The following is a 144,179-nucleotide window of genomic DNA, read 5'->3' as shown; positions in this document are numbered from 1 at the left end:
AAACCAGACTTTTCAAAAAAGTCAATATAAATCTCATTGTATTAATCAGGCTTCTCTTAGAGGGACAGAACTAATAAAATACTTTCTAAGTACTAACTTACAGGATCACAGGATCCCACAATAGGCTGTCTGCAAGCTGAGGAGCAAGGAGAACCAGTCTGAGTCCCAAAACTGAAGAACTTGGAATCCAATGTTCAAGGGCAGGAAGTATCAAGCATAGGAGAAAGATGTAGGCTGGGAGGCTAGGCCCATCTCTTCTTTGCAAGTTTTTCTTCCTGCTTTATATTTACTGAAAGCTGATTAGACTGTGCCCACCAGATTAAGGAGGCATCTGCCGTCCCCAGTCCACTGACTTAAATGTTCTTCTCTTTTGGCAACATCCACACAGACATACTCAAAATTAATACTTTGTTTACCTCAATCCAATCAAGCTGACACTCAGTACTGATGATAACACTCAAGAAATAATTTGTCTCTGATTTTGAACTTTCTGTAATACAAAACCAAATAAACTCAAGTCTCTAAAAAAGGGATATTCCTGAGAGAGTGATGTCAACAGAAGGGTACAGGGCAGAATAGAAAGCTTCAAGTTCCTCCTGACCAACAGAAATACTAAGAAAAAAAGGTAGCTTTGTGGGAAATCTAGAAACCAGTCAAGGAGCTGCAGCAATCCAAAAAACCCCCAACCAAGGGAAAAGTCACATTCAAAACAATGGAAAAGTATGTGACATTTTTGCTCTCCCTTGTCTCACCACCTCCACCTTGCAGTATGACATGGTCAGATAGTGGCCTCCCAATTACCAGTTCCTCCTTTGTAACAGAAAAAAAAATGTAGGCACTAGACAAGGGAAAAGAAATAAAGGGTATTCAAGTAGGAAAGAAGGAAGTCAAATTGTCTCTATTTGCAGATGACATGATTGTATATTTGGAAGACCCCATCGTCTCAGCCCCAAATCTCCAGAAACTGATAAGCAACTTAAGCAAAGCCTCAGGATACAAAATCAATGTGCAAATATCACAAGCATTTCTATACACCAATAACACACTTAAAGAGAGCCAAATCAAGAATGAACTGCTGTTCACAATTGCCACAGAGAGAATAAAATACCTAGGAATACAACTAACAAAGAATGTAAAGGACCTGTTCAAGGAGAACTACAAACTGCTGCTCAATGAGATAAGACAGGACACAAACAGACGGAAAAACATTACATGCTCATGGTAAGGAAGAATCAATATTGTGAAAATGGCCATACTTCCCAAAGTAATACATAGATTCAGTGGTATCCTCATCAAGCTACCTATGACTTTCTTCACAGAACTGGAAAAAAAAAACATCTTAAACTTCATATGGAACCAAAAGAGAGCTCACACAGCCAAGTCAATTCTAAGCAAAAAGAACAAAGCGGGAGGCATCACACTACCGGACTTCAAACTATACCACAAGGCTACAGTAATCAAAACAGCATGGTAATGGTACCAAAACAGAGATATAGACTATTGGAACAGAGCAGATGCCTCGAAGGCAATGCCACACATCTACAACCATCTGATCTTTGACAAACCCAAGAAAAACAAGCAATGGGGAAAGGAGTCCCTGTTTAATAAATGGTGTTGAGAAAACTGGCTAGCCATGTGCAGAAAGCAGAAACTGGACCCCTTCCTGACACCTTACACTAAAATTAACTCCAGATGGATTAAAGACTTAAACATCAGACCTAACACCATAAAAACCCTAGAAGAAAATCTAGGCAAAACCATCTAGGACATAGGCATAGGCAAGAACTTCATGACTAAAACACCAAAAGCATTGGCAACAAAAGCCAAAATAGACAAATGGGACCTAATTAAACTCCAGAGCTTCTAAATAGCAAAAGAAATGATCATTAGAGTGAATTGGAAATCAACAGAATGGGGAAAATTTTTTGCAATCTACCCATCTGACAAAAGACTTACAACCAGAATTTACAAAAAACTAAAACAGATTTACGTGAAAAAAACAAGCCCATTCAAAAGTGGACAAAGGATAGGAACAGACACAAAGGAAGACATCTATGAGGCCAACAAACATATGAAAAAATGCTCATCATCACTGGCTATTAGAGAAATGAAAATTGCTGGCATTGAGGTACCATCTCATGGCAGTTAGAATGGCTCTCATTAAAAAATCAGAGACAACAGATGCTGGAGAGGATGTGGAGGAATAGGAACATTTTTACACTGTCGGTGGGAGTATAGATTAGTTCAACCATTGTGGAAGACGGTGTGGTGATTCCTCAAGGACCTAGATTTAGAAATTCCATTTGACCCAGCAATCCTATTTCTGGGTATATATCCAAAGGATTATAAATTGTTCTGTTTTAAGGACACATGCACATGAATGTTCATTGCAGCACTGTTTACAATAGCAAAGACGTGGAACCAACTTTAATGCCCCTTGATGATTGACTGGACAGGGAAAATGTGGCACATATACACCATGGAATACTATGTAGCCATAAAAAAAAAAACAATGAGTTTGTGTCCTTCGTAGGGACATGGATGAACCTGGAAACTGTCATTCTGAGCAAACCGACACAAGAACAGAAAATCAAACACTGCATATTCTCACTCATAGGTGGGTGTTGAGCAACGAGAACACATGGACACAGGGAGGGGACAGCAGGGGGTGGAAAGTTGGGGAGGGATAACTCCCCAAGATTGTTGCACAGGGATGCATATACTTATGCAACAGGCTTGCATGTTCTTCACATGTACCCCAAAACCTAAAACTCAATAAAATATATTTTAAAATTTTAAATACAATACAATAAATAAGAAAAATAATAAAAAGAAAAATGTAGAACTTGTTTACAACATTACAACTCACTTGGGGACTGCCTAAAGTACGAATTTCTGCTTTGCCTGACTTAGAGCTCTAATGAGATGTTAATGTAGTGTGGATATGAGGTTATAGGCCTCTTTTTTTTTTATTGCAGTTTAGGTTTTGGGGTACATGTGATGAACATGCAAGATTGTTGCATAGGTACACACATAGCAGTGTGGTTTGCTGCCTTCTGTCCCCTCACCTGTATCTGTCATTTCTCCCCATGCTATCTCTTCCCACATCCCCACCCCTCCGCCCCTCCCCCATTTCCCCCCAACGGACCCCAGTGTGTAGTGCTCCCCTCCCTGTGTCCATATGTTCTCATTGTTCAACACCCGCCTATGAGTGAGAATATACAGTGTTCGATTTTCTGCTCTTGTGTCAGTTTGTTGAGAATGATGGTTTCCAGGTTCATCCATGTCCCTACAAAGGACGTGAACTCATCGTTTTTGATGGCTGCGTAATATTCCATGGTGTATATGTACCACATTTTCCCTATCCAGTCTATCATCGTTGGGCATTTGGGTTGGTTCCAGGTCTTTGCTATTGTAAACAGTGCTGCAATGAACATTCGTGTGCACGTGTCCTTATAGTAGAATGATTTATAATCCTTTGGATATATACCCAGTAATGGGATTGCTGGGTCAAATGGGATTTCTATTTTTAGGTCCTTGAGGAATCGCCACACTGTCTTCCACAATGGTTGAATTAATTTACATTCCCACCAACAGTGTAAAAGTGTTCCTATTTCTCCACATCCTCTCCAGCATCTGATGTTTCCCGATTTTTTAATGATCGCCATTCTAACTGGTGTGAGATGGTATCTCAATGTGGTTTTGATTTGCATTTCTCTGATGACCAGTGATGATGAGCATTTTTTCATATGTTTGTTGGCCTCCTGTATGTCTTCTTTTGTAAAGTATCTGTTCATTTCCTTTGCCCATTTTTTAATGGGCTTGTTTGTTTTTTTCTTGTAGATCTGCTTTAGTTCTTTGTAAATTCTGGATATCAGCCCCTTGTCAGATGGGTAGGCTGCAAAAATTTTTTCCCATTCTGTTGGTTGCCGATTCACTCTACTGACTGTTTCTTTTGCCGTGCAGAAGCTGTGGAGTTTGATTAGGTCCCATTTGTCTATTTTGGCTTTTGTTGCCATTGCTTTTGGCGTTTTGGTCATGAAGTCCTTGCCTACACCTATGTCCTGAATGGTTTTGCCTAGATTTTCTTCTAAGGTTTTTATGGTATTAGGTCTGATGTTTAAGTCTTTAATCCATCTGGAGTTAATTTTGGTGTAAGGTGTCAGGAAGGGGTCCTGTTTCTGCTTTCTGCACATGGCTAGCCAGTTTTCCCAACACCATTTATTAAACAGGGAGTCCTTTCCCCATTGCTTGTTTTTGTCAGGTTTGTCGAAGATCAGATGGTTGTGGGTATGTTGTATTTCCTCTGAGGCCTCTGTTCTGTTCCATTGGTCTATATCTCTGTTTTGGTACCAGTACCATGCTGTTTTGATTACTGTAGCCTTGTAGTATAGTTTGAAGTCCGGTAGTGTGATGCCTCCTGCTTTGTTCTTTTTGCTTAGAATTAACTTGGCTATGCGGGCTCTCTTTTGGTTCCATATGAAGTTTAAGGTGTCTTTTTCCAGTTCTGTGAAGAAGGTCATTGGTAGCTTGATGGGAATAGCGTTGAATCTGTAAATTACTTTGGGCAGTATGGCCATTTTCACAATGTTGATTCTTCCTAACCATGAACATGGAATGTTTCTCCATCTGTTTGTATCCTCTCTTATTTCGTTGAGCAATGGCTTGTAGTTCTCCTTGAAGAGGTCCTTTACGTTCCTTGTTAGTAGTATTCCTAGGTACTTTATTCTCTTTGTAGCAATTGTGAATGGTAGTTCGTTCTTGATTTGGCTCTCTTGAAGTCTATTACTGGTGTATAGGAATGCTTGTGATTTTTGCACGTTGATTTTGTATCCTGAGACTTTGCTGAAGTTGTTTATCAGTTTCAGGAGATTTTGGGCTGAGATGATGGGGTCTTCCAGATATACAATCATGTCATCTGCAAATAGAGACAATTTGATTTCCTCCTTTCCAATTTGGATACCCTTTATTTCTTTTTCTTGCCTGATTGCTCTGGCTAGAACTTCCAGTACTATATTGAATAGGAGTGGTGAGAGAGGGCATCCTTGTCTAGTGCCAGATTTCAAAGGGAATGCTTCCAGTTTTTGCCCATTCAGTATGATATTGTCTGTTGGTTTGTCGTAAATAGCTTTTATTGTTTTGAGATACGTTCCATCAATACCCAGTTTATTGAGGGTTTTTAGCATAAAGGGTTGTTGAATTTTGAAAAGCCTTCTCTGCATCAATCGAGATAATCATGTGGTTTTTGTCTTTTGTTCTGTTTATGTGGTGAATTACGTTTATGGACTTTTTGGATCGTCTGGAATAGTTTCAAAAGGAATGGTATCAGCTCCTTTTTGTATGTCTGGTAGAATTCAGCTGTGAACCCATCTGGACCTGGGCTTTTTTTGGGTGGTAGGCTCTTTATTGCTGCCTCGACTTCAGACCATGTTATTGGTCTATTCAGGGTTTCGGCTTCTTCCAGGTTTAGGCTTGGGAGGATGCAGGTGTCCAGGAATTTATCCATTTCTTCCAGGTTTACTAGTTTATGTGCATAGAGTTGTTTGTAATAATCTCTGATGATGGTTTGGATTTCTGTGGAATCTGTGGTGATATCCCCTTTATCGTTTTTTATTGCATCAATTTGGTTATTCTCTCTTTTCTTTTTTATTAATCTGGCTAGTGGTCTGTCTATTTTGTTGATCTTTTCAAAAAACCAGCTCCTGGATTTATTGACTTTTGAAGAGTTTTTTGTGTCTCTATTTCCTTCAGTTCTGCTCTGATCTTAGTTATTTCCTGTCTTCTGCTGGGTTTTGAGTTTTTTTGATCTTGCTCCTCTAGCTCTTTCAATTTTGATGATAGGGTGTCAATTTTAGATCTCTCCTTTCTTCTCATGTGGGCACTCATTGCTATATATTTTCCTCTAGAGACTGCTTTAAATGTGTCCCAGAGATTCTGGTATGTTGTGTCTTCGTTCTCATTGGTTTCGAAGAACATCTTTATTTCTGCCTTCATTTCATTGTTTATCCAGTCAACATTCAAGAGCAAGTTATTCAGTTTCCATGAAGCTGTGTGGTTCTGAGTTAGTTTCTCCATTCTGAGTTCTAATTCGATTGCACTGTGGTCTGAGAGACTGTTTGTTATGATTTCTGTTCTTTTGCATTTGCTGAGGAGTGATTTATTGCCAATTATGTGGTCAATTTTAGAGTAGGTGTGATGTGGTGCTGAGAAGAATGTATATTCTGTGGATTTGGGGTGGAGAGTTCTGTAAATGTCTATTAGGTTTGCTTGTTCCAGGTCTGTATTCAGGTCCTGGATATCCTTGTTGATTTTCTGTCTGGTTGATCTGTCTAATATTGACAATGGGGTGTTAAAGTCTCCCACTATTATTGTGTGGGAGTCTAAGTCTCTTTGTAAGTATTTAAGAACTTGCCTTATGTATCTGGGTGCTCCTGTATTGGGTGCATATATATTTAGGATCTTTAGCTCTTCTTGTTGCAGTGATGCTTTTACCATTATGTAATGTCCTTCTTTGTCTCTTTTGATCTTTGTTGCTTTAAAGTCTATTTTATCAGAGATGAGAATTGCAACTCCTGCCTTTTTTTGCTCTCCATTTGCTTGGTAGATCTTCCTCCATCCCTTTATTTTGAGCCTTTGTGTATCCTTGCATGTAAGATGGGTTTCCTGGATACAGCACACTGATGGGTTTTGGCTTTTTATCCAATTTGCCAGTCTGTGTCTTTTGACTGGGGCATTTAGTCCATTGACATTTAGGGATAGTATTGTTATGTGTGAATTTGATACTGTCATTTTGATGCTACCTGGCTGTTTTGTTGGTTAGTTGATGCAGATTCTTGATTGTGTTGATGCTCTTTTACCATTTGGTGTGTTTTTGGAGTGGCTGGTATTGGTTGTTCCTTTATATGTGTAGAGCCTCTTTCAGGAGTTCTTGTAGAGCAGGTTTGGTGGTGATGAAATCTCTGAGTGCTTGCTTGTTCACAAAGGATTTTATTTTTCCTTCACTTATGAAGCTTAGTTTGGCTGGATAGGAGATTCTAGGTTGAAAGTTCTTTTCTTTAAGGATGTTGAATATTGGCCCCCAATCTCTTCTGGCTTGTAGGGTTTCTGTTGAGAGATCTGCTGTGAGTCTAATGGGCTTCCCTTTGTGGGTAACCCGACCTTTCTCTCTGGCTGCCCTTAGCATTTTCTCTTTCATTTCAACCCTGGTGAATCTGACGATTATGTGCCTTGGGGTTGCTCTTCTTGAGGAATATCTTTGTGGTGTTCTCTGTATTTTCTGGATTTGAATATTGGTCTGCCTTTCTAGGTTGGGGAAGTTTTCCTGGATAATATCCTGAAGAGTATTTTCCAGCTTGGATTCATTCTCTTCATCACATTCAGGTACACCTATCAGACGTAGATTAGGTCTTTTCACATAGTCCCACATTTCTTGAAGATTTTGTTCATTCCTTTTTGCGCTTTTTTCTCTGTTCTTGCCTTCTCTTTTTGTTTCATTGAGTTGATCTTCGACCTCTGATATCCTTTCTTCTGCTTGGTCAATTCGGCTGTTGAAGCTTGTGCATGCTTCACGAAGTTCTCGTGTTGCGTTTTTCAGCTCCATCAATTCACTTATACTCCTCTCTATGCTGTCCATTCTTGCCAGCAGTTCGTCCAATCTTTTCTCAAGGTTCCTCTTTTCTTTGCGTTTGGTTAGAACATGTTCTTTTAGCTCACTGTAGTTTCTTACTACCCACCTTCTGAAGTCTGATTCTGTCATTTCATCACCCTCCTTCTCCATCCAGTCTGGTTCCCTTGCTGGTGAGGAGTTGTGATCCCTTTTAGGAGGAGAGGTGTTCTGGTTTCGGGAGTTTTCATCCTTTTTGCGCTGGTTTCTTCCCATTTTTGTGGGTTTATCCACCTGTTGTCTGTCTCTGTCCCAGGGAGTTGGAGCTTTATGAGTTTCCGTTGCACTACTGCCTTTTTTGAGTTTTCTTTCAGGTCTGACCCGCCCAGCTAGCAGCACGTCTAGCCACTGCCTGCCCGCAGCGTCTTTGCTGAGCTGCTGTGGGCTCCGCCCAGCTGCCCTGAGCTCTTCCCTGCAGTCCTTTTTATATGGGCGTCGTTAGAACTGTCTCGGCAATGGTAGCCCCGCCTCTGTTATGGTGGACTCTCTCTGTTGTGGCAGGTTGCCTCGGCAACGGCGGGTTGCCTCGGCAACGGCAGCCTGCCTCCTTAGCGGTGGAGAGTCTCAGTAATGGCGGAAGCCCCTCCCCCACGGAACCGGACCTTCCAGGTTCAGCTGTGCTTGGTTTGAAGGGCTCAACCCAGAGGGTTTCCAATTACTGTTTTTGTTTTCGTTGTTGTTGGGGGTGGAGGGGTGGGACCAACCGAGCCTGATCACCTGGCTCCCTGACTCAGAGTCTTTTCTTTTAAGTTGAACAACCCCCCGTTCAGGTCGCTTGTTGAAAAGGCGCCGGGATCTCCCGTGCTGCGACTCACGGAGTCGGCTCAAACTGCGGAGTGGGCTCGAACTGCAGCGCCGTCTCCTGGCGGATTTTTTGCCTAGGAATCTCCTGGCCTGACTCGCTATTTCAGATGAGTGGGCAACTCTGCCGTCTCAGGGCTCTGGTCGCCAGCTAAGAGGGCTCCCAGACCAGTGGCTTTTGTACGGAGAACCGCAACAAGAGGGAGTGGTCACAGCAGCCGCGCGGGCGGAATCAGCCCCGCGGGGGCCAAAACAGCCGCACCGGCTGGGACTGCGACGCTGGCGACCCCTCTGCCTGGGTATCTCCTGGTCTGTGGGCAGTAAGAGTTCTTCTGGAAATGCGGCGTCCACTCACCCTCTGCACTTTCACTGGGAGCTGAAGTCCTGAGCTGCTCTTAGGCAGCCATCTTCCCAGCATTCCTATAGGCCTCTTAAAGCAGTTGTGGGCACTGTGGCATATGAGAGCTGTAGGGGGCTGCAGACAGGTGGGTGCCTGTAGACAAGAGGTTAAGAACAGGGGATGACAGAATAGTTAAGTCCCTGAGAAGAAGCTGCTGTGAGACTCATAGAAACATTAAGACATTTTTAAAAAGTCTTGCATACACAGGAATTGGGAGGAAACATACATACACACTTCTGCAGGAGTTTAATCCAAAGAAAAGATCTAAGAAGATTTTGAGACAAACAGAACTGATAAGTGAAGATGTTCCCATGTACAAAGCCAGTCTTTGAAGACTAGCCAAGGTGACTTTTTTCAAAAGTCAAAATTTTAATAAAACATAACAAGGTATACAAAGAACAGGTGTATGTCAGCTATTCAGAGGAACAAAATAAATCTTTAGAAACTGGCCCTAAAGGAAGAATAAGATAGTGGAATAGAAGGCTCCACTGATCACCCCAAGCAATAAGAACATAGAAACCAAAACTAAAACTCTAAGGCCCCCAACAATCTGAATGGCCTTCCTCCTCAGTCAGGACTCTTAAAATGTAGCTAAAAGATTGGTTCAGGCTATGACAGAAAGTGGAATCAGATATGCCTTATTATACCTCTGTAGCATTAACATCAACAGAGACTTTAGATCTGATTTTATATATATATATATATATATATATATATATATATATATATATATGTATATATGAGCTATTTTCTCTGAAGCCTTCTACCTGGAGGCTTTATCTTCATGATAAAACTTTGTTCTTCACAACCTCTTATCACAACCCAGACATTTTTTTCTATTTATTCCAGTTTCATATATATATATATATATATATATATATATATATATATATATACACATATACATAATTGCACTTTAGGTTCTGGGGTACATGCAAAGAACATGCAAGATTGTTGCATAGGTACATACATGGTAATGTGGTTTGCTGCCTCCATCTCCATAACCTATATCTGGTATTTCTCCCCATATTAACCCTCCCCAACTCCCTACCCCCCACTTTCTCTCCCCTAGTGCCCCCCAATAGACCTCAGTGTGTGATGCTACCCTCCCTACACTCGCTTATGAGTGAGAACATGAGGTGTTTGATTTTCTGTTCTTGTGTCAGTTTGCTGAGAATGATGGTTTCCAGCTTCATCCATGTCCCTACAAAGGACAACAACTCATCGTTTTTTCTGGCTGCATAGTATTCCATGGTGTATATGTGCCACATTTTACCTGTCCAGTCTATCATAGATGAGCATTTGGGTTGGTTCCAGGTCTTTGCTATTTTAAGAAGCACTGCAATGAACATACATGTGCATGTTGCTTTATAGTAGAAACATTTATAATCCTTTGGATATACACCCAGTAATGGAATTGCTGGGTCAAATGGAATTTCTATTTCTGGGTCCTTGAGGAATTACCACACTGTCTTCCACAATGTTTGAACTAACTTATACTCCCACCAACAGTGTAAAAGTGTTCCTATTTCTCCACATCCTCCTCAGCATTTGTTGTCTCCAGGTTTTTAATGATCACCATTCTAACTGGCATGAGATGGTATCTCAATGTAGTTTTGATTTGCATTTCTCTGATGACCATCGATGATAAGCATTTTTTCATATGTTTGTTGGCCTCATATATGTCTTCTTTTGTAAAGTATCTGTTCTTATCCTTTGCCCACTTTTGAATGAGCTTGTTTGTTTTTTTCGTGTAAATCTATTTTAGCTTTTTGTAAATTCTGGATATAAGTCCATTGTCAGATGGGTAGATTGCAAAATTTTTTTTCTATTCTGTTGGCCATCAGTTCACTCTAATGATTGTTTCTTTTGCTGCCTGTGCAGAAGCTCTGGAGTTTAATTAGGTCTCATTTGTCTATTTTGGCTTTTGTTGCCAATGTTTTTGGTGTTTTCATCATGAAGTCCTTGCCTATGCCTATGCCCTAGATGGTTTTGCCTAGATTTTCTTGTAGGGTTTTTATGGTGTTAGGTCTGATGTTTAAGTCTTTAATCCATCTGTAGTTAATTTTAGTGTAAGGTGTCAGGAAGAGGTCCAGTTTCTGCTTTCTGCACATGGCTAGCCAGTTTTCCAAAAACATCCTTTATTAAAAAGGGATTCCTTTCCTCATTGCCTGTTTTTGTTGAGTTTGTCAAAGATCAGATGGTTGCAGATGTGTGGTGTTGCCTCTGCGGCCTCTGTTCTGTTCCATTGGTCTATATCTCTGTTTTGGTACCAGTACCATGCTGTTTTGATTATTGTAGCCTTGTAGTCAGGTGGCGTGATGCCTCCAGCTTTGTTCTTTTTGCTTAGAATTGACTTGGCTATGCGGGCTCTCTTTTGGTTCCATATGAAGTTTAACGTGTTTTTTTTCCAGTTCTGTGAAGAAATTCATAGGCAGCTTGATGGGGACGGCATTGAATCTATGAATTACTTTGGGAAGTATGGCCATTTTCACAATATTGATTCTTCCTAACCATGAGCATGTAATGTTTTTCCATCTGTTTGTGTTCTGTCTTATTTCATTGAGCAGTGGTTTGTAGTTCTCCTTGAAGAGGTTCTTTACATTCTTTGTTAGTTGTATTCCTAGGTATTTTATTCTTTTTGTAGCAATTGTGAATGACAGTTCGTTCTTGATCTGGCTCTCTTTAAGTGTGTTATTGGTGTGTAGGAATGCTTGTGATGTTTGCACATTGATTTTGTATCCTGAGGCTTTGCTGAAGTTGCTTATCAGTTTCTGGAGATTTGGGACTGAGACGATGGGGTCTTCCAAATATACAATCATGTCATCTGCAAATAGAGACAATTTGACTTCCTTCTTTCCTATTTGAATACCCTTTATTTCTTTTTCTTGCCTGATTGCTCTGGCTAGAACTTCCAATACTATATTAAATAGGAGTGGTGAGAGAGGGCATCCTTTTCTAGTGCCAGATTTCAAAGGGAATGCTTCCAGTTTTTGCCCATTGAGTATGATATTGACTCTGGGTTTTTTGTAAGTAGCTTTTATTATTTTGAAATACGTTCTATCGATACTTAGTTTATTGAGAATTTTAGCATAAAGCCTATTGAATTTTGTTGAAGGCCTTCCCTGCATCTATTGAGACAATCATGTGGTTTTTGTCTTTGGTTCTGTTTATGTGGTGAATTAGCTTTATAAACTTGTGTATGTTGAACTAGCCTTGCATCCCCGAGATGAAACCTACTTGATTGTGATGGATAAGCTTTTTGATGTGTTGTTGCAATAGATTTTTCAGTATTTTATTGAAGATTTCTGCATCTATGTTCATCATGTATATTGGCCTGAAGTTTTCTTTTTCTGTTGAGTCTCTGCTGGGTTTTGGTATCAGGATGATGTTGGTCTCATGAAATAATTTGGGAAGGATTCCCTCTTTTTGGATTGTTTGGAATAGTTTAAGAAGGACTGCTACCAGCTCCTCTGTCTGTGTCTGGTAGAATTTGGCTGTGAACCCATCTGGACCTGGGCTTTTTTGGGGGTTGTAGGCTATTAATTGCTGCCTCAACTTCAGCCTTTGTTATTGGTCCATTCAGGGTTTCAAATTCTTCCTAGTTTAGGCTTGGGATGGTGCAAGTGTCCAGGAGTTTATCCATTTCTTCCAGGTTTACTTGTTTATGTGCACATAGTTGTTTGTGGTAATCTCTGATGATGGTTTGTATTTCTGTGGAATCTGTGGTGATATCCCCTTTATCTTTTTTTTATTGCATCTATTTGATTATTCTCTTTTCTTTTTTATTATTCTGACTAATGATCTTTCTATTTTTTTGATCTTTTCAAAACACCAGCTCCTGGATTTATTGATTTTTTGAAGGGTTTTTTGTGTCTCTATCTCCTTCAGTTCTGCTCTGATCTTAGTTATTTCTTGTCTTCTGCTAGCTTTTGAGTGTTTTTGATCTTGCTTCTCTAGTTCTTCCAATTCTGAGGATAGGGTGTCAATTTTAGATCTTTCCTTGCTTCTCATGTGGGCATTTATAGCTATAAATTTTCCTCTAGACACTGCTTTAAATGTGTCCCAGAGATTCTGGTATGTTGTGTCTTCATTCTGGTTCGTTTCAAAGAACATCTTTATTTCTGCCTTCATTTCATTGTGTATCCAGTCAACTTTCAATAATCCTGAGTTCTAATTTGATTGCATTGTGGTCTGAGAGACTGTTTGCTATGATTTCCATTTTCCATTCTTTTGCATTTGCTGAGGAGTGTTTTACTTCCAATTATGTGGTCAATTTTAGAGTAAGTATGATGTGATGCTGAGAAGAATGTATATTCTGTGGATTTTGTGTGGAGAGTTCTCTAAATGTCTATTAGGTTCGCTTGGTCCAGATCTGAATTCAAGTCCTGGATATCCTTGTTAATTTTCTGTCTTGTTGGTCTGTCTAATATTGACAGTGAAGTGTTAAAGTCTCCCACTATTATTGTGTAGGAGTCTAAGTCTCTTTGTAGGTCGGTAAGAACTTGCTTTACATATCGGACTGCTTCTGCATTTGGTGTGTATATATTTAGGATCATTAGCTCTTCTTGTTGCATTGACCCTTCTACCATTATGCAATGCCCTTTTTTGTCTCTTTTGATCTTTGTTCGTTTGAAGTCTATTTTATCAGAATTGCAATTCCTGGTTTTTTGTTTTGTTTTGTTTTGTTTTCTATCCATTTACTTGGTCCATCTTTCTCCATCCCTTTATTTTGAGCCTATGTGTATCCTTGCATGTGAGGTCGGTTTTCTGGATACAGCACACCGATGGGTTTTGACTTTTTATCCAATTTGCCAGTCTGTGTCTTTTGATTGGGGCATTTAGTCCATTTACATTAAAGGTTAATATTGTTATGAGTGAATTTGATCCTGCCGTTTTGATGCTAGCTGGTTGTTTTGCCCATTAGTTGATGCAGTTTCTTCATTGTATCAATGCTCTTTACCATTTGGTACATTTTTGGACTGGTTGGTACTGATTGTTCCTTTCTATGCTTCACGCTTCTTTCAGGAGCTCTTGTAAGGCAGGCCTGGTGGTGATGAAATCTCTCAGCAATTGCTTTTCGTAAAGGATTTTAATTCTCCTTGGCTTATGAAGCTTAGTTTTGCTGGATATGAAATTTTAGGTTGAAAGTTCTTTTCTTTAAGGATGTTGAATATTGGCCCCCACTCTCTTCTGACTTGTAGGGTTTCTGCCGAGAGGTCCACTGTGAGTCTGATGGTCTTCCCTTTGTGGGTAACCCGACCTTTCTTTCTGGCTGCCCTTAGCACTTTTTTCCTCATTTCAATCCTGGAGAATCTGACAATTATGTGCCTTGGGGTTGCCCTTCTTGAGAAATATCTTTGTGGTGTTCTCTGTATTTCCTGGACTTGAATATTGGCCTGGATTGCTAGGTTGGAGAAGTTCTACTGGATAATATCCTGAAGAGTGTTTTCTAGCTTGAATTCGTTCTCTCTGTCTTATTCAGGTACATCTATCAAATGTAGATTAGGTCTTTTTACATAATCCCATATTTCTTGGAGGCTTTGTTCATTTCTAATCACTCTTTTTTCTTTAATCTTGCCTTCTCATTTTGTTTCATTGAGTTAATCTTCAATCTCTGATATCCTTTCTTCTGCTTGGTCGATTCAGCTATTGAAACTTGTGTATGCTTTGCGAAGTTCTCATGTTGTGTTTTTCAGCTCTGTCAATTCATTTATATTCCTCTCTAGGTTGTTTATTCTCATTAGCATTTTGTGAAACCTTTTTTCAAGGTTCTTAGTTTCTTTGCATTGGATTAGAACATGTTCTTTTAGCTCAGAGAATTTTGTTATTATCCACCTTCTGAAGCCTGTTTCTGTCAATTCATTAGACTCATTTTCCATCCAGCCTGTTCCCTTGCTGGTGAAGAGTTGTGATCCCTTGGAAGATGAGAGGCGTTCTGGTTTGGGGTGTTTTTATCCTTTTTGCACTGGTTTCTTTCTATCTTTGTGGATTTATCTTCCTGTGGTCTTTGTAGTTGGTGACTTTCAGATGGGGTCTCTGAGTGGACTTCCTTTTTGTTGATGTTGAAGTTATCTGTTTCTGTTTTTTAGTTTTCCTTCTAACAGTCAGGCTCCTCTGTTATAGCACTGCTGGAGGTTCACTCCAGACCCTGCTTGCCTGGGGATCACCTGCAGTAGCTGAAGAGCAGTAAGGGTTGCTGCCAGTTTCTTATTCTATTATCATTGTCCCAGAAGGATTACCTCCAGATGTCAACTTGAGCTCTCCTTTATGAGGTGTCTCTATGGATATAGGGGGGTTGGGGAGCTGCTTGAGAAGACAATCTGTCCGTTATAGGAGCACAAGTGCTGAGCTATGAGTTCTGTTGTTCTGTTCAGAACTGCTGTACAGGTTCATTTAAGTCTGCTGCAGCAGATCTCATAAATGCCTTTTTTTCCCAGGTGCTCTTCCCAGGAAGTTGGGGCTTTATTTATAAGTTCCTGATGAGTTGTGCCTTTTTTCAGGGGTGCCTTGCCCAGAGAGGAGGTAGCCCAGGCACAGTCTGCCAGCAGAGGCATTGCTGAGCTGCCGTGGGCTCTGCCCAGCTGCTGTGTGAACTTCCTTGCAGTTTTGTTTATAGAAGTATAGTTAGAACTGCCTCAGTAAAGGAGGTCTGCCTCAGTAATGGCAAACTCTCTACTGGCAGACTGCCTCAGTAATGGCAAACTGCCTCAGTAATGGTGGACTGCCTCAGAATGGTGGACTGCCTTGGTAGTGGTGGACTGCCTTGGTAATGTCAGATGTCCTTCCCCCACAGAGCTGGACCATCCCACATCCAGCTGTGCTTGCTGTGAAACTCTCAGTCCAGAGCATTTCAGATTGTTCATCTTTGTGTTGGTGGGACCAGCCAAGCCAGATCACCTGGCTCCCTGTTTCAGCCCCATTTTTTCCTGTTGAATGGGCAACTATCTCCCAGGCATTCCAGGTGCCAGTTGAAATGGTGCCCAGATTTGTGTGAAACAGCCATGCTGGAGACTCATGATGCTTTTCCGCTTGGGAATCTCCTGGTCTGTGGGCAGTAAAAATTTGTTGGGAAATGCAGTGATGTGTTTTCGCTGAGAACTGCAATCCAGAGATGTTCCTATTTGGCCATCTTGGATATTCCCATTCCAGTTTCTTAAACAAACTCAATCAGTTGTCAATCAGAAAATGTTTAAATTTGCCTATAGCCTGGAAATCACACCCAACCCTTGGTTCGAGTTTTCTCACCTTTCTGGACCAAACCAATGCAATGTATTTCTTAAATGTATTTGATTAATTGATTGATGCCTCATGCCTCCCTAATATGTATAAAACCAGGCTTTACCCCAACAACCTTAGGCATATGTTCTCAGGACCTCCTGAGGGCTGTGTTATGGGCCACAGTCACTCATATTTGGCTCAGCATATCTTCAAATAGTTTTGAGTTTGACTCTTTTCATCAACAGACACCAACTTAACTATCTACACAGAAAAAAAAAAAAAAAAAAAAAAAAAAAAAAAAAAAAAACAAGAAAAAGAAAACCTTTATAGGAAACAAAAATAAGATGAGCGCTCACAGTACCTGGTTTTAACTTCGTAACACTGAAAGAGACATAGAAGAATTAAAAAAAAAAATTCTAAATTGCTGATGCCATCCCTCCCCTACCCCCAGCAGCATTGTATGGAAAGCATCTCTGGGTGCCAAGGGAGGGAAAGCTCAGCAATTATGGTGCATAGAACTCAGTGCTACCCTGTTAAAGTAGAAAGGAACACCTGGCCAAACTCAACTGATGTCCACACACCAAGGAAGCATTTAAACCAGCCATAGCCAGAGGGGAATCCTTGATCTCAGAAGTTGGAACTTGAATTATGACAAACCTTGCCTCTGAGGGTTACAGTGTTCTGTGTCTCCAGGTAAACTTGGCAGGCAGTCTACACCATAGAAGGACTGCAACTCTTAGGCAAGTCCTAGTGCTGAAGTAGGTCCAGAGACAATGGGCTGAAGTAGGAGGGGAGCAAATGATCCACTAACACACCAGCTGGGGCAGCCAAGGGAGTGCTGGCATCATCCCTCCCCTAACCCCAGACTGCACAGCTAATTGCTCCAAAAGAGACTTCATTACTCTGTTCGAGGAGAGGAGAGGGTAGAGTAGGGAGGATTTTGTCTTTCATCTTGGTTACCAGCTTAGCCACAAAAGGATAAGGACAAACAAAAGCTGAGGGGTTTTATTAATACCAGCCTTTTTTTTTATACAAGAAATCTTAAAGGGAACATTTGAATCAGAGAAAAGGACATTAGTGAACCAGAAATAATCACCTGAAGGTACAAAACTCACTAGTAATAGTAAGTACACAGAAAATCACAGAATATTTTAATGCTGTAACTGTGGTTTGTAAATGACTCTTATTCTAACTAGAAAGATTAAATGATGAACAAATAAAAAATAATAATTACAATGATTTTCCAAAAGATAGTCAGTACAATAAGATATAAATAGAAACAACAAAGTTAAAAATCATGGGGACAAAGTTAAGGGGTAGTTATGAATAGTTTTTTTTTTCTTGCTTGTTTATGAAAATTGTGTTAAATTGTTATCAGGTTAAGATAATAGGTTGTAAGATATTAATAGTATTTGCAAGCATTATGATAACATGAAACCAAAAAACTACAATGGATACACAAAAAATTAAAACCAAAAAAACAAATTATATCACCAGAGAAAATCACTTTCATTAGAAAAAGATGGGAAGGAAAAGCAGAAGGAAGAGATCAAAAACCAACCTGAAAACAAACAATAAAATGGCAGAAGTAAGCTCTTACTTGTCAATAATAACGTTGAATGTAAATAGACTTAATGCTCCAAATCAAATGACATACTTTGGCTGAATGCATGAAGAAAAAAAAATGACCATTGATATGTTGCCTACAAGAAACACACATCACCTATGAAGACACATGTTAAAGCAAATTGAATATGCCTGAAAAGGACGTCATACTTCCATATTTTAGTGCTTGTAGAGGCAGACAAGATTGAAAACCTAACTTAGGAATATGCACCTGTAGCAATAGCTGAGTCTTGTCCAATTCCAGTGGCCCTACTTCAACTACTCATGGACCCTTAAGTGTTCAAACTGTGTTCAAATAAGACAAACACCAACCTGTAGCCAATCCAGCCGTTTCTGTACCTGACTTCCAATTTCTGTATATCACTTCCCTTTTTGTGTCTGTAAATTTGTTCTGACCATGAGGAATATCTAGAATCTCTCTGAATCTGCTGTGATTCTGGTAGCTGCCTCATTTGTAAATCTCTCATTGTTCAATTAAATGCCTTTAAATTTAATTTAGTTGAAGTTTTTCTTTTAACATACATATACATGGAAAATAAATAGATGGAAAAACATGTTCCATGACAATCAAAACCAAAAAAGAGCAAGAGTCACCATACATATATCAAACAAAAGAGATTTTAAGACAGAAACTTTAAAAACAGACAAAGAAGGTCACTATATGATGATAAAGGGATCAATTTAGCAAGAGGATATAATAATTTTAAATATAGATGCACCTGACATAGGGACACCCAAATACATAAAGCAAATATTATCAGAGCTAAAAAGAGAAATAGGCCCTGATACAAATATAGCTGGAGACTTCAATACCCCACCTTCAACCTTGAACAGATTTTTCAGACAGAAATTCAACAAAAAATCAGACTTAATTTGCACTGCAGACTAAATGGATCTAATAGATATATACAGAACATTTCATCCAACAACTGCAGAGTAAACATTTTTTTCCTCAGCACACGGATAATTCTCAAGAATGGACCATATGTTCAGTCAGAAAACAAGTTCTCAAAGCATGCAAAGAATAAAATTTTCTGATAACAATGGAATAAAACTAGAAATTAATAACAAGAAGAATTTTGGAAACTACAGAAAACATGGAAATGAAACAATATGTTCCTGAGTGACCAGTGGGTCAATGAAGAAATTAAGAGGAGAATTAAAATAGTTTTTGAAACAAATGCTAATGGAAAAACAACACACCAAAACCTTGGGATATAGCAAAAGCAGTACAAAGAGAGAACTTTATAGCTACAAGTGCCTACATCAAAAAAAGAGAAAATACTTCAAATAAGCAATGTAATGATGTATCTTAAAGAACTATAAAAGTAAGAGCAAACCAAATCCAAAATAACTAGAATAAAAGTAATAATAACAATCAAAACAAAAATAAATGAAAATTAAATGAAAAAAAAAGAAAATGTTGGTTTCTGAAAACAAACAAAATGGACAAACTTTAGCCAAACTAAGAAAAAAAGTGAAAAGACACAAATAATTAAAGACAGAGATAAAACAGGAGATATTAAAACTGATAGTTTATAAAATGGAAGGATCATTAGTGACTACTATGAGCGACTATATGATAATCAGAAAATTTATAAGAAATGAACAAATTCCTAAACACATACAAACTACCAAGATTAAATCAAGAAGAAATTCAAAACCCGAACAGATCAAAAACAAGTAAAGAAACTGAAGTCATCATAAAATGTTTCCCAGGAAAGTAAGAATGATGACTTCTTACTTTCAGACAAGAAAGTAATGATGACTTCTTACATCAGACCAGAATTTGATGACTTCACTGTCAAATTGTACCAAACATTTAAAGAACTAACACCAACCCTATTCAAACTATTTTTAAAAATGCAGGAGTAGGGAATACTTCCAAACTTATTCTACAAAGTCAGTATTACCCTGATGCCAAAACCAGACAAAGACACATTAAAAAAAAAGAAAAAAAAAAAAACTACAGGCCAATATTCTGATAAATATTGATACAAAAATTCTCAACAAAATATTAGCAAAGAGAATTGAACAATACATTAGGAATATCATTCCTCACGACCAAATGGAATATATCCCTGGGATGCCAGGATGGGTTAACATGCACATAAATTGATGTGATACATTATAGCAATAGAATAAAGGACAAAAAACACATTTTCATTTCAATTGATGCTGAAAAAAGCATTTGATAAAATTTAACATCCCTTTGTGATTAAAAACCCTAAAAAATCTGGGTATAGAAGAAATGTACCTCAACATAATACAATCCATGTATGACAAACCCATAGCTAGTATCATACTGAATGGGGAAAACTGGAAAGCCTCTCCTTTAAGATTTGGAACACAACAAGAATGCCCAAATGTTGAATCATCACTGTAATTCGACAGACATCCTAGCTAGAGCAATCAGATAAGAGAAAGAAACAAAGGGCATCCAAATCAGAAAGAAAAAAGTCAAATTATTTTGTATGCAAATAATATAATCTTATATTTGGGAAAACATGAAGACTCCACAAGAAAACGATTAGAACTGTTAAACAAATTTAGTAAAGTTGCAGGATACAAAATCAACATATGAAAATCAGTTAACATTCCTACATGCCAACAGTGAACAATCTGAAAAAGAAATAAAAAGTAATCTCATTTACAATAGCCAAACATAAAAATAAGTACCTGATAATTAACACAAGAAGTAAAAGATCTCTAGAAAAGAAACCAGAGAAAGAAAACTATAAAATGCTGATGAAAGAAATTGAAGAGAGCACCAATAAATGAAAAGATGTTTCATGTTCATGGACTGTAAAAATTAATACTGTTAAAATGTCCACACTATCCAAAGCAATCTACAGATTCAGTGCAATCCCTATCAAAATACCAATGATATTCTTCACAGAAATTGAAAAAGACCATGTATTACCCTTTTTAATTTAATGTTTACACATTTTGGTAAGATAAATTTTTACAATCTTTCTATGACTTGCTTAAACCTCTAGCTTTATCTTATCATATTTAACATAATCCCTCATCCCCTGGGCAAAATTTACATTTCCATGCTATTTTATAATCTTTTATAAAAAAATCACATTTTACTGTGTTTATATGCCTTGCATGTAAAACTGTTTAATAATCTCAAATACATGTTGCACTGTTAACTCCTAGTAGCTTTTACTTTTGATGAAAAACCTGGTTAGTACATGATTTTAATTATGTACCAGATGTGGAACCTAGGACCAAGACAGAAGTACAGATAAAGTCTGACTCTTTCCAGTTTCCAACTCCACATGTCCCAGGCCTTACCTATCTGTAAAGCAGACAGTATACAACCTTAGAACATTTAGCAGACCTAGTATCTACGTTGTGTGATATAGACCACCTATTTGCATTTCGATGACACCTGCATTTTACCAATAATCCCTAAGACTATCGTATTTCTTAAAGATTAAAGTCACATGAACTAAAAATAATTGATTTAAGCACTTATATTTCTTTCAGCCAATTAATTAGAGCTTTTAATAAATATTACACATAACTCATATATAGTGACACAGACAGAAGATTCAGTATTTGTTAGATTTTTTTATTTGCTACTCTATTGGATTACTGGCTTCAGCGTGGAGCCCTTGGAGAAACAGGGTCAGGATAGTATGCACTTTTAGGGCCTAATAAGCAAGCACAGCTGAAGGCAGGAATAGATCCCTAAAATTAAAGGTGTCACTTTATACTGGACTTTGGATCCCCAGGAGGAGAGAAATACTATGACAGAAGACAGTGCAGTGCTTCTACCATGCATTTCATTACAAGGCAACCCAAAGCCAATTGGCTTATTTTGTAATCAGCTCATATCCCATGGGAGCCTCATCTCTTTGTGGAGTGTGAGGAGGTTTTCATATCTTTCAGGCAGCCAAGAGCATGCTTCTCTGATTTATAACTACTATTAGCCATTCCTTAAAGTGTATTTTTTACCTAGTTATTACACACTAATATTCTCTCCCAATGTGAAGTAATTTGATACCCCCAAATCACAAAATGGTCAGATAAGACAATGCAAAACAGAACACAGTCTGCGGTACCTCCTCTATTTTTCCCATGGAGTCCCATGCTACCAGAAGGTATCTTAGGACCTCTCATGTATACATTAAGAATAGAAAGACAAAAAAAGTGGAGAAAAATAATTCAGTCAAATGAGAAGAATAAAATATTTTTCCAGAAAAACAAGATCCAAAAAGAGAAAAACATAAAGGCCTTTTAAATATACCTATAATTTCAATATCCACTTTTTTTTTTCTTTTTTTTTTTATTGCATTTTAGGTTTTGGGGTACATGTGATGAACATGCAAGATTGTTGCATAGGTACACACATGGGAGTGTGCTTTGCTGCCTTCCGTCCCCTCACCTGTATCTGTCATTTCTCCCCATGCTATCTCTTCCCACCTCCCCACCCCCCGCCCCTCCCCCATTTCCCCCCAACAGACCCCAGTGTGTAGTGCTCCCCTCCCTGTGTCCATGTGTTCTCATTGTTCAACACCCGCCTATGAGCGAGAATATACGGTGTTTGATTTTCTGCTCTTGTGTCAGTTTGCTGAGAATGATGGTTTCCAGGTTCATCCATGTCCCTATAAAGGACGTGAACTCATCGTTTTTGATGGCTGCATAATATTCCATGGTGTATATGTACCACATTTTCCCTATCCAGTCTATCATCGTTGGGCATTTGGGTTGGTTCCAGGTCTTTGCTATTGTAAACAGTGCTGCAATGAACATTCGTGTGCACGTGTCCTTGTAGTAGAATGATTTATAATCCTTTGGATATATACCCAGTAATGGGATTGCTGGGTCAAATGGGATTTCTATTTTTAGGTCCTTGAGGAATCGCCACACTGTCTTCCACAATGGTTGAATTAATTTACATTCCCACCAACAGTGTAAAAGTGTTCCTATTTCTCCACATCCTCTCCAGCATCTGTTGTTTCCCGATTTTTTAATGATCGCCATTCTAACTGGTGTGAGATGGTATCTCAATGTGGTTTTGATTTGCATTTCTCTGATGACCAGTGATGATGAGCATTTTTTCATATGTTTGTTGGCCTCCTGTATGTCTTCTTTTGTAAAGTATCTGTTCATATCCTTTGCCCATTTTTGAATGGGCTTGTTTGTTTTTTTCTTGTAGATCTGCTTTAGTTCTTTGTAAATTCTGGATATCAGCCCCTTGTCAGATGGGTAGGCTGCAAAAATTTTTTCCCATTCTGTTGGTTGCCGATTCACTCTACTGACTGTTTCTTTTGCCGTGCAGAAGCTGTGGAGTTTGATTAGGTCCCATTTGTCTATTTTGGCTTTTGTTGCCATTGCTTTTGGCGTTTTGGTCATGAAGTCCTTGCCTACACCTATGTCCTGAATGGTTTTGCCTAGATTTTCTTCTAAGGTTTTTATGGTATTAGGTCTGATGTTTAAGTCTTTAATCCATCTGGAGTTAATTTTGGTGTAAGGTGTCAGGAAGGGGTCCTGTTTCTGCTTTCTGCACATGGCTAGCCAGTTTTCCCAACACCATTTATTAAACAGGGAGTCCTTTCCCCATTGCTTGTTTTTGTCAGGTTTGTCGAAGATCAGATGGTTGTGGGTATGTTGTATTTCCTCTGAGGCCTCTGTTCTGTTCCATTGGTCTATATCTCTGTTTTGGTACCAGTACCATGCTGTTTTGATTACTGTAGCCTTGTAGTATAGTTTGAAGTCCGGTAGTGTGATGCCTCCTGCTTTGTTCTTTTTGCTTAGAATTGACTTGGCTATGCGGGCTCTCTTTTGGTTCCATATGAAGTTTAAGGTGTTTTTTTCCAGTTCTGTGAAGAAGGTCATTGGTAGCTTGATGGGAATAGCATTGAATCTGTAAATTACTTTGGGCAGTATGGCCATTTTCACGATGTTGATTCTTCCTAACCATGAACATGGAATGTTTCTCCATCTGTTTGTATCCTCTCTTATTTCGTTGAGCAATGGCTTGTAGTTCTCCTTGAAGAGGTCCTTTACGTTCCTTGTTAGTTGTATTCCTAGGTACTTTATTCTCTTTGTAGCAATTGTGAATGGCAGTTCGTTCTTGATTTGGCTCTCTTGAAGTCTATTACTGGTGTATAGGAATGCTTGTGATTTTTGCACGTTGATTTTGTATCCTGAGACTTTGCTGAAGTTGTTTATCAGTTTCAGGAGATTTTGGGCTCAGATGATGGGGTCTTCCAGATATACAATCATGTCATCTGCAAATAGAGACAATTTGATTTCCTCCTTTCCAATTTGGATACCCTTTATTTCTTTTTCTTGCCTGATTGCTCTGGCTAGAACTTCCAGTACTATATTGAATAGGAGTGGTGAGAGAGGGCATCCTTGTCTAGTGCCAGATTTCAAAGGGAATGCTTCCAGTTTTTGCCCATTCAGTATGATATTGGCTGTTGGTTTGTCGTAAATAGCTTTTATTGTTTTGAGATACGTTCCGTCAATACCTAGTTTATTGAGGGTTTTTAGCATAAAGTGTTGTTGAATTTTGTCAAAAGCCTTCTCTGCATCAATCGAGATAATCATGTGGTTTTTGTCTTTGGTTCTGTTTATGTGGTGAATTACGTTTATGGACTTGCGTATGTTGAACCAGCCTTGCATCCCCGGGATGAATCCTACTTGATCATGGTGGATGAGCTTTTTGATATGCTGTTGCAATCGGTTTGCCAGTATTTTATTGAAGATTTTTGCATCTATGTTCATCATGAATATTGGCCTGAAATTTTCTTTTCTTGTTGAGTCTCTGCCGAGTTTTGGTATCAGGATGATGTTTGTCTCGTAAAATGATTTGGGAAGGATTCCCTCTTTTTGGATTGTCTGGAATAGTTTCAGAAGGAATGGTATCAGCTCCTCCTTGTATGTCTGGTAGAATTCAGCTGTGAACCCATCTGGACCTGTGCTTTTTTTGGGTGGTAGGCTCTTTATTGCTGCCTCGACTTCAGACCATGTTATTGGTCTATTCAGGGTTTTGGCTTCTTCCAGGTTTAGGCTTGGGAGGTTGCAGGTGTCCAGGAATTTATCCATTTCTTCCAGGTTTACTAGTTTATGTGCATAGAGTTGTTTGTAATAATCTCTGATGATGGTTTGGATTTCTGTGGAATCTGTGGTGATATCCCCTTTATCGTTTTTTATTGCATCAATTTGGTTATTCTCTCTTTTCTTTTTTATTAATCTGGCTAGTGGTCTGTCTATTTTGTTGATCTTTTCAAAAAACCAGCTCCTGGATTTATTGATTTTTTGAAGAGTTTTTTGTGTCTCTATTTCCTTCAGTTCTGCTCTGATCTTAGTTATTTCCTGTCTTCTGCTAGGTTTTGAGTTTTTTTGATCTTGCTCCTCTAGCTCTTTCAATTTTGATGATAGGGTGTCAATTTTAGATCTCTCCTTTCTTCTCATGTGGGCACTCATTGCTATATATTTTCCTCTAGAGACTGCTTTAAATGTGTCCCAGAGATTCTGGTATGTTGTGTCTTCGTTCTCATTGGTTTCGAAGAACATCTTTATTTCTGCCTTCATTTCATTGTTTATCCAGTCAACATTCAAGAGCAAGTTGTTCAGTTTCCATGAAGCTGTGCGGTTCTGAGTTAGTTTCTGCATTCTGAGTTCTAACTCGATTGCACTGTGGTCTGAGAGACTGTTTGTTATGATTTCTGTTCTTTTGCATTTGCTGAGGAGTGATTTATTGCCAATTATGTGGTCAATTTTAGAGTAGGTGTGATGTGGTGCTGAGAAGAATGTATATTCTGTGGATTTGGGGTGGAGAGTTCTGTAAATGTCTATTAGGTTTGCTTGTTCCAGGTCTGTATTCAGGTCCTGGATATCCTTGTTGATTTTCTGTCTGGTTGATCTGTCTAATATTGACAATGGGGTGTTAAAGTCTCCCACTATTATTGTGTGGGAGTCTAAGTCTCTTTGTAAGTCATTAAGAACTTGCCTTATGTATCTGGGTGCTCCTGTATTGGGTGCATATATATTTAGGATCGTTAGCTCTTCTTGTTGCACTGATCCTTTTACCATTATGTAATGTCCTTCTTTGTCTCTTTTGATCTTTGTTGCTTTAAAGTCTCTTTTATCAGAGATGAGAATTGCAACTCCTGCCTTTTTTTGCTCTCCATTTGCTTGGTAGATCTTCCTCCATCCCTTTATTTTGAGCCTTTGTGCATCCTTGCATGTAAGATGGGTTTCCTGGATACAGCACATTGATGGGTTTTGGCTTTTTATCCAATTTGCCAGTCTGTGTCTTTTGATTGGGGCATTTAGTCCATTGACATTTAGGGATAGTATTGTTATGTGTGAATTTGATGCTGTCATTTTGATGCTACCTGGCTGTTTTGTTGGTTAGTTGATGCAGATTCTTGATTGTGTTGATGCTTTTTTACCATTTGGTGTGTTTTTGGAGTGGCTGGTACTGGTTGTTCCTTTACATGTGTAGAGCCTCTTTCAGGAGTTCTTGTAGAGCAGGTTTGGTGGTGATGAAATCTCTGAGTGCTTGCTTGTTCACAAAGGATTTTATTTTTCCTTCACTTATGAAGCTGAGTTTGGCTGGATAGGTGATTCTGGGTTGAAAGTTCTTTTCTTTAAGGATGTTGAATATTGGCCCCCAGTCTCTTCTGGCTTGCAGGGTTTCTGCTGAGAGATCTGCTGTGAGTCTAATGGGCTTCCCTTTGTGGGTAACCCGACCTTTCTCTCTGGCTGCCCTTAGCATTTTCTCTTTCATTTCAACCCTGGTGAATCTGACGATTATGTGCCTTGGGGTTGCTCTTCTTGAGGAATATCTCTGTGGTGTTCTCTGTATTTCCTGGATTTGAATATTGGTCTGCCTTGCTAGGTTGGGGAAGTTTTCCTGGATAATATCCTGAAGAGTATTTTCCAGCTTGGATTCATTCTCTTCATCACATTCAGGTACACCTATCAGACGTAGATTAGGTCTTTTCACATAGTCCCACATTTCTTGAAGATTTTGTTCATTCCTTTTTGCGCTTTTTTCTCTGTTCTTGCCTTCTCTTTTTATTTCATTGAGTTGGTCTTCGACCTCTGATATCCTTTCTTCTGCTTGGTCAATTCGGCTGTTGAAGCTTGTGCATGCTTCACGAAGTTCTCGTGTTGCGTTTTTCAGCTCCATCAATTCACTTATTCTCCTCTCTATGCTGTCCATTCTCGTCAGCAGTTCGTCCAATCTTTTTTCAAGGTTCCTATTTTCTTTGCGATGGGTTAGAACATGTTCTTTCAGCTCATTGTAGTTTCTTACTACCCATCTTCTGAAGTCTGATTCTGTCATTTCATCACCCTCCTTCTCCATCCGGTCTGGTTCCCTTGCTGGTGAGGAGTTGTGGTCACTTTTAGGAGGAGAGGTGTTCTGGTTTCGGGAGTTTTCATCCTTTTTACGCTGGTTTCTACCCATTTTTGTGGGTTTATCCACCTGTTGTCTGTCTCTGTCCCAGGGAGTTGGAGCTTTATGAGTTTCCGTTGCACTACTGCCTTTTTTGATTTTTTTTTTTTTTCAGGTCAGACCCGCCTAGCTAGCAGCACGCCTAGCCTCTGCCTGCCCGCAGGGGCTTTGCTGAGCTGCTGTGGGCTCCGCCCAGCTGCCCTGAGCTCTTCCCTGCAGTCCTTTTTATATGGGCGTAGTTAGAACTGTCTGGGCAATGGTGGCCCCGCCTCTGTTATGGCGGACTCTCTCTGTTGTGGCAGGTTGCCTCGGCAACGGCGGGTTGCCTCGGCAACGGCAGCCTGCCTCCGTAGCGGTGGAGAGTCTCAGTAATGGCGGAAGCCCCTCCCCCACGGAGCCGGATCGTCCCGGTTCAGCTGTGCTTGGTTTGAAGGGCTCAACCCAGAGGGTTTCCAATTACTGTTTTTGTTTTCGTTGTTGTTGGGGGTGGAGGGGTGGGACCAACCGAGCCTGATCACCTGGCTCCCTGACTCAGAGTCTTTTCTTTTAAGTTGAACGACCCCGCGTTCCGGTCGCTTGTTGAAAAGGCGCCGGGATCTCCCGTGCTGCGACTCACAGAGTCGGCTCGAACCGCGGCGCCGGCTCCTGGCGGATTTTTTGCCTAGGAATCTCCTGGCCTGGCTCGCTATTTCAGATGAATGGGCTATTCTGCCGTCTCAAGGCTCTGCTCGCCAGCTAAGAGGGCTCCCAGACCAGTGGTTTTTGTACGGAGAACCGCAGCAACAGGGAGTGGTCACAGCAGCCGCGCGGGCGGAATCAGCCCCGTGGGGGCCAAAACAGCCGCACCGGCTGGGACTGCGACGCTGGCGACCCCTCTGCCTGGGTATCTCCTGGTCTGTGGGCAATAAGAGTTCGTCTGGAAATGCGGCGTCCACTCACCCTCTGCACTTTCACTGGGAGCTGAAGTCCTGAGCTGTTCTTAGGCGGCCATCTTGAAAGTCGGATCTCAATATCCACTTTTAATTAAGCTGAGCTGTTTTTTAAAATAATCTTTTTCAATCCCCTGTTACTTGAATTTAGCCAGGCCAAGCATTTAAGATTTTAGGCTTTTGAAATTTACAAAAAGTAACCTCACAGGTGAAACCAACAGGCCTTAATTAGGTTATGACTTAACCACGAGTATATCAGATATTTTCAAAGGTGGTGATAGGCAGCTTTTGAAACCATTGCAAAATTGTGACTAAGATAGTGAAAGAGATCTGATCCAACCAACTCCATTTTGTTTTCAGCCCCCAAGCGGTCCCTACTTATCCCTGGGTGTAGGCTAAATCAACTTTGAGAGGAGTCCGATCTACAGTTTATAGTTTAAAACAAAGATGATAATAGACCCTTCTTAAGATACGCTATCCCCTTGCCTGGTGACTAGACCAAGAAACTAGCCAGAAGATTAAAAACCATGGCTTAGGAGTCATGCAGTTGGAAGATGCAAGATTCTGATCCTCCCTTAACTGCTCTCAAGATCAGTGTTGAAGATATTTTGTAAACTCTGCCCTTGATGGATCAGCTGGCACCACCCAGATTGACAGCCTGGCTTATTTGATCTTGTGGCCCTCACGCAGGAACAGACTTAGCACAAGAAGACAACCACCATTGTAAAATGACCGAGACTAAAATAAAGTATTGCTACGTGGTTACAGGTCATGTTCCCAAGGATGTGAATCAAGATGGAGTCCTGTACCCAAGTTTGTTACTGACCATTTTGTTGGGTTGGCTTCAACAGCAGGTTTATGGGGTCTTGGACATACATTTTAACTCAAGATACCCTTTATTTTGACAGAACCGTACAGAAAGACATACAAAGCACACCAGATTAGCTATAGCTTAAGACAAAACTCACAAATCCTTTGTCATTAATTAAAACTTTACAGAGAATATAAACAATGATTCTTATTATCCCTTTTACTGGTTTGCACAGGGAGAGAAGCCAAAAGCTCAACTGGTAAGACATTTGTACCCTTTTGCTGGCATGTCAGGCTTCTGGGTTCCTTTCCCGGGACACTAGCTCAACTCTAAGCAAAGCATTTTCAGGATTGGATAATTAACTTTCCCCAGGTTGGAAGAATGTTATAAAAGAGTCATTTTAAAATGTGAAAGAAGGAAAAACATCATAGAAAAGTCTGGGGGTTCCAATTAGGTTGTCAAGAGGTTTTGACTCTCTTCTTATTGGGATGATGTTTCCCCTATTTCTCTGCTTTCCCTATTTCCTCTTTTCCCTCTTGGTCTACTATAGGAGACATATTGCCCATCTTCAGAATTCTCTGCTGCTTGCAGATCTTCCTGCAACTCAGCTGTGGTTAGGGTTTGACTTAAGAGCAGCATAACATTCCTCCATTGTTGTAGAATATTCAGGAAACCGGAGAGACTAATGGATGAAACAGGAGGATTTTATTAAGTTGACCACGGCTCAGTGGATTAGCTTCCCAAGGCTGAGCAAAGGCGAAAGAAAATGGGGTACGTTTTATACCTCCAAGATGATGTAGCAGCTAACAGGTTTACAGAAGCCAGAACAAAGAACAGTTCATTAATGTGTATGTTACATTTGAAAAATAGCATTTTGAGAAACATGTTGCATGTTCTTTGGGTGTTATCTTGCCCTGTGACATTGCAGTTGGTCAGCAAGAAAAACAGGAGTCTTGAGATGCCTGGGAACTTTTCTGAGAATGTGGGGAGAATAGATAAGGTAGGTTTCACAGGGAGTTAGTTAATTTTAAGCAGAGCTGGGAGTTAGCTTTTATATTAAATAGCACACAGCACAGCAAAATTTATTATATAGCTACTACAAATTATAAGGTTTTGTTTTTACTATTATTGCTATTATTTAATTCCCTTCATCATGAGAAGTCAAATACCTGAGTTAAATTATGGAAAGCTTCTATATACCTATAAAGGTCATCATAAAAGTGGCCTAAGTCTCCTTTTATTTGCCTAACATCCTATAATGAGAAGGGAACTTCAAGGAGTACCAAATAAAGGGGATCCTTAGATGTTCCCTGATGGAATTCACTTGAATTGCCTGGCAAAATATTAAAGAACTATTAGGTAAAGTTATAGATAATAGTCTCAAACCTTTGGAAAGCAGAAACGTTTTATTGGGCCTGGCTGAGGGCAGCCACCTCAGTTACATTAGCATAGGAAACAGAGATGATAAAAGGCTTTCCCAGTTTAAGTCTGCTTATCCCACATTCCTTTGTCTCTACTCAACTGTTTACTCTTGTAAACTTTGTGCTGAATGGCCCTCTTAGGTGGAGAATGTCTGTTGTAAAATCTGACTGAATAAATGTGTGGATGGACAGGGAGTCTTGGTCTATTAGTTGCATTTTGCCCTCTGAAATCAGCCGACTACCATCTGTAGCCCACTTGAATCACTGTAATGATGTGAAAGTGCATTTATTCATCCATTGTTGAGTCAGGATCTGCAGACCAGACCTCTGCAGGTGGTGATAAATGTCTCACCTCCCGTGGAAGTTGCTTCTCTAATTTGGGGGGATTATTCTCTTTTGGCCTGCCTGATATGATTGCTAAAAGAGCTGGGTTAATTTTGCAACACTTGCAAAAGTCTAGTGAAAAGGTCATACCCTTGTGCAAAAGAAAATGAGCCACTTTTTCTTTAAAGTCTCAGAGAGAAAGGAGTACAAGTGCTTCAGAATGCACTTCAGAGGAGCGAAGCCTGAAGATAGTACCCATCTAGAAAGAGAAGGGAGTAAAAGGCACCCCTTTAGTCTCCTACCTTTCAGTGTGTGACCCAGGGTGAAAATAAAGACAATGGAAGTGTCCCTCAACTATTTTCCCTCCCTGGTTCCTGGGAGGGCACCCTGTTAAATGTGCCACTCGTGGTTGTAGGCATGACCCTCCAAGCAGTGGCATTGGAGAAACCAGGCAATTGGGGCTACTCACACTCACCCAAGTAGCTCTAGTCCTCTGCCTGTGATTTCTCTTTAACTTCCTAGACTTGTGTGACCTGTGTGCCTCCTCCCCCCACACACAGAAAAATGGATCTTGAGAAATGCTATATAAAAGCAAGCTCCTTTAATGAAAGAAATGTGCTAGATTGCCTGTCATTATGGTCCATGCTAAAGCATTCACCCTTAGAAAAATGGTTCCAGTTAACTTCTGAACCCCAAATCCCCTTACTAATTAAGTACTGTCTTAATTGGAGACAGAATAGGTGCCTGAAAGGGACATGGGGACCTAATGGTAATTTTCCTACTGATGAGACAGTATTAGGACTAAAATTTTGCTGTGGAAGACATTTAACTCCTAATTGTTGAAGGCAGAGCTTTTCCATTAACAGAAAGAGCTTGGAGGCTGATTTTTAGCAGCACAAAAAGAAAGAATTGAAAAACTGCAGTGTCACCATAAAAAAAAAAAACCCACATTGTGTCTCAGGAAGAGGATTTCTATTTCCACTAGGTGATGCTGTTGGCTTAGAAATACCATGTGCTTGGCAGCGACCTGGTAGTGAGAGGGACATTTATTGAGTTACTGCCTGCGGCATTTGCTGATTTTTCCTAACAGAACTGTTTCCCTAAACTGTAAAAATTCTTGCACATTTTATACAGAGAGAGATTAGGAAACATAGTGACCATGGATAGAAAAGAAAGGAAAATTTGGTGACAGGATAGCTGAAAGAGCCCTGAGATTAAAGGATATGTTTGAAGTTCACTTCATACTCACCACTTTGATATTTCTAGCTTCCGTTTTGATCCGAATCTCAGGACAGCCCCCAAAATAAAATGGCTCCATTGTCTGGGGTATATACCCTGGTTCTTTGTCACTGCTGAGAAAGAATTCAAGACACAGACACACATGAGGAGTAGAATGGCAGTTACTAGAGACTGGAGGAAGGAAAGGTGGATGAAGAAAGGGGAGACATTGGTCAACAGGTATAAAGTTACAGTTAGATAGGAAAAATAATGTTTGGTGTTCTATTGCAAAGTAAGATGACTATTGTTAATAATAATGCATATTTTAAATAACTAAAAGAAAGAATTTTAGATATTCTCACCATAAAGCAATTGTAGATGTTTGACGGGATAAATGCTTTGATACTTTTACAATGTGTACATGTATCAAAACATCACATTGTACCTCATAAATATATACAATTATTTGAAAATTAAAAATTAAGGTGACATCAGTAAGATGGCTGAATAAAGTTAATTGGCACTTGTTTCTCCCCACAAAAGATATCAAAACAATGAATGAACAACTATATTTTGACTGGAGTGACTGAGGAAAATGTTGGTGACCAACAGGGGAGCAGCAAAATTTCAGTGGAACACAGAAGCTCAAGACAGCACCATAGAAAGGGGAATAAAGCATCCTGCCTCTGCTACAGTGTCTCTCCTACTAGGATCTTCTTAAAGTCAGGGGAGACTTCTTATTATTGAAAAAAGATAAGCTGGAGATTTCCAGCAGTCCCAGCTGCTGCCACAAACACCAGAAATTCTTGCTACAGAAGAGCCCTGTAGTCCTCACAGGTCCTAAATTCACTTTTGAGAGTAGTCAGCAGTTCATGCAGCTGCATTGTCTCAGAGTAGGTGCCTACCTATAGTATATCTCACACCCACAACCTAAGCTGCCGCAGCTCCACAGCACCTTGAAACCAGACCCACTGCTAGAATGTGTCTTCCCCTGAGGACCAGTAGAAATGGATTTTCTTGATACTCTGCCATCATCCACCACATTCACATGAGTGCGAGGATTACTGCAACCCCAAATGCCCAAAGCCTAGTCCAGATGGAATGACCAAGACCCTGGTGGCTGTGCTTACATGGCACACCTGCCATGAATACCAGAGAACAGAAAGCCCTGCCCAGTAAAGGAGCCACCAATCAGTCATCCACCTGCTTGCATAAGCACAGCACTGCACAGCCATCCAGCCTACTGATCCTGCACATGCCTGAGCCTGACCCAACAGCCAGTCCTGCAGCATCCCTGCCCTAGAGCTTCCCAACCCCGCTGCACCTAAGAGTAAACATGCCTGTCCCAAAATCTGGTTCTCTGGTTGACTTGTGCCCTCTGGATAGACCCAAGCAATGCCACCCAGCTCAACAACCAACCCAGCACCATTGCCACCAGTAAAACTGCACCACCACTATCACAAACTCTCATAACCTAGACAACTGAGGCAAACAGAGACATCACTGGGGAAGATTATAGCTGAAGAAACTACTCAGAGTCCAAGCTACTGAGTCAATCAATGCCAAGAACCAAAGCCAATACACCATATCCAACTGACAACCTAGGACCCATCTACAGAAAAAAAAAAAGTGTCTCCTTATGAAAGCTACTCCATAAAATTGAAAAAAAGGCAACTAATTCACTAGATGCACAGATATCAAAATAAACAATACAAGAATCACAAAATCAAGAAATCATGAGACCCCCCACAAAAGGAACAAAATACGTTTTTAATACCAGATCCCCAAAAAATGGATGCTTACGAAATGCCTGAAAGGAATTTAAAATAATGATGTTAAGGAAACTCAGTAAAATACAAGACAACAAAGACAAACAATTCAATGAAATCAAAGAAAAAATTCATTACCTAAATAAGAAATTCAAAAGACAATACATTTAAAATAAAACCAGGGGAGAATTTTATTTAAAATAAAACCAAGAGGTTTTAGAGAAATTAGAAATTCAAAAGTTGGCTGACTAGATGCAGTCATTATATATTACTCTCACAGAGAGTAGAGAGAGTAATGAGGGAACACTAGCTGTTAAGGTGGATTGTCTAGGAGGCTATGTTCAGATTTATCAAGGAACCAATGGTGATGCACAGAAAGTAGAGAAGAGAAAAGCAGAATAGTCACCCACCTGAGATTGGCACAGAGCCAGAGGCTCTCTAACATAGTGAAAGGGTGAGTAAGAACCCCCAGGTACCCACACTTCTGCCACAGAATTTTGCAATCCTGGCCACAAGAGAGCATTCTTGACACTCTTGGACCTCCAGACTAACATGGAGAGCTGCCTGGAGTCTGGGAAGAGCCACTACTCAAATCCTCATGGAACCCCAGTGAGCCTTGGATCCCTAAGCACCCTAGTACCAGCTGTCATAGCCCTACCAAGAAGGGAGGCCAGGTCGTCTCATGCACCACTATGACAGAAGTAGTATCCATAGTGCTAAGTGGCAGATGGACTACAGGCTCTGCCTCCACAGCCCCTCATCAGGGAAGGCCCACTGCCTGGGCCCCTCTGGCAACTACCCTACCCCCACTTGAGCACCCCTGCTAGTCCTGGCACCCCATTTTCCTGGGATGGAGCTCCTAGAGGTAACCAGCAGGCCTGCTGCAGGCCCAGAGGTAACCAACAGGCCTTCTGCCACAGTTCTTGCCCTGCTGCCCTCAAGCTGGAAAGTGAGTGAAGAGCTTAGAAAACTGTTGGGGGTCTCCAGCATACCACAAATATAATGTGGAAAGATGGCAAGACTGTTTTCCATATGAAACCCTGCTCCTGCTGATCCTCATTGAGCAGGGTCACCAAGCTGGGTCCCCCAGAACAGCCACCCCCACCTGATTACTTCAGTAGGTGGTGACTACATTTCCCTATGTTGGAACTACTGGAGACATTTGACAGAAGCTTTGCAATTGCCATCTCTGCAGTACCTGCCCTTATTGCTCCCAGGCTAGAGAGGAAACAAAAAGCTTGATTGCCTTACTCATATCTCCAGCATGCCAAAGCTGCCCCATGAAGAGGAAGCTAGACTATCTTCCCCATGAGCCCCTACCCACTCTGCCCTTCATCAGACAGCCCTGCCCCCTTGGGTTGGGCACAGCTGCCCCACCGCAGGCTGATCTCTCCAATCAGCCATGGTTCAGCATTCTTCTTGGGTGCAGCCACCAGAGGCAACTAACAGAGCCTTTCCTATCGACACTACTGTGGTCTCCACCCTTGCTTACCCCAAGCCAGGGAGGGAAAAATAGCCTGAGCTCATCCCATGGCTATGGTGCACAGCTTGGGAGGGCCAAGCCAAGATCTGTGGCCAGCATTCAAGTGGGAGAAAAACTCATATTCTCAGAGAACTATGAGGAGTGAATCATGTAGGCTTGTAGGCTACCATTGAAATCATACTAAGCACTCTCTTGGATCATAGTGCAATGATAATGCAAATTAATACCAAGAATAGCTCTTTAAATTACATAAATACATGGAAATTAAACAACTTGATGCTAAATAACTACTGGGTGAACATCAAAATTAAAGTAGAAATTTAAAAATTCTCTAACATTAATAAAAATTAGAACACAACATACCAAAATCTCTGGGATGCAACTAAAGCAGTGTCAACAGAAAAGTTGATAGCACTAAATATTAAATGAGCTAGAAAAAAAGAACGAACCAACCTTAAAGGTAACAAAAAAAGTCACTAAAATTAGAGAAGAACTGAGTGAAATTGAGATGCAAAAGATCCATACAAAAGATCAAGAAACCAAAAAAAAAAAAAGATCAAGAAACCAAGAATTGGTTCTCAAAAAAATAATAAGATTGATAGACCACTAGCTAGATTAACAAAGAGAAAAACAGATGAGATCCAAATAAATACAATCAGAAATGACTATGATGACATTAAAAATGACCCCACAGAAATGCAAAAGATTTTTAGAGAATAAAATTAAGAACTTTATACTATGAAGTTCACAAATTAAAACTATGACCACAAATTAGAAAATCAGGAGAAGATAGACAAATTCCTGGAAACACATAAGGTTCCAATATTGAATAAGGAAGAGATTGAAACCCTGAATAGATCAACGTAAAGCTCTAAATTTGGATTCATAATAAAAAACACCCTACCAATCAAAAAAAAAAAAAAAAAAAAAAAGCCATGGACCAGACAGATTCACAGATAAATTTTGCCAGACATACAAAGAAGAACTGGCACTAATACTATTGAAACTATTCCAGAAAGTTGAAGGACTCCTACCTAACTCATTCTATGAAGCCTAATACCAAAATCAGCCTAATACCAAAATTGGACAGAGACACAATGGAAAAAGAAAAGGCCAATATCCCTGATGAACATAGATGCAAAAATCAATAAAATATTAGCAAACTGAATTGAGCAGCACATGAAAAAGTTAATATACCATGTTTAAGTACGTTTTATTCCCCAGATGCAAGGCTGGTTCAACATACACAAATCAATAAATGTGATTTCTCACATGAGCAGAATTAAAAGCAAAAGCCACATGACCATCTCAATGGATGCAGAAAAAGCTTTTGATAAAATTCAACATTCCTTCATAATAAAAACACTTAACAGACTAGGCATCAAAGAAATATACTTTAATAAGAACAATCTATGACAAGCCCACAACCAACATTATACTAATAAGCAAAATCTGGTATCATTCCTCTTGAGAACTGTAACAAGACAAGGAAGCCCACTCTTGCCACTCCTATTCAGCATAGTACTGGAAGTGCTAGACAGAGTGATTAGGCAAGAGAAAGAAATCAAAGGCATACAAATAAGAAAATAAGAAGTCAAAATAGCTCTCTTCACTGAGGACATGATTCTATACATAGAATACCCTAAAGACCCTTCCAAAAAGCTACTAGAACTGATAAACAATCTTATTAAGATTTGAAGATATAAAATTAATGTTCCAATTTTAGTAACATTTCTATACATCAATAATGTCCAGGGTGAGAGTCAAATCAAGAATACAACCCCATTTACAATAGCCACAAAGAAAATGAAATAGCTGGAAATACATCTACTTAAGGAGTTGCATGATGTCTACAAAGATGACTACAAAACATGGGTTAAAGAAATAAAAGATGACAAAATAGATGGAAAAACATTCCATGTTCATGCACTGGAAGATTCAATATAAATAAAATGATTGTACTGCCAAAGGAATTTACAAATCGTACACTATTCCTACCAAACTACCAAAGTCATCCTTCACACAGTTAGAACAACTAGTCTAAAATTTATATAGAACCATAAAAGAGCCCAAATAGCCAAATTAATCCTAAGCTAAGAGAAAAAACCTGGAAACATTATACTACCCAACTTCATTCTATACTATAAGGCTATAGTAACTAAAAAGGCATGAAACTGGTACAAAAACAAAGGCATAGACCAATGGAACAGAATTAAAAACCCAGAAATAAAGCTTCACACTTACAGCTATGTGATCTTTGACAAGGCTGACAGAAACAAGCAATGGGGATAGGACTTCTGTATTAGTCCACTCTCACGTTGCAATAAGGAAATACTGGAGACTAGGTAATTTATAAAGGAAAGAGGTTTAACCGACTCACAGTTCCATATGGTTGGGAAGTCCTCAGAAAACTTACAATTATGGCAGAAGGCAAAGGAGAAGCAGGCATCTTCTTCACAGGGTGGCAGGATGGAGTGAGTGCAAGCAGGGGTATAATGCCAGACACTTACAAAACTATCAGATCTCATGAGACTCACTCATTATCACAAGAACAGCATAGGAGAAACCACTTGCATGATCCAATTCCCTCTAACTGATCTCACCCTTGACACATGGGGATTATGGGGATTACAATTTTAGGTAAGATTTGGATGGAGACACAAAGCCAAATCATATCAATAAATGGTTCAATAATGGTGCTGAGATAACTGGCTAGACATGTGCAGAAGAATGAAATGGAACCCTTGCCTTTTATCATGCACAAAAATGGAATAAAGATGGACTAACATTTGAATGTAAGACCTCTAACTATAAAAATCTTCAAGTAAAACTTAGGAAATACCCTTCTCAACATCAACCTTGGCAAATAATTTTTGGCTATATCGCCAAAGTAATTGTGACAGAAACAAATTTGAAAAGTGAGGGTTTCTGCACAGCAAAAGAAATTATCAAGAGAGTAAACAATCTACAGAATAGGAGAAAATATTCACAAACTGAGCATCTGGCAAAAGTCTAATAACCAGAATCTATAAGAAATTTAACTCAAGAAGAAAAAAACAAATAATCCCATTAAGAAGTAGGAAAAGACATGAACAGACACTTCTCAAAAGAAGACATACAAGCAGCCAATAAACATACGAAGAATGATTCACATCATTAATCATCAGAAAAATGCAAATAAAAACCACAGTGAGATACCATTTCACACAAGTTAGAATGGCTATTAGTAAAGGGTCAAAAAAACAAAAGATGCTGACCAGGCTGTGGAGAAAAGGTAACACCAATATAAATTTGGTGAGACTATAAATTAGTTCTGCCACTGTGGAAAGCTGTTGGATTTGGCCTGCTAGTTTATTGTTGAGAATTTTTACATCTTTGTTTTTCAGGAATATTGGCTTGTAGTTTTCATTTTTTGTCATGTTTCTGTCTGGTTTTAACATCAGAATAATACTGGCTTCATAAAATGAGTTGGGGAATGTTCCCTTTTTTTAAATTTCCTGGAATACTCTAAGAAATTTTGTATTAGTTCTTCTTTAAATGTTTGGTAGTATTAGCAGTGAGACCACCAGATCCTGGTCTTTTTTTGATGACTTATATTTAGTTCTGCTCTGATCTTTATTTTGTTTTCTACTGGGTTTAGGTTTACTTTGTTCTTGTTCCTCTAGTTCCTCAAAGTGTGGCATTAGGTTGTCTATTTGTGTTCTCACTTATAACAGAGAGTTAAGCTATGATCGCAAAGGTATAAAAATGATATGATGGACTTTGGGGACTCAGGGAGAAGGGGGAAAGAGGGTGGGAAATAAAAAATTATGTATGTGGTACAGTGTACACTGTTTGAGTGACAGGTGCACCAAAATCTCAGAAATCACCACTAAAGCCCTTAGCCATGTAAGCAAAAACCATCTGTACCCAAAAAAACTGTTGAAATATAATAAAAATGAAAAATAAAAAGGTCATTTATCATGATCAGGTGGAATTCATTCCAGGGATGCACAGATAATTTAACATACGTAGATCAATAAATGTGATACACCACATTGACATAAAGAGAAACACTATATGATCATTTCAATTGATGCAGACAAAGCATTTTGTAAAATTCAAAATCATCCATGATAAAAATAACTCTCAACAATTGATGTAAAGAAGGAATGTACCTCAACACAATGAAAACCATAAATGACAATTGCACAGCTACTCTCGTACTGAATGGGGAAAAGTTGAAAGATTTTCTCTAAGATCAGGAACAAGAACAGAATGTTCACTTTCACCAATCCTATTTTACATAATGCTGACAGTCTTGCCCAAAGCAATTAGGCAACAGAAAAAAAAATAAAATGCATCCAAATTGGAAAGGAGACAGTCAAGTTTTCTTATTTGGGGATAATTTTTTATATAAAATTCCTTAAAGACACCACCATAAACTTGTTAGAACTAATAAATGAACTTAGTAAAATTGAAGAATAAAAAATAAGCACGTAAAAATCAGTACTATTTATATATACTCATAGTTCACTACCTGAAAAAAATCCAGAAAACAACTTCATTTCTAATAGCTACAAAAATAAGACTCCTAGGAATAAACTTAACCATGGAGGTGAAAGTTCTTTATACTAAAACATATAAAATTTTGGTGAAAAAAATTGAATAAGACACAAATAAATGGAAAGACATCCTATGTTCATGAATTGGAAGAATTAAAATTGGTAAAATGGTCATATCAACCAAAGCAATCTGAAGATTCATTGCAATCCCTATCAAAATATCAATGACATTATTCACGGAAATGAAAAAAGCAATCTTAAAGTTCATATGAAAAAGACCCTAGATAGCCAAAGAATTCCTGAGAAAAACAACAAAGCTGGAGGCATCACATTAACTAACTTATATACTACAAAGCTATGGTAATCCAAACAGCATGGTACAGTGACATAAAAACAGGTACATAGACCAATTGAACAGAAGTGAGAACCCAGAAATAAATTTACACACCTAGAGCCAATTGATTTTTAACAAAGGTGCCAATAACACACTTTGGAGAAAAGATAGTCTCTGATAAATGGTGCTGGTAAAATTGGATATTCACATGCTGAAACAGGTCATGATATTGGATTACATAAGATTTTTAAAATCAGACCTCAAAGGCACAGGCAATAAAAGCAAAAATAGATAAATGGAATTACATTAAACTAAAACATTTTGCACAGCAAAGAAAACTAATAACAGCATGAAGAGCCAATGTACCACATGGGAGAATATATTTGTAAACTATACATGTGACAATTCATATATCTAGAATTTACAAGCAACATAACAGCAAAAAAAAAACACATAAATATTTTTGCTTAAAAATTGGCAAATAAACCTTCATAGATATTTGTCAAAAGAAGGCATACAAATGGCTAACAGGTATATGAAAAAATCTCAACATAGTAATCATCAGGAAAATTCAAGTCAAAAGCACAATAAAATGCCACCTCACTCTAGTTAGAATATCTATCATCAACAACACAAAAGAAAACAAGTGTTGGAGTGTTGGTGAGGATAGGTAGAAAAGGGAACACTTACATACTGCTGGTAGGATTGTAAACTAGTACAACCATTATGGAAAATAATATGGAGGTTTCTTTAAATATTTAAAATAGAACTATCATGTGATTCAGCTCTCATTACTGGATTTGTATTTGGAGGAAATGAAATCAGTATGTTGAAGAAATATCTCCACTACCATGTTTATTGCAGCATCATTTATCATAGGCAAGATATGGAATCAACCTAAGTGTTCAACAATGGATAAATGGTTTTTAAAAATGTGAGATATATATATATATATACACACACATATATATATCACTTATAACATATATATACACACACAATGGAATATTATAACATATATATATATATATACACACACACATATATACACACACACATATATACACACACATACACACACACATAGACAATGGGATACATTCACACATAAAAACAAATGAAATTCTGTCATTTGCCTCAAAATGGATGAAAGTGGAAGATATCATATTAAATGAAATAAGCCAGTCACAGAAAGACCAATATTATATATTCCCACTTATATGTGAAATCTTGTTTTAAAAGTTGACATCATACAAGGCAAGAGTCAAACTGTGGTCACCAAGGACTGGGGAGGGAACAGGGAAAGGGAGAATGGGAAGAGGCTGGTCAACAGATACAACATTATAATTAAATAAAAGGAATACATTCTAGTGTTCTATTGCACAGTAGGATGACCATGGTTAATGGTAAAATATTATATATTACTAAATGGTTAAAAGATAAGCTACTGAATGCTGATATACTTTGGATATTTCTCCCTGCCCAGATCTCATGTTGAATTGTAATCTCCAATGCTGGCGATGGGATCTGGTGGGAGGTGTTTGGGTCATGAAGGTGGATCCCTTATGCCTTGGTGCTGTCTTTGTATTAATGAGTTCTCATGAGATCTGGTCACTTAAAAGTACGTGGCAACTTCTCCCACTTTCTCTTGCTCCTGCTCTGGCCATGTGATGTGACTGTTCCCTGTTCACCTTCCACCACGATTACGATCTTCCTGCAGGATCCCCAGAAGCCAAACAGACACCAGGATCGTGCTTTCTGTGAAGCCTGCAGAATTGTAAGTCAATTAAATAATAACAGCATGAAGAGCCAATGTACCGAATGGGAGAATATATTTGTAAACTATACATGTGACGATTCATATATCTTTTCTCAGATACTTGTTTGTAGGAATGCAAGAACAACTACTACTACAAATGGTCTCACCATGAAGAAATAATAAGTACATTAGGTGATGGATACACTAACCACCCCGATTGGCTCACTATACCACATAGATATGTATTTAAATATCAAATTGTACCTCATAAATATACATAATTACAATGTGTCAATTAAAAAATAAATAAAAGTAAAATAAAACTTAAAGAACTCCTATAACTCAGTAACAAAAAACAATCAACTAAAAAATGAACAAAGGACTTGAGTAAACATTTCTCCAAAAGAAGTATACAAATAAGCAATAAGCACATGAAAAGATACTCAGCATCAGTAACCACTAGGAAAATGCAAATCAAAACCACAATGTTATACCGGTTCATACTCATGTAAGTTAAAACCACAATAAGATATTACTTCACATCCATTAGAACAGCTCCTTTCTAATTAAAAAAAAAAAAACAATGTTGGTAAGGCTGTGGAGAAATTGAAACCCTTCTGCACTGTTTGGTGGATTGTAAAATTGTGTAGGAACTATGAAAAACAACATGCACTTTCTCAAAAACTACAAATAAAATTTCCATATGATATAGCAATTTCATTTCTGAGTATATAACTAAAAGAATTGAATGCAAGTTTTTGAGGAGATATTTGTGCCACCATGTTCATATGTTCATACCAATATTACTCACAATAACAGAAAAGTGGAGGCAGCTCAACTGTCCATCAACAGATGGATAAAGCAAATGTGGTATGTGTGTGTGTATATATACATGTGTGGTTATATATATATATATATGTATATATGTGTGTATATATATATATATATATACGTGTGTGTGTATATATATACACATATACACACACAAAATGAAATATTATTTGTCATTTAAAAAGGAGATTTTGACACATAGTACAACAAGGATTAACTACAAGGACTTATGATAAGTAAAATAAGCCAGACATAAAAAGACAAATAATATATAATTCCTCTTCTATGGGCTGCCTAGAATAGTCCCATTCACAGAGACAGAAAATAAAATGATTATTGTCAAGGTCTAGATAGACAGATGAGTCAGAAATTGTTGTTTAATGGATACAGAGTTTCCATTTGGGAAAATGAGAACATTCTGCAGATAAAAGGCAATGCTTTCACATTTTGAACGTGTTTAATGCCACCGGCCTGTACACTTAAAATCATTAAAGTGATAAATTTTATGTTATATACATTTTGCCACAATAAAGAAAAACACTAGATGATAATAGTAGCAGTACTACTACTAGCAAATTTACTATTACCACTACTACTACTTGTGTAACTACCAATCACTACAATAGCTAAGAACATAAGATGTCTGTCTATGCCAAATATCTAAAGGTTTAACTCTATTTTCTTGAAGACTGGGGGTGGTCACATTTCTGAAGTGCCTGACCCGCCTAGCACAGTTGAATCCCAAAGGGATTTTGTAAAAGCAAAAGATGGCTGGGAAAATAATAATAATACTAGCAACAACAACACAAAGTTAGCAGTATCAACGGCAGCATCCAGCCCCTACATACAAGTCAGCTGTTAGATATGCAGTCCAAAAGTTGGGGCAGGAATAGGCAATAATCTCCAGAGTACTTCATGATACTGTATACGTTAAATATGCCTATAACACAGTTCACTCATTGTCTTGGTCCAACAGAGACTTCAGGCCCGCATTTTTCAAATCACATGTCAAAGCCTATTACGTGTACCATAAAATCGGTTAAGAAGTGGAAACACCAGTTCATTAGAAGTGGTTTTAATGGTCAAGTATTCCCCTCAACTCAATAAATATGGAGCTTACATTAATGGTGAGGGGAGACAATAATAAAATAGTTAAACAGTACATTAGAAGGTCATTAGTGCTGAGTCAAAAATTTAAACAAAGTAGGCATATAGGTATATGAGGATTTTCAGCAGTATATGTGTGTATGTGCTTATGGATGTACAAATAATTTTAATAAGGTAGTCAAGGAAGGCATCATTGAGATTGTAATATTAGTTTAGGGCTGTCATGCCTGTTGTGTTCAAGAAATGTTTGAATTTTCTGATATTGCTGCCATGAATATCCTTAGGCATAAAAGATGGCATAGTCTTATCTGTAAGAATAAATGCCTGCAGAAATAATTGCTTAGGTAAAAGCTAAAGGCATTGTTTTCATTTTGTAATTTCTGTTTCTGGTGACCACCTCCCTAAGTAGAGTCTGATTGCTCTCCAGTCAGACATCAGAGAACTCACCATGCTCCTCAGATAAAGGGACAAAGAGTCTCTACAGGCTGCCTTACTGGTCTCACAGAGAAGCTCAGTTTCCCAATGTACAGGAAGGATGGATAAGGCTCTTACTGAAATGGGTTCTCGAAAGTATACTCTCCCCTGAATAGGCTGAGACATTAAAACCATTGATTCTGCACAACTGAGGGTACAATTTGGGATCCAGGGAGATTTAATCCCCACCCATACTGTACGTACACAATCCTAGTGGAATTCTGAGGAGGCCCCAATATGATCTCCCTGCCTCATTATCTAACTCTACCTTTTTCCTTTCCTCTCCTCTTTCATTCCCTTAAACTCACTCTTATCTACCCCCTCACCCCTCACTCTACTGAAAAAAATTAATTGAACAATAATTAAAGAACAAATGACATTGATCTTTCTTAATTTCTTCAATGACTAGAAATTTGCATTAAATTACAGGTTTTGTAAGTTGCTTCAAAGCTTAATAAAAATGAGGCTTTCAACTGCAGCTTAAGGAATGAAACTTATATATGAAATGGAACCCACATAACTAAAATTGACTTCCATCTACACATCTGCTCTAATATTATTAAACTCAATTAGTCTCTTGTAAATCACTAAAAATGGCTCTGAATTTCCAGAGAGAAAGCCTGCATTTACCTGAGTGTCAGTGCTGTGTATCCATAGAAGTAAAGATCTACCACCAGATAACAGCACCAAATCAGAAAACTATGCCACACAAAGGACTTGATCTCCTTTTGTTGCCATTCTCCAGAGTGAGTCAACTTGGGGTTGGGCTCAGACTTGAAGAAGCCTCCCAAGGCCCTGTCCTCTAGGATGCCACAGGGATATGCCCAGGGCTTGTGTCCAGAGTTTCTGAAGTTTGTGGTGATACTTAAAGTTAGTAACATCTGTCCATCAGGGGCTATGGACTGAGGGATGCCTCTTCCTCCTTGCCCCTGTTTGTATCTCTGGGATGTATCAGTAGAAGCTTTATACAGAAGGTGGGGCCAGTTGTATCTTTCATTGCCTCAAGATAGTGACATCTGCAATTTTGAAGAAGCACTTTGTCAGTGGGGATATCAAAAATCTGGGGACAATACTGGACTCCTTTCTTATTCTTTAGATCTTGCCAAGAAACCACTCCCTGGATGATAAGAACTGCCAGACTACTCACTCCCCTTCGCCTAATGCAAGGGATAATTGGCAGCCTTGCACTGTCTGGTAGGATTTTCCTTTCCTTCAAAATCTTCTTGTTTGACAAAATAACACAAGTCTGTGCAACTGTAATTAACCAAACCCAGGCTTCTTTTCTGTTTATTTTAGAGGCCAAGGTAGGTTAATAGGAAGCAGCATAGGATTTAAAAATTGTGCCTCGGGACTGCTGGGAAGATGGCCTCCTAAGAACAGCTCAGGGCTTCAGCTCGCAGTGAAAGTGCAGAGGGTGAGTGGACGCCGCATTTCCAGATGAATTTTTATTGCCCACAGACCAGGAGATACCCAGGCAGAGTGGTCGCCAGCGCCGCAGTCCCGGCCGGTAGGGCTGTTTTGGCCCCCACGGGGCTGATTCGGCCCGCGCAGCTGCTTTGACCACGCCCTATTGCGGCGGTTCTCCGTACAAAAGCCACTGGTCTGGGAGCCCTCTTAGCTGGCGATTGGAGCCCTGAGACAGCAGAGTTGCCCATTCATCTGAAATAGCGAGCCAGACCACGAGATTCCTAGGCAAAAAATCCGCCAGGAGCCGGTGCCGCTGTTTGAGCCGACTCAGTGAGTCACAGCACGGGAGATCCCGGAGCCTTTTCAACAAGCTACTGGAACGCTGGGTCGTTCAACTTAAAAAATATAAAAAGAGACTCTGAGTCAGGGAGCCAGGTGATCAGGCTCGGTTGGTCCCACCCCCAACCCCCACAACAAGGAAAACAAAAACAGTGATTGAAAATACCCTGGGTCGAGTGTTTCACAGCAAGTACAGCTGAACCCGGGCAGTCCAGCACAGTGGGGGAGGGGCGTCCGCCATTACTGAGACTCTCCACCACAACGGAGGCAGGCCGCTGTCACAGAGGCAGGCCGCTGTCGCCGAGGCAACCCGCTGTTGCCGAGGCAACCTGCCACAACAGAGAGAGTCCACCATAACAGAGGTGGGGCCACCATTGCCGAGACAGTTCTAACTAAGCCCATATAAACAGGACAACAGGGAAGAGCACAGGGCAGCTGGGCAGAGCCCACAGCAGCTCAGCAAAGCCTCTGCAGGCAAACAGTGGCCAGGTGGGCTGATAGCTGGGAGGGGCAGACCTGAAATTGAAAACAATGACAGCAGCACAATGGAAACTCATAAAGCCCTAACTCCCCGGGACAGATCACCTGGGAATAAAAAGTGGTTTATGAGTTCAGCTGCAGCAGACCTAAACGTACCTGCCCAGCAGCTCTGAATGAACAACGGAGCTCACAGCTCAGGACTTAAGCCCCAATAAAAGATAGACTGTCTCCTCAAGTAGCTCCCTGATCCCCATAGATCCAAAGACTCACCTCATAAAGGAGAGAACAGACTGACAGTTGGTGAGCATCCTTCTGGGACAAAGACAGCGGAAGAAGAAATTGGTAGCAACTCTTACTGTTCTGCAGCTGCTGCAGGTGATCCCCAGGGAAGCAGGGCCTGGAGAGGACCTCAGCAGTCCTACAGCAAAGGGGCCAGACAGTTAGAAGGAAAGCTTTAAAAAAAAAAAAAAAAAGAAGAAGTAACTTCAGCATCCATGAAACTAGAAGCTCACTCAGAGACCCAATCTGAAAGATAGTAACTACAAAGACAACAGGTGGATAAACTCACAAAAATGGGAAGAAACCAGCGCAAAAAGGATGAAAACTCCCGAAACCAGAACACCTCTCCTCCTAAAAGGGATCACAACTCCTCACCAGCAAGGGAACCAGACCGGATGGAGAAGGAGGGTGATGAAATGACAGAATCAGACTTCAGAAGGTGGGTAGTAAGAAACTACAATGAACTAAAAGAACATGTTCTAACCCAACGCAAAGAAACCAGGAACCTTGAAAAAAGATTGGACGAAATGCTAACGAGAATGGACAGCATAGAGAGGAGTATAAGTGAATTGATGGAGCTGAAAAACACAACACGAGAACTTTGCGAAGCATGCACAAGTTTCAACAGCCGAATTGACCAAGCAGAAGAAAGGATATCAGAGGTCAAAGATCAGCTCAATGAAATAAAAAGAGAAAGCAAGAACAGAAGAAAAAGCGCAAAAAGGAATGAAAAAAATCTTCAAGAAATGTGGGACTATGACCTAATCTACATTTGATAGGTGTACCAGAATGTGATGAAGAGAGTGAATATAGCTGGAAAATACTCTTCAGGATATTATCCAGGAAAACTTCCCCAACCTAGCAAGGCAGGCCAATATTCAAATCCAGGAAATACAGAGAACACCACAAAGATATTCCTCAAGAAGAGCAACCCCAAGGCACATAATCGTCAGATTCACCAGGGTTGAAATGAAAGAGAAAATGGTAAGGACAGCCCGAGAGAAAGGTGGGGTTACCCACAAAGCGAAGCCCATTAGACTCACAGCAGATCTCTCAGCAGAAACCCTACAAGCCAGAAGAGATTGGGGGCCAATATTCAACATCCTTAAAGAGAAGAACTTTCAACCCAGAATCTCCTATCCAGCCAAACTAAGCTTCATAAGTGAAGGAAAAATAAAATCCTTTGCGAGCAAGCAAGTACTCAGAGATTTCATCACCACCAAACCTGCTCTACAAGAACTCCTGAAAGAGGCTCTACACATATAAAGGAACAAGCAGTACCAGCCACTCCAAAAACATACCAAATGGTAAAAGAGCATCAACACAATCAAGAATATGCATCAACTAACCAACAAAACAGCCAGGTAGCATCAAAATGACAGTATTAAATTCACACATAACAATACTATCCCTAAATGTCAATGGACTAAATGCCCCAATCAAAAGACACAGACTGACAAATTGGATAAAAAACCAAAACCCATCAGTGTGCTGTATCCAGGAAACCCATCTTACATGCAAGGATACACAAAGGCTCAAAATAAAGGGATGGAGGAAGATCTACCAAGCAAATGGAGAGCAAAAAAAGGCAGGAGTTGCAATTCTCATCTCTGATAAAATAGACTTTAAAGCAACAAAGATCAAAAGAGACAAAGAAGGACATTACATAATGGTAAAAGGATCACTGCAACAAGAAGAGCTAATGATCCTAAATATATGCGCACCCAATACAGGAGCACCCAGATACATAAGGCAAGTTCTTAATGACTTACAAAGAGACTTAGACTCCCACACAATAATAGTGGGAGACTTTAACACCCCATTGTCAATATTAGACAGATCAACCAGACAGAAAATCAACAAGGATATCCAGGACCTGAACTCTGACCTGGAACAAGCAAACCTAATAGACATTTACAGAACTCTCCACCCCAAATCCACAGAATATACATTCTTCTCAGCACCACATCACACCCACTCTAAAATTGACCACATAATTGGCAATAAATCACTCCTCAGCAAATACAAAAAAACGGAAATCATAACAAACAGTCTCTCAGACCACATTGCAATCGAGTTAGAACTCAGAATGCATGCAGAAACTAACTCAGAACCACACAGCTTCATGGAAACTGAACAACTTGCTCTTGAATGTCGACTGGATAAACAATGAAATGAAGGCAGAAATAAAGATGTTCTTTGAAACCAACGAGAATGAAGACACAACATACCAGAATCTCTGGGACACATTTAAAGCAGTCTCTAGAGGAAAATATATAGCAATGAGTGCCCACATGAGAAGAAAGGAGAGATCTAAAATTGACACCCTATCATCAAAATTGAAAGAGCTAGAGGAGCAAGATCAAAAAAACTCAAAACCTAGCAGAAGACAGGAAATAACTAAGATCAGAGCAGAACTGAAGGAAATAGAGACACAAAAAACTCTTCAAAAAATCAATAAAACCAGGAGCTGGTTTTTCAAAAAGATCAACAAAATAGACAAACCACTAGCCAGATTAATAAAAAAGAAAAGTGAGAAAACCAAATTGATGCAATAAAAAACGATAAAGTGGATATGACCACAGATTCCATAGAAATCCAAACCATCATCAGAGATTATTACAAACAACTCTATGCACATGAACTAGTAAACCTGGAAGAAATGGATAAATTCCTGGACATCTGCATCCTCCCAAGCCTAAACTCGGAAGAAGCCAAAACCCTGAATAGACCAATAACAAGGGCTGAAGTCGAGGCAGCAATTAAGAGCCTACCACCCAATAAAAGCCCAGGTCCAGATGGGTTCACAGCCGAATTCTACCAGACATACAAAGAGGAGCTGCTACCATTCCTTCTGAAACTATTCCAGACAATCCAAAAAGAGGGAATCCTTCCCAAATCATTTTATGAGACAAACATCATCCTGATATCAAAACCTGGGAGAGACTCAACAAGAAAAGAAAACTTCAGGCCAATATCCATGATGAACATAGATGCAAAAATCTTCAATGAAATACTGGCAAGCCGATTGCAACAGCATATCAAAAAGCTCATCCACCATGATCAAGTAGGATTCATCCCAGGGATGCAAGGCTGGTTCAACATATGCAAGTCCATAAACGTAATTCACCACATAAACAGAACCAAAGACAAAAACCACATGATTATCTCAATTGATGCAGAGAAGACCTTTGACAAAATTCAGCAGCCCTTTATGCTAAAAACCCTCAATAAACTAGGTATTGACGGAACGTATCTCAAAACAATAAAAGCTATTTACAACAAACCAACAGCCAATATCATACTGAATGGGCAAAAACTGGAAGCATTCCCTTTGAAATCTGGCACTAGACAAGGATGCCTTCTCTCACTACTCCTATCCAATATAGTACTGGAAGTTCTAGCCAGAGCATTCAGGCAAGAAAAGGAAATAAAGGGTATTCAAATCGGAAAGGAGGAAATCAAATTGTCTCTATTTGCAGATGACATGATTGTATATCTAGGAGACCCCTTCGCCTCAGCCCAAAATCTCCTGAAACTGATAAACAACTTCAGTAAAGTCTCAGGATACAAAATCAACGTGCAAAAATCACAAGCATTCCTATACACCAGTAACAGACTTAAAGAGAGCCAAATCAAGAATGAACTGCCATTCGCAATTGCCACAAAGAGAATAAAATACCTAGGAATACAACTAACGAGGAAAGTAAAGGACCTCTTCAGGGAGAACTACAAGCCACTGCTCGACGAAATAAGAGAGGACACAAACAGATGGAGAAACATTCCACATTCATGGTTAGGAAGGATCAACATCATGAAAATGGCCATAATGCCCAAAGTAATTTACAAATTCAATGCTATTCCCATCAAGCTACCAATCACCTTCTTCACAGAACTGGAAAAAAACACCTTAAACTTCATATGGAACCAAAAGGGAGCCTGCATAGCCAAGTCAATTCTAAGCAAAAAGAACAAAGCAGGAGGTATCAAACTACCGGACTTCAAACTATACTACAAGGCTACAGTAATCAAAACAGCATGGTACTGGTACCAAAACAGAGATATAGACCAATGGAACAGAACAGAGGCCTCAGGGGAAATACAACATATCTACAACCATCTGATCTTTGACAAACCTGACAAAAAAAAGCAATGGGGAAAGGACTGCCTGTTTAATAAATGGTGTTGGGAAAACTGGCTAGCCATGTGCAGAAAGCAGAAACAGGACCCCTTCCTGACACCTTACACCAAAATTAACTCCAGATGGATTAAAGACTTAAACATCAGACCTAACACCATAAAAACCCTAGAAGAAAATCTAGGCAAAACCATTCAGGACATAGGCGTAAGTAAGGACTTCATGACCAAAATGCCAAAGGCAATGGCAACAAAAGCCAAAATAGACAAGTGGGACCTAATCAAACTCCACAGCTTCTGCACGGCAAAAGAAACAGTCAGTAGAGTGAATCGGCAACCAACAGAATGGGAAAAAATTTTTGCAGTCTACCCATCTGACAAGGGGCTGATATCCAGAATTTACAAAGAACTAAAACAGATCTACAAGAAAAAAAACAAACAAGCCCATTCAAAAATGGGCAAAGGATATGAACAGACACTTTACAAAAGAAGACATACATGATGCCAACAAACATATGAAAAAATGCTCATCATCACTGGTCATTAGAGAAATGCAAATCAAAACCACATTGAGATACCATCTCACACCAGTTAGAATGGCGATCATTAAAAAATCTGGAAACAACAGATGCTGGAGAGGATGTGGAGAAATAGGAACACTTTTACACTGTTGGTGGGAATGTAAATTAATTCAACCATTGTGGAAGACAGTGTGGCGATTCCTCAAGGACCTAAAAATAGAAATCCCATTTGACCCAGCAATCCCATTACTGGGTATATATCCAAAGGTTTATAAATCATTCTACTATAAGGACACATGCACACGAATGTTCATAGCAGCACTGTTTACAATAGCAAAGACCTGGAACCAACCCAAATGCCCATCGACGATAGACTGGATAGGAAAAATGCATACATATACACCATGGAATATTACGCAGCCATCAAAAATGATGAGTTCACATCCTTTGTAGGGACATGGATGAACCTGGAAACCATCATTCTCAGCAAACTGACACAAGAGCAGAAAATCAAACACCGCATGTTCTCACTCATAGGCGGGTGTTGAACAATGAGAACACATGGACACAGGGAGGGGAGCACTACACACTGGGGTCAGTTGGGGGGAAATGGGGGAGGAATGGGTGGTGGGGAGGTGGGAAGAGGTAACATGGGGAGAAATGACAGATACAGGTGAGGGGAAGGAAGGCAGCAAACCACACTGCCATGTGTGTACCTATGCAACAATCTTGCATGTTCTTCACATGTACCCCCAAACCTAAAATGCAATTAAAAAAAAAAATTAATTAAAAAATAAATGAAGGAGAAATAGTGACATTTTTAAACAGAATAAAATAAAGAGAACTTTTCTCCAGAAAAAAAAATGTGTTTCATAAGGGCATAACTGGCAGCTGCAAATTTACAAATGCCGCACAGTCATAGGATCACAGATTTATGACTCTGGATTGGATGTCCCTTATTAACATATCTGGCCGCTTTATTTTACAAATGGGGAAAATGATGCCTATAGAGGTGAAGGAAACTACCGAAAGTTGTATGAAATGTAACTAAGAAGCAATCATTTACCCACATATAAAAGTGTTTGTGGAACTGATTTCATTGAATCTCACAACTGATACTTTTTTCCCAAGCAGTGACATCAAGTTTGCCCCTATGTTTATCAACCAGACCTCACAATACTGTTTCTGTATACATAAAATACTTACTCTTCTAAAGCAAAAGTTGTCAACTGAGAAAAATATTGTCCTCTGAAGGACATTTGGCAATATCTCACATTTTTAGTTGTCACAAATGAGAAGGAATGTACTACTGGCATATAGTGCATAGAGGCCAGGGATACTGCTAAATATCCCTCAATACACATGTAACTTTCCCAAAACAGAGAATTATCTTCCTCCAAATGTCAGTAGTGCCAAGGTTGAGAAACCTTGCACACACACACACACACACACACACATACACACACACACACTGCTTTAACCATCTAATATCTTCACATCCTAACTCCTTCGTCTCTTCATACTTTTGCAAATGTCAGAAGCAAATAACAAATAAAGAATATGGACCTATTTGCAACACATATGGCAGACACAACCAGAAAAATGAGCTCTTTTGATGAAAAAATAGCCAACGATAACGATAGGCAATAAATAAAAGGAAAAGTGCAAACAGGCAATAGTAACAGATCAGAATAAATGCTATGTCCCTACTAACCAAAGAACTGGACTGCTTATTACTATTTGGTGTAAAAGTGGAGGAACTATGCTAGGCTGATTCAGGATTTAAAGGCAGAAGGGAGGCTCCTAGTGGCCTAGCTAATCTACGGTGAAAAAGTTCTCTCTGCCACATACCTTTTACAGTCTGTTGTCTACTTTGCCTCTGCTTATCCTCCACTCCCAAAGCTTGTTTAATATTTTATGTTTACTCCCCTGTTACCACCATCCTCATCCCTACCACCTTTAGCCCCTGAGGAAAGGGAGATCTGCTCCATGGTCACTGGGAAGTTTGCAATTTTCAGCACATGCTTGCCTTGCTTCTTGTGTGAATCTTTCACACTAATTAGAAGTCAACCTGCAAAATGTGTTTGGAGCATATAATATAATCAAAGTATTAAATCACGGAAAATACTGCACTTTCAGATGCATAGAGATCTTTCAAATACAAAGTATGAAAAAGATGATTCACCTGAAAAAATTGAGTAAAAAAACATGAAAAGGTAACTAACTGAATTAACAACTGTGAAATATCTAAAAATGGTTGAGAAAACATACATTCGCTTAGAGTTAAATAAATTCTATTTATTTAACAAAGCAATGATAACAAAGCAGAACACAGCTTTGTCAAGCAGGAGCTACATGTTTTCTGGCAGCATAATAGAATGTGCCATGTAATAATTTGAATAGAAAAGTAAAATAACAGAGTAGGCAACTCTAACTTCTTGTACTTTCACAAACACATCACAACCAGAAAATGTCAAAACCAACTTTATCAGAACTCTGGAAAACAGTCAAACAATAGCCACCAGGGGATGCCAAATAAATAAAAAGATAACTGAAAAAATATAGAATGTTTTGTGAAATTTACAGGAAAAAACCCAACCCCATTAAAAAGTCTGCAAAGAACATGAACAGACACTTCTCAAAAGAAGATATATGTGGCCAACAATCATATGAAGAAAATCTCAGCATCACTGATCATTAGGAAAATGCAAATTAAAATCATAATCAGATACCACCTCATACCAGTCAGAATGGCTATTAGCAAAAAGTTAAAAAATAACAGATGCTGGAGAGGTTGTGGAGAAAAAGGAATGCTTACATACTGTTGGTGGGGGTATAAGTCAGTTCAACCTTTGTGTAAGATGGTGTGGGAATTTCTCAAAGATCTAAAGACAGAAACCATTCAATCCAGCAATCCCATTACTGGGTATATACCCAAAGGAATATAAATGTTTCTATGATAAAGACACATGCACATGTATGTTCATTAATGCTATTCACAATATCAAAGACATGGAATCAACATAAATGCCCATCAATGATAGACTGGATAAAGAAAAATGTGGTACATATATACCATAGAATACTATGTAGCCATAAAATGAACAAAATTATGTCCTTTGCAAGAACATGGATGGAGCTAGGGGCCATTATTCTTAGCAAAATAATGCAGGAATAGAAAATCAAATACCACATGTTCTCACTTATAAGTGGGAGCTAAATGATGAGAACACATGGACAGAAAAACAGCAACAACACACACCAGTTTCTATCAGAGGCAGGAGGATGGGAGGAGGGAGAGAATCAGGAAAAATAACTAATTAGTACTAGGCTTAATACCTGGGTGATGAAATAATCTGTACAACAAACCCCCATGACCCAAGTTTACCCATGTAGCAAACTGCACATGTACTCCTGAATTTAAAATATTAGTTAAACAAAACTGTAAAAATGTTTTGTAGCATTTTTACTTGCCTTTGCCTCATTCTTTCTCCAGGTTGGTAGCAGTCTTATAGATGAAAGCCTGCTTTTTTAATGTGGGATCTTAGTCCCTGTTTCTGGAGGGTGCAGAGAAGATCTTCTAGCAAGTTATTGTGTTCGTCTGTTTTAAACTGTCTGGGGCTACCTGAAAGACTAACATAAAGTGATTTTCCCTGTTTAGCCTTAATCAGAATTCACTCAAGACAGAACAATTGTAGGAACTGCTCAAAAATATTGTAAGGTGAAATAAATCCTGCAACTTTTGTAAGGTGAAATAAATCCTGCAACTTCCTGGAGCAAAAAAAAAAAAAAAAAAAAAAAAAAAAAAAAAAAAAAAAAAAAAATCACAGTTAAGATAAAACAACACACCACCTAAATCGGAGGCTAGAAGATTTGAGAGTTTCTTTGGGAAATTAAGGTCTTCACAAATGCTTGTGTATCCTGGGGAATTTAGAAGATCACTTACATACCCAGGTCAGAGTTCAGGCTCAAAAGAGACCTGAGAAGACACCATCTATTCAACTTCGGCTAATCCTCAGGTTCAGTGCAAGCAGGAGTATGGGCTAAAATAGAGTAATGGACAGCCTGTCTGAGCCTTTACTCATATACCCAGCACATAACCAATCTGTAAAGATAAAAAATGATGTTTTGTTTGTACATATATCTTTGCTTTTGACATTCAATGACATCTCTGTGAACTAGATGAACATAAGCTAAAAGAAATAGTTTTTGCCAAAACAGTTTGGAAAAGTCACTAAACAAATGGGTGACTAAAGCCTTCAATAATCCAAAAGCAAGAAACTCTAGGGAGAAAGAAGGGAATATGATTTTCAGATTTGTCACATTTTATCATTCAAATGTCCAGTTTTCAACCAAAAAGAAATTACAAGGCATACAAGGGAACAAAATAATGACCTACTCAGAGGAACAAAACAAGCTGATGGCCAATATCTCTGAGGAACTCCAGCTATTGAATCTATTTGACAAACATTTTATAACAATTGTTTTAAATATGACTGAAGGGCTAAAGAAAAACATAAACAAAGAACTAAAGAAAATCAGGAAAATTGTATATGAACAAAATGAAAATATCAATGAAAGATAGGAATGGTAAAAAAGAAAATGAGCCAAACATAAATTCTGAAGCTGAAAAGTACAACTGAAGTGAAAATTTTATTAGATCATTATGACAGCAGCTATGAAAAGGCTGAAGAAAGGATCAGTGAACTTGAAGATAATACAATTGAAATTATCCAGTCTAGAAAGCAGTGACAAAAAAGAATAAAATGTAAACAAACACTAAGGGACTCGTGCCTTTGGAACATCATCAAGTAGAATACTACATGCATTATGTAAATCCTAGAAAGAGAAGAAAGAGACAGACAAGGAGCAAAAAGAATATTTAATGAAATAACATCCAAAAGCTCCCCAAATTTGATGAAGCACATCAATCTACTCACCCAAGAAGTTAAGCAAACTCCAAGTAGCATATATTTAAGAAGCTGCAAACTGAGACACATTATAATTGAATTATCAAAAAATAAAAAAAGTACAGAATCTTGAAAATAGCAAGAGAAAATTAACTCATCATATGCAAGGGATCCTCCATAAGATCAATAGCCAATATTTCGTAATAAACCAAGGAGGTCAGAAAAAACGTGGGATGACATATTTAAAATGCTGAAAGAAAAATTATTAACTGAGAATTTTATATCTGGTAAGGTGGTTCTTCAAAAATGAGGGCAAAATTGAATCATTCTCAGATAACTTATAGTCAAAGAAGCACATTATCTACAGACCTGCCATATACGAAATGATAAAGGGAGTTTTTGCAGTTAAACCAAAAGACACTAGACAGTAACTTCAAATCATATGAAGAAATGAAGATCTCTGGGAAAGATCTTCATTTTACACAGCAATCCCATTCCTGTGTATTACCCAAAATCTCCTGAAACTGATAAGCAACCTCAGCAAAGTCTCAGGATACAAAATCAATGTGCAAAAATCACAATCATTCCTATACACCAATAACAGTCATACAGAGAGCCAAATCATGAGTGAACTCCCATTCACAATTGCTACAAAGAGAATAAAATATCTAGGAATACAACAAAGGACATGAAGGACCTTTTCCAGGAGAACTACAAACCACTGCTCAAGGAAATAAGATAGGATACAAATGGATGGAAAAACATTCCATGCTCATGGTTAGGAAGAATCAATATCGTTAAAATGGCCATACTGCCAAAAGTAATTTATAGATTCAATGCTGTCCCCATCAAATTACCATTGACCTTCTTCAACAGAACTGGAAAAAACCACCTTAAACTTCTTATGGAACCAAAAAAGAACCTGCATAGCCAAGCCCCTCCTAAGCAAAAAGAACAAAGCTGGAGGCATCACTCTACCTGACTTCAAACTATATCACAAGGCTACAGTAATCAAAACAGCATGGTACTGGTACCAAAACAGAGATATAGACCAATGGAACAAAACAGAGGCCTCGGAAGTAATGCCACACATCTACGGCCATCTGATCTCGGACAAACCAGACAAAAACAAGCAATGGGGAAATGATTCCCTGTTTAACAAATGGTGTCGGAAAAACTGGCTAGCCATGTGCAGTAACTGAACCCTTTCCTTACACCTTATACAAAAACTAACTCCAGATGAATTAAAGATTTAAACATAAAGCCTAACATCATAAAATCCCCAGAAGAAAACTTAGGCAATACCATTCAGGACATAGGCATAGGCAAGGGCTTTATGACTAAATACCGAAAACAATGGCAACAAAAGCCAAAATAGACAAATGGGATCTAATTAAACTTAAGAGCTTCTGCACAGCAAAAGAAACAATCTTTAGAATAAACCAGTAGCCAACAGAATGGGGAAAAAATTGGCCAAGCTACCCAGCTGACAAAGGGCTAATATCCAGAATCTACAAAGAACTAAAACAAATATACAAGCAAAAAACAACCCCATGAAAAAGGGCAAATGATATGAACAGACACTTTTCAAAAGAAGACATTTATGAGGCCAGGAAACATGAAAAAATACACATCATCACTGGTCATTAGAGAAATGCAAATCAAAACCACATTGAGATATCATTTCACGCCAGTTAGAATGGTGATTGTTAAAAAATCAGGAGACAACAGATGCTGGAGAGGATGTGGAGAAATAGGAATGCTTTTACACTGTTGGTGAGAGTGTAAATTAGTTCATTCATTGTGGAAGACAATGTGGCAATTCCTCAAGGACCTAGAAATAGAAATACCATTTGACCCAGCAATCCCATTCCTGTGTATTACCCAAAGGATTATACATGGATCTATTATAAAGACACATGCACATGTATGTTCATTGTGGCACTGTTTACAATAGCAAGGACTTGGAGCCAACCCTAGTGCCATTCAAAGATAGATTGGATAAGGAAAATATGGCACATATACACCATGGAATACTATGCAGCCATAAAAAGGGATGAGTTCATGTCCTTTGCAGGGACATGGATGAAGCTGGAACCATCATTCTCAGCAAACTGACACAAGAACAGAAAACCAAACACTGCATGCTCCCACTCAGAAGTGGGTATTGAACAATGAGAACACATGGACACAGGGAGGGGAACATCACACACTGGGGTCTGTTTGGGGGTGGGGGGCTAGGGGAGCAGTGGGGAGATTGGGGAGGGATAACATTAAGAGAAATACCTAATGTAGGTTTGCTGATGGATGCAGCAAACTACCATGGCATTTGTATACCTATGTAACAAACCTGCACATTCTGCGCATGTACTCCAGAACTTAAAGTAAAATTAAAAGAAAATAAATGCTAATGGGTGCAGCATTTCTGTAGGAGATAATAAAAGTTTTTTTAATTAAAAGGGTGATTTTTATTATATGTGAATTATATCTCTAAAAAGATACTTATGTTTAGACATTCAGTAAGCACTGATAAACTACTTTCTAAAAAGGTAGTACTAACTTACACTCCTAGGAATAGCATAGGATGGCATCCATTTCCCTTAACCCTTCACATTTGATGCAATTAATATTTTTAAATTCTGAAAATTTAGTGACTGGAATGTAAGTAGTACAGGGCAGGTCTTCCCTGGGATCCTTTCATGTGTCAGGCCCTAGGGATACAGAGATAAATGTAACTCAGTTGCTGACTCAAGTAATGGGGCATGGGAGACAAACAGCAGAACAGAGGAATGGAGGGAGGCTTCATGGCTCTTGGAGAGCTCAGTAGGTATACTCACTCAGTGTCAGGTGATGAAATGGGTTTATTGAAGGCTTTCCAAAGAAGGGAAATCCTTAAATGAATAATAAAAGAAGTGAGGCAGGATCCGCATTTAAAGAAGTCCAACAGGATACAGTGAGTTTGTGAAACTGCAGGTAACCAGATCCAGCTTTCTATTCTGTGCATTGATGAAGTTAAGGTCACCAACAAAAAGGCAGAATAGGATTGGAACATTGTGTCTCAGTGTGATCTGGAATGATTCGAGTTTTGTGGAATCTTGATGCTCAGTCAGGGACCAGACTGGATCCTGGGTAACTCTTCCAGGTTCCAGCCCTCTTATGCACCAGAATATGTCCAGGGCCTTATCTAGAAACTTTGAAACATTTCAGAGAGGCTTAGGGTAGTAATATCTGCCCTCCACCATCAAAGACCTGAGATGCCATTCAGCACACAGTTCTGGACTATGCAGGTTGGAAACTGGATAGGATGAGAAGGCTGTGGTTTGAATTTGTGTTTTAGGGAATTAAGCCATGTGAAAAGAAACCTACAAGGTTCAGTACCCTCAGGGCCTCTACATCCAGTCTTTCCGGCTGGCATAGCAGACAACTTTGAGTTTACCAATCACCTAAATATCACACCATCACAGAGTGTGAGAACTGAACTGTTGAAGACCATGACACAGTTTGGAAAGGTAAGGCCTGTATAGAAGAAGGAGAGGACTTCACTGAGCTTAAACAGAGAGTTTAAGAGTTATAGCTCCCCCAGACTGAAAGAATGAGAACAGGGCTATTTGAGATCATATAGTCAGTGAGGACACTGTGATTGGGAATGACAGAAACATTCTACTGTAAGACACATGTACACGTATGTTCATTGCAGCACTGTTTACAATAGCAAAGACCTCAAACCAACCCAAATGCCCATCGATGATAGACTGAACAAGGAAAATGTGACACATATACACCATGGAATACTACGCAAACATAAAAAATGATGAGTTTGTGTCCTCTGTAGGGACATGGGTAAATCTGGAAACCATCATTCTCGCAAACTGACACAAGAACAGAAAATCAAACACCGCGTGTTCTCATTCATGGGTGTTGAACAATGAGAACACATGGACACAGGGAGGGGAGTATCACACACTGGGGTCTGTTGAGGGGGAATATGGGAGGGAGAGTGGGGGATAGGGAGGTTAGGGAGGGATAACATGGGGAGAAATGCCAGATATAGGTGAGGGGGGGATGGAGGCAGAAAACCACATTGTATGTACCTATGCAACAATCCTGCATGTTCTGCACATGTACCCCAGAACCTAAAGTGCAATAAAAAATATGCATATATAAAGAAAAATGGCTGGCTGGCTATCAATAAGGTTTGCTGGATAACATTGCATCGGTACTTTTTCAATGTAGGTCTAGGCTGGACTTGCAGTCTCGCAGTCTCGGAAACTCAATCTGTTCAACCAGAACTGGTCAGAGTCAAGAGACTGACTCATGCTGATTACCTCACAGCAGCCTGATGTATGAAAACCAGGACACTGGCTGATAATGAGAAATAGAGCTATGACACTGTTTATATTGGCCTGACCACCACATTCCCTCCCTTTAATAATGTGAAGCCTCACTGCATACCAGGTGCTGTTTTGTTTTTTATACAATAACTCTATGAAGTAGACACTAATACTAACCCCGTTGGAGAGATCAAGAAACTGAAGCACATGAAAATTAAGAAACTAACAAGTCTGCTGTGTGCCTGTTGGCTTAACCGATTCTCCCTTTTCTAAATTTCCATGGGTCACTGACATATTCTTTACTTACACATGTCAAAATAATCAACCAAGTTATAGACAAGTCTTGCCAGTGGAAGGCATCATGTTACATGAAGGTGATTTTTTTTCTTTGATTCATTGTAATTTTAATTGAGAGTTTGACTCTCAATTAAAATTTTATTTCCAAATTACTGAAACAATTTTATTGTTGCTCCCTTATAGTACATCAAATTTTTCATACCATTTTTTAAAACCCAAAAAGTTAAAAGCACTTTTCATGGTTTTTTATTAATGTCTGCATTAATCTTCCCTCTAATAGATGTTTCTACAGCTTGCTTATTCTCATCATAATTAAAAATAATTATTTTATTTTTAATTTCTTGAAAAATATAGTCCATATGCTATTTCCTTTCCATTATTTTCCATTCACTGTCTTTAAGAATTTTTTTTTAATTATACAGGTAACATAAAAATGCATTCTTAATAAAAAATTTTTGAAATATTACAGATTAAAGTTCCCTATGTCTACCACCCCCTGTCACAGTCCCCTTTATCTCCTTTCCCAAAGGTAACCATCGTTATTGGGTTGGTTTGTATCCTTCCAGACTTCTTTCTATGGATTTACATATATATGTAAAACAACATATAAAATGTGTAGTGTTGCTTTTTGTGCGTTCATTTAATATAATCTGTATTATATTGTACCTACATTTTGCAGATTGCTTTATTCACTCAAAATTATACCATGAAGATCCAGTTCTGTTATTACATAGAGAGTTACCTCATACACCATGGTTTATATAGGCATTCCTTTATTTATAAGCCTTTAGTTTGTTTCCCAATTAGAACGTTTGAAAACAGTACTTCAGTAAACATACATAGATGTATTGTAAAGGTATACAGGTGTTTTGGAAATGTGCATTTTAAATTTTGATATAAATATAGGGCATCTGTTAATTTTTGTTTTCTTGAATATTAATGTCATTGATCATCTTTTTTTTTTTTTTTTTAAGACACATTTCTTAAGTCTTCAAGTCTTTTGATCCATAGGGTTCCCTTTTTTCCTAGGAATGTGATGAAGAAATCAAATTGTTGGTCCCACAGGGTTTCCCCAGTCAAACTTTCTGGATTTTATTCCTATGGTACCATTTACAATATTCTCTGTCTTCCATATTTCCTACAAATTGGTGCTTTATGTTAGAGTCTTAATCAGATTCAGTTTCAATTACCATGGCTAGATTCCTCATAGGGCATATGGAGTTCTCCCATCAGGAGGCACATAATATCTGGTTGTCCCTTAAAGCCTAGATCCCTTAATTCATTAAGAGTTGCAGAATAGTGATATCTTATCATTCCATATTCATTTACTAGCCTACTTTTTTTTTTAATAAAGAAAACTTCCCTTTGTCTGCTATTTGGAAACTACCAGTACAGTTCGCATAGGACAGGCAGGATAAATGCTTGACTCTTTCCCTTTATTTACTGATTTTCAAAATAATGAGTTGGTTCCCTATCATCTTTCAAACATGACCAATTTTTTCCAGTATTATCATAAGCATATACCTTTAAACATTTGATATATTTCTATCCATTATAGTTAGTCTCTTTACTGATGATCAACTTATCCAGTCTTTGGCCACTGGGAGCCTCTACACACTGGCTACTGTGTCCTTTTGACAGAACCTTAATGGTCTGTGATAGGCTCCTTGTTTTCTGAGACTCCAAGATGTTGGAGGCTCTACTTCTCTGTTTCCTGCCCCCAGACTAGACGTCAACATTTCTCCTAGGATCCTTGGTTCCTTTTAGTGTAAAATGGTGTTTGGAAATAAAAATCTGGGCCCTGGTCATTATGATCTTTCCAATCCAGATTCAAGACTAAAGGATTTTTACTTCTACTCAATAATCTACATTGTCTTTTTCCCACAAATAAAATCCTAGTTCTCAAGACAACAGCATACAATCACTCATCTGCATTATCTCACCATATACAGATAACAATTTCAGAATAACAATACCAGTGCTGTGCCACCAAAAATGTGATTACTACAAAGAGTTTAGGATTCTTTTGGAGATATTTCTGTCCTTATCTTAAGGTGTATTATATTAGAATATACATCAATGTTGTTGTGTTTTAAAGTTACTTTATGTGTGATTATGTTAGCGCCTGGATACACAGGTTCATTTGTTTCATTTTGGTTTTGACTTAAAGTTTTTAATTTTTAATTTTTGTAGGTACATAGTTGGTGTATATATTTGTGGGAAATATGAGATATTTTAATATGGGCATGAAATGTGTAATAATAAAATCAGGATCAATGGAGTATTCATCACCTCAAGTATTTATCTTTGTGTTACAAATAATCCAATTATATCATTTTAGTTTTTTTAAATGCACAATTAAATTATTAACAATAGTCACCCCACTATGCTATTAAATACTAGATCATATGTATCCTTTCTAACTACTTTTTGAGAATTGTTTTCCTAAAAAAGTTATGTTAAAATTTTATAATATACTTACATGGTTCCAAAGTCAACTCTACAGAAGGAAGTATACTCAAAGAAGACTAGCTTTTCTCCCTGTTTTTTTTTATGCTATTTGTTCCCATCCCCTGTAAGTAATCATTTTCCTTTTATTGCAGATTATTTTTCCCTTTTAAATACAAATATATGTATAAAAGAAGATATAGAATTTAATATCTATACATATATTTATTTATTCATTTCTCTTCCCTTATGTGGCCAGTATGATATTATGCACACTTTTATCCATCATGCTTTTTTAAAAATAAGCAACAAATCTTGGACATCACTCCATCAGAGTATGGAGATATATTCTTTGTTCCTTTTCTACCAGTACCCTGTTGAGAGATACTTGCATCATTTCCAATCTTTTGCTGTTATAAAAAAGCTGAAATTAAGAACACTGTACATATTTTTAAGACAGAGAGCCAAATCATGAGTGAACTTCCATTCACAATTGCTACAAAGAGAATAAAATACCTAGGTATACAACTAACCAAGGGACGTGAAGAACCTCTTGAAGGAGAAAACTGCAAACCTTTGCTCTAGGAAATAAGAAAGGACACAAACAGATGGAAAAACATTCCGTGCTCATGGTTAGGAAGAATCAATATTGTAAAAATGGCCATACTGCCCAAAGTAACACATTTTCAATGCTATCCCCATCAAACCACCATTGACTTTCTTAACAGAATTGTAAAACATCATGTTAAATTTCACAAGAAACCAAAAAAAAAAAAAAATGCCTGCATAGCCAGACAATCCTAAGCAAAACAAACAAACCTGGAGGCATCATGCTACCTGACTTCACAGAACTAGAAAAGACAATCCTAAGATTCAGATGGAACCAACAAAGAGCCTGCATAGCCAAAGCAAGACTAAGCAAAAAGAACAAATCTGGAGGCACCACATTACAGGACTTAAAACTATACTATAAGGACATAGTCACCAAATCAGCATAGTACTGGTATAAAAATAGGCACATAAACCAATGGATCAGAATATAGAACTCAGAAATAAGGCCACATACTTAAGCCAACTGATCTTCAACATAACATAAAAAAACATAAAACATAAAACATAAAACACAAAAAACATAAAATGGGGAAAGGACACCCTATTCAACAAATAGTGCCGAGATAATTGGCAAGTCACATGTGGAAGAACGAAACTGGATCCCCATCTCTCACCTTATACAAAAATCAACTCGAGATGGATCAAAGACTTAAATCTAACACCTAAAACAATAAAAATTCTGAAAGATAACATCGGAAAAACTCTTATAGACATTGTCTTAAGTAAAGACTTCATGACTAAGAACTCAAAAGCAAACGCAACAATGACAATGATAAATAGGTGGGACTTAATTAAACTAAAAAGTTTCTGCACAGCAAAAGTAATGGACAGCAGCATAAACAGACAAGCCACAGAGGGGGAAAAAATCTTCACAATCTATACATCTAAAAGAGGACTAATATCCAGAATCTGCAAGGAACTCAAAGAAATTAGTGAGAAAAAGGTGAACAATTCCGTGAAAAAAATGAGTGAAGGACATGAATAGACAGTTCTCAAATGAAGATATGCAAATGGCCAACAAACATATGAAAAAATTCTCAACATCACTAATGATCAGGGAAATGCAAATCAATACCACAATGTGATATACCACCTTATTCCTGCAAAAGTGACCATAATCAAAAAATCAACAAATAATACATATTGGCAGGGATGCGGGGAAAAGGAAACACTCTTACACTGCTGGTGGGAATGTAAATGAGTACAAAGCACTAGTGCAACTATTACAAACCATGGAAAAGAGAAGTGTGGAGATTTCTTAAAGAAATAAAGGTATTAGGTCTGATGTTTAAGTCTTTAATCCATCTGGAGTTAATTTTGGTGTAAGGTGTCAGGAAGGGGTCCTGTTTCTGCTTTCTGCACATGGCTAGCCAGTTTTCCCAACATCATTTATTAAACAGGGAGTCCTTTCCCCATTGCTTGTTTTTGTCAGGTTTGTCAAAGATCAGATGGTTGTGGGTATGTTGTATTTCCTCTGAGGTCTCTGTTCTGTTCCATTGGTCTATATCTCTGTTTTGGTACCAGTACCATGCTGTTTTGATTACTGTAGCCTTGTAGTATAGTTTGAAGTCCATAAAAACCCTAGAAGAAAATCTAGGCAAAACCATTCAGGACATAGGCGTAGGCAAGGACTTCATGACCAAAACGCCAAAAGCAATGGCAACAAAAGCCAAAATAGACAAATGGGACCTAATCAAACTCCACAGCTTCTGCACGGCAAAAGAAACAGTCAGTAGAGTGAATCGGCAGCCAACAGAATGGGAAAAAATTTTTGCAGTCTACCCATCTGACAAGGGGCTGATATCCAGAATCTACAATGAACTAAAACAGATGTACAAGAAAAAACAAACAAGCCCATTCAAAAATGGGCGAAGGAAATGAACAGATACTTTACAAAAGAAGACATACAGGAGGCCAACAAACATGAAAAAATGCTCATCATCACTGGTCATTAGAGAAATGCAAATCAAAACCACATTGAGATACCATCTCACACCAGTTAGAATGGCGATCATTAAAAAATCTGGAAACAACAGATGCTGGAGAGGACGTGGAGAAACAGGAACACTTTTACACTGTTGGTGGGGATGTAAATTAATTCAACCATTGTGAAAGACAGTGTGGCGATTCCTCAAGGACCTAAAAATAGAAATCCCATTTGACCCAGCAATCCCATTACTGGGTATATATCCAAAGGATTATAAATCATTCTACTATAAGGACACATGCACACGAATGTTCATTGCAGCACTGTTTACAATAGCAAAGACCTGGAACCAACCCAAATGCCCAATGATGATAGATGGGGATAGGGAAAATGTGGTACATATACACAATGGAATATTACGCAGCCATCAAAAACGATGAGTTCACATCCTTTGTAGGGACATGGATGAACCTGGAAACCATCATTCTCAGCAAACTGACACAAGAGCAGAAAATCAAACACCACATATTCTCACTCATAGGCGGGTGTTGAACAATGAGAACACATGGACACAGGGAGGGGAGCACTACACACTGGGGTCCATTGGGGGGAATTGGGGGAGGGACAGTGGGGTGGGGAGGTGGGAAGAGATAGCATGGGGAGAAATGACAGATACAGGTGAGGGGAAGGAAGGCAGCAAACCACACTGCCATGTGTGTACCTATGCAACAATCTTGCATGTTCTTCACATGTACCCCAAAACCTAAAATGCAATAAAAAAATAAAAAGAATTAAAAAAAAGAACTAAAGGTAGATCTACCATTTGACCCAGCAATCCCACTACTAGGTATCTACTCAGAGGAAAAGAAATCATTATATAGAAAAGATACGTGCACATCCATGTTTATAGCAGCAAAGTTTGCCATTGCAAAAATATTGAACCAGCCCAAATGCCTATCAATCAATGAGTGGATGAAAAAATTGTGATACATATATATATATGTGTGTATGTATATATATATACATATATATATCACATATATATATGTGATATATATATGTATATATATATATTTCATTTCTTTTTATGGCTGAATGGTATTCCATGGTTATATATATATATATATATATATATATATATATATATCACATGTATATATATGTGAGTTATATATATATATATCTCACATGTATATATATGTGAGATATATATATGTGTATATATATATGTGATATATATATACACATATATATCTCACATATATATACATGTGAGATTATATATATATATATATATATATATATATATATATATAACCATGCAATACCATTCAGCCATAAAAAGAAATGAAATGGTGGCATTCGCAGCAATCTGGATGGAATTGGAAACCATTATTCAAAGTGAAGTAACTCAGGAATAGAAAACCAAACATGTATGTTCTCACTCATAAATGGGTGCTAAGCTATGAGGATACAAAGGCATAAGAATGATACGGTGGACTTTGGGGACTTGGGGGAAAGGTTGGGAGGGGGTAAGGAATAAAAGACTACCATCAGTAGAGTGTATACTGCTCGAGTGATGGGTGCACCAAAATCTCACAAGTCACCACTAAAGAACTTATGTAACCAAACCCCACTTGTTCCTGAAAACCACATGGAAATAAAATGAACTATAGGACATCTAACAATGATGGGACATTCAAATGGCCCACAAGTATCCTTTTCTGGGGCAAATGCCGAGCCATTGATTTTCTATGGCTCTCCCACCCAATGGCCTCTCTAGCCTCCCCAACCATTGTCAGTGGAACTGCTAGCTCCATATAATAGGGACTTGGTCATCTTTGGTGCCAACCTTTGGGGTCATACGGCCATATCCAGCCCTGGTGGTCCATCGGTTCCCTCATAATACTCAACACTTTCTGGCCTTACCCAACACAGGTTCTCTGGTCACTTGGACTCCTAGGGATCCGTCCAAATTCAAGCAGATGATTCTTTTTCACGAAGGTGGATTACAGGCTATAGAAGCGAGGGTATGCAACCCCTTGCCAACCCTCACCATTGAGACCATTATTCCTTGTGATTTTACCATGGTCATAGCACCCATTGAATTCACCAGCCTGATAATACACGTTGATGCCCTGACTCAAAGGACAGCAAGCTGGGTCAAACTGAAAACGATTGTGTTAATCATGGGGAGAGTCAAATGGACCCCAGTAATACTTTCCATATGGGTGAAATTTGTCAATCCCCACAAATATATGAATACTTTTGGACGCCAAGTCATGGATTTCCAACTCTGATTCCCGTTTCCTGAGCACAACCCCCATATTCCATTTCTGTGTCCGTTCTTTGACCCGAATGCCATCCACAGAGAGTCGACACCTGGACCCAGGGCAGGAAAATACACAGATGGAGCAGTGAAATATCCAACATGACTTTTCTGTTTTTCTGGAAAGCAGGCACCACCCCTTTCTAAGGCTTTCCACAGTTATGATGGACTTAAAGGTTAGCTAATTTCAGGCCCTTCCCGACAGGAAATGAAAGTATTGGCTTATGGACCCATGCCTACCACCACACGGATCTTGCAGAAAGGAGAGGAAGATGGTAACTACAGGCCTGGCTATGCCTGATATGGTTGATGGCTTGGATCCAGAACACAGTTTTCCCTACTCAGTGCCGGACCATCCGGGCGGTATTGCGCCCACAGTGTCATCCTGATGTGTAGTGTACAACTATTCCTCTACAAAGCCATAGACTGGGCATATGAACAGTATCCTGACCAGCCATGTGGATGAACAAAATACAATGCGGTCCTACACTGGTAGTGCTCCCTGGAGCTACCTTTAGCGTAGTTATGATGATAGACTTTCCGACCTTGACCTGTGCCTCCAAGTCCTGGATTTGGCTCAAGAGTCATACTGGCCCTGAGAGCCCATCACTGCATCCTGGATGACGACTATAGACCAACCAGTCACAGTATCTCAAAGGATGGCCACAGTCCAAACAACCACCACCTTCTAGACTCCTGGGTTATAACCCTCTCCTTCCCCGTCCTCCTCATTGTGTGCAAGAAAACACACTTTTAGGACCAGCTTCACTGGAGTCTTCGTACCCATCTGAGGAGAACAAAGCCCATTCCCACCAGGTCTAAAATTTTGGCCTCCTGTGTCTCCTGAGGCAAGGTTACTGCTTGAGACCACCTACCCCCCTGTGCTAATCTGTGTGTATACATGGCTGAAGTTACATCCCAAAGGGCGGACCTCACACATCGTCAGGGCTGCTGCTACCTGCCCCCACGAGCAGACCCCCCCCTCCCCCACTTTTATTTGCTGACCCTAAGCTCGTGAAACAAACCCATAAAGCCATCCACACCAAACGTTTTCATGTTAAGGCCTTTGCTTTTCCTCTATGCTGTGCAGGTCCAGATCAAGGCTGATACATCAGGCCCGATCCCAGGCCCATGGTTCCAGGTCATGCACCTATCCATATGCAGGTGCTCCTATTTTCAGAAAGGTGGTGGGTGGTGGTGGTGCATGGGAATGCTGGAGCTGCTCAGAGGCAGCTGATAGTAGGGAGATCAGGGTCTGGACGTGCAGCTGGAGCTTGCCTGTACTGGTCTCCGACCTCCTTCAGTGAATATCATCAAACGGGAGACTGCTACTAGGAGGAGGTACATATTTTCGTGCTGGGATTTGTAGGGTCACCCCCAGTGCTCTCTATGGCCGGAGCCTAACATTCTGTTAGCTGGCATGGGAGAAAGATTCACAAGGATGAGCTCTAGTGTGCCAAAGCAGGGCAAAGAAGGAGTAACTTGGACCTGACAGACAATACGTTGAGAAATGGCACAATCGGTATCCAAAACCAACAACATATTTAGCCCCAAAAGAACACAGTCCTTCCTGTTAAAAGCGGGAACGACAACAACAAAAGAGTTTCACATCACCGCTGTTAGCTAACAGGGTACCATGGTCCTAGTCAATGTGATAAGAAAAGCGGAAATGAATACCGTAATTGTAATATGCAGAGACGGTGTGTGATTGCCTACCTAGAAAATGCGTGAGACTCCTCTGAAAAAGCATTCTAGTTAAGGAGAGGTGATATGAAGATGGCCGTATGCTCCAAAATATACGAAACCAATCAATCGGCTTCCTCTGAGTGAGAAATGAGTAATCAGAAGACATAATGAGAAATATTCAATGCATAGCAGCAATGAAACTAAAGAGACTGCCATGGATAAACTTAAGAATTATGCGGAAGCTATATAAAGCAATATAAAAGGTGACCGAAGTACTCTGATGAAAAAGTAGAGTCAATGGAAGAACATGAAGAACATGCTGTATTTTGTGGCTGAGGAGCCTCCATCTTCTCATGTTAATGAGATGTTAATTATTCTCACAGTAAACTACATGTCCTAAGAAACTCTAGTTAAAAATCAAGCCAGGGAATTATTATTTTTTTTTTAACTTGAAAACTTTGATTTTGAAGTTCTTATAGAGGACGACGTTTCCCAAAATAGAAGAGATTTTGTAAAAGAAGAATAGTGAGGGGGGGAATTAGTTCCAGTCGCACGAAATCAATTTGTAAATCTATTTTACAGCGGAATTAGCAGTGACGGAATTTAGATCAACGGAAGAAATTTGAAGCGCAAGCGTGGACATTATATGGAAATTCAGTACATGTGATTGGGAAGTATAACAACTGCTATATAAAAGTCAATCGTTTCGTTATGTGCGAGGAGGTTGCACTGGTTACTGTTTAGAAAGGTTAGGATGAAAAAAAGGAATGCTAAGTTGGATCCCATGATACAATAAGAGAAAGCACTTGCTAGGGTGGAGGAGTCTTCTTGCTGTTCATTTGCAGGCTTCCTAGGGGCTGGCCTCGAAGCAGCAGTCGATTTCACGTCCCTGTATCTCAGCTGAGAGGCAAAATGAGAGAGAGCGCTCTGTAGAGGAAGGATGAGACACAGTGCAGTGACATGGGAGTAAGAGACGTAAAAAGAGGATGTCCTTACACGAATGGTGGTTTGGAAAGTTACATTACAATGAACAATAACTTTCCAGACTGTATGGGAGAGAAATAATACACAAGAGAACTGATGTTGGGCATCCACTGATCATAGGGAAAAGGAAACACATCTTCAGTTCTCCATGGACGTCACTTGTTTCGCGGGTCCTTCCTCCACATCCAGATGGCCACACAGGATGCAAGCAGTGTAGATACGACGTGCACTATACTAATGAAATGAACGCAAAGGAAAACTCACTAAGTGCTTACTCTAGGCCAGGCACTGAGCAAAGCAACTTCAGGTGGATGATCTGAAGAGGAAGCTGCAGAGGAGCCGCTGGACAGAAATGCCTACACTCTTAGGGAGTCTTCTCCACAGGAGAGAAGGAGGGTCACAAAGATAATCCAGAATGATCGGATCCATCACAACAACAGTTAACAGTTACTAAGCGCTTACTCTGGGCCTGGCTTTTAGGCTTGAGGTCTCTTTCAAGCCTCACAGCAGCAGCCCCACCTCCGGGAGCAGCGCCCCCGCATCCCTCAGGCTATAGCCTGCGGTACTGTTTCCTGCCAGAAGAGGCACTGTGGGGCGGCGCCCGTCCATTCCCACAGCTCCGGGAAGACCCGGGCAGAGGAGGCTTAGCCCCCTCCCCTCCCGCTTCGTCCTCCTCGTCCTCCTCCTCGTCCTCCTCGTCCTCCTCGTCCTCCTCCTCCTGCTCCTCCTTCTCCCCCTCCTCTTTCTCCTCCGGGTCTGAGGGCGGCGGTCTCCGACTCAAGACCCTGGGGCTCCGGGTCTTCTCAGCAGCCGCCACAACAGCCGCGGCGACGTCACTGTCTTCGCGGCCTGGCACACAGCGCTCCGGCCGCCGAATGCCCGTGGACGCGCATCTCTTCCCAGAGTTCCTGCTTCCTGGGCCAGCCAAAGCCGCAGGTGAGAACGTCCGCGGTAGAGGTGACACCCAGGGCCTGCGGGTCTCAGAGGCCCGGTGGCCTCCTCCTCTCCTCCTTGCCCGAGAGACCCCCACGGGGGCGCCTGCAGCGGGGACACCAAGTGCTCCCGGGAGCCCTGGGATCACTTCTTCTGAGGCATGGAGCCCCTGCTCAGGTGCTTCTGAAAGTTCCTTTGTGGACCCCAGAGACCCCTAGGCAACCGTCTGTCCTGCCCCGCGCCCCCGCCGCCCCGCGCCGCCCCCCGCCGCCCCCGCAGCACCCCGCGGGCCCCCAACCTCCGTGATGCGCATGCCCAGGGACCCTGTGAGCTAGAAAGTAGCTGAGCTGGTGCAGTACCTGCTGGTTAAGAACCGGAAGACGGTGGCGATCAAAAGGGCAGACATGCTGAAGTATGTCATCAAAAGGTACAGGAGCTTCCTCCCTGAGATTTTCAAGAAAGCCTCTGACCTCCCCGAGTTAGTGTTTGGGTTCTATCTGAAGGAACGTGATCCAGCAGAACACTCCTATGCTTTGATCAGAAAAATCGATCCTGCCCTGGTTTGGGGCCTGACAGGCCACCAGGGCACACCAAAGACCCGGCTCCTGATGATTTCTCTGGACTCCGTCTTCATGCAGGCCGGCTGTGTCCCCGAGAAGGTGGTCTGGGAGGTGCTGAGGGTGTTGGAGGCACATTCGTCTAAAAAGCATTTCGTCTTTGGGGAGTCCATGAAGCCCATCACCAGAGCTAGTGTGCAGCAGGAGTATCTGGTGCACAAATAGGTGTCCCACAGCTATCCCCCGCTCTAGGTATTCTTGTGGGGGCTCTCAAAGGAAACAAGACAGATGGAAGTCCCAGAGTTTGTGGCCAAAGTGAATGACACCCACCCCCATTCCTTTCCGTGGCAGTAAATGAGGCCTTGAGAGAAGAGGAGGCGATACCCTGTGCCCGAGATGCAGCTGCCGTTGGTGACGTGACAAGTGCCAGTGTTAGTGCCAGTTCCAGTTCCAGGGCCTATGCCATGGCTGAAGCAAGCATCAGCACCAGCACCAATGCAAGTGCCAGTGCCAGGGTTAGAGGCATGGCTGGAGCAATGATCAGTACCCGGGACAGTGCCAGTGCTGGTTGCAGTCTCAGGCTAGTGTCAGGGACCCCTTCTGCCAGCAGTGAAGGCTGAAGCTGAGCCTTCACTTTGTTTTGCTGTGGGTAGCCGAAAGGGCCCCACAGCCGTGGGCACTGGGGCCCTGACTTTTCAAGAGTCGAGGGGTAGAGTGGGGTTAGGGAGAACATGCCGCCCATGGTGTCTGTGTTCCAGTTCTATTTGTGTTTCCCAGTGATTTAGCCTTCAATTTGCGTATTGCAAAGTTCTGTTTCCCTTAACTTGTCTTAAAATGATAATTAACTTACAGGAAATAAACCGGTTAAAACTACATGGTGATATAATTATATCAAAGTTGAAACAAAAACCATACCCAAGCATCTTTTTTTTTTTTTTTTCAAAATCCTTTGTTCCATAGACACTTGATTGAATATTTAAGTTGGACATCTAGGTTTATGAATGACGTTGGTCAAATGTTTTATTGTTCTCTGTTTCGGTTTTAGCAGGAGGGATTTGCTGTTTCATAAAGTAAATCAGGATACTATATCATTTAATGGCTGTAACTTATCACAGCACTGGAATAAGCTGTTTTTTGGAAGTTTGAGAGACTACCAGTACACTCATTCCCGCCTCCAAATAGAAAAAGATAAAAAGGCAATCAGTGTCTGTTGCACAAAATTACAACCGCTCTCTGCTTGTATTTGCCTAATTCTCCAGAATGTAGGGAAAAATAAAAATTCAATGAATTAGACACCTTGCTCATCGACTCATTTGTTCAACATACATATACTGACTACCTGCTATATGTGAGGCACTGTGCCGGGCGCTGGAGGTACAGGAATGCACCAGACTCAGCCTCTGCCCCACATCTGAGAGTCTAGATGGGGCTGTCATGTAAGTAAATCAGCCAGATGTATTCATTGCCGGGATGAGGATAAGGACCAGGTGGTATGGGAACCTAGAGGAGAGACATTTAATCCTGGGTGGTGGGTGTCTGGGAGCAAGGAGGGCTTCCTTGCCGCGAGATGCCATCTGAGATCTGAAGCACTGAAGGAGTCGTCAGTGCAGTGCGTCCCCGAGGCAGGGTATTGTGGGCATTGGGAGCATTCCATGTTCTTCAGTGGAACTGGATGGTTAGAATTTGGGGAGACTGTGGAGAGATGATCTGGGAGTGGGGACATGTACAGGAGCCAGGAGCCTCAGTTGGTGGACTTCAGGGCTGAGAGATTAAGAAAATAATAAAATAAAATAAACGTGTAGTGGAAAGTGACTCTTTGGAAAGAAGCTGCTCTTGGCCCTTGGGTGAGCCAGAGAAAAGACTCCACCTGTGGCATGCCTGGAAGCTGCCCTGGACTCCTGTCCCTGTGCAGTTTCTACAGGGCACACAGCAGGTGCTTTACATTCAGCATCCGTAAAGAGCGATGGGCAAGGGGGTAAGTGTTGCACTCACCGGAGCTGATTCCCAGAAGCCACTGAGCAGATGTTCGTCCCTGAAGCGTGGGAGAGACAGAGCTCAGTGGGTGATACGACTGCAGAGAGTCGTTGTTGCTGTTGTTTTCAGAATCAAAGGCCTAGATGTTAGAATGGATAAGTTATCCTGTCTATACAGAGGGTAAACTGTCTGTAGGGGTGAGAGATAAGTTTAAACTAGCCTGGAACGAAGCTAGGAAGAGCCTTGGTGGCCAGGCTGAGGAGCTCAGATCCGGCTTGGCTGGCCCAGGAAGCTATGGAGGTTTTCTGAGTGGGGTGCGGGATCTGCTGAAGGCCAAACCCTACCACAAACTACAGTGGCCAGCACTAGCGTGGTTTTTAAAGGACCAGTATTCTCCATGCCTTAGAATAATCCTGGTGGGTATAGTGATTATAATAACTAGCCTAAAATTATCTTCAGTTCTTAGAGATTGACATGCATGTTTTACATCCCTGCCCGCTGCCCTCGCAAAGCCTTTTTGTGCCCTTCGTCACAAACACCGTGGGATCCTGCCACCAGTTCTCTCAAGGCCTACCCTACCATGTGTAGGATCCAGCGAATGTAACATTGCAACCCCTCACTCACATTCCTCCGCTGGCATCAAAGAAAGGCTGGAGGTGGTGGTGGTCGGGTGAGGGTGGGGGTCAAAATATGAAAACATGTAATCTGAGGTGAATGGGGAAAGGGTTTTGGAAGGGCTCTGTCTTAGTTTGGGGTGGGGATAGTTGGAGCTGATTATGTGTACCTCAATCTGAGGCCTTTCCTCAAAATCCCAAGCCACTTGCTCTCCATTTGAAGCCAGTAAACATTGTCAGGTATGAAGGGTGCATGCATTTGGGCAGGGAGAGATGATATTTTTTCCACACTGTTACACTGAATTGCCCTCCTCAAGGCCCATAGCAAGATACCTGTGGAAAAGGCATTGTGTGTAGGCCACAGCCCTAACAGGTACTTAGGAACAAGCAATGCTGTCCCATGACTATCACCGCATACATGGGTCCAGATACATGTATATGTCTTAAGCTCCCCTCCAACAGCCAACCCTATCCCAACTAAATATCTTTCTCCAGAGGTGTAAAAAGATATTGACCCATAAAACCACCCAACACTTCCAGATTTATTTCAGTCTCAACGAGAGAGAAGCAAGAGAATGTGCCAGCAGGGAGGATGGGTCGGCCTCCTGTGAGAGTGGGTCCTTGAGAGTGTTGCTCTCCCCTGGGCAGGCTGAAACACTAGAGCCGCCCAGTCTGCAAAGCTGAGGGCCCCACTCTGGGAGCATCAGCGGGATTCAGCTCCTCATTCAGAAAGTAAACAGATCAATGTAATTTGACGTTGGCCCCTGTGACGTCCTCCCACCCATTACTGTGTGTCCGAAAGGCCTGCTGTCTCTCCACTGACCGTGGTGATTGCTTGTGTTGCAATTTCTAACAGGTTAAAGAAACAAGTATGCTCCAACCCCCCCTTTCAGAATTCTCCCGCGGATACTGTGTTGCAGCACATGCCAAGGTCACCTTAGGAAGGCAAAAGAAAAGAAAAAAAATGAAGCCCTCACCTTCTGTAAAGGAACAATGCATAGTTGGAGACGAGGTCGCCTGTTGGAAGGGCTCTCTGTCTTGCGGTGGGGCAGGGTGGGGCTTGGGAGCTCTTTGTCAGTACAGGGGCTAACGCCTTTTCTGAGATCCACAGATTCTTCCTCCACATGACCCTCCCGCCTCCGCATGTAAACACCGCCCAGTTTTCCTCAGATATGAAGACCGTGCGCATTGCTGCGGGGAGAGAGACGTTACTCCGTCCTCATTCCTGCATGTAAGTGCCCCACCAGGGTCAGAGCTGCCAGCTGTGGAAGACTCACCGTTGACTGGCCACGGCCCATTGCCACCAGGACCCGGGAACAAGCAGCGCTGCCTCGAGGAGGAGGGCGGACAGCCTCACAGGGCTAAGGCAGATGCTAGCTCTCTCCCTCCGCAAGCCCACCACCGCGAAAGCTGATCACCCCCAGTTCACCCGACGTGTTGAAAGTTACATCAAATGCCACAAAGCAAAAAACAGTCAAGCGTGCCGGCGTTTATTTCAGGCCCGGTGACCGGGACACCGCGGGCGGGCAGGGGCATGGAGCAGCAGAAGGGGCTCGGTCACCGTTCAGACCTTTGTGTCTGTGGCTCCGGTGGTCTCAGATTCTGAGTGTCGGGTGTCCTCTCCTAGGGAGAAAAGCAGAGTGACAAGTGGACCTTGGAAGCCCTGGGGATTTCTGGCTTGGTCTGAGGTTCTCTTGGTGGAACAGCAAGGGGCGGCGGATGGGCTTGGTGGTGAGCAGTGAGAGAGGCAGAGGCTGGCTCCCAAGGAGCTCTCACCTGAAGCACTTGGTGAAACATGCCAGGGCCCTCTGGAGCCGGCTCCTCCAAGACCCTCGCAGAAGAGCAGGTTCCCTGGGCAAGCCTGTGCCCCTGGATGGGTCCTCCGTGGCGTCAGACGCAACAACCAACTCCTCAGGATCTTTTCGCGGCCCTTTCACATTCTGAAAGACAAACTAAACAGCCGGATCCTAATGGCCCTCCCATCCCCGGCTTCCGTTACCCCATCCGGCAACTGTTGTGTGCCTCCCCCGGCCCTCTTCCAGGGGCTGGGGATGCAGCAGTGACCTGCACAGACGAAAGTCCAGCCTCCCAGAGGACATTCCAGGACAATGGAGGGAAGCCAGACTCACCAGGTCAGCAGGTGGAAGGAAGGGAGTGAAGATCATGCTTCCAAGAGTGTGTGATGTGCCAGTAGGGACCAACACGACTTCGTTGAAGACACCGGTGAAGCTCGTCACTCTGCCGGGTGCAAGGAGGCCGAGGGCCTGCCCCCTCCACGCCCCATTCCGCCCCTCTGCCCCTGCCCCATCGTCCCTCCCTCCTCCAGCCTTGTGCTCCAGCAGTGGATACGTTTGTGGTACGTCACATTCCGTCTGTTCCTGTGTCTCTTACTCCCACTCCTCCAATCTTCCTTTCCTCTGTTGCTTCCTCCTGGCCCTCCCAGCAGGCTTGAGCCACGTTTCTGCTTGCTGAGCAGAACGGCCCTGAAGGTCCTCCTCGAGAGAACACGATGTGTAGAGGTCTTCTAGCAGTAGCTCATCTTATTTGCCAATGAATGGTTCATCGCATGCCAAGGTCACACAGGGTCCTAGTTTGCTGTGGGCAGGACCATTCCAGTTTTAAAACTTAAAGGCCCCTGTCCCAGGAAAGCTCTCCATCCCAGGCAAAGTGGGACAGTTGGTCATCCTACTTCACTCACGTGGACACTATTGTGACGTTACTGTGCACTGTTTTTCTCACATTTAACAGTTAAACCTTGCAGATGAAATTGTAAGCGTGATCCTGATACATAAGATGTCGTCATTTATGAGTAATGGATGTGTATTGAAGGCTCTTTGTATCTTCATAGGGTGGAGGTAAATGCAGCGTTATGTGTTTGCCCCCTGAATACACATCCACTAAAAGACTATGATTGGACCTCAGCCATCACATCTGCTCTTGGGGTGTCACACCAGAGTTCTAGGTGGACCCAGAGTTGCAGAGACAAGGTCAGGGGAAGGAGCCGAGAAAGAGGTTAACAAGACCGCAGATGCTGCAGATGGGATCCACACGAAGATGTCCTTCCCACCAGCCAGGCCATCGCTGGCTTTGTAAGGTAATGAGATTAGTAACGTTAGAGGTGTTGAAACACAGCCCGAGTGGTCACTTGTACAGTATGCTGCAGAGAGGAGGGTTCAAATGGTTCCAGACAGCCCTGAGATTCACAGGATTCGTGTGCAAATCAGAGGTAAAGAGCCCTTAGCTTTCATGTGAATGCATCATTCCCTCTGATGTGCACAGAAATTCTCACCGAAATCTTGTGAATTTCCAGCAAGTGTTTCGAAATACTTAGAAACTCCTCCAAGAAGTGAGCAGGTCTTGTCTGTCCTATCTCCCTTTTCTCTCCTTGAGTCTACTCCAGTTGGGTTTTCTCCTACACCACTCCACTGAAACTTAGGAGTTAATTGAACATGAACCAATGAACAAGTGAAAGTAATGTTTCTTATATGACTAGCTATGTGATTAAAATGACCAAACTGGCAAGTTGTGTTTAAATGCTTAATAAAAGCTAGGTTTAAATTGTTAACTTAAAGAAACGAATGAAATGAAGACCCAGAAAGCTACACTGTCATCTCTCAGCACAACTTTCATTCTCATATAAAGAAACTCATTTTCTAAGTAGGAAGGTTGTTCCAAACTGCTGGAGATTTCCCAGGAATGAAGGCCCAGGTTTTGTGCAGTTTCCATCTGTCTCCTTGTAGACGCAGCCATCTGCCACCAGGTGGCAGAACAAGACGAGAAACCTGTGCCCCACGGAGTCCTTGAGCCCCTTCTGCTGCAGTTTTTGAGTGAGTTTTCTCAGGGGCCGGGATCTGTCCCAGGGAACCATCCCAAGGTCTTGCCCACCTAAGATATTCCAGGGTGTACCCAGGGCCTGGTCCGGGGTTTCTGACGTCTACGATGACGCTTAAGGCAGTGACATGGATCAGCAGGGCCTCTGGGCTAGGAGACTCAATTCACCTCCTCATTAGTAACCCTGGGATGTGGTAGTAGGTTGCTTTAGGCAGGACGAGGGGCCAGTTGTATCTGTCAGTATGTCAGGGTAGTGACATCTGTGATTCTGCAGGGACATTTAGACAGCAGGGAATCAGAAACGCGGGAAAGTGAGGGTCAGCAACCGAAAACCTTGCCAACTGCTATGGACTGAATTGTGTTCCTCCACCCCGCAATTAATGGGTTGAAGCCCTGACGCCTAATGGGACTGTATCTGGAGCTAGAGCCTTTAGGAGGGAATTGGGGTTAAATGAGGTCATAAGGGTGGAGGCCTGCTCCGACTGGATTAGTGTCCTTATGAGATGAGACGCCACAGAGCTCATTGTATCTATCAGTATCTCGAGGTAGTGACAACCGTGATTCTGCAGGAACATTTGGACAGCAGGGATGTCTCTTCCTCTCTGCACCGCATGCACCCAGGAAAGGCCGTGTGACGTCTTAGCAAGAAGGAGGCCAACCATGACGAGAGCCTTCACCAGAAACCAAATCGGAGAGCCTTCACCAGAAACCTTGATCTCGATCTTCCCACTTGGCAGAACTGTGAGAAAATAAATGTCTGTTGTTTAAGTCACCCAGCCTGTGGTATTTTGTTACGGCAGCCCGAGCGGACTAATACACCAACCGAGAGATTTTTCAAAGAAATGAGTCCCGGGCTGGCCCAGAAGGCCAGGCTGCTCAGTCCCCGGAGCCTGATGGCAGGTGAGGCGGACAACCCTGCCCAGCTCAGTCACATTTTCTTTTCTTTCTGAGTCTCCTTTGAGAAAATGAGCTGCCTCGGTGCCACTGCCTTGAAGGGACGCAGAGTTCTGCAAGGAGTCAGGGAGGGGCTGTGAGTGACGGTGACAAGACCCACCCCCGAATCCCCATCCTGCAGATGGGTGGGATTTATATCAAGAAAGGCTACCGTGTCAGTCCCCAGTTTTATGCCGTGTCTCCCTCAGCTGAGATTTAAACAAGTATGTAGGTATTCAAGAAAAAGTTGATTTTAAAATTTGGAGCAGATGTTACAGGGAGGAGGGGTCAACTGGATTTTGCCAGCCCTGAGACTGAACTGGATAAATTACAGGTAAATTACATGTGTGAAAGCGCTGGGTACGTGAGAGGATCTCAATACGATTTTCTCGGCTTGCAAGCAAGTTTCGCAGAAGCTCCTGCAAGAGGGGAAGTGACTCTCATTATTCTCATTATTACCAATCGCAACAGTTTCTTTTATTAAAGACCTGTTTACAATATTGCCTTATTTGCGCAAATACAGATGATAAAACAATAGTCTCCCTTGTCCACGCCTCTCCATCACCAGCCCCCTTAGCAGGGGTTTAATGTGTTTCCTCAAAAATTCCTCAGTCAATGCATTTACATGCACATACATGCACTAATAGAAACATGCGCTTGCCTTTCGTGGGGCCATAAGGTACGTATTGGCTCTTGATGCACGTATGGTGTGGCACTTGATTTTTGCATTTTACAGCAAGTCTGGGTGAACTTCTCCTGTCAGTTCATGAAAAACTGTCTCATCATTTTTAGCTTCTACACAGTGTTCTAGGTGATATGCCATACTTCTTTAACTACTTCCACACACAAGGACCTTTCACATTTTTTCCCCAACTTTTAAAGTTCTCAAAAGTTTTTCCAATATCTTTGTTCAGAGAGGATGTGCCACTCTAGAAGAGATACACAGACATGGAACTTTGGCACAAAACTCTACAAATATTTGAACCCTGAGCAACCATTGAGAAATGGATCTGAAAAGAGGTGGGACCAATTTATTCTCTCAGGAGCACGGTAGGATAGTATTCTTTGTCCTTCACCGTCGCTCTTGACGTTATTCGTTCCTTTAAATATTTGCTAATCCGGTGGTTGATATATGAAAGGGTTTGAGACAAAGCCTTCCTTACAGAATCTGTGAGGGTCCAGGGCTGGTCATGCCAGGGCGGGTCATGCCCGACATACTCAGATGTCGCCTCCAGTGGACCGGTTGGGGAGAGGCCAAGAAAGGCACAGCAGAGTACAACAGAGAGTGACAGGAGGAAGTTTCAGGGGCCATGAGAAGGCTCAGAGAGGGCACCCACTCAGGCCTGGGGGTTGTAATGGAGTCAGTGGAGGTTTCCCAGAGGATTAGATGCCTGAAATGTGTGAGGAAAGAGATTAGTCCGGGAAAGGGAGAGGAGGAGCAGCACTCGAAGCACAAAGACCAGGCCACTGAGGTGGTTTTGGAAACTGCAAATAAGCAGAGCCAGTTTCTATTCTGTGCACTTGTAGCAGTCAAGATTGGCTACCATGAGGCGGTGCAGGATTAGAAACGTGTGTCCCAGTGGAGACCGTGAGTTCCTCTGCTGCAGTTCTATAGAATGAGGGTGCTCGGTCAGGAGCTAGCCTGAATTCCAAGGTCCAGCCCATGAGGATCTTCTGGGTTGCATCAAGGCCCTGGACTAGAGTTTCTGAAGTCTGTCGTGGGACTTAAGATAGTGAGATTATTATATATAGTGAGATTTTATATATATATATATATATATATATATATATATATATATATATATATATATATATATTTTTTTTTAAGGACCTAGTCTGGGAGACTCAAGTCAGCTGCCCACCCATTCTGTAGCCCTGGGCTGTGAAAAGAGGCAATTTTAGGCAGGGTGAGATGCCAATGGTGTCATGAAGTATTTTAGGGGTTAGTGAGGGCAACCTTAGAGGATACTGAGAATACTTGCACTGGGGCTCATGGGAGGCATAATAGCCCCCAGGACAGCAGTGTCATCAGGTGACTTGCAACTAGGCAGTTGGCTGGCACAGCAGGTAGCTGTGACTGTAGCAGTCCCCTAAGCGACAGGGTCACTGAACGTGTGAGAAGAACAAGAATTGAAGATCATTTAGTCTATGTCGATAGGGCAATGGAAGCTCAGAGAGGTATAGCAACTTGCTCAAGGTAACACAGAAAAAAAAATGTGTCATTATGGTGAGACAGTGAAGTGAGGACACTGTGACTAACACTGACAGATGAAACCTGTCTTCCCCTGGACCTGAGAGGTTCTAGAAACCAAGACTCTGTGCAAATGGGTCATCACAGCAAAGCGCCTGAGGAGGTTCATGGCAGCCAGTTCCCAATCAGCAGCAGTAGTGTGCCTCTGAGGATATAATGTGTGAGGCTGTCTTGGTGTGTGAATCAGCCTCTGGTGGGTGGCTCTGGGACTGGTGCTCTCTCTCTTTCTCTCCGTCTGTCTCTCTGTCTCTGTCTCTGTCTCTGTCTCTCTCTCTGTCTCTGTCTCTCTCTCTCTCCTCTCTCTCTCTCTCTTCTCTTTCTCTCTCTTCTCTTTCTCTCTCTTCTCTCTCTCTCTCTCTTCTCTCTCTCTCTCTTCTCCCCCCCCCCGTGTTTTTGTGTCTGTTCTAGAAGTGAGGTCCTTTTGTCACCAAGCCCTGCTCTATTAAATCCCACTATGACCACTTGGGTTTCAACAGCTGTTTTCCAAGTCATGGCCCCTTGTAAACCCACTGGATTGGTTGGAGGGTGCTATCATTGCAGCCAAGGATCCTCCCTCCAAGCCCAAGGGAATGAGGGAATAAGGTGGCCTCACATCTTGTCCCCTGGGCCTGAGCCTCTTAAGCTGCAGTAGCAGCTTCATCCATGTCTGTGTCCCACACAGTCTCACATCCCTTGCTCTTCCTATGTTCAGGCAGCCCAGATTCATTTCTGGACTGGAGAAAAGGCCTCAGCACGTCCAGGAAGGCAGCTCTGAGTCCAGACATTGAAAACAGCTGGCTCCTGATGGGAGGGAGGCTCTGGGCTCCAAGTTGGAGGAAATAAAAGGGATACTTCTCACCCTTATCCCAGGTCAGAGAGTCTAGGCACAGCAACGCTTTAATGGACACATGCTCATTGATTTATTTTCTTCAATAAAGATTTATTGGTGCCATGCTGTTCGTAAAGCCCTGTGTCCAGGTACTGGCTGTTCCAGGACTAATGAGGTAGAGCTCCTGCTCCAGAGATGAGAGCCTGGGTGAGGACAGTCATGCAAATTAACCAGAGGTGGCAGTCTAGCATGAAAAATGCTACCATAGAGAAGAGTACACAGTGTGTTTGTGTGTTACTCAAATATTTCATCATACAGATAGCGAAATGGAAGCTCAGAAAGGTATAGCAACTTCGTCAAGGTAACACAGAGAGAAAAATGGATCACTGTGGTGAGACAGTCAAGTGAGGACACTGTGATTGGGACTGGCATAGTGGAGGGGAGAAACGTTACCAAGGGAAGAAGGAAGTGTTCTTTTTTTTGAGGGTAGGAACATCAGAGATCAAAAGGACAACTGAAAGGCTGAGTAAGGAAATGGTGGTTCCAGAGGAGAGCCGTAAGTGCTAAGGCCCTGAGGCAGGGTGGAATCAAAAGTTATTTTGGGGGTTACTGAAGGCACATTTTAGCCATGATGCGGAGAAAGATGAGGCTGTAGGAGAGGAGCAGAGTTGAGATGTCCAGATGGAAAGTCTGAGGGATGAGAGACAATGTCCTGCATAGAAAGGGGCTCTTACAGAATCATCTCATTTGGATCCAGATGGCATAGCAGGAAGTCTCCATTGCTGGTCCAGGATGAGTCCTGGGCTCCCATCCCTGTGTAGTTTTCTACAGTGCATACACTGGGCCTTCTAAACACACCAACTCTAGGGCATAATGGTGAGGTCAGACGGATGCCCACCCAAGCTGTTCCCTAGAAGCCAGTGACCGGATACCATCCTCTGTGGCCGGGGGAAGCTGGCAAACACTGCGTAATGAGGACATTGATATAGGTTCATCTAGAATAAAACCAGGATGACATAAAGAAGGGCTGGGTTTCTAGTGGGTGGGGGAAGGGAATGAGTACAAAGAGGCAGAATTGTGGGGATAAGATATTGGAATCAGGCATCGGTGAGAGGGGAAGGCAGAGAAAGAGAGAAAGTGAGGAGAGGGGTAGGAAGGGAGTGACAGAGGGAGGGACGGATGGGGCCAGGGAGGCAGAGAAGAATCTAGGGAGGGAGGTAGAAGAACATTTGGTCCTTTGCATTAGGGATATGGCCGATGAGCTGCAGTCTGCTGGGGCTCCCTCTCTCACACCAGAATTTTTGGAAAAGTATCCACTCTGATGTGCCTCTCTTCCTGGAGAACAGATGCCTTTGTCCTAATTGCTAGGAAGATAATTTTCCTGCACAGTGTTTGGATTTTTGTTTTTGCTTTTTGGCACTGGAATGACCCGGAGTTGCTGGGGAGCTTCCAAGAGGAGGATGCAGGGTCCCAGATCAACTATATCACTCCTCATGGCTGCCACGTACTGAGGGCCTCATACGTATCAGAGACCCTGTCATGTGAACACTTATCTTTCCAACAGTCCTGCAAGTTCAATGTCAGTCAGATTTCACAGAGGTGTAACCTGGGGCTGGAGACTTCGAGATAGTTGTCCAAGGTCACATAGATATTTATCGACAAAGCTGGGACTTGACCCTAGGTCTGACTAAAATGTGGGTGCACCGTGCACCATCCTGGCATCTGCAAACCCCTCCCAGCCTTAATCAAGCCTTCTGTGTCTTGCACCCAGTCCCTAGCCCCCAGATGCTCCCCCTGTCTTAATTACTATTGATTGCTGCATTAAAAACCACCACAAACATATCAGCTTAAAACGATAGACAGTTTTTCTCTCAGAGTTCTGTGGATCAGGGATCTGGGTATGGCTTAAATGGATCCTCTACTTCCAAGTCTCTCCCAAGACTGGCAGCCCAGGGACAACAGCCTCATCCGTAGGCTCGACCGGGGAAGGATTGCCTTCCAAGCTCACTCACGCGGCTGTTGGCAGGATCCAGTTCCTCATCTGTAGGCCCAACTGGGGAAAGACTGACTTCCAAGCTCACTCATGCGATTGTTGGCAGGATCCGGTGGGTTGCTGGCCCGAGGACCTCAGTTCCTCTATGGCTGTTGGCCAGAGACTTTCATCAGCTCCTCGCCAGCTGGCCTTCACCATCTGAGTGAGCACACATGCAAGAAGAGCATGAGGGAGAGAACGAATGCCAGCAGGTCAGAAGTCACAGTCTTGTTATAGCCTAAGCATGGAAATGAGACGCCATCACCTTTGCCAAATTTTGTTGGTTAGAAGCCAGTCACTAGGTCCAGCCCACCCTCAAGGGGAGGGAATTCCATAGGGGCATGGGTGCCAGGAGGGGGGATCCTTGGAAGCCATTCTGGAAGGCTGCCCACCACACCTGCTCCTGCACCCACCTCAGTATAGTGAGCCCCTTTGGGTATCAACGGCCTTGACGGAGCAAATGGTTGATGGGCCACCTTGGACTGTGCTATGTGGCCTGAATCTGTCTGATCCCACCTCTCTTCCAGCAGGCCCAGGACTCGAGTCTGCCTGGCCTTGCGTTCCTCCCCATCCCTACCAACTACTCCCGGTCACTGAGCCCATGGGATGTCACAGCAGCTGAAAATGGACCTGCTCCCTGTGACTGAAGCACATACCCATCGGTTGAGTGGGACTGGGACCCAGGATGGTGCTCCAGGCCTCTCCTGGTAAAGCAGAGATGAAGAGCTCAGTTCACCCACTGAGACAGGGCCCACCTCAGGAGAACATGGGTATAGGTGGGAGAGGGCTGGGTCCAGAGTTATCCGTGAAAGCTGCTGAGATGTTCTTGCTTTTTCCCTCTGGGTTGAGATTCTGGGTAGAATCTTCCCATGTTCTCCAGCAGGCATCAGAGAAACATCTCTAAGGCAATGTGGGAGCACCCATGCCAGAGAAGGAGCCGCTCTGAAGCTGCGTGGAGACCCAGAAGTGTTCAGACGTCTAAGATGGGGGATCTACGCTAGGGAGGAGAGGAGTGAGGCTACATCGGGGATGCTTTCCGTGCCCCTATAATGTATTTAACTCAAAGGCAGAGAGACATGTGAAGCACATAGAGATAGCAAAGCATTTTTAAGTAGGATGGTGGCTGCTGTATTCTTCTCTCTGTTTTTCTGTGGGTTTGAAATATTTCAGTGGTACAATACTCTAAAAGTAGAAAACAGAAGAGAAGGAGGGGCTCTCAGGGACCCTGCACTCCATATTTCCCAGGTGTGTCTCAGAGCCAAATGCATCAGGTTGGGCAGTGGCATGGTGAACTTGCGAGTTTCCTAGGGACCCAACAGTTCCATTAGGCTGTGGGGATCAGGACTGCAGGTGGCTGGACACCCATGACAGAATCTTAGCCAGGCGCAGACCCATCCCAGAGAAGCCTGGGCTTTTTCCAGTTTGGGGAAGCATCCACCAGACTCAGCTCTTCTCCCTGCTGCTGTTTTCTTGCCCTACATATCAGGAGCAGCTTACAAAAAGACATGGTGTGATAGTGAGAGATAAACAACCCGAGGTGATGAATGAGGCCATGTGCTGGAGGGGCTCTCTCCAAGGTTGGGGTGGGGGTTACTGTGGTCAGATTATAACTTAATGCCTCCGAAGCCTTTCCTGTGGATTCTGCGACAACTTCTCTCCTGACCTCACCTCCCTGCCCCTCAACTCGCAGCCATCCTCCCCGGCCCAAGGGCTATCCCTCAGCCGCTGCCCATCAGCCACCCTACATGAAGTTTTTGAAGTCAGTAGCACGTTTACTGTCCATCAACCATGGTGCTATTGCAAAAGTGACTGAGGGATATGCACTACTGCTCCAAGACACAAGGGCAGCAATCCATATGGCTAGGTCCCCTGTGCCTAACTCTCTCCACAACGACTCCCCCTCCCTGCTACCTCCACCGAAAGACACAAACCATAAATGACAGGAGGTGGATGTTCATGTGGAGAGGGACATCAAATACCATACCACTAAAAGAGTCAAGTGTGCCAGCATTTATTTCAGGCCCACTGGGGTGAGCAGGGGCACAGGGCAGCAGAGGGGGCTCCGTCACTGTTCACGGGTCTGTGTCTGCAGCTCCCATGGTCTCAGTTTCCGAGCGTCCGGTATCCTCCCCCAGGGAGGAAAACAGAGTGACAAGTGGACCCTTGGGAGCCCTGGGGATTCTGGCCTGGCCTGAGATTCTCTTGGTGGAACAGGAAGGGGAGACCAGTGGGCTTAGCGGTGAGCAGTGAGAGAGGCGGAGGCTCTCACTGGAAGCACTTGGTGAAACATGCCAGGGCCCACTGGAACCAGCTCCTCCAACACCCTCGCAGAAGAGCAGATTCCCTGGGCAAGCCTGTGCCGCTGGATGGGTCCTCTATGGTGTTGGCAAAATAAACGAAGGGCATAGTGTCTTTAGCTGAGCCAGTCCTGTTCAGGAAAACAGAGAAAAATCATTCTAGCCAGCACTAACACTGCTTCCTTTATTCATCGAGTGTTTGCTGAGGGCCTGTTACGTGCACACCAGGCTCAGTTGCAGGTACTGTGGATACAGCAATGAACTCTGGAGATCCAGATCCCAGCTCTCCTGGGGCTGACTATCTGCCACGCTGGAGGGAAATCAGGCTCACCATGTCCTCAAGAGTTTGTTCTTCCTTGGGAAGGCCAAAAAATGGAGCTGCCCATCTTGCAAAGTTGAGGGCACCAGTCTGGGGGATGTGGCTTTCTCTATACAGTCCCAGTTCAGGACTCAGCGAAGTTCATGTTTTCTGAGAAGTGCGACGTACACGTGGTGTCTGAAAGGACTTATTGTCAGAGCCTGGCAGAACTCTTCATTGTGCTGGGCCTCTGGCTCAGGGCCTGTCCCTTCTGTGAAATTCCATCCCCGTGTCCCTGGCCTGGATCTTCACCCTCCCCTCCTGTAGATGAGTATGCTCTTTTCAAGCAGTTGATACATTCTCATAAACTTTCTCAAGTGCTGAGATGCCTCGTTAGCTAGCATCATCGCTTTCTTTTCCTCTCTCCCGGCTCTCCCTTGAACCCATTCAAATCAGCTTCCAGCCCCACCACGTGACTCTCACATAGATGATTAAATGACTAATTGAAAGTGATGGTAGCCGGGCGCGGTGGCTCAAGCCTGTAATCCCAGCACTTTGGGAGGCCGAGGCGGGTGGATCACAAGGTCAAGAGATCGAGACCATCCTGGTCAACATGGTGAAACCCCGTCTCTACTAAAAATACAAAAAATTAGCTGGGCATGGTGGTGTGTGCCTGTAATCCCAGCTACTCAGGGGGCTGAGGCAGGAGAATTGCCTGAACCCAGGAGGTGGAGGTTGCGGTGAGCCGAGATCGTGCCATTGCACTCCAGCCTGGGTAACAAGAGCGAAACTCCTCCTCAAAAAAAAAAAAAAAAAAAAAAAAAAAAGAAAGTGATGGTTTCTGATTTCCACGTTACTCTATTTATCAAAGCCTAAAGACTTAAGGAAAGATCTATTTTGTACATTGTTAACTTTAAGGTTTACTGAAATTCAAACCGGGGTGCTTGCCAATTATATTTTCCCCCCTCACTAGCTTCATCTTCATGTCAAGAAACTTAGTGAGTATACAACCCTGAAACTACCCCTAAATTCCCAATAAGCAGAACCCCAGCACTGCCGGGTGATCCACAATCAAACTCCAGGTTTCCCCTCTGTGCATTAGTGGAAGCCAAAGTAGGGCGCTTGAGAGAAGCATGTATGTAGAAAACTGTGTCTCACGGACCCCTGAGGTTTTTCTTTTTTTCTTTTTTTTTTTTTTTTTGCTGTAATTTTTGATTCAGACTGCTCAGTCAAGGCTCAGGCTCGGCCTACGGGAGCCTTCCAAGGTCCTGGCCTTGAGGATGCCCAAGGTTTTGTCGAGGGCTTGATAGAGCCCTTTTAGAACCCTGTGATGGGCCTTGAGACAGTGGTTTCTGAGCCCCCAGGGTTCTGGTCTAGGAAGCATCAGTTTTCCCACCCTACTTCTAGTTATGATTGGTGTCAGGAGGAAGAAAGAATTTGGGGATGCACCATATGGTAAATATATTAAGCTGTTCAATCCCTGACAAATGGCACTCCAAATGTGGAGTGCATGTTAGGTGCACAGTGTGAATCTGTGCCAATTCATACTACCAGAGTCAGAACCTCAGTGTATGATACCCGACTTGTATCATTACAATTTTAAATGTTTGTCAAGTTGCAGTTTGAAAAGTGGAATCTCAATTGTTATCTTAATTCCATTGTGACTTGTGATGTGGAGTGCCTATTCCTTTCATAGTGGCCATTTTTATTTCTATAAATGGCCTGCTTAGATTCATTGTTAGCTTTTCTACTGTTGTTTATTCTCCCATGTGTTTCTTGAATCGTCTCGTCAGAGTTACCTGTATATTGCAAATATGATTCTTTAGTCTGTTGTAATTGAAGAACATGTTCGCTCCCAGCCTCTAACTTCTATTTGCCATTTAATTCCTGTGTCTTCTCGTATGGACACTTTTCATTTGGGGTGTTCATACCGGCTGCTTTATTCAGGCCTCACCACAACCATGCGAGGTTGTTAATGTTTACCTCAGTTTTCTTTTTGTTTGGTTGGTTTTATTGGCATTTAATGAATGCTTATTGAGTTAGGTGTCAGAGATACTCTACGCACTGGAGATAGAATCACCACAGTTCAATGCGCCAAGATCACACTGAGGGCTGGCGGCACAGTAATGAGCTCTCTACCCTTACAGAGTTTTCCACCTGTAAGAGTTCCAGGCACACTCTTAAACATTTTCTTTTTCATTCACGATTTAAAAAATGTATTACTTACACATAATTATACATATTTATGGGGTACTGTGTGATGTTTCAACCCCTGTATGCATTGTATAATCATCAAGTCACGGTAATTACCATATCCATCACTTTAAACATTTTTCATTTCTTTGCAGTGTTAACATTTAAAATCTTCTAGATTTAAAATCTTGAAGTATACACTACATTGGCATCTTCTATACTCATTCTACTGTGTAATAGAACACCAGAACTCATTCTTTCTGTCGAACCATAATCTTTTACCCTTTACCAACCTCTCCCGTCGTCCCACATCCCCTTCCCTCTGCAGCCTCTGGTAACCACTACACTAGTTTCTACTTCCATGAAATCAATTTTGTTTTTTAAGCTTCCACATATGAGTGAGGTCATGTGGTGTTTGTCTTTCTATGCCTGGCTTATTTCACTTAGCATAACGTCCTCCAGGTCCATCCATGTTGCCTCAAATGGCAGGATGTCATTTTGTTTTATGGCTGGATAGTATTCCATTGTGTATACCAGCCACGTTTTTCCTTACCCATTCATCTGTAGATGGGCATTTAGGTTGATTCTATATCTTAGCTATCATGAATAATGCTGCAATGAACACGGGAGCGCAGATGTCTCTTCAACGTAATAATTTCCTTTCCTTTGGATGTATACCCAGTAACGAGATTGCTGAACCACACGGCAGTTTTATTTTTAATTTTTTGAGGAATCCTCACGCTGTTTCCCATAATGACTGTAGTAATTTTCATTCCCGCCAACAGTGAGCAAGTGTTCCTCTTCCTCCACATCCTCTCCAGCATTTGTTACTTTTTGTCCTCTTGATAACAGCCATTCTAACTGGGGCAAAGTGATATCCCATTGTGGTTCAGATTTGTATCTCACTGACGATTGGTGATGTTGAGTGTTTTCATATATCCGTTGGCCATTTGCACACCTTCTTTTAAGAAAAGTCTATTCAGGCATTTTCCCCAATTTTTAATTGAATTATCATTTATTTTGCTATTGTTTGGGCTCCTTACATATTCTGGATATTAACCCCTTGTCAGATGTATAGTTTGAAAATACTCTCTCTCATTCTGTAAGCTGTCTCTGTGACTCTACTGGTCATTTCTTTTGCTGTGCAGATGCTTTATAGCCTGACATAACCCTGTGTGTCTATTTGTGCTTTCATTGCCTAGGCTTTTGAGGCCTTACTGAAAAAAATCCTTGCCCAGTTCAATTTCGTGAAACGTTTCCCCTATGCTTTCTTCTGGTAGTTTCACAGTTTCAGGTCTGACATTGCAGTCTTTTAAGCCACTCTGATTTGACTTTTGTATCTAGCGAGAGATAGGGGTCTGGTTTCATTCTTCTGATTGTGAACATACAGCTTTTCTGGCACCATTTATCGAGGAGACTGTCCTATCCTCCATGTAGGTTCTTGGCTCCTTTGTAGAAAATCAGTTGGCTGTTAATGCTTGGATTTATATCTGGGTTCCCTATAACGTTTTATTGGTCTGTGTATCTGATTTTATGTCAGTGCCCTGTTGTTTTGGTTGCCTTTGTATATTGTGAGGTCAGGTAGTGTGTTGTCTCCAGCTGTGTTCTTTCTGCTTGTGATTGGTTTGGCTTTCAGCATCTTTTGTGGCTCCATACCACTCTTAGGATGTATTTTTTTTTTTTTTCTGTCCAGACTGTCATTGGTATTTTGACAGGGATGTCATCAAACATGGAGATCACACCGATTAATACAGACATTGCAACAATATTAATTCTTCCATGAACATGGGCTCTCTTTCCATTTATTTCTGCCCTCTTCAATTTCTTTTATCAGTGTTCCACAGTTTTCACTGTAGATATCTTTCACTTCCTTGCTTAAGTTTATTGCTAGGGATTTTATTTTTTATTTTTTGTAGCTATTGTAAATGGAACTACTTTCTTGATTTCTTTTCCAGATAGTTTACTATTGGCAAATAGACGTACTACTGATTCCTGTAAGCTGATTTTATATTCTGCCACTTGCCAAATTCACTTGTTAGTTCTAACAGTTATTTGGTGGAGTCTTTAGGGTTTTCTCTACATAAGTCTATGTCAGCTGCAACAGGGACAAGTTGACTTCCTCCTTTCCGGTTGGATGCTGATATGGTTTGGCTGTGTCCTCACTCAAATCTCATTTTGAATTGTTGCTCCCATGATTCCCATGTGTTGTGAGAGGGACCTGGTGGGAGTTCATCAAATCACGGGGGCGGTTTCCCCCATACTGTTCTTGTGGTAGCGAGTAAGTCTCACGAGATCTGATAGTTTTATAAGGAGTTTCCCCATTCACTTGTCTCTCATTTTCTCTCTTGCCTGCCGTCGTGTAAGATGTGCCTTTTGCCTTCCACCATGATTGTGAGGACTTCCCAGCCACATGCAACTGTGAGTCAATTAAGCCTCTTTTTAAAAAATAAATTACCCGGTCTTGGGTATGTCTTTATCAGCAGCGTGAGAACACACTAATACAGGTGCTCTTTATATCTTTCTCTTGCCTAATTGCTCTGGCTAGAACTTCCAATATTAAGTTGAATTTAAGTGGTGAAAGTGAACATTCTTTTCTTGTTACAAATCTTACAGAGAAAGCTTCCAACTTTTTCCTATTCAGCATGACATTAGCTTTGGGTTTATCATATATGGCCTTTATTTTGTTGAGGTATGTTCCTTTTATACCCACTTTGCTGCGAGTTTCTTTCATGAAGGGATGTCGAAATTTTTCGAATGCTTCTCAGTATCTGTTGAAATGAGCATATGGATTTTGTCCTTTGTTCTGTCGATGTGAGGGATCGCTTTTATTACTTTGCATGTATATTGAACCAACCTTGCATCCCTGGGATGAATCCCACTTGATCATGGTGGATGATGCTTTTGATGTGTTGCGAGTGTTTGGCTGAGGATTTTTTTTTTGCGTCCGTGCTTGTTAAGGATATTGGTCTTTAGCTTTCTTGTTTTGTTGTGTCCTCATCTGGTTTTGGAATTATGGTAATGCTGACCTCGTAAAATGTGTTTGAAAGTATTTCCTCCTCTTCACTTTTTTTTTTTTTTTTTTTTTTTTTTTTTTTTTTTTTTTTTTTTTTTTTTGGAAGCCTTTGAGAAGAAGTGGTAGCAGTTCTTTCCATGTTTGGTAGCTTTCACCAGCAAAGCCATCAGGTCTTGGACTTTTCTTTGATGAGAGAGTGTTTACTCCTGCTTCAATGTCATTATTACTTATTGTTTCTGTTCAGGTTTTCTGCTTCTTTCAGTGCAATCTTGGTAGGTTGCATGTGTCCAGGAATTTATCTGTTTCTTCTAGATTTTGAATTTCTTGGCAGAGAGTTGTTCACGATAGTCTCTTATCATCATTTCCATCCCTGTTGTGCCAGTTGCAATGTTTCCCTTTTTGTCTCTGTTTTTATTTGAATCTTCTCTCTGCTTTCCTTAGTTAGTCTAGATGAAGATTTGTCAATTTCTTTATCTTTTAAAAAGCTAACTCTTTGTTTTTTAGATTTTTAAGGCTGTTCTTTAAAAATCTCTATTTCGTTTAGTTCTGCTTTGATCTTTGTTATTTCTTTTCTTCTGCTAACTTTGGTTGTTGCTGTTGTTGTTGTTGCTGTTGTTGCTCTTTTTCTAGTTCCTTGGGGTGTAACATTAGTTTGTTTATTTGAGATATTTCCACTTCTGGTATATAGTCATTTATTGCCATAAACTTTCCTCTTAGAACTGCATTTGCTGTAACCCATAGGATTTGGCATGTTGTGTTTCCATTTTCATTTGTGTCAAGGAATCTTTAAATTTCCTTTTTAATTCCTTCATTGACCCATCCGTTGTTTAGGAGCATGTTGTTTCATTTCCATGAATTTGCCCAGTTTCCAATGTTCCCTCTGTTACTGATTGCTGGTTTTATTCCATTGTGGTCAGAAAATACTCGATGTGATTTTGATTTTTAAAACTTTGTTAAGAATTGTTTTGTGACCCAACCTATGGTTTATTCTGAGGAATGTTTCATATGCCATTGAGAAAACAATGTGTATTCTGTGGCTTTTGGATGGAATGGTCTGTAAATGTCAGGTCCACGGGGTCCAGAGTGCAGTTTAATGTCGATGTTTCTTGGTTAATTTTCCGTCTGGATGATCTGTCTGCTGCTAAAATTGGGGTGCTAAATTCCCTCACTATTATTGTATTACGATCAATCTCTCCTTTTAGGTCTTTTAATATTTGCTTTACATATGTGGATGCCCTGGTGTTGGGTGCATATATTTATAATAATTATAAATAAATATATATATTTTTACCATATAGATTTACAAGTGTTACAAATATATACTTACAATTGTTAAAATATATATATTTAACAATTAAATATATATTACAATATCTATTGCAGTCGTTAAAATACATATATATCTTGTAATATGTATCCCTATGTATATTACAACAGTTAAATACACACACACACACACACACACACACACACACACACAAACACACATATACTTACAACTGTTATATCCTTTTGCTTTATCAACCTGTTTAACATCATATAATGGCCTTCTTTGTCTTTTTCTTTTTGTGTTTCTTGACATAAAGTCTATTTTATGTGATCTAAATAGGGGTACTCCCACTCTGTTTTAGGTTCCATTTCCATGCAATGTCTGTTTCCAACCCTTTGCTTTCAGTCTATGTGTGTCTTTGTAGGTGAAGTGAGATTCTTGTAGACAGTATATAGTTGGGGCTTGTGTTTTTAGCCACTCTGTGTCTTTTGATTGGATAACTTAGTTCATTTACATTCAAGTTTATCATTGACAGGTGAAAGTTTAGCACTATCATTTTGTTACTTGTTTTCTGGTTGTTTTGTAGATCTGTTCTTCCTTTGTTCCACTCTTTCTGTCTTCTTTTGCTGTTATGTGTTTTTCTCTAGCAGTAAATTTTGATTCCTTGCTATTGATATTTTAGAGTCCCTATTATTGGATTTTACTTTGTGGTTACCATGATGAGACTTACAAAATATGTCTTATAATTACAATATAAGTTATTTTAAACAGATAGCAGCTTAACTTTAACCACAGGAAAAAGGAACAAAAACAAACTCTACGCTTTAACTCATCCGCCCCTCCACACTTTGACTTTTTGATGTTTTAAGTCACATCTTTTTATATTATTATCTCTTAAGCAATTGTTGTGGTTATTACTATTTTGAACAGTTTTGTCTTTTAGGTTTCATACTTAAGATACGTTTGCCAACCCGCAATGACAGTATTACAGCACTGTAAATTTGTCTGCTTTCTTACTATTACCAGTGAGTTTTATAACTTCAGATGTTTTATTCTGTTACATGTTAGTGTTCTTTTCTTTCAGATTGAAGAAACCCCATTAGCATTTCTTCTTCCTTTCTTCCTTTCTTCCTTTCTTTTTGTCTTAGAAAGTCTTTTTTTTTTTTTTCCTTTGTGTTGGAAGGATAGCTTTGCTGAATATGGTATTCTTGACTGATAGTTTCCTCCCCTTTATCACATTGAATGTATCATTCCTGCCTTTCCTGGCCTGCAGGGTCTCTGCTGAGAAACGTACTGAAAGCTGTATTGGTGATCCATTGAGTGTGATATGCTGTTTTTCTCTTGACGCTTTGAGCATTTTTCTTTGCCTTTGATTTGTTTAAATAATTTGAATATGGTGTGCCTTGGGGAATTTGTCTTTGGGTTGAATTTTATTTGTGATCTCTGAGCTTCCTGTACTGGAATGCTATGATCTTTCTTCAGATTTGAGTTATTTCGGCCATTATTTATCTAAATATATGCTTTCTAGACCTTGTGCTTTTCTTCTGTCTTCTTCAGCAATTTCTATCATGCAGAGCCTAATTTTCTTGATGATGTCTTATAATTCTCAAAGGCCTCCTTCCCTCTTTTAAAATGCTTTTGTCTTTTTCCTCCTCTTTATATGTTTTGTCTTGGTGCTTACAGATTCTTTTCTCCGTTTGGTCAACTCTGCTGTTCAACCTTTCTAATCAGTTTTTCAGTTCAGTTGCTATAGTCTCTATTTTAGGACTTTGTTTTTTGTTCTCTTCTTCTTCTTCTTCTTCTTCTTCTTCTTCTTCTTCTTCTTCTTCTTCTTCTTTCTTTCTTTCTTTCTTTCTAATTGTTTTTATTTCCTTGTCACATTTTTTGTTTTGTTCCTGGATTGTTTTTCACATTTTATTTAGTTGGTTATCCATGTTGTCATGTAATTCCCTTAACTTCTTTAGGATTATTCTGAATTGTCTCTCAGACATTCCCTAGATCTTCAGTTTTTCTGGGTCTGTTACTGGAGTTTTGTTGGTTTCTTTGGGTGTGTCACATTTCATGAGTTTTCACAGTCCTTGTCTCTTTACATTGATGTCTGTGTGCTCGAGGAGATGGCCACCTCTTCCAGGTTTTGCAGCGGTTCCTTGGTGGTGTTAAACCTTTGCTACTTAATATTGGAACTTAATCCCTGGCCAGCTATTGCTTCCAGTCTGAGAAAGACTTATTTTGAGCACCAGAACTTAAATGCTGAACTGAAACTATATTGCTGCCCTGCCACTGTTTCTTGGTCAGGGGAAGAGTTAGGTGAACACAGGACCATTACTGCCAACCTTTTAGTTGTTTCCAGGTCAAGAGAAGGCTTCACGTGATCACGTGGGCTTAGTGGGAAATCTGGCCAGGGATTTGGGCCTTCCTGTGGGTTGTGACCCGTCCGTGCTATGGTTCTGGCCAGTCTCCTCAGCACTGGCTTGCCCACTGATAGCAGCACAGAGTGGTTGCCAAGATCCACATGAGAGTTGCTGTGATCAGTGCACCCACTTTCTGCTCCCAGCTCACCCCAGGTGTTTCAGCTCTCTTCTGGAACTCCCAAGTTCTCTAATAACCAAATAATACTTCTGAGCCACTGTTGCAGGTGTCAGAGAGGTGAGTTCTTTGACCCCAGCTGCGATAAAGGGAGAGGGGGTGAGATGTACCTCCAGCAATCATTTCAGCAGCCTATAGCCCTTATCAATGCAACCTTTCAGCCTTAGCAGCTATTGCTAGTATCATCATGACTGTTGTTCCTCTTACTGGTTGTGGCTTTTCACAGTTTTGTCATCCTAGGACGTTTCCTTGCTTCTCCCCCAAGTTCTGGTGAAATCAGAGTGGTATTCTTGTCTTGGATTAATTTCTCATTGTATATTTGTGGGAAGAGTGGTACTGTGGGATCATTTGTTCTGCCATCTTTCTGACGTCCCTCCTCCTATTTACCCCAGTGTTCAAATGCAGAAAGCAAGGCTAAGAAAAGGTGCAGGAGTTTGTCCCCAGATTCTAATCCAAGATCACAACCGATGTATGCCTGACTGGAAAGCTATGCAATAATGTGGGCCCATGCCAGGCTATAGGCCAACATTAAAGCCCCATTCATACCTGCACTCTCCTAGACATTGAGGGAACACAACACATAGTGGAAGAAGCCTTCTTTTGTCCTCAGAGGAGTGTGCCTACTTCAAAGCCCACAAGAGAGGGTATGGAAGAAGAAGGTACTTAATAATGGGCCTGCTGGACAGGACACTGTAGTGAGGGTCGGGAGATCTGGGGACCAGGACAGGACCCACCACTAACTGTGACTTCATCTAAGTAACTTGCTCTCTGCTGGACACGTCTCTAATAACCAAATAATAGTTCTGAGCCACTGTTGCAGGTGTCAGAGAGGTGAGCTCTTTGACCCCAGCTGGGATAAAGGGAGAGGTGGTGAGATGTACCCCCAGCAATCATTTCAGCAGCCTATAGCCCTTATCAATGCAACCTCTCAGCCTTAGCAGCTATTGCTAGTGTCATCATGATTTGCATGTAAATGACTGCTGCTGGATGATGATCTGGGGACAAATGGCACCCAAAGCTTATCCCAAAGGGCCTGACCTCAAGGCAGCTGATGGATGGTGCCTCTAGGCCTGCTACAACACCAGCTGCTCTGTGGAGGGGGTATCCTATGTAATCTTCACAACCCCTCTGTGAGACTCTTTCTTTCCCGCCCCCACAAAGAGTAATAGCATCAGTCCTTCGCAACCACCCAGGACTGCTGTGAGGAGTAATGAGAAAGCTACAAACAGCCCCGGAAGATATTAGAAAGCTAGTTGCACCTGCTATGTACCCACAAAATTAAACAGCAGCAACAACAACAGAGGAGCATGACGCAAGTCCAACAGATTACTCCTCCGGACGGTTGCAGGAAACATACCAGAGCTGTGCATTATGAGATAAATGGTCATCGATATTACTATTAATCATTAAATGCCCACTGGTGATACTATTCCCAGTGGAGTTCCAAATGCCACCCAAAGAATCCATAGCACCTGTCCTCTCAGTAGATATGGGAAGTCATGGTTACTGGGGACCAGGCTTTGCCTGGCATGCCCCTACAGGTTTTATCCTATCTAGTCCTCACAGCAAGTAAATAAGATAAGTCTATCTCCTGCCTCTGGGACGAGGCTGCTCACCCTCCCCTCACAATCCCCAGAGGACACTGATGAATAAGTAAACCAAGGCCAAAGCCTCCTAACCCATGCTCTATGGTGTGTGCCAATGGTTTATGATGTCTCCACAATACAGCTCTTGTCCACCCTTAAGTGGTCAATTAGGGCCTGGGACAGCCTACAGATAGTACCCAACATGGTTAAGCACCACTCCTTTTGAGCCTCACCTTTACACTGCCCACCAAAGCATACACGTGTTATCATGTATGTAAAAAAAACCCCAAACCAAGCCAAAACAAGAAGAGGAGGTGTATAAATTTCCTGAATGGGATAGAATTCTGGTTATTTCCTGAGTAACTGCCAAGTGTGTTCAAGGTAGCTTCTCAGCAACGCATCAGCGGTATGAATCTCAGCAGAACCCAAGACCAGACCCGACTTCTTCAGCCTTTCACTGAATCTTCCTCCTCCTCCTCCTCCTCCTCCTCCTCCTCCTCCTCCTCCTCCTCCTCCTCCTCCTCCTGTGCTGCCTATCTCAGTCAATGGTACCCCAGGGCCACAAGTCACTCAAGCCAGAAGCCTGGGTGTCATCCTTGGCCCCTCTCTGGAACTTGCCCTGGGCCCGCTTCCAACCTAAGATGGCACCATTCTATCTATCCTATGAAAAGCATCTGCCAAATAATGCCACTGCCCTTCACACCTTCTTACACTAATTTTCTGCCCAAATTTTACAACCCCCGAGTGAGTGAGTGTGTTTTCTTTGGGTACAATTTCTCCCAATGGCCATTGGTTTTCTGTGACTGAGACCCAGGGTGTCTGAAGACGGCCAGTGAATGAATAAAATTGATTGGCAGGGTCATGGAAACAAGCAAAGCCCACACTGACCCTCACTGGCATGATCTCATTACACTTCCTCGTGCTGGAGTCCCAGGAAAGCCGAGTCCCTCTTTGTCATCAGTGCAGGGAGGATGGGTCAGCCTTTTGTGAGAGTGGTCTTGGAGAGTGTGCTCTCCCTTGGGATGGCTTAAAGAAACTGCCCGCCCTGCTATGTTGAGGGCACCACCCTGGGGGTTCCAGCGAAATGGCAGCTTTCCCCTTACAGGAAATAAAACAGATGAATGTGATTTGATGGGACCCCTTGAGGTCCCCACGCTCATTTAGTCTGTGTCTGGAAGGCCCACCATTAGGCTCCATGTAGGAGACCAGTAGTCTTCTGACTGCTCTCAGGAGTACTCTGGAGGTCTGTAGAATTACCTCAGGTGACCATGGGGAGCACTGGAGGAGGGGCACAACGGATGCAGTTTTTTTCCCCCATTGGGTCACACCACCATTTTATCAGTCAAAATGATTCCCCAGTGGGGTGCAGTGTGGGAAGAGATTGGGCGGTGAGTGGTGGGAAGTGTCTCCAGGCCCCCTGTGACCTGGGAACCCTGACTCCATTCATGTACAATGTCCCCATCGCCAAGAGCATGGGCTGTAACTCACAGTCGATCCCCCCAGATTTCTAGTTGGGAACAGTGGCTCTTAGACTGCATTGGTGTCTTGGAAGGGTCCTTGCCTCAGATCAACCAACGACTATATCCTGGCTCCCTCCTGTGCTGGCGATGTGACCTCAGAATGGTGATCACACAACTCACCTTGATCCAGATGGCGGGAGGATAAAACGAAAACATGTGACGCTCCTGTAACACAGCAGGCTGTGTAACATTTCATGCAGCTGAGGACAAGTGTTGCTACCTCCGTAAGGTTGCCCAGGACTCACGGGAACATAGCACCAGAGAGAATGAGAGCGGGTAAGGCAGAAAAGTAAGCTTAATCTCGCTCACTCGCACAGTCCAATGGTCTTCTGTTCACCAAAAGTGCTGGGTGATCCTGGGGCAGTGGGATTTCTGACCCCACATCTTCTGAGGCACTGTTCACTTTACTGACCTACCTGAGACATCCCTCAGGCACAGGGATTGTCAGGTGATGCAAACGCGGGTGAGGGGGAGGTGTAAGCAAAGGAGGAGAACTCATAACTTGGGCACAGTCATATTTCAGAAACAAAGGTGTAAAGCTGATGACCCATTGCCTTTCCCTACTGCTGACCTGTCTTTCCCCCTTCCTGCACGTGATTGCCCTGTATGTATGCTCAAGTGGTTCATCATGCAATGGGTAATGGGGCCTGCTCTCGAGATGCGCAAGCATCTGTTTTGTGTTGCTATAACAGAATACATGAGACTGGGTGATTTATAAAGAAAAAAAAAATGTTATTTAGCTCGTGGTTCTGAAGGCCGGAAAGTTGAAGGGCATGGCCCCGGCTTCGGGCGAGGGCTTGTGTGCTGTGTCATAATGTGGTGAGGAAGGTCAAGGGGGAAGCAGACACATACAAAGAGAGAAAACCTGAGGGCTGTCCTGGCTGTATAACAACCTACTATCTTGGGCACTTTGTCCATTCCTGCGAGAACTTATCCAGTCTCACCAGAGCAAGAACTCACTGCTGTGAGGAGAGCACCAAGACATCTACAAGGACAAAGGTGGAGCCCTCATGACCCAAGCAACCTCCCACTAAGCCTCACCTCCCAGCACCACCACGTTGGGGATCAAATTTCAACATGAGTTGAATCTCCTGTGCGTATGGGGCTGGCAGAGGAAAGCATCTTCTGCTGTGAGGCTGCAGGGTCCACTGGCCTGGGCAAAGGGGAAGCCAGGGAAGTACGCCTGGTCCATCCAAGCCAAGAGGGCCTGAGGTGGACGATGGCAGCTAGAGGTCGAATCAGCAGTGGAGGTATTCCTTTCAGGAGATGATGGGGAGTGCAGTGTGTGGGAGTCAGTCAGCATCTGGTGGGTAGTGGGCATATGGTTCTGGGCAAAGCAGACCTGGACAATGTTAGGATCAGATTGGAGAGCCCTGGACGGGGTGTGGCGCTGTGGGGAGAGGGGCTCCTAGTTGCCGATTCTGGCTACATATAAATCCCATCTCTGCCGCTTGGGTTTCAAGTGTGACTGTCGAGTTGTGCCGTATCCACCAGATTTCCCCACGTCATTTCTTGTTTCAACAAGTATTCACATCCTAAATACACACACACAAGCACAAGCATGCCCATGCACACGCATGCACAGACTTTCCCTGACACTCCTTTACAAGTGCAATGACTGAGCTCATGGTTATGACAGCAGCTATGAAGGAACAAACACCCAACAGGTCCCCAGCCCTCGGGAGTTGGAACTCTGCTCCTCTTTTGGACAGGGCTAAGCCCCATGCTGTGATGTCCTGGGAACTTTTGGAGAAGCAGCCACATGGAGCTGAGCCTCCCCTACTGAGTTAGGGCCCAGCTCAGGAGGACAGAGGCATTGTGGGGAGACAGGTGGTACCTGTGCCATCGAAAAAGCTGCAGAGACATGGGATCTAAAGAACTCCATCACTCTGTAATTAAAAGCTTTGTCTGTTCAGTACCTATGGGTCTCACAGTGGCTGTCCCCAGGGATGTAAGAAAAGGGCTGTGGGACTTCCAAATGCTGTTGCCTACCTGAACCTTACCCCATCTGGATCTCATTTGCGCTTAAAGGCCCTGGACTGCTGAAGAACCGAAGGGTGAATAATTCACCCGGCAGGCCCTATGAAAGCATTTGTTTTCCTCCCTTAGCATTGTGCAGAGGACTACATGAGATAGGGGAGGGGGAGAGAGTATTTTGGCGTTCCTGCATCCTAGTTAGGCTTCTTAATGCTAAAAAGCACATCCAGTATGTTTGTCCATTTTTCTTCGGGGATTCCTGGTGTTGCAATTTCTAACAGGGCCTCCTCCATGGTTGTTAGTTAACAGGGACAATTATGCTCCAACCCCCCCTTCCAGAATTCTCCAGCTGATACTGTGTTGCAACACGTATCAAGGTCACCTTAGGAAGGCAAAAGAAAAGAAAAAAAATGAAGCCTTCACCTTCTGTAAAGGAACAATGCATAGTTGGAGACGAGGTCGCCTGTTGGAAGGGCTCTCTGTCTTGCGGTGGGGCAGGGTGGGGCTTGGGAGCTCTTTGTCAGTACAGGGGCTAACGCCTTTTCTGAGATCCACAGATTCTTCCTCCACATGACCCTCCCGCCTCCGCATGTAAACACCGCCCAGTTTTCCTCAGATATGAAGACCGTGCGCATTGCTGCGGGGAGAGAGACGTTACTCCGTCCTCATTCCTGCATGTAAGTGCCCCACCAGGGTCAGAGCTGCCAGCTGTGGAAGACTCACCGTTGACTGGCCACGGCCCATTGCCACCAGGACCCGGGAACAAGCAGCGCTGCCTCGAGGAGGAGGGCGGACAGCCTCACAGGGCTAAGGCAGATGCTAGCTCTCTCCCTCCGCAAGCCCACCACCGCGAAAGCTGACCACCCCCAGTTCACCCGACGTGTTGAAAGTTACATCAAATGCCACAAAGCAAAAAACAGTCAAGCGTGCCGGCGTTTATTTCAGGCCCGGTGACCGGGACACCGCGGGCGGGCAGGGGCATGGAGCAGCAGAAGGGGCTCGGTCACCGTTCAGACCTTTGTGTCTGTGGCTCCGGTGGTCTCAGATTCTGAGTGTCGGGTGTCCTCTCCTAGGGAGAAAAGCAGAGTGACAAGTGGACCTTGGAAGCCCTGGGGATTTCTGGCTTGGTCTGAGGTTCTCTTGGTGGAACAGCAAGGGGCGGCGGATGGGCTTGGTGGTGAGCAGTGAGAGAGGCAGAGGCTGGCTCCCAAGGAGCTCTCACCTGAAGCACTTGGTGAAACATGCCAGGGCCCTCTGGAGCCGGCTCCTCCAAGACCCTCGCAGAAGAGCAGGTTCCCTGGGCAAGCCTGTGCCCCTGGATGGGTCCTCCGTGGCGTCAGACGCAACAACCAACTCCTCAGGATCTTTTCGCGGCCCTTTCACATTCTGAAAGACAAACTAAACAGCCGGATCCTAATGGCCCTCCCATCCCCGGCTTCCGTTACCCCATCCGGCTTCCGTTACCCCCCGGCCCTCTTCCAGGGGCTGGGGATGCAGCAGTGACCTGCACAGACGAAAGTCCAGCCTCCCAGAGGACATTCCAGGACAATGGAGGGAAGCCAGACTCACCAGGTCAGCAGGTGGAAGGAAGGGAGTGAAGATCATGCTTCCAAGAGTGTGTGATGTGCCAGTAGGGACCAACACGACTTCGTTGAAGACACCGGTGAAGCTCGTCACTCTGCCGGGTGCAAGGAGGCCGAGGGCCTGCCCCCTCCACGCCCCATTCCGCCCCTCTGCCCCTGCCCCATCGTCCCTCCCTCCTCCAGCCTTGTGCTCCAGCAGTGGATACATTTGTGGTACATCACATTCCGTCTGTTCCTGTGTCTCTTACTCCCACTCCTCCAATCTTTCTTCCCTTTGCTTCTTCCTCCTGGCCCTCTCAGCAGGCTCAAGCCACATTTCTCCTTGCCCAGCGGGAAAAAAGCAGAGCTCTTCAAGCTGGTGGTGAGTCATCATTTGGTGCTGATGTGGGTGCTCGCCTGCCTTTGATTCACGGGATTATGTACATGGATGCCCTGGGCAAGTGTATGGGTCCAAATGAGTCGCCACAGCAAGGAGGGTGAGCTGGGTAATGCCATCCAGAATCTAAGTCAACAGCAGTTTTCCTTTCAGAGGTTTATGTGAGACTCCATGCCTGTGTGCCAGTCAGTATCAGGTGGTTTAGGGTGTGGAGGGCTTGGACACTGTGGGAGGGAGGGAGAGGAGAAGGGCTTGGGCTGGGATGAGTTGAAAATAGAACAGCAGACCAGCCTGGGCAGCATAGGGAGACCCCAGCCCCACAGAAAATTTAAGAAGTAGCCTGGCATGGTGGCACACACCTGTAGTCCCAGCTACTCAGGAGGCTGACGTGGGAGGATTGCTTGAGCCTAGGAGGCGGAGGCTGCAGTGAGCCGTGATTGCACCACTCCACCGCACTCCAGCCTGGGAGACAGAGCGAGACTGTCTCAAAAACAAACTGACAAACAAACAAACAGAAGAAAGTGGGACAGCAGAGGTGAAAGCTCCTCGTTGCCTGGTCTTGCTTTGACATCTGGGTTTCAAGCAATGCTGCCAAGTTATACCCCCTGTTTACTAACCAGGTCTGTGGGATCTGCACCGCTGACTTCACAGGAACTCCCTGCAAACCGTATCCTGAAGGGAAAGTGGAAGTAGGTGGCCTCAGTCTTTTATTTGGCTTTTGAAAAATAGTGCTGTTTAGGAAAGCATCTCTTACATAACCCTGAGGATACAGAGCTGATCTCTGTAAGCCTATCATGGGCCATGCCCTGAATGAAGCTCTGCTTCAAGCTATTCTGTGAGGGAGAAACGGAGAGAGGCATGAAAGCAGCAGGGAGGGATGGAGGGATGTTTATGGGGCTACGGTAGGACTGAGGAGGCGGGCAGCCACTTGGCCTTGGGACTTGGCATGGAGTCAGTGAAGAGTTCCCAGGGGAGGCGTGTTTGAAAGGAGGGACAAAAGAAATTGACCAAGAAATAGAGAAAAGGGAGAGCATCACAAGTGGAAGCAAGCCCAAGACAATACCGTGAGTTTTTGCAACTGAAAATATGTAGGCCCGGTTTTCTCTTCTAGGGTTTAATAGGAAAGTAAAGTCAGTCACAAGGTTCCAGTACAGGAACCTGAAAAGCTGTGCCTTACAGAGACACTGAACTTCAGTTTTTTGAGAAGCAAAAGCGTATAGTTTTAGTAGAATTTTGATAGCAGTCCATTGATCATTTTTTCCAGTGTGATTCATGCTTCATGTGTCCTACCTAAGATATCGTTGCCTAGCCTCACAACAGAGATTTTTCTCTGCTGTTGTTTGTAGGTTTTAATATTTTGCAATTCACACTTAGATCTAGGATTTACTTTGAACTAATGCCTGCATGAAGTGTGAATAATGTCTGGATGAACGGTGAGATACTGAAGTTGTTTGAGTCTTCCATAAAGAGATCTACTTTTTCCAGCACCGTTAGTTAATTGTCAGCTAATTTAATTATCTTTGGGCCTTTATCAAAAATCAACTTAGCTATATATATGTAAGTCTATTTCTAGGCCTTCTCTTTCATCCAGTGATCCCTATGTGAATTCTTAAGGTCATATCAGGCTGTCACGATTACCATATCTTTATGTTTAGTCAGAGACTTCAGTGATGTTAAGTCCTTCACGTTTGTTCTTTTCCAAATGGCTTTGGCTCTTCTGTGTCGTTTGCATTTATAAATAACTTTGAGAAACAGTTCTTCACTTTAATTATGACTGTGCTAAGCCTATAGATCAATTACTTGAGAATTGACATCTTAACCTGAGTCTTCTGATCAATGAACATGATATATCTCTGTTTATTTAGGTCTTCACTTCCTCTCGCCAGTATTTTTACAGTGGTATGCATACAGGCCTCTCACATATTCCATTAAAATTCTCAATAGATACCCCACTTATTTTGCTGTAATTATAAATTACACTTAAAATAATGTCATCTCCAATTATTTGTTCCCAGTATGTTTAAATACAGTGAGTTTTTGTATGTTGCGTTTCTATCTTACAACTTTCTTATGTCACTTATTAGGTCTAGGAGATGTTTTTCCCCACATTCCTTTGTATTTTGTACATAACCTATCATGCTGTTTGTAAATGGAGAGCTTTTTATTCCTTCCTTTTCAATCTGTATGCCTTCTATTTATTTTGCTTGGCTCATTACACTGGCTGGAACCTCAAGTATAAATGTATATGCATAGTAAGAGTCTACCGTGTTTTTAACGTTATGGGAGAAGCATTCAGTATTTCACCATTAGGTATGATGCCAGCTGCACGTTTTATGTAGGAGCACTTTATTAGGTTGAAGATGGAAGATGTTGCTTTATGTACTTATCAAGTGGTTCGGTTTTTTTTTTTTTTTTTGGCAATGAATAGGTGTTTTATGTTACCAAATTACTTTTCTGTTATTCATTTTGACAATATCTGTTATTTTCTTTTATTCCATTTATATGGTAAAATACATTCATGGACTTTCAATCTAAATGGCCTTGCATTCCTATGACAAACCGTGCTTGGTAATAGATTATATTTTTTTCATACATTATTGTATTCAAGTCGCTAAAATTTCATCAAGGAGTTTTGCATCTATGTTCATTAGGAACATTGGTTTGTAGTACTTTTTTTTCTTTTGGTGTCTTTTCCTTTTTTTTTTTTTTTTTTTAATAAAAGCAATGCTGCCATCATAAAATGAATTGGGAAGTGTTCCATCCTGTATTTTCTGAAAGTGTTCTTTTAGGACTACCAATATGTTTTCTTTAAATGTATGACACTGTTCACCAGTAAATCTATCAAAGACTAAATTTTTCTTTATGATTTACAGGTTCAGTTTAAAAAAACACTTCACATAACCGTTCTTTCAATCTTAACAAGGTCTTTAGGGATGATTACCAATTAATTATATTGTAGTTATTAGAAAAGTGTGATTAAAAAAAAAATCCTCAGCTTTTAGATGTCTTTTCTTTTCTTTCTTTTTTTTTGAAATGTTTGTTTTTCTTTATCTCTTCTGCAAATAACAGGATACATGTGCAAAAAGTGCGGGTTTGTTACATAAGTATACGCGTGTCATGGTGGTTTGCTGCACCTATCGATCTGTCTTCTAAGTTCCCTCCTCTTGCCCCCCACCCTCCACCCCCAAACAGGCCCTGGTGTGTGTGGCCCTCCTCTCTGTGTCCATGTGTTCTCGCTCTTCAACTCCCACTTATGGGTGAGAACATGCGGTGTTTGGTTTTCTGTTCCTGTGTTAGTTTGCTGAGAATGATGGCCTCCAGCTTCATCCATGACCCTGCAAAGGACATGATCTCATTCCTTTTTATGGCTGCATAGTATTCCATGGTGTATATGCACCACATTTTCTTTATCTGGTCTATCATTGACGGGCATTTGGGTTGGTTCCAAGTCTTTGCTATTGTAAATAGTGCTGCAGTAAACACACGTGTGCACGTGTCTTTATAGTAGAATGATTTATATTCTTTTGGGGCATATACCCAGTAATGGGATTGCTGGGTCAAATGGTATTTCTGGTTCTAGATCCTTGAGGAATCGCCATACTGTCTTCCACAATGGTTGAACTAATTTACACTCCCACCAACAATGTAAAAGCGTTCCCATTTCTCCACAGCCTCGCCAGCATCTATTGTTTCTTGACATTTTAATAATCACCATTCTGACTGGCATTTCTATCTCGTTGCGGTTTTGATTTGAATTTCTCGGATGATGAGTGATGTTGAGCTTTTTTTCATATGTTTGTTGACTGCATAAATGTCTTTTGAGAAGTGTCTGTTCATATCCTTTGTCCACTTTTCGATGGGATTGTTTGTTTTACTTCTTGTAAATTTGTTTAAGTTCCTCGTAAATTCTGGATATTAGACCTTTGTCATATGGGTAGATTGCAAAAATTTTCTGCCATTCTGTAGGTTGCCTGTTCACTCTGGTGATGGTTTCTTTTTATTTTTTTGTTTCAAAGCCTTTATTTTTATGTTATCTATTTAGAAACTTAATAAAATGACTGCTACATCTTTACACATTTCTATAGAAAGTCTATTATAGATTTATATAAATCAGGGCAGCATGACAGTTCCAGATAACTTTACAACAAAGAGAATCGAATAAATCACAGTAATTGGACTAAAATATTACACAGATAATTGTGTAATTTTAGAACTTACTTGCATAGTGTTAACACTGTATAATGCTCTATAAAATATATGCCTACAACGAAGTTTCCTGGGAATCATTAAGCAAGCAACGTATGTAAGGTTCTGTAGTAATTCAGATCAAGTACGTAGTACAATTTATGACTGTGCTCTTAGAAACTTGAAGTTTTAAAGTGCTGTCAGCATAGTACACCAGGACTTGAAAGAATGCTGAGACACACAGCTGCCAGTAAACAGGAGAGAAAAAGGCTTAAAAAAGCCAAATTCCGGAATGGGTTTTGCATTGTTTGTATTGAACTTCTGAAGTATGATAGTGTTAAAATTTCAGGAAAGATTTATTATTTTTTAAAGGTCCATATCACTGTATGGCATTGCGTCTCTCCCATTCCCCTTGACTTGGAATGAATTTTGCACAGCATTGATTACATTAAGTTTACGTTTTTCTCCTTAAATTAAGGAACTCAGTGTCCTTCTCACCACAAAATCCACAGAGGAATCTCATTAGTGATAGCTAAGGAATAAGAGTTAAAATAGGCTTAAAAATCAGTCCCATAAAAATTACTTTTCATTCTGTATTAACTAACAATTTTTTTCCTAGGTCGCTGGATTTGTGACTGTTGTCAGTGGGCCCCCTCAACACCCAAGAAAGTGGGCAGAAGGGGGAAAAACAGCAAAGAGGGATAAAATAGTTTTTGACCCTAATATTGTATATGCATTTAAGTGGAGTATTTGGTGCCAATTTATTTACAACATTTTCATTTTTATGCTAATAAAACTTTTTTTTTTTTTTTTTTTTTTTGGAAATTAACTGAGCTTAAAATCTGCATTTGATTTGTTCTGTTAAAAGCAACTCTTACACTTGAAACTGATTCCAGGTAGAGAATTCATCTTCTGAAGTATTTTATAGTAACATTAGCTCACTCCAAAAATTCAGTGGAAATATTTAGGAACTTAACTATTTCTCCATAATCCAAAAAGTTATTTTTATGAAACTTCCTAATCTACATTGTTTCTGGCCTACCATAGGTAGCATTAACAAAGTTATTTAATAACTAAAGAATTTTCATTCATAGCCCAAAATTGACAAATGGCCTAATAAGATCTGGTGCAGCTTGATTTAGAGTTGTCATTACTTGGACTGGTACAGGAACAGTTTGTAAATACCTGCCGGCCAGGAAATCCCTTTTGTATAGAAAAGTACCATCCGTACTTCGGGTACAGGCTATGGGGGCTTTAGTCCAGGCTCAGGGAAATGTACATAAATCATTTCCAACTTGATTTTAGTAACTCTTAACACCTTGAACTCGCTTACAGTCTCCAGAGTAAAATTATAAAGTTACCAACCTTTTAATCTCATCTGTGTAACAGGATGAAAGGTTGCTCTACTTCGATTTATATAAACCTAAGTGACGGCAATCATCATTTTTAGTCAACCTAATGAAAATAGAGTCTAAACTTTTTATGGTACACGGCCCTTTTTTTAATATAGGAATTTTGATCTTTAAAAGAAAACAAATACTGTGCTTGCTGTTTTTCCTATTTTGGGGGTAACTGAGGTAACAAAATGCATATGGCTTTTATTTTTCCATCCCTTGACTAGAAAAAGGTAACTACAACTTCAAGTACAAGTAGCAAGGTTCACAGCAAACTGCAATCAGCTTCACAGATGGAGGGTTTTCTACTCTAGGGCGTGGTTAAGAACTCAAAAGAGAATTTCAAGTACTAGCTTCAAAATGCTAATTAATATCGTCCAGAGAACAGATTCCTCCTCTTGCGAGGCATCTTCTGGCGCACGAGCGTGCTTCTGGCCGGCATCTGCGCTGTCAGCGGGGTAGGCGGCCTCGTCGAACGGGTGCTGCTCGACCGTGCCGTCATAGTATACCTTCATCTCGAACTCGCTCTCCAGGTGGGACGGGTGTCCGTAGACACCGATGCCCACTGGGCGCCGGAAGTGCGCGGGGATCGACACGGCGTCCGGGCCGCAGGTGGCCGGCTGCAGCTCGTAGTCGTCGAAGCTGGGGTGCAGGCTGCTGGCAGAGACGTAGAGGTCCGCGTCGCCCTTGAGGCTGCGCATCCTGAGGACGATCTTGCCCTCGTGGTTCCGCCGCAGGTAGCTGTAGTTCCCGGCGCCTATCTGGCCCTGGACGACGTGCAGAAGCACCCACTCCTCCGGCACCTCCTCCTCGTCTGCGCAGCTCCCCGGGGATAGGACCTGCGAGGCCAGGAGCAGCAGCAGGGCGGTCGTCCAGGGTGCGGCCCTCCCGCGGGGAGCGGCCATGGCTGGCGGCTCAGCTCTGGGGCCCCAGCGTGGGTCGGCGGGTCGGCGCCCGTTCCATGAAGAGCGCCGCGCTGCGACCATCCGGACCTGAGGCCAGAGCCTCGCCCTGGTGATCGTTTCTTTTGCTGTGCAGAGGCTCTTTAGTTTAAGTAGATCCCATGTGCCAATTTTGGTTTTTGTTGCAACTGCTTTTGGCGTTTCGTCATGAAGTCTTTGCCCATTCCTGTGTCCTGAATAGTATTGCCTAGGTTTTCTTCTAGGGATTTTATGGTTTGGGTTTTACATTTAAGGCTTTAATCCATCTTGAGTTAATTTTTGTATAAGGCGTAAGGAAGAGGTCCCGTTTCAGCCTTCTGCCTATGGCTAGCCAGTTTTCTCAACACCATTTATTAAATAGGAGATCCTCTCCCCTTGTTTCTGTCAGGTTTGTCGAACATCAGATGGTTGTAGATGTGTGATGTTATTTCTGAGGTCTCTGTTCTGTTCCATTGGTCTATATGTCTGTTTTGGTACCAGTACCATGCTGTTTTGGTTACTGTACCTTGTAGTATAGTTTGAAGTTGGGTATCATGATGTCTCCAGTTTTGTTCTTCTGGCTTAGGATTGTCTTGGCTACACGGGGTCTTCTTTGATTCCATATGAAACTTAATGTAGTTTTTCTAGTTCTGTGAGGAAAGACAATGGTCTTGATGGAAATAGCATTGCCTCTATAAATTACTTTGGGCAGTATGGCCATTTTCACGATATTGATTCTTCCTGTTCACGAGCATGGTGTTTTCTTCCATTTGTTTGTGTCCTCTCTTATTTCCTTAAGCAGCGGTTTGTAGTTCTCCTTGAAGAGGTCCTTCACATCCCTTGTGAGTTGCATTCCTAGGTATTTTATTTTCTTTGTAGCAACTGTGAATGGGAGTTCACTCATGATTTGGCTCTCTGCTTGTCTATTATTGGTGTATAGGAATGCTTGTGATTTCTGCACATTGATTTTGTATCCTGAGACTTTGCTGAAGTTGCTTATCAGCTTAAGGAGTTTCTGGGCTGAGACGATGGAGTTTTCTAACTATACATAGTCATGTCATCTGCAAACAGAGACGATTTGTCTTCCTGTCTTCCTATTTGTATACCCTTTATTTCTTTCTCTTGCCCGATTGCCCCTGCCAGAACTTCCAATTCTGTTGAATAGGAGTGGTGAGAGAGGGCATCCTTGTCTTGTGCCGGTTTTCAAAGGGAATGCTTCCAGCTTTTGCCCATTCAGTATGATCCGGGCTATGGGTTTGTCATAAATAGCTCCTATCATTTTGAGATACGTTCTATCAATATGTAGTTAATTGAGAGTTCTTAGCGTGAAGGGTTGAATTTTATCGAAGGTTTTTCTGCGTCTATTGAGATAATCATGTGGTTTTTGTAATTGGTTCTGTTTATGTGATGGATTACGTTTATCCATTTGCGTATGTTGAAGCAGCCTTGCATCCCAGGGATGAAGCCGATTTGATCACGGCGCATAAGCTTTTTGATGTGCTGCTGGGTTTCTTTGCCAGTATTTTATTGAGGATTTTCGTATCGATGTTCGTCAGGGATATTCGCTTGAAATTTCCTTGTTTCCTTGTGTCTCTTCCAGGTTTTGGAATCAGGATGATGCTGGCCTCGTAAAATGAGTTAGGGAAGAGTCCCTCTTTTTCTATTGTTTGAAATACTTTCAGAAGGAATGGTACCGGCTCCTCTTTGTACCTTGTACCTCTGTTAGAATTTGCCTGTGAACCTGTCTGGTCCTGGGTTGTTTTTTTTTTTTTTTTTTTTTTTTTTTTTTTTTTTTTTTTGTCAGTAGGCTGTTAATTACCGCCTCAGTTGTGATTATCTTTTTAATGTGGTGGATCACATTAATTTTTTTTCTTTTTTTTTTAATTGCATTTTAGGTTTTGGGGTACATGTGATGAACATGCAAGATTGTTGCATAGGAACACACATGGCAGTGTGCTTTGCTGCCGTCGGTCCCCTCACCTGTATCTGTCATTTCTCCCCGTGCTATCTCTTCCCACCTCCCCACCCCCCCGCCCATCCCCCATTTCCCCCCAACGGACCCCAGTGTGTAGTGCTCCCCTCCATGTGTCCATGTGTTCTCATTGTTCAACACCCGCCTATGAGCGAGAATATATAGTGTTTGATTTTCTGCTCTTGTGTCAGTTTGCTGAGAATGATGGTTTCCAGGTTCATCCATGTCCCTACAAAGGACGTGAACTCATCGTTTTTGATGGCTGCATAATATTCCATGGTGTATATGTACCACATTTTCCCTATCCAGTCTATCATCGTTGGGCATGTGGGTTGGTTCCAGGTCTTTGCTATTGTAAACAGTGCTGCAATGAACATTCGTGTGCACGTGTCCTTGTAGTAGAATGATTTATAATCCTTTGGATATATACCCAGTAATGGGATTGCTGGGTCAAATGGGATTTCTATTTTTAGGTCCTTGAGGAATTGCCGCACTGTCTTCCACAATGGTTGAATTAATTTACATTCCCACCAACAGTGTAAAAGTGTTCCTATTTCTCCACATCCTCTCCAGCATCTGTTGTTTCCCGATTTTTTAATGATCGCCATTCTAACTGGTGTGAGATGGTATCTCAATGTGGTTTTGATTTGCATTTCTCTGATGACCAGTGATGATGAGCATTTTTTCATATGTTTGTTGGCCTCCCGTATGTCTTCTTTTGTAAAGTATCTGTTCATATCCTTCGCCCATTTTTGAATGGGCTTGTTTGTTTTTTTCTTGTAGATCTGCTTTAGTTCTTTGTAAATTCTGGATATCAGCCCCTTGTCAGATGAATAGGCTGCAAAAATTTTTTCCCATTCTGTTGGTTGCCGATTCACTCTACTGACTGTTTCTTTTGCCGTGCAGAAGCTGTGGAGTTTGATTAGGTCCCATTTGTCTATTTTGGCTTTTGTTGCCCTTGCTTTTGGCGTTTTGCTCATGAAGTCCTTGCCTACACCTATGTCCTGAATGGTTTTGCCTAGATTCTCTTCTAAGGTTTTTATGGTTTTAGGTCTGATGTTTAAGTCTTTAATCCATCTGGAGTTAATTTTGGTGTAAGGTGTCAGGAAGGGGTCCTGTTTCTGCTTTCTGCACATGGCTAGCCAGTTTTCCCAACACCATTTATTAAACAGGGAGTCCTTTCCCCATTGCTTGTGACAATCATGTCATCTGCAAATAGAGACAATTTGATTTCCTCCTTTCCAATTTGGATACCCTTTATTTCTTTTTCTTGCCTGATTGCTCTGGCTAGAACTACCAGTACTATATTGAATAGGAGTGGTGAGAGAGGGCATCCTTGTCTAGTGCCAGATTTCAAAGGGAATGCTTCCAGTTTTTGCCCATTCAGTATGATATTGGCTGTTGGTTTGTCGTAAATAGCTTTTATTGTTTTGAGATACGTTCCGTCAATACCTAGTTTATTGAGGGTTTTTAGCATAAAGGGTTGTTGAATTTTGTCAAAAGCCTTCTCTGCATCAATCGAGATAATCATGTGGTTTTTGTCTTCGGTTCTGTTTATGTGGTGAATTACGTTTATGGACTTGCGTATGTTGAACCAGCCTTGCATCCCGGGGATGAATCCCACTTGATCATGGTGGATGAGCTTTTTGATATGCTGTTGCAATCGGTTTGCCAGTATTTTATTGAGGATTTTTGCATCTATGTTCATCATGGATATTGGCCTGAAATTTTCTTTTCTTGTTGAGTCTCTGCCGGGTTTTGGTATCAGGATGATGTTTGTCTCGTAAAATGATTTGGGAAGGATTCCCTCTTTTTGGATTGTCTGGAATAGTTTCAGAAGGAATGGTATCAGCTCCTCTTTGTATGTCTGGTAGAATTCAGCTGTGAACCCATCTGGACCTGGGCTTTTTTTGGGTGGTAGGCTCTTTATTGCTGCCTCGACTTCAGACCATGTTATTGGTCTATTCAGGGTTTCGGCTTCTTCCAGGTTTAGGCTTGGGAGGATGCAGGTGTCCAGGAATTTATCCATTTCTTCCAGGTTTACTAGTTTATGTGCATAGAGTTGTTTGTAAGAATCTCTGATGATGGTTTGGATTTCTGTGGAATCTGTGGTGATATCCCCTTTATCGTTTTTTATTGCATCAATTTGGTTATTCTCTCTTTTCTTTTGTATTAATCTGGCTAGTGGTCTATTTTGTTGATCTTTTCAAAAAACCAGCTCCTGGATTTATTGATTTTTTTGAAGAGTTTTTTGTGTCTCTATTTCCTTCAGTTCTGCTCTGATCTTAGTTATTTCCTGTCTTCTGCTAGGTTTTGAGTTTTTTTGATCTTGCTCCTCTAGCTCTCTCAATTTTGATGATAGGGTGTCAATTTTAGATCTCTCCTTTCTTCTCATGTGGGCACTCATTGCTCTATATTTTCCTCTAGAGACTGCTTTAAATGTGTCCCAGAGATTCTGGTATGTTGTGTCTTCGTTCTCATTGGTTTCGAAGAACATCTTTATTTCTGCCTTCATTTCATTGTTTATCCAGTCAACATTCAAGAGCAAGTTGTTCAGTTTCCATGAAGCTGTGCGGTTCTGAGTTAGTTTCTGCATTCTGAGTTCTAACTCGATTGCACTGTGGTCTGAGAGACTGTTTGTTATGATCTCTGTTCTTTTGCATTTGCTGAGGAGTGATTTATTGCCAATTATGTGGTCAATTTTAGAGTAGGTGTGATGTGGTGCTGAGAAGAATGTATATTCTGTGGATTTGGGGTGGAGAGTTCTGTAAATGTCTATTAGGTTTGCTTGTTCCAGGTCTGTATTCAGGTCCTGGATATCCTTGTTGATTTTCTGTCTGGTTGATCTGTCTAATATTGACAATGGGGTGTTAAAGTCTCCCACTATTATTGTGTGGGAGTCTAAATCTCTTTGTAAGTCATTTAGAACTTGCCTTATGTATCTGGGTGCTCCTGTATTGGGTGCGTATATATTTAGGATCGTTAGCTCTTCTTGTTGCACTGATCCTTTTACCATTATGTAATGTCCTTCTTTGTCTCTTTTGATCTTTGTTGCTTTAAAGTCTCTTTTATCAGAGATGAGAATTGCAACTCCTGCCTTTTTTTGCTCTCCATTTGCTTGGTAGATCTTCCTCCATCCCTTTATTTTGAGCCTTTGTGTATCCTTGCATGCAAGATGGGTTTCCTGGATACAGCACACTGATGGGTTTTGGCTTTTTATCCAATTTGCCAGTCCGTGTCTTTTGATTGGGGCATTTAGTCCATTGACATTTAGGGATAGTATTGTTATGTGTGAATTTGATACTGTCATTTTGATGCTACCTGGCTGTTTTGTTGGTTAGTTGATGCAGCTTCTTGATTGTGTTGATGCTCTTTTACCATTTGGTGTGTTTTTGGAGTGGCTGGTACTGGTTGTTCCTTTATATGTGTAGAGCCTCTTTCAGGAGTTCTTGTAGAGCAGGTTTGGTGGTGATGAAATCTCTGAGTGCTTGCTTGTTCACAAAGGATTTTATTTTTCCTTCACTTATGAAGCTTAGTTTGGCTGGATAGGAGATTCTGGGTTGAAAGTTCTTTTCTTTAAGGATGTTGAATATTGGCCCCCAATCTCTTCTGGCTTGTAGGGTTTCTGCTGAGAGACCTGCTGTGAGTCTAATGGGCTTCCCTTTGTGGGTAACCCGACCTTTCTCTCTGGCTGCCCTTAGCATTTTCTCTTTCATTTCAACCCTGGTGAATCTGACGATTATGTGCCTTGGGGTTGCTCTTCTTGAGGAATATCTTTGTGGTGTTCTCTGTATTTCCTGGATTTGAATATTGGTCTGCCTTGCTAGGTTGGGGAAGTTTTCCTGGATAATATCCTGAAGAGTATTTTCCAGCTTGGATTCATTCTCTTCATCACATTCAGGTACACCTATCAGACGTAGATTAGGTCTTTTCACATAGTCCCACATTTCTTGAAGATTTTGTTCATTCCTTTTTGCACTTTTTTCTCTGTTCTTGCCTTCTCTTTTTATTTCATTGAGTTGATCTTCGACCTCTGATATCCTTTCTTCTGCTTGGTCAATTCGGCTGTTGAAGCTTGTGCATGCTTCACGAAGTTCTCGTGTTGCGTTTTTCAGCTCCATCAATTCACTTATACTCCTCTCTATGCTGTCCATTCTCGTCAGCAGTTCGTCCAATCTTTTTTCAAGGTTCCTATTTTCTTTGCGTTGGGTTAGAACATGTTCTTTTAGCTCATTGTAGTTTCTTACTACCCACCTTCTGAAGTCTGATTCTGTCATTTCATCACCCTCCTTCTCCATCCGGTCTGGTTCCCTTGCTGGTGAGGAGTTGTGATCCCTTTTAGGAGGAGAGGTGTTCTGGTTTCGGGAGTTTTCATCCTTTTTGCGCTGGTTTCTTCCCACTTTTGTGGGTTTATCCACCTGTTGTCTGTCTCTGTCCCAGGGAGTTGGAGCTTTATGAGTTTCCGTTGCACTACTGCCTTTTTTGATTTTTCTTTCAGGTCTGACCCGCCCAGCTAGCAGCACGCCTAGCCTCTGCCTGCCCGCAGGGGCTTTGCTGAGCTGCTGTGGGCTCCGCCCAGCTGCCCTGAGCTCTTCCCTCTATTCCTTTTTATATGGGCGTAGTTAGAACTGTCTGGGCAATGGTGGCCCCGCCTCTGTTATGGCGGACTCTCTCTGTTGTGGCAGGTTGCCTCGGCAATGGCAGCCTGCCTCCGTAGTGGTGGAGAGTCTCAGTAATGGCGGAAGCCCCTCCCCCACCGAGCCGGACCCTCCCGGTTCAGCTGTGCTTGGTTTGAAGGGCTCAACCCAGAGGGTTTCCAATTACTGTTTTTGTTTTCCTTGTTGTTCGGGGTGGAGGCGTGGGACCAACCGAGCCTGATCACCTGGCTCCCTGACTCAGAGTCTTTTCTTTTAAGTTGAACGACCCTGCGTTCCGGTCGCTTGTTGAAAAGGCGCCGGGATCTCCCGTGCTGCGACTCACGGGGTCGGCTCGAACTGCGGCGTTGGCTCCTGGTGGATTTTTTGCCTAGGAATCTCCTGGCCTGGCTCGCTATTTCAGCTGAATGGGCAGCTCTGCCGTCTCAGGGCTCTGCTCGCCAGCTAAGAGGGCTCCCAGACCAGTGGCTTTTGTCCGGAGAACCGCAGCAACAGGGAGTGGTCACAGCAGCCGCGCGGGCGGAATCAGCCCCGTGGGGGCCAAAACAGCCGCACCGGCTGGGACTGCGACGCTGGCGACCCCTCTGCCTGGGTATCTCCTGGTCTGTGGGCAATAAGAGTTCGTCTGGAAATGCGGCGTCCACTCACCCTCTGCACTTTCACTGGGAGCTGAAGTCCTGAGCTGTTCTTAGGCGGCCATCTTCCCAGCATTCCCGCATCACATTAATTAATTTGCATGTGTTGAACCATCCTTGCTTCCCAGGGATAAATCCTGCTTAGTCATGGTGAACACTCATTTTAATGTGCTGCTGAGTTTGGCTTGCTCATATTTTGTTGAGAATTTCTGCATGTATGTTTGTCAGGGATATTGTCCTCTTGCTTTCTTTTCCTGAAGTGTCTTCATCAGGCTTTGGTATCAGGGTGACGCTGGCCTCATAGCACGAACTTGAAAGCATTCTCTCTTCTTCAGGCTTTGGGAAGCGTTTGAGAAGGTTTGGTGTTAATTTTCTTGAAATGTTTCGTAGAATTCACTAGGGAAGCCATCTGGTCCTCAACTTTTCCCTAATGGGAGGTTTTTGATTACTGATTCAATCGCCTTACCCTTTATTGGTCTGTTCAGATTTTCTGTTTCTTCATGATGCAGGCTTGGTTGGCCGTATGCATCTATGAATTTATCCACTTCCGGGCTGATCCATTTATTGCTGTGTAATTGTTCGCAGTTGTCTCTTATGGTTCTTTTTATATTCGTGGCATCAATTGTAAAGTCTCTTCTTTCATTTCTGATTTTATTTCCCTGATTATTCTCTCTTTCCTTATTATTTAGTCTAGCTAAAGGTTCGTTAATTTTTATCTTTTCAAAACACCAACTCTTACTTCCATTGATTTTTTTCCTGTGGTTTTCTATTCTCTATTTTGTTTATTTCTTCTCTAATCTTTATTATTTCATTCCCTCTGCTATCTTTGGAGTTAGTTTGTTCTTCTTTTCCTAGTTCCTTGAGATAAAAAAAGAATTCAATGGATGTCAATATGTTTTGTTTAAATCTATGAACATGATGTTTGTTTTCTATTTTCCCATTTGTTCCTTACTCTTCTCATCCATTTTTTTTCATCTCATCACATTTTGGTTGGGCGTTTTAAGATTCCATTTGTCTTCACTACTGTCTTATTAGATATATTTATTTCAATTTATTTAAATGGTTGCGCTAGGGCTTACAATATGCATGCTCAACTTATCACACTCTATCTTCAAGTAATGTGTACCATTTCACATACAGTGTTTGAACCTCTCACTAGAGTATACCTTACTTCTCTCTCTCTCTTTTTGGCAATGTTATTGTTATGCATTTTATTTCTACATATGCTATAACATATGTATGTTATAAACATAATTCCACTTTCAAGTTAATTTGTTATAAACTGTCAGTTGTCAGTTATATATTTTTCAAATCTGATGATTATGTGTCTTGGGGTTGCTCTTCTCGAGGAGTATCTTTGTGGTGTTCTCTGTATTTCCTGGATTTGAATGTTGGTGTGCCTTGCTAGGTTGGGGAAGTTCTCCTGGATAATGTCCTGAAGAGTGTTTTCTGACTTGGTTTCATTCTCTCCATCACTTTCAGGTCCACCAATCAAACATAGATTTGGTCTTTTCACATAATCCCGTATTTCCTGGAGGCTTTGTTCATTTCTTTTCAGTCTTTTTGGTTTTTTCTCTAATCTTGTCTTCTTGCTTTATTTCATTGAGTTGATCTTCAGTCTCTGATATCCTTTCTTACGCTTGATCAATTCAGCTATTGAAACTTGTGTATGCCTCACGAGAAATTCTCATGTTGTGTTTTCAGTTCCATCAGGTCGTTTATGGTCTTCTCTACACTGGTTATCCTAGTTAGCATTTGGTCTAACCTTTTTTCAAGGTTCTTAGCTTCCTTGCATTGGGCTAGAACATGGTCCTTTAGCTCAGAGAAGCTTCTGAAGCCTGTTTCTGTCAGTTCATCAAACTCATTCCCTGTCCAGTTTTGTTCCCTTGCTGGTGAGGAGTTGTGATGGAGGAGAAGAGGTATTCTGGTTTTTGGAATTTTCAGCCTTTTTGCTCTGGTTTCTTCCCATCCTTGTGGATTTATCTGCCTTTGGCCTTTGAAGCTGGTGACCTTTGGATGGGGCCCCTGAGTGGACCTCCTTTCTGTTGATGTTGAAAGTATTTCTTTCTGCTTGATAGTTTTCCTTCTAACAGTCAGGCCCCTCTGCTGCAGGTCTGCCGGAGTTTACTGGAGGTCCACTCCAGACCCTGCTTGCCTGGGAATCACCAGCAGGGGCTGCAGAACAGCAAAGATTGCTGCCTGTTCCTTCCCCTGGTAGCTTCATCTCAGAAGGGTACCTGCCAGATGCCAGCCAGAGCTCTCCTGTATGAGGTGTCTGTCAGTCCCTGCTGGGAGGTGTCTCCCAATCAGGATACACGGGGGTCAGAGAGCCACTTGTGGAGGCAGTCTGACCCTTATCAGAGCTCAAATGCTATGTTGGAAAATCCACTGCTCTCTTCAGAGCTGCCAGGCAGGGATGTTTAAGTCTGCTGAAGCTGTATACCCACAACCGCCCCTTTTCCCAGGTGCTCTGTCCTGGGAAGGTGGGTTCTTTATTTATAAGTCCCTGACAGGCTGCTGCCTTTTTTCAGAGATGCCCTTCCCAATGAGGAGGGAATCTAGTGACACAGTCTGCCTACAGAAGCCTTGCTGAGCTTCCATGGGCTCCGCCCTGTTCAAATTTCCTGACAACTTTGTTTACGCAGGCCAGGTTAAAGCTGCCTACTGGAGCCTCAGCGGTGGTGGACACCCCTCCCCACCACCGAGCTCGAATGTCCCAGGTGGAGCTCAGACTGCTGTGCTGGCTGTGAGAATTTCAAGCCAGTCAATCTTAGCTTGCTGGTCTTCGTAGGGGTGGGACCCACTGAGCCAGATCACTTGGCTCCCTGGCTTCAGCCCCCTTTTTCAGGGGAGTGAACGGTTCTATCTTGCTGGCGTTCCAGGCACCACGGGGGTATGAGGAAAAAAAAAATGCTGTGGCTAGCTCAGTGTCTTCACAAATGGCCACCCAATTTTGTGCTGGAAACCTGAGGCCCTGGGACCAGAGGGATTGTCCTGGTCTGCGGATTGTGTAAACCATGGGAAAAACACAGTATCTGGGCCGGAGTGTTGGGAACAGTCCCTAATGGCTTCTTGTGGCTGAGAGAGGGAGTTCTCCAGCCCCTTTAGATTCCTGGGTGAGGCAACACCTCACCCTGCTTCAGTTCACCCTTATTGGGCTGCACCCATTGTCCAGCCAGCCCCAGTGAGATGAACCATGTACCTCAGTTGGAAATACGGAGATCACCCACCTTCTGTGTGGCTCTGGCTGGGAGCTGTGCACAGGAACTGTTCCTATTTGCCCATATATAATATATACAATATCCTATATATATATATGATTATATATATAAGATATTACATATATTATATATAATATTATATATATATAGGATATTATATATAATATCCATATTATATATTATATATAATATCCATACTATATATAATATATAATATGGATACTATATATAATATATATAGTATGGATATTATATATAATATATAATATCCAATACATATTATATATAATATCCTATATATAATATGTAATATATATAATATGTATGTATAATAACATATATATAAGATTGCTGGCATATTATATATAATATATATATTGTGTGTATAATATACATTACATATATATAATATATATTATGTGTATAATATACATTACATATATATAAAATAGATTACATATATTATATATGTTACATATATATGTAATATATTATATATATGCGTTACATATATATGTAATATATATTATATATATTTACATGGTTTGTATCTGCCTAGAAATTCATCCATGTAATATAAGTCATCAAATCCATTGGCATACCATTGCTCATATTATTTCTTTATAATCCTGTATATTTCCATAATGTCGGCAGGAGTGTCTCCTCTTTCTTTCTTGATTTCAGTGAATAGAGCCTCCTCACTTTTCTCGTTGGTCAATCTGGCTTACAGTTTGTCAATTTTGTTGACCTCTGCAACAAATCAGATTTTTGTTTCATTGGTTTATCTCTGTTATTTTTCCATTCTTTATTTCATTAACTTATGCTCTAATCAGTGTCCACTTTTCTCTTCGATCTGCTTAGGTTTAGTTTGCTCTTTTTCCCAGCACCTCAATGTGGAGGGTAAAGTTATTGACCTGAGCTATTTCTTATTTTTTAAAATATCAGCATTTAGAGCTATACATTTTCTTCTAAGCGCTGCTTAACTGCATCTCAAAAGTTTGACATGGTGAGCCTTCATTTTCATATATCTCAAAAAGTATTGCCTAGTTTCCCTTTTGATTTCTTCTCTGATCCTTGATTGTTTAGGAGTTTGTTAATTTCTGTATGCTCGCGAATTTCCCAATAATGTATGCTTTACTGATGTGTAACTTCATTCCATTGTGGTTGGGGGACCTATTTTATATTATTTCTATCCTTTAACATTTATTAAGGTGTTTTATAGCCCACCATATGGTCTATCCTGGAGAACATTTCAGGTGTACTTGAGAGGAATATACATTCTGATGTTGTTGGGTGTAGTGTTCTCTAAATGTCTGTTAGGTCCACTTGATGTATTGCTTTTTCAAATCTAGTATATCCTTGTTGATACTCTGCCTAGCTTGACTATTCATTATTGAAAGCAAGGTATTGAAGTCTCAAACTATGTTTGCCAAATTATCTATTCCCCCTTTCATTTCTGTCAGTGTTCACTTTAGGTATTTTGGTGTTCTGTTGTGCAGTGCAAATATATTTATAATTTGTATATCTTCCTGTTCACACCTTTATAATTGCAGAATGTTCATGTCTTATCTCCAGTCGTATTTTGTGCTTTAAACTCTACTTTTTTCTGGGGTTGACAAAACTGCTCCAGCTCTCTTGTGGTTGCTCTTTTCAGTGTACACATTTTCTCCTCCTTCTACATTCTGTCTGTGCCTTTGAAGTGTGGGTCTTCTAGACAGTATCTAGTTCAACCATGTTTTTATCACAGCCTGCCAATATCTGCTTTACAATACGTTTGTATTGTTCAGTCTATTCACTCTGAACTTAATGTGATTACTTAACGTAATTACTGTTGGGGTAGAATTTATGCCTGCCGTTTTTTGTATTTTCTTTCTCATGTCTTAATATTCCTCTGTCCCCGCACTGAGTTCTCTTTTCTGCTAAACAGGTATTTTCTCATATGCTCTATTCATTTCCTTGTTGTTTCTTCATTGTATTTCTGAGTTGTTTACTTAGTGGTTGCCCCACAGATTACAGTTCGCATTTTAACTTAAAGGAATCTAGTTCAGATTGATACCACCTTAATTTAAATATTATACAAAAACTGTGACGCTATAAAGCTCGAGTCTCTTCTCCTTTGTGTTACTATTGTCATAAAAGCACTTCTTTATTCCTTTAAAACCCATCTATAATGATTGTTTTATGCAACAACTGCCCTTTAAATCAGGTAAAAGAAAGGAAGAGTTACAAATAACAATACATTCCTACAGTTTTTTATCAGTGCTGTGTAGTTAGTTATCTTTAGTGGTATTCTTATTTGTTCATCAGGATTTGAGTTACTGTCTGCTGTCTTTTGCAGATTTCCCTTTAATACTTTCTTTTTTGTAAGGGAAGTCTGCTGACGATACATTCTCTCAGCTTTTCTTGATCAGGGGACAGCTTTATTTCACCATCACTTTTGAGGGATAGTATTTCTGGATGGAAAATTCTTGGTTAACCTTTTTTTTTTTCCCCCCCCTAAACCCGCTCGACTGTGACTTCTCAGTACCTTTTGGTCCCCTTGGTTTCTGATAAGATGAACTGAGTTGTTAATCTTACTGGGGGTCCCTCGTATGTGGTGAGCTGTTTCTCTTTGCTGCTTTCCACATTCTCTCACTGTCTTTGATTTTCAACAGTTTGACTAAAATGTGTCTCGGTGAAGATTTCGTTGAGTTCATCCTCTTTGGAGTTTCTGTGCTTCCCATTTGTGTACATTAATGATTTGAATCAAATTTGGGGAACTTGGGCCATTATTGTTTCAAACATCCTGTCTTCCTCAAGTTCCAGTTTCGGTAGAGCCCCTCTAGTGAATTTTTCTTTGTAATTATTGTACATTTCCACTTCAGAATTTCTACTTGGGTGTTTTAAAAACACGAGTTTACATTCTGTGATGATTTCTCTATTTGGTGAGACATCATTCCCATACTTCTCTTTAATTCTTCCCACGTGGTTTCTTTTAGTTGTTTGAATGTATTTATAATAGCTGATTTGAAGTCTTTTTTCTAGTAAGTCCAATGTCTGGGCTTCCCTCTGTGTGTTCCATGCTGTCCTGCTTCTTTGCATGTCTCATAAGTTTTTGTTGAAAACTGGACACTTTAAGTGATAGAACGTGGCAACTCTGAAATTCAGATTCTGCCCCCTTTCAAGGTATTGTTGTTGTCGTTTGGTGCTATTAATCTTGCTGTCATTTGTTTGTTTAGTGACTTTTCTGAACTACTTCTGTAACGTCAGTATCCTCTGTTATGTGTGGCTACTGAATTCCCTGCTTGGTTGGCTTAGTGGTGACCTGGTGATTGGACAGAGATGTCTTTGCGTGCCTGGAAGAGGTAAGTTTCCTAGTCATTGCCATGGGGCTCTAGGCATATGTTGGACATGCCTTGAACACACAGCCAGGCAATCTGACAACTCTTTCACAGAGCCTCAAAGTAAAGCTGAGTTGACCATTTAGGCACCTTTTGCGTCTTTCCAGACCATGTCATAGTCCTAGGCAAGAGTCTGGCCTACCAGATTCCCAGGAATAGGCTATTGCTTTTAAAAGTCCCAATGGTCATCTCATTACCTGGATTTTCCTTTTAAGGTATTGGTTAGCCTATTGTGTGCCCCGAGTGTTATCCACCGCCTGAGGGAGCTGCAATGTTGAGCAATTGCCTCCAAATATTTTTGACAAATGCATCCAGGGAAAAAGGTGTTTCAAATGAGGCAACCTCTGAGTCAGTCCAAATAAAGACAGCCATGTAAGTAGGGCCTTCCAGGGAACTACCACACAGATCAAATAATGAGAATTTTTGGGAATGGGAATGTGGCTTTGCAGGAGCTCCAACCCTGTTCTGTTCCCTCTGCTGGCTGCCAGGCTGCCAGTTTTCACCATGATCGCAGGCTGTTGGTATTCAAGGCTACCACGGAGTTGCATAAAGGGCCACGAAGATAGGGCTAGTTGAAATGTCACATAGTTCACTGTTCCTACCAAGATTCTGCTGCTTTTCTTGAATAAACATGCCCGCCCAAGGTTGCCCCTCAGCTTTAGGTGAATTTGCAGGTTTCCAAAAACATTCATTTTGAGAAATTTTTGCCAGTTTTCTTCTCATTGCTTTTATGAAGGGGAGAAATTTTAGAGGTCCTTACATTGCTGATTTTGCTGACTCCCTGAACGACTTTTCATTATGCCTACCCTTGAGGGTGTTTGTTGCTAGGCGGTCCTCTGTGCTTGGAACTTAGGTATCGCTCAATAATAACTTTATGGGTTACCTACCGACCACGGGAAAAGGACCACAGCAGGAGCGCTAGAAGCAAAGACCGTTAACTTACCACTTTTGAGCTCAAAGTTGTCATTCTCAAGTAGATTCCATTTAACTGAAACATTTAAAGCCTTACGATCACCAAGCCTGTGTCTGGTCACCAAATTATACCTTAATTCAGTAAGATGGGTGCAGGGATGGAGGATCAAAGATGTGGATTATTTTTGGCCACTGTGTCTTAAATACAACCAGGCTTTTACCTGCATATTTGGCAGCAGCCCGGCTAGTATCTCTTGTCACAACTAATTTTATTCCTAGCCACTTCAGAAGTGGCTGAGGGCCTCAGTGAGTAAGAGTGCAGATGAGGTGCTGCAGAAATCTCCCATATGAAGATCTAGAAACAGAGATTTATTTCAACAACTGGGCTTGGTTTTGAATAACTCCTTAGCACCAGTCTAGGATTTCCCACCGAAATGCTTTGATTTATATTGATGCAGCCCACCACCTGGGCACTTATTAATAAGCCTTTGGGTAAAAAGCAGCCTTCACCCAAGAGACTGCTCTTCACACCACAGCATGGAGATATAACTCCATCCCTCTCCTTTTGAATCAACCTCTGCATATAAACAAATATCACATGGTCATTGATCAAGGATTCCTTTGTTGGCTCAAAACTTGAGTTTACATAGAATAACCTGCCTCTGAAACCCTTTGAACTGTAGGTGCTAACTTACTCACAATCTGTTTGTTCAGGGTGTGACTTCTCAGATATTATGGTGCCTTGGATAAATACGTCTGTAAAGTTGCCTAGAGCCTTCAAACGACAGTATAATATTTAAGAGTCAGGCAAATTTTACTCTGGATCCAGGCTCTGCCACTTTCTTAGCGGCGACCTTGGATAAACGACTTAGTTTCTCTCAACCTCAGATTCCTAACTTGCAAAACTGAGGATAGGACTAGAGAGATTGTAGGAATTAAAGATAACAATACGTGTAGAGCATGTGGTGCACTATCCGACAGCTAGCTAATGCTTCAAAAAAATGTTAGGTCTAGTTAGTATTGAGCAACCTCTTAATGCCATAAACACTCAGTCTATTTTAGTGACCCAAGTTAAGAGATTCATAATCCAGTTGCCTCACCTGACCAACAGTGAGCTGCTTTTCCCCTGTGTTTCCACGGATGCAAAGTGGCCAGGGAGAGAGATCCTCTGTGTTCATGACTGTCCCTGATATGCTTAGTGACGCTGGGTGACAAGAAAATCAGTTATCCTCAAATTAATGAATTTACGGAATGGCCAATTTGCCACATTTACTGAATTTCCTGATTGTCAAGTTAACAGCTTTCACAGGAATACTCATTTTTGGTTATTAAAGATGAAATATACCTTTCTGAATATTAACTCAATGGAGGTGGATATACCTTAGGAATTGGGGAAAAATCTGGAATTAAAGACTGAAAAATTTCTGAATTATTATTTTTTCAATTGAAACTCTGGCATTTTATGTATGATAGAATTCCTTAAATATTTTTGATATATGTGGGAGCCTTTTGAATACCATTAAAAATATATTTTCAAGATCCATGCCTTTTTATTTTCTTCTTAGTATTCTCTCACATTTTTTCAAATGGCTTTATCAGGCAGAATTGCTTATTTCGATTGGGAGTAAAGATGGTTGATCAAATGCAGCTGGGCTGTGCCTCTTCCCCAGAGAGGAAGTGAACTATTATGTAAATCTGCACACTTCAAACACATCTTTTGAGAGAAAACATGAGAATTCAATAAAGGGGCAATGGAAGACACTGTGGTTGAAGAGGGAGGAAGTGGGGCTGCCTGTTTGGTGTTGCAGAGTGCCAGGACTGGCCCCTGGAGACAGACTGGACCCGAGGAAGGGGTGAGTGAAGGATCCCGGGGGCATCGCATTCCTGCTGTGGACCTCTGAGATCCTAGACACAGGAGTTCCCTTTGGACTGGCAGGCAGAGCTGCTTGGAGAAGATGCAGAGGCACTGTGTAAACCTGTGTGGAGCCCAAAAGGTTTCAGTGTGCTGGGCTGCAGCAGCAAAATATGACTCTCGGTGCCCACCCCCAAGGCTCTGTGTCCCGCCCTAAGTGGCCACAGCTCCTACCCTCTGCTGGGCTGGGAGATAGCAGAGTCCAGGCACGCTCATGTGCCCAGGACAGGCCCCACTGCCATTGCCACGGGACCAAGGTGCATCTGAACCACTTGCCCTTGTGTTTGCCCCTCCTTCCCAAGGCTGCCTGCTTGGCTGTTTCTGTGGCAGTGGGGGTGGGGACAGGATCGGAGGGATGGGGGAGGGGAAAAGGGAGACGGTGGAAGAAGAGGAGGGAATTCTTCCTAACTCATTCTGTAAGGCCAGCATTACCCTGAGGTAGACACACAAACCAGGCAAAGACACACACACACACACACACACACACACACAGACACACACACACACACACACACACAAAGAAAACTACAGGCCAGTATCCCTGATGAACATCGGTGCAAAAATCTTCAACAAAATACTAACAAACTGAATCCAACAGCACGTCAAAAAGATAATACACCATGACCAATTGGGATCTATTCCAGAAATGCAAGGATGCTTCAACACACACAAATCACTAACAGAACAAAGATTGAAAATGATATGATCAGCTCAGTAAATGCAGAAAAAACATTTGACAAAATTCAGCATCACTTCATGATAAAAACGCTCAACAAATTAGGTACAGAAGGAACATACCTCAACATAATAAAAGGCTATCTATGACTAACTCACATCATACTGAATGGGGAAAAGCTGAAACCTTTTCTCTAAGAACTAGAAGAAGACAAGGATGCCCACTCTCACCACTCTTATTTAACACAGTAACAAACGTCCTAACCAGAGCAATTAGGCACCAGAGAGAAATAAATGACTTCCAAATGGAAAGAAAGGACATCAAATTGCAACCCTTCACAGATGACATGACTGGATAGATAGAAAGAAACTAAAGACTCCCCGAAATCTCTTAGAACTGATAAACAAATTCAACAGAGTTGCAGGATATGAAATTTACATACAAAAATCAGTAGTGTTTCTATGCACCAGTAATGAAACAGCAGAAAAAGAAATCAAGAGAGAAACCCCTGCAGCCATAGAAGAGAATGAGATAATGTCCTTTGCAGGGACATGGGTGAAGCTGGAAGCCGTCATTCTCAACAAACTAACACAGGAACAGAAAATCAAACACCATATGTTCTGACTCATAGGTAGGAGCTGAACAATGCGAACACATGGACACAGGGAGGGGAGCATCAAACACCGGGGCCTGTCAGGGGGTGGGGGGCAAGGGGCGGGAGAGCATTAGGACAAATACTTAATGCATGTGGGGCTTAAAACCAAGATGATGGGTTGATAGATGCAGCAAACCACCACGGCACATGTATACATACGTAACAAAGCTGCACATTCTGCACATGTATCCCCCAACTTGAAGTAAAATTTAAAAAAAAAAAAAAAAGAGCAACCTCATTTAAAGTAGCAACAAAAAAATGTATCTAGGAATAAATGTAACCAAGGATGTGAAAGATCTCCGTAATGATAACTTCAAGAAACTGATGAAAAAAATTGAAGAGGACAAAGTAATGGCAAGACATTCCATGCTTATGGATTAGAAGAATGAAAATTGCTCAAATGGCCATACTACCCAAAGCAATCTACAGATTCAGTGCAATCCCAACCAAAATACCAATGATTTTTTTTTTTTTTACTGAAATGGAAAAAGAAAAATCCTAAAATTCATATAGGACCCCAAGAGACCTCAAATAACCAAAGAAATTCTGGGGGTTGGAGGGAGAGGAAAACAAAGCTGGAGGCACAATCTGCCTCACTTCAAAATATACCATAAAGCTATAGTGACCAAGACACTGTGCTACTGTTATAGAAACTTAAAGGCTTAAATGGGAGACTTGAAACTATAAAAATACTAGAAGGAAACAAAGGAGAAAAGCTTCAGGGCATTGTTCTAGTAGGGCAAATATTTTATGTGTAAGACTACAAAAGCACAGGCAACAAAACCAAAAATACGCAAATGGGACCATATAAAACTAAAAAGCTTCTGTACAGCAAAGGAAACAATCAATAGACTGAGGAGACAACCTGTAGAGCGAGAGAAAATACTTACAACCTAATCGTCTGATAAGAAACTGATATCCAGAATACACAAGGCATTCAAAGAACTCAACAGCAAAACTCCCCCAAATAATACTATTAAAAATGAGCAAAGGATCAGAATAGAAATTTCTCAAAAGAAGATGTACAGGTCGCCAAGAAGTTTATGGAAAATTTCTCAGCCTCACTAATCATCAGGGAAATGTAAGTCCAAACTAACATGAGATATCCTCTCACCCCAGTTAGAATGGCTATTATGAAAAAGACAAAAAGATAAGTTTTGACGAGGATGTGAAGAAAGGGGAGTTCTTACACATTGTTGGTCCGAGTGTGAGTTAGTGCAGACATCATGGAAAACAGTATGGAGGTGTCTCAAAAAACTAAAAATAGAGCTACCAAATGATCCAACAATACCTTGACTGGGTATTTATCCAAAAGAAAGGAAGTTGGTGTATCAAATAAATATTTGCCTCCCCATGTTTATGGCAGCACTATTCACAATAGCTAAGATATGGAATCAACCTAAGTGTCCATCGACATGAATGGATAAAGAAAAGGTGGTCTCTATACACAGTAGAACATTATTCAGCTATCAGAAAGAATGAAGTTCCATTATTCGAGGCAAAATGGATGAACCTGGAGGATAGTATGTTAAGTGAAACAAGGCAGGCACAGAAAGAAAAATACTACACGTTCACACTCAAATGTGGGAGCTAAAGGAAATTGGGCTCGTAGAAGTAGAGAATAGAACTGTGGTTACTAGAGACTGGGAAGTGTAGAGGGGAGGAGAGGATAGGGAGAGGTTGGCTAATGGATACAATATTACAGATTGATGGGAGGAATACGTTCTAGTGTTCTATAGCACCGAAGGTCGAATATAGTTAACAGTGTCGTATAGTATATGCTAAAAAAGCTGAAAGAGAGGATTTTGAATGTTTCCAGCACAAAGCAATGATACATGTTTCAGGTGATGGATATCCTAATTACTCTGATACAGTTATTACGCATTGAATAGATGTATCAAAATATCACTCTGTACCTCATACATACACACAATTATTACATGTCAACTAAAAAGAAAAGAAGAAAAAGGAAGACAAATACCACATGATCCCACCCATGTGGAATCTTGAAAAGTTGGTCTCATAGGGGCAGAGAGTTAAATGATGGTTGCCCAAGGCTGGGGTTGGCAGGGCTTGGTGGGGATACGACAAGGGAAGATGTTGGTTAAAGAGTACAAAGTTCCAGTTAGACAGGAGCAAGAAGCTTTGGTGGTCTACTGCACAGCATTATTAGTTAAAAATAATGTATTGCATAATTTGAAACTGCTAGAAGAGATTTTAAATGTTCTCAACAGACACACACACACACACACAGACACACACACACACACACACACACACAAATGATACGTAGGTGAGGACATCGATATGCTAATTAGCTTCATTTAATCATTCCATATTGTATACATATATCAAAACCTCATATTGTACTCCACTAATATACATAGTTATTATTTGTGTGTGTGTTTTTAAATAAAATAAATTTATAGAGACTGCGGCTTCTGGGAAGATGGTATAGATGTACATTTCCCTATTCTTCCCACTAAGTACAACTTAAAATTCTAGACACTATATATAAAACAAACATAAGACTGAAAGTGGAAAGAAGAAAGCAGACCAACTGGGGACCTCAGAACGACATGGTGGTGAGTTCCTTGGGTTTTGTTTTTGCCTGATACGTCCAAACTTGGAGCTGAAGAAACCAGCTACTGGGGAATGCCAAAATGCACAGGCAAAACAAAAGGAAACGAAACAAAACAAGTGAAGAAACAAAGAAATAAACCTGCAAAAGCCTGTTCTTCCTAGCCTAAGGATCAGAAAAGGGGCAGCCCAACAAGACAGAAAATATTTTCACAATGACTGCTCTACTCCAGCCGAACACCTCAGAAAACTCTGTGGCCCTTTCCCCACTCATACCAGCAAAGGCCTAGTGGGAAGCGTAGACTTCCACATTCCTTTCCATGAGCAGAGACAAGGGCCCCTTCACGCTGTCATATCAGCGGGATTATGTGGGGATCTCCAAAATATACCCCTACCAGGCGATAAGGAGACACCCCTCTTTGTCCCTGCTGGAATGATGTCAGCATGTTCACCACCACTCAGTGTTAAGGATGCCACTGAATCCTTGGGTTAAAGAGAAAGTCTTCCAGATGTAAATTAGGAGAGCCATTATGGAAAACAGTATGAAGGTTCCTCAAAAAGTTAAAATAGAGCTACCACATGATCTTGCCTTCCCACTTCTGGGAATATATTCAAAGGCTGTGAAATCAGCATGTCAAAGAGATATCTGCATTCCCATCTTCATTGCATCACTATTCACAATAGCCAAGATTTACAATGAACCTAAGCGTTCATCAGTGGATTAATTAATAAAGAAAATGTGGTCCATATACACAATGGAATACTGCTCTGCCATACAAAAGAAGGAAATCATGGCGTTTTCTAACAACACACGGCATTTCCATGTGTGGAAGGTGAAAAAGTCGATCTTTTAGAACTAGCGAGTGAAATGGTGGTTACCAGAGGCTGGGGTTTGGGGGAGTGGGGGAGATGTTGATCAAAGGGTACAAAATTTCAGCTAGACAGGAGGAATAATTTCAAAAAATCGATTCTACACCATGGTGACTATAGTTAATAACAGTATGTTGCATACTTGAAATTTGTTGAGAGTAGTTTTTACGTGTTCTCACCACACAAAAAGTGATAAGTATGTGAAGTAATGCATGTGATAATTACCTTGATTTGGCCATTTCACAGTGTATACTTATTATCAAAACATCATGTTGTACAACATAAATATGTATAATTTTTATTTGCCAATTTAAATAAAAAGAACAACGAAGACTAAGTCTTCCAGGACTTCAAAAAGTGAATTGAACTGAATGGAAATGATTACAAAGCATGTCAACATCTGTGGTGCAAAGCTAAAGCATTGTTGAAAGGAAAATTGATGCCATTGAGTGCTTCCATTAGACAAATGGAAAATTATCAAAGCAGTAATCTATGATGTCACTACCCTAAACTGGAAAAAGAAGAGCAAAAGAAGCAGAAGGAAGGAAATGTGAAAGATGGGTAAAATAATCAATGAAATGTAGACCCGAAAAATAATAGAGAAAATCAATGACATAAAACCTGAGGTCTTTAAGAAGACTCATAAAACACACATACCTCAAGAAAGACTGACAAAATAAGCCCATGATGTTTCGCTGCCTTTGTACATATTTACTGAATGACTTTAATAACTATAGTTATGAAACTTTTCATATAGTTGACTTTGCGAAGCTAAACCCTTATGTTTGCAATGTGAATCATACGGTGGAGAGCAGAAATAAAAGAAACATCGGACTCTTGATTTAAATCACAACAAAATTTAATTTGTGAACTAACGGCTAGGTCCCTGTTTTTCATCATAGAAACAGTTTCTGCAATGTCTTTCACAATTAACTCAATTTCCTTTCTAAGAGGTAGAAATGATACCCAAATAACTGCACTATGAGTTCAATTATTCATGCTACGAGCATGTCTTTGCAAATTGAAAAGTTCTTGGAGACAAAATTTCTTGTGATTTAGGTAATGCTAAAAGTAAGGTAGTTGAAATTTTTCAGACACTGAATCAACTATTCTTCCACATTGTTAGAAAGACTCATATTACATGGACATTTGCATGGGGACTTAGTTGAAGGTCTTCTGCTTTTTGTAAAATATTATATATAGACTCACAGTTTTCTATTATGTGTCATGCAACTGAAATAACAGTATCTTTTTACGATGTCTCCACCTAAAATGTGTGTGTGTGTGTGTGTGTGTGTGTGTGTGTGTGTGTGTGTCTGTGTTCGACAAGATTCAAGCCGTTTTTTAATTGGCCAAATTAATAACCTCAGACCCTCTTAATAATTATCATAAACTGCTTTTTTTTTGCTGATGCTGACCAATTAATTCTAATTTCGGGCAACAAATTTTGTCAATCCGATTGGCTGTTAGAGGGAACATTCTTATCAAATTCATCATTTTTTTTTTTTTTTTACATTTCTCTGAACGTTGTCTACTTTATTCTCTTTACATTTCTTCCAACAAAACGAATAAACAGCTTGTGCACTTTCTCTGCAGCAGCAAATGCAACATCAACAACAACAAGGTGGGCAAGGGGGTGAGATGAGCTTTTTTACATCAAAATGCCCATCCAAAAAAGCAGAAATGAGTTACAGAATTAGAAAAGTCGCCATTTTTTTTTAACCTACAAAGGAATAATCAATTCAGGCAAGAGCCCAGAATGAATAGAGGTAAACTTTTGTTGGAGAACAGAATATCTGCATGTCATCGAAATATCATGCCACGGACTACTTGTTAATCATAGAGGGACATAAGTACCTTCACAATGTAGTACTCTGTCTGACAAATACCTTAATTAAGTGATAAAACTGATGAATGCAAACAGCATCACCGGTATCTAGAGAAACTGGCACTCCATATGTGATATAACGTGAACTACTCATCACCTACTTAATATTCATACCCAAAGTGTCAAACATAAACATAAACAAGAAGCAGACATCAGGCCAACCCATATTGTCGGACACTTTACAAGACAACGGGCCTCGGCTCTGGAAAAAAAAATGTCATCGTCAAGGTTTAAAAAGTTGGTTGGGGTACTGTTTGCAGTTAGAAGGCACTAAAGAGACAGGACAACTGTGTGCAATGTATCACATTTGACTGGATTGTTGATCCCCCGAAAAATATTTCAAAAGGATATTATTGGGACATTTGGCAAAATTTCAATATGGACTGTATGTGAACTTAGATAATAGTGCCCCTTCATTGTTACATTTCTTCAACGTGATAATGGCACTGTGGTTTCATTGGAGTACATTCTAGTACTTAGGAGGTACATGCTGAAGTAACTGGGTGAAGTGTTTGGAACTGCTATGTGGTTAAGCAAGAGAAAGAATACTGAGAGATAAAGCAACGAGATAACGTGAATCTAGGCAAAAGATTTTTCACTGTATTACCTCCTCAGCTTTGTGTATTTTCAAAATAAAACGTTGAGGAAAATAGATTCCTCATATTTAGAGTTATGCACTGAAATGTTTCCAAATCAAATAAGATACACTAAGATATCCACATATGATTTTTGTACTTTTTTGATTTCTGATATTTGCTTGAAAATAATCTGGAGGAGGGGGAGAGGACAGGATATATAGGAAATGTGGTTGGCCATGAGTCGTTAATGGTTGCAGCTGGGAGATGGCTATTTGGAGGTTCCTCATGCTATCCTCTCTTGTGCTGTCATTCTCAAAATGTGGTCCCCTGCCAGCAGCGTTAGCATCACCAGGTAACTTGTTAGAAGAGCAAACTCTGGGTCCCACCCCAGATCTTGTCATCGGAGAATACGGACATGGAGCTCAGAAATCTGTGTTTTATCACGCCCTCTGGGTGATCCTGATGCACGCTACTATGTTAGTTTAGGTGTTTTAATGTAGCATACACAAAAAATGAAATAAAAAATACACCATAGCTGTTACATTTACTATGGGAGAGGAAGGTAGGTTTGACATTAGCAAAGCTATAAATGGAAGGGGGCATGAGAGAGGTGTGTGTGTTGCCCATATATTTTGTTGCTTGCTGTAGATACTAATTGCATGTGCATGTTTAATTTTTGAAAACTCATTGAGAGGCCTGGGATGATAATCCCAGCAATTTTGTCGGGCAGATTGCTTGAGCCCAGGAGTTCAAGATAGCCTGGGCAACATGGCGAAACCCTGTGTCTACAAAACAGACGAAAATTACCTGGGCATGGTGGCATGTGCCTATAGTCCCAGCTACTTGAGAGGCTCGGGCAGGAGGATTGCTTGACACTAAGAGGTGGAGGTTGCAGTGAGCCAAGATCACAACACTGTGCTACAGCAGCCTGGGTGACAGAGTGAGGGGCTTCTTTTTTTGCTTCTTCTTTGTTTACAAATCAAAGAAAGAAAGCAACCCAAGGAAAGGAAGGAAGGGAGGGAAGGAGGGAGGGAGGGAGGGAGGGAGGGATGGAGGGAAAAAGGGTAAGAAAGAAAGAAAAGAAAGAAAGAAAGAAATAGAAAACTCGTTAAGATATACATTTATAATTTTTTTACATTTTGGATTATGAGTTAAACTTTGCCGAAGGTTCTGGAAAAAATCTCGAAGTTACCCTAAGCTGGGTATTCTACAGATAGTGGATTCTCCCCTAACTGATCCATAGATTCAGTGGAAATGCAATCCAAGTCTGTTACAGTAGAGTTTCTGGGAAACTTGACATTGCGTGCTAATTTATGCAGAAGGACAAAAGGCATAAGACATGCAAGGGGTGGTGTGGTGGTGTAGGGAGAGAGGAAGAAGGAAGGAAAGGAGAGGAGAGGAGAGGAGAGGAAAGGAAAAAGGAAAGGAGAGGAAAAAGGAATAGGGATGGAAAGGAAAGGAAAAAGAAAAGGGAAGGAAGGGAATGGTGGGGTGGTGTAGGGAGAAAGGAGGAAGGAGGAAAGGAAAGGAAAAGAAAGGAAAGGAAAGGAAAGGGAAACACAAGGAAACTATTTTAATATGGAAATGCTGGCAGCATTTCTCTAAAATCAGGAACAATCAAATAAGCCCAATTTTGCTGTCACTATTAGATCTTGTACTAGGCTTCCTAGCCAGCATAGTCAAAAAACAAAACAAGACAAAACAGAAAACCGTAAGCTCAATTCTATTTCTACTACTTGTAAACTCACAGATAACTTCACAACGCCTATAGAGTTTGGCATGTTGGCTGGCTTTAAGACCAAGTCACACTTTGAAGAATTAAAAGCATTTTTGTAAATTAGATCCAAATAGAAATTGTCGTTTTAAACAGACATCAAGTAGAAGAACAGCAACAATCTACAGTACCTTGGGATAAATACAGTAAATGACGTGCAAGACCTAAATGTACAAAAGATAAAACTAAAAACTAAACTGAAACATTAAAACATTAAGGACCCACATAAGTGGAGACATCCCAAGTTGGCAAATAGGAAGGCTGAGTATTCTACAGGTAGTGTTTTCTCCCCTAATTGATCCACAGATTCAGTGAAAATGCAATTCAAATCTGTTACAACCAAGTCTGGAGGAGACTTGACATTGCATACTAATTTATGCAGGAGGACGAAAGGCAAAGAATAGCAAAGATGTGTTTGGAAATTATGAATACCATGCAGAGACTTGCCCTAGCAGATGTCAAGATGTGTTATGAAGTGAAAAAATTTAAGACAATGTAGTAGTGGTTAGAGGAATAGACACATTTATCTGTGGAACGTAACAGGGAGTTCATAAACAGAGGCACACAAATATGGACGCAAGTGTCTCCAGGCTTTGTTTCTTGGGGGTTGCAAAGTCACCAGTGATTGGGAATCCACGGCATAGAAATACGGATCGATCTTTAATCACCTGCTGAATTTTTAAAAGGTAAATTACGGAATACCAAGTACATGAGTTAAAAATGCATGCACACAAAATATTTCACCCTCAAAGGGAGACTCATCTGGGAAACAAGCCTTGGGGAGCATAAAACTCAACGATCACGTCAGGATTTCTTGACTGATCTAGTGCAGCGAACAGGAGAAGCTAGAGGGCGGTGAGTGGGGCATGGCCTCAGCGTGAGCGGCAAGAGATCTCGAAGTTCATTGGTCGCCAACCACAGAGGCGGGAGATCGAAGGCAGTGTAAGAGCTCATTGGCCTCTGTGGCAGGCGAGGGAAGAGAAGCAGAAGCTGGGTCTTCCCTCAGACCCTCTGACTGATTCTGACTTGCTAGAGGCTGGGGTAACCGCAGGCTGACATCAGGATTAAACGTTTGTTCCCCACACCTCCTATTTCCTCCCATCCTCCTGAGCCAGATTCCCAAACCCTTCCCCTCTCTGCTACCTCAGGAGGGAAGCCCCATCCTCTCCTGATGTCCCATTCCGCCCTCAGCTCTCCCGGAACCCCTTTTGGGAGGATCCCTTGGTCCAGTCCCCTGAGCGCTGGCCTTTGGCCAGTGAGGCAGGGCTCATGGAACTGCTTTTGATTCAGAGGTCGAGGAGAGAGTGAATGGGCTTCCTAAGGAAGCGGCCGCATTCTGCGGCGGTGGGACTGGGTGTGTGTGGGGTGGGATGGGGGTGGGGGGAGATGGTGTGCTCAAGCACAATTGTCGAAGTGTAGAGGAGTATGGAAGATTTTGGGGAGGCTGTGGAGGGAACGTGCGGGTTTGCATGAAAGCAGAGAGGGTCAGCCCCAGAGAAACACTACGGCCCTAGGAGTTCCCTATGGGCTGGATCAGAACCTGAGACTTCATAGGGGGCTCAACAGATGTCTGCTGAATGAAGAATCAAGGGAATTGGCTGGGCGCAGTGGCTCACTCCTGTAATCCCAGTGCTTTGGTAGGCCGAGGAGGGTGACTCACCTGAGGTCAGGAGTTCAAGAGCAGCCTGGCCAACATGATGAAACCCCGCCTCTACTAAAAATACAAAAAATTAGCCAGGCATGATGGCAGACACCTGTAATCTCAGCTACTCGGGAGGCTGAGGCAGGAGACTCACTTGAACCCCAGAGGCAGAGGTTGCAATGAGACGAGATCTGCCATTGCTCTCCAGCCTGAGCAACAAGAAAATGTGGTACATATACACACCATGGAATACTACACAGCCATAGAAAACGATGAGTTCGTGTCCTTTGTAGGGACTTGGATGAATCTGGAAACCATCATTCTCAGCAAACTGACACAAGAACAGAAAGCCAAACACCGCATGTTCTCACTCACAGGCGGGTGTTGAACAATGAGAACATGTGGACTCAGGGAGAGGAGCATCACACATTGGGGGCAGTTGGGGGTGGGTAGAGGAGAGACAGCCCGGGGGTGGGGAGGGAGAGGAGGGTGGGGAGGGATAACATGGGGAGAAATGCCAGATATAATATGCACCTAAAGTAAAATAAAAATAAAATAAATAAAATAAAATACAAAGCAAAAAAAAAAAAAAAAAAAAAAAAAAAAAAAAAAAAAAAAGAAAGAAAGAAAAAAAGAAAAGAGAAAGAAAAAAAAATCAAGGGGATGCATGAAGGGATGAATGAAAATAATAATTGAAAGAGGGCCAGGGATCCAGAACAATATGATTTCATGAGGTACAAGAGGGAAATCAGCTTAAAGAGGGAGCAAGGGAATAATTAAGTGTAAGGTGGGGGTGCAAGAAAAAAAATCAGGATGAATCAGCATGAAATGTGAGGGGAAAATTGAATATAGGACATAGGAGAGACTACAACAGAATTGAGTGCTGGGGACGCAAAATCCCGTGTGGGAAATGAGTGAATACAGAAGGTTCGGGAGAGAATTGAAGTGGATGCCAGGGATAATAGTTGGATTTGGCAGAGTGCAGGATGATACACAAAAAGCGGGTGTAGTCACAGTGGAAGGGGGAATGGGAGTGCATGTGCATGCCTGAAAATGGGGTCTGTGGTGAAGGTTCGGTAAGCAAGGAGAATGATGACTGGATTGAATGGGTACAGGATCCATGCCAAGAGTTTCTTGGGAAGGGGCTATGTGTGAGTGAGGCTTTCTGGGAAGGAGGCAACATGAGCAAGGAGGTCGCAGTGAAGGTGGGTGAAAACCATGGGAGGAGAAGGGGAGGGACGGCAATCTGATTCCAGTGGTGAGAAGGATGGAGAAGCATTCAGCCGCCTCAGATAGGGTTTTCCAAGCACAGAGGAAGTACGTTGGGGGTAGGGGATCATGTGGCCATTCTGACCTCCGCTCCTGACCCTGGAACCATGGATCCCAAAGAAATACCTGCTGCACCCTGCTGCCCCTCTGACTCTGAATGCACCACAGGGTGTGAGACCGGAGCACCATGGGGGACTGAACTTGGCCCCAAAAGAGTTAGAGGTTGCTGTGATCTCTACCACAACCACAGCATCACTGCTCAAATCAGTGGCCACAAGCATTTCTGCCTCTTCCAGGCCTGCGAGTGTCACAATTGTGCCCTCTTCTCATGAGTATGGTGTCTGAGACGGGGAGGGGTCAGGCATCCTCTAAATGGGACTAACCTTTGCCCTGAAATCCTTTGCTTCAGAGAACGCCTCAGGGTCTTGCCTGCTGTGAGTGCCTTGAAGAGGGAGCAGCGGGCACAGCCAAAGAGACACCTGGCTCAAGGACTGAGAAGGAGTATGGCTGCCCCTCCCAAAGCTCCCATCCGTGTCAGGAATTTAACCATCAGAGCAGGAGTTCTCAGTGAGTGATTCTGGCCAGGGAGGGAGCCAGAGTTTGGGTGGAGGAAGCATAAGTAGTTCTGTCACCAGTCCTGTCACAGAATTGCAGTGTGACCTGGGGCAAGTTGCTCCCTGGACCTTAGTTTGCCCAGGTGTAAAATGTCATCAATGTTATCTACCAAGTGTTTGTAGGAAGGAGAGATCTAGGGGACAGGGGAATCAAAGAGCTCCATGGTGAGATAAGACCTGAGACTGGAGGTGGGGTGAAGTAGGGTGGGGTTGGGGGGAAAGACTCACCAAAGCTGTTCCTGGTCTTTTGCAGCTGGGAAGGAGAACAGCATGATGCAGTCCGAGACCCACATCTTCACAACCTCCGAGGAGGTAAGGAGAGTCGGTGGCCAGTTGGGGAGGCTACCACCCAGCCACTGTCCAGACACCTTGCACTGTGTCCCAAAGACATGGGTTTCATCTCCAATCCTATCCATCAGCTCACCATATGACCTTGAGAAAAATCACTTCTCCTCCCTGGGCCTCAATTTCCCCAGTTGCACAATGAAAGGTAAGACTGCTTGGTCTTCAAGGTCTTTAGAGAACTGACATTCTAGGCTCCTATCCTCATCCCAAAAGATGTCCACACCTCCTCTCTCCACGGCCGGCCTGGTACCTGACTGCAACGTGTGCTCTCTGCCCCTGCAGGGGAGCTCCCAAGGGGCTCTGCTGCTTGGCCAGGCCCCAGAAACTTTGTCTCTGCCCTGTACTCCAGTGACCTTGGAGCAGCAACTGGTTTCTCCTTCTGGGGATCCCCCCAGGGCCCCTGCCCTGCCCAGCATGTGAGTAGTATGAGGACCATGGAGTAGGTTGTGTCTTGTGTGCCTAACCTTGTTCCTGATGCCATGGGAAATAGAGGAGGAGGAGGAGGAGGAGGAAGAGGAGGAGGAGGAGGAGGAGGAGGAGGAGGACGAGGAGGAGGACGAGGAGGAGGAGGAGCAGCAGCACAGGAGAAGGAGCAGGGTGAAGGAGGAGGAGGAGGGAGAAGGAGGAGGAGGAGGGAGAAGGAGGAGGAGGAGGGAGAAGGAGGAGGAGGGAGGAGGAGGAGGAAATAGAAGGAGGAGGAGGAGGGAGAAGGAGGAGGAGGGAGGAGGAGGAGGAGGAAATAGAAGGAGGAGGAGGAGGGAGAAGGAGGAGGAGGAGGAGGGAGAAGGAGGAGGAGGAGGAGGGAGAAGGAGGAGGAGGAGGAGGGAGAAGGAGGAGGAGGAGAGCAAGGTAGCATCTAAGACTAACGGGCAAGGACAGGGCTCTCCTAGATTTGCTCTTTTTTGAGACTTTGGACAAGTGGCTTTATGTGTTTGAACCTCCATTTCCCTATGGATGTACTGAGGACAATATTCTATACCCATAGCATTGAAAAGAGAACTGGCACAAGGCCTGCTACATAGTAGGGCTTCAACAAATGGGGGTTGTTGTTTCACATGAAACAGGTGGGTGGGATAGAAGGTCCTGCTGAAAGGTGGGGTCCGTGCTGACAAGGGCCACAGAGGCCCATGGCAAAGCCTAGAGGCCATTAGAGAAAGCTTCTTGGAGGTGAGCCGTGCTTGTCCTTCAAGACCCATGAGGATTGGGCAATATGGAAGTGAGAACCAGTCCCTGAGCAGGGACAGTAATAACATCTCTCCAGGTGCTTTGCAAATTAAAACACAGACACCTGTAATTTCCCATGATATTTATCATTGCCCTGGGAGGAAAAAGCTGGTAGGAATAAGTGTCCCTGTAACGGAAAAGGTATGGGAAAGAAACCTGGTCAAGCAGGACAAGGGACTTGCCCCAGCCACAATGACCAATGGTCCAGCAGGCATTGGGATTCCCACATCCAGATATTGCAAAATCCTGCCCCTCTCTCTGTCTACTGGTAGGATGTGTCCGCCAGCGGATTTAATCCCCTGGCCTCTCCTTTCCTTGTTTCTAGATGCTCAACTCTGATCCTCCAGCCCTGTGCCACCCTTGACCCTCTTCTACTGCAGCCACAGGTCCTGGGAAAGCAGTGGGGTCCAGAACCCCGGGAGGGGTGGAGCTTAGTGGATGGGAAGAGCAGAAGGCCTTCCTTGGTGGGGGTGGGGGAGGAGGTTGAGGGAACAGGGGGCTGAAGGGGCACTTGTTGCCTTGGGAGGTGGTGTAGTTTCCCAGTGCCTATTCTCTCACACCCTTTCCTTTGCAGGTCCCCAAAGCCTCTGACCAGGCTTTGGTTTCTGCCCACTCAGAGTGGCAGCGGAAGCTGGAGGCTGCTGAGGCTCTGCTGACTCTGAGAAACTCTGCCCAGGCCCCTCCTGACTCCATCTCCCTGCACCAGCCCTGCAACCCACCAGGTAGCCTGCTCCCTGAAAGGAGAACACAGAGTGGGAATAGCCGGGGAATGGGGGTCGTCGTGGTACGCAGGTTCTAACTGAAAAAAATCAGAGTCAGTAAGTTGAATCTCCTTGGGGCCAAGCACCCAAGCTCCTCAGGATGACTCCCGAGATGGTAGTTGAGGGCTGTTTAGTGAATCTTCAGTTTGTTGAGCTTTGTGCACAACAGCAAGCGTCCAGTGCCCCGATGTCAAGAAAGAAGGCCTGAGGGTGGCAGGAACTTGCCCTAGAGCATGCAGCATATCAAGTGGAAGAACCGGCTCCCTTGACTTTCATCCCAGGTTCTATGCTCAGCCCCCTGTGGCCTACTGTGGTCTGGGGAGGGCATACAGAGGTGATAAAGGGCTTGGTCTGGAAGGAGTTCTGGTCTCTGCCTTCCAGGAGCTTCCAGTCTCGACGTGGAGCCTGGATGCCTTGGCAAGCTGTGTTTTGTGGCCAAATTTTAGCGATGTGCCCAGAGAGGAGGGGCTGGAGGAGCTCCGAGGGGGGATAGAGAACTGGGGAGGCTGTGAGGGAAGGCTAGGCATTCCCAGATCAAAATGGTGGATGGAGCATGGTGTGTCAGTGAAGATATAACCCTGGAGAGACTGCTAACAGAAAGGGATGAGGCTGGAGAGGATACCAATCACAGAGGTCTGACAGGTCAGGCTTAGGAGGCTGGACCAGCAACTGTGGGTAGTGAGGAGCCAGGGAACGTTTTCTGAGCTAGGGAGAACAATTTCAGAGACCCTGAGCTTAACAAAAGGAGTTGTGGTGGCTTTGATGGAGGGATTGGGGGAGGCAAGATGGGAGATGGGGAAATCAGAGAGGAAGAGGTCTATGCAACAGTCCAGGTGACAAATCTTTGGTTGGGCGGGACATGTAAAAAGCGTAGACCTGGAAGGGGATGTGGATGTGACCTGGCTCCGGCCCCCGCCTTTCTGCCCACAGCTCCTGCTGGAGATAAAGGATTCCAGCCTCCCAGCCCCTCTCTCCGCCCCAGGCCAGCCAGCTCCATCTCGCTGCCTATTGGACATCTGGGATGCATCTCCCTCTTGAGCTAGGAACCCAGAGGAGGAGGCCTCAAAAGAGCACTGCCTATTTGGTATCCAGTTTCTGAATGTGCAAAATGGTTAATGTCCAAAACGCTTAACATCTTTTTTTAGAGCCTTCAGGTGTTTTATAAGCTTTTTATTATATGGGGCGATTCCTTTGCTGAGGGTGGATATTCTTGTACTTCTATCCCTTACTCTTTTGGAGGCTGGGCCCTTTCTCTGTCTCACAAGGACAGGATTGTGCAATCTAAGTTGATCAGTCTCTCAGTGGGGTTCTGTGTGAGTTCATATGCCCGAGTTTTTATTCGTCTTGTGATTGCTGACGTACCTGTGCACTTATGTGTGTACCCATGCATGTGGAAACATGAAGATGTTTTCACTTTGTGTCTAGGTTTATGTACGTGAACAAATAATAAACCCTTGTTGTTATAAGGCACTGTGATATACGGGTTGTTTGTGACCACAGTATAACCCAGACTATCCCAACTCTAACCAATTTGTTCGATTCCTGTTTCAAAGTCAGAATCACCTTATGCAATAACTGGGATTTCTTAACACGCCTAGATAAGAAAATGGTAGAGGAAAAAGAGTAGGGTATTTATTCATTGAGCAGTTAAGTACCTACCCTCTGCCTGACACAGACTGTTTCCAGTTGTCCAGAGGGCCATGAGTGGCAATGCCCACAGGATCAAGCAGATCATGTAAATGAGTAGAGCAGGCCCGATGGGCTCTGGCCAGACTGACAGTGTATGCTCTACCTAAGTGGGCAGCTGCTGCTTGGCCCTAGGCAATTGTTACCATGCAGGGATAGTGACTCATGGTGGCCAAATTGACTGTTTTTTCAAGAGAAGGTGGAATTCTAGATTTCTATATAAAATCACTCAACTTGTAAACGTTGGCTGGGGTTTCTTCTTTAAGCCCTATATGTGGACCAAACCAAACTTCCATGAAGGACAGTTTTGGCCAATGCGAATGCCAGTTTTATTCTAGTCAAATGTGAATTTTACAGTGGGGGAAACTGAAGCCAATCAGGATAAGAAGAATCAAATAGGGGAAATGAATTAGACTCAGACCCTATTTTTGAAGGACCCATGAAATATGAGGAAGCATCACTACCTTTTATTTATTCTATGCTCACCTCGCTAAGCACATACAGCCTCATGGTAACTTTGCCAGCCAAGCATTATTGTTGCCATTTTGCCTATGAGGAAACACGCTCAAAGAATGAAAGTGGCTTGCGAAAGTGGTTTTGGGGAAATTTTAAGCCAAAGATGAGCGAACACTCCCTTGTCTTTACCAGGCCCTAAATTAGCTAATAATTTTATTTTTTTAAATGAAGCACTGAATAAAAGGTTCAAAACTCAAAGCAAGAAACATCAGCCAGAGGATTTTTCCAAAATAGTCCCTTTATTTCTTACTCAAGGTAACAATATGTAGTAATCAATCACATCTTTCTTACCTGCACTGGTTTCCCAGTCTTCTGCTGATATTCTACACAAATGAAGACCTGGACACCCCCACCAGGCAGAGAGAAAGCCCAATTGGACATGCCTGGATATGGGCCCTTTTCCATGCCATTATCTCCCTCCTTTCTTCCCTGCCATTACTTTACCCAAGAT

General features: G+C 41.9%; 2 protein-coding genes and 1 long non-coding RNA gene across 9 annotated transcripts; 2 read left to right on the top strand and 1 right to left on the bottom strand.

Moving 5' to 3' along the window:
• The first annotated feature begins 71,426 nt into the window (after positions 1-71,426).
• DMRTC1 (DMRT like family C1) lies at positions 71,427-143,045 on the top strand. Of its 7 annotated transcripts, XM_074391429.1 has the most exons (8): positions 71,686-71,768; positions 77,759-78,004; positions 138,992-139,149; positions 139,450-139,508; positions 139,824-139,957; positions 141,091-141,151; positions 141,340-141,487; positions 142,457-143,045. In XM_074391429.1, the coding sequence occupies exons 3-8, from the start codon at positions 139,086-139,088 to the stop codon at positions 142,567-142,569; spliced, it is 579 nt and encodes a 192-aa protein (XP_074247530.1). In that variant the 5' UTR covers positions 71,686-71,768; positions 77,759-78,004; positions 138,992-139,085; the 3' UTR covers positions 142,570-143,045. The 7 variants fall into 7 exon arrangements, 3 of the variants coding, with proteins under 3 accessions (XP_039331554.1, XP_074247531.1, XP_074247530.1); XM_039475620.2 differs by lacking the exon at positions 77,759-78,004 and having other exon boundaries at positions 71,427-71,768; XM_074391430.1 differs by lacking the exons at positions 77,759-78,004; positions 138,992-139,149 and having other exon boundaries at positions 71,427-71,768.
• On the top strand, positions 72,484-73,615 carry LOC141582688 (uncharacterized). The gene is made up of 2 exons (XR_012515579.1): positions 72,484-72,574; positions 72,674-73,615. It is a non-coding gene; the product is annotated as an uncharacterized LOC141582688 (long non-coding RNA).
• LOC120366598 (UPF0669 protein C6orf120 homolog) lies at positions 109,221-109,966 on the bottom strand. Its single transcript, XM_074391520.1, has one exon. The coding sequence runs from the start codon at positions 109,946-109,948 to the stop codon at positions 109,373-109,375; it is 576 nt and encodes a 191-aa protein (XP_074247621.1). The 5' UTR covers positions 109,949-109,966; the 3' UTR covers positions 109,221-109,372.
• Positions 143,046-144,179: the final 1,134 nt, after the last annotated feature.

The sequence above is a fragment of the Saimiri boliviensis genome, chromosome X (assembly GCF_048565385.1).
Source record: "Saimiri boliviensis isolate mSaiBol1 chromosome X, mSaiBol1.pri, whole genome shotgun sequence".
In the NCBI taxonomy this organism is placed as follows: Eukaryota; Metazoa; Chordata; class Mammalia; order Primates; family Cebidae; genus Saimiri; species Saimiri boliviensis.
This window is presented reverse-complemented; position numbering and strand designations above follow the sequence as displayed.

Coding starts and splice junctions, on each gene's coding strand:
- LOC120366598 (XM_074391520.1), bottom strand. CDS start 109,948: ATGGCCGCTCCCCGCGGGAGGGCCGCACCCTGGACGACCGCCCTGCTG.
- DMRTC1 (XM_039475620.2), top strand. CDS start 139,086: ATGGCTGCCCCTCCCAAAGCTCCCATCCGTGTCAGGAATTTAACCATC. Junction 139,958..141,090: donor GCCCCTGCCCTGCCCAGCAT/GTGAGTAGTATG, acceptor CCTTGTTTCTAG/ATGCTCAACTCTGATCCTCC. Junction 141,152..141,339: donor CTCTTCTACTGCAGCCACAG/GTCCTGGGAAAG, acceptor TTTCCTTTGCAG/GTCCCCAAAGCCTCTGACCA.